We start from the raw sequence: 107,126 nt of genomic DNA on the forward strand, positions 1-107,126 counted from the left end.
ATCCTAATTAGGGAGCATAATAGGGTTAATCAGACTCTGTTCATCACACTTATTATTATTCCTGCAAAAAACGAAAGAAAAAGATACAGTACATGATTAATTATATCAGCCTTTTCATCAGCTGGGCTGCCATTCCCCCCTCTGAAATTAATATCATGTTGTAAATGGAAGGAAGGAGCTGGCCGGACACAGACAGATGAAAGATTTCACTCAAATTAATTAAGCACTAATTATGCGGTGGGAGTTGGGAGCAGTTTGCATAATGAGCTCCATCAAAAGAGATCAGTCATGGAGAGGCACTGTAGAGTTTCTATACAGCCCTCAGATGCTACACAGACCCCACTACACATCATGAAGAGGGCTGGCGGGGAAGTGGGAAAAGGGTTAAAGCACTTTGAGCCTTGAGTCGCCGGGTTGAGGAGTGTTTTGTTGGGGTTTGTCAACATGCCGTGAACCAGAAGCTTCCTCGCTCGTGGCATGTTTCGTTCCACCAACGCGGATTATTCCGGTCTCACTTGAAGATATTACACCGGTCCCGGGGCCGTGTGTGTGTGTGTGTGTGTGTGTGTTTTTCTTTTTCCACACCCTCCCCTCCGCTTAAGCATCAGATAATGAAATCTCTGCTCCAGCAAGAGGCAATAAGAACAGAATGTACCTCTAAATTCGAGCTAATCACAAACAACCTGCATCAACCCTCCGGGGAGCTTTAAAGGCTAATCATTCTTGTGCCGTTCAGTTATTGTTGATCAGGGACCAGACTGACTGCAGACAAAGGGAAAAGGGATCAAACCGGGCAGAAATTCTCAATATCCTAATCGCCTGTTTAATCACAGCCACTGTGTAGTGTATGGAGTTGAGTTACTTGAACAGATTTGTGCAGCAGCAGCAGCAGCCGCAGCAATCATGCATGGGCTAATCAGGGTGCACAGCCCGACACTGCCCTTCAAGGTCCCCGAGTGGAATTACAAAGACTATGATTAGTTAATCAAATGAAGAACCCGATGTCCTTCCTTTATTTGTGTATACACCTTATCTAAATGGAAATTGTATAGCTGAGGCACTTGCAGAAGGACACATCTACATGTGAATGATCCTCCTTGAGCCCTTGGCAGCAAATAGAGAATAAGATCTTTCACTCCCAATCATCGTGTTATGGCATTGTGGAGACTTTTACATGTCTGAATGATATTTGTTGTCGATGCTCGGGTGAATGATGCAATCACTCGTTCCGTTGTGAAGTAAATCAGGAAGCACTAGACGGCAGCTCTTCAAACACACATGGTGTGAGGCATAAATGTCAAGATTGTATTATTTTCAGAGTGGAGGAAAAAAAAAAAGGAAGGAAGGAGAATCAAACAGGCTGCTGAAAGCATCGTGTTGATAGTACGTATATAGAAATAAGATCAGAAGGCTGGGCTACATGTCTCTGAGTGGCTGTGGTCCTACCACTGTGCGTTAAGAGTGCAACCATTTTACAGGGTTCACTGTATTAATGAGTTTGTATTATGTCACCTATTGCATATTTTCAAGCATGTCTCTATTCACCCACTTTTTTTTAAACCTTGTGTAACACAATGCATCTGGCTTTTAGTGAAATTAGGGATGGCCTAGCATCCATTTATTGGCTTGCATGCAGTTAGATTTTAATGACGTTTCTTACTTGAAATGAGAATAGACATTACTACAGTGTCCATTTTGTGCTGCTTGGTAACTCAACTAGTTTATTTAAACTAAAACATAAAAATAAGCTTTCAAGAGTTAGCTTTTTCGATAATCTGACATTTAATAGACATCTAGCTTGGCCATTATTTGATTGATGTATCTTATGTTGAAATGCACATGCTAAAGGTGCAAGGAATATTTCTAAATTGACCTTTGCTCAGCCAGAGTTGAATTACCACACACGGCCTTTAGACACAGCTCTGTAGCTTTCTCCTCTCGTGTGTCTAAAACCAAACCAAACGTTTATCCTGAATACATCCAATATATTAGATTCAGGTTTGTATTTTTCAAAGGCTGTTTTCTTCTTCGCATCAAAGCGAATGTTTCTTCACCACACGTCCTTCTGTCAGACATGCTGTTGGATATTGTGACTGCTGTTTCCCTAAAGAGAAAATAATTCCCCTCCATTGCTTTGTGACAACTTCCTTTCCAGGGGGAGGCGGACTTGACCCGCTCGCTCCTCCTCGAACCACCTCTATTATTTGTCTGTGACAGCCGGCCCTTTGGAGAGCGGGCGGCCCGCTGAAAGCTGCGGGGTCGTGGGTGTCCCCGATCCATCTCTGTCGGCCCAGCGATTGATTGTGATTTAGTGCGCGGGGCAGGAGATGGTGGGGGCTTCCATTTTGATGAGCGATAGGTGGGAACCCTTTGACTCCCAGCACATGGCAAGCAGCGGCAGGGCTGTGATGAGGGGTCACAGGCAGCTGGTGGGGGGAATGGTAACCGGGTGGGATCTAGGAGTTGGATGCAGGCAATGGGGGTTGCGCGGATCACAAGATAGAAGGTGTCAGAGATTTCAGGACAAAGCCCCCCCCCCCCGCCCCACACTGACCGCCTGAGTCTATCACTTAGCCCATCCATCACCCCTCCAGCTTTGTGGATAGCGCAACGGCGGGCTAGCTAATCGTTTCATCATCAGGGAGATAATGGAGATGACAGCGCGGTAACACAGAGGAGCAGCGAGGACCCCGCAAGGAGCGTCGGGCCGTCCAGAAGGGGCTGTACGCCAGCAGGATGAAATATGTAGAGCTTTCCTCCGGACTCCTGACTCAAATATTAATGGGCCTGGCATTAAAGGTTAACCTCTCGGAGGTACAGGCCTGCGGGACGTTTGTTTGAACACCGGTTAATGGTTACACACGAGTCTACTGTGGAGCTGCCCGAATGCTTTGAAACATCAGCGTGCTTCTTCTTTTTTTTTTTCTTCTATTATCTCTGAGCAAAACCACAATGAATCTGAGGGGAGTTTCCACATGTTGTGATGAAGAGATATCTGTGGTGATTTGAAAAAAAACTTCAAATCTCAGTCCTGAGGAGCAAAGCGTCGACTTGATGACTCAGCTCGGGTGAAGCTGTCCCCCTTCGGCAGCTCGGGTCCCCCCAAACCCGAAGGGGCCGGATGTTCAAAACTGGAATACAGGACGAGAGGCGGAATTGTTCGGGTAAGAAATCTGATGCGTATTACTGCGCTTTTTAAAAACATGTAATGGGAGCTTTATCTGGTGTTTTTTTTAATAATAATTATTTATTTTAAAAAACAATAAAAAATCTCCACAGGCCGTCCCGCATGCGACCTCAGTATTGCTGGAGCAGCACGCCGGCTGGCGTTTGGTCAATCACAGGAAGTCGTGTCGGCCAGGTGAATGTGTAGCCAGTAACCTGATCTGCTGTTGACAGAACAGGGACAGGTGCTCCGGCCCAACTAATCCATACATGCATGCTAGACACAGGTCATCCATTAAGGCAGATTGATTCAAGGCTTTAAAAGGCTTCTCCTCTCAACCATACCAGGCCAGGCCTCGCCTTTGTTGTTGCCATGATAATTGCAGTAATTCAAGATGGACTGCATTGGAAAGGGAAAGGAATTTTTTCCTGTTTGCCCAGCTAATACTGGTAACATTTTGTCACACAAGGGACGGGGGCGGGAGGGGGGGAACATCTCTGGAAATGCTGCATGAACTTTAAGAAGGGGGGAAATTAGATAGCATCTGAAGTACTGGATACACAAAAGACACTTCAGATGTATTTAACTCAAGATTCTTCCAGAAAGGATTCAATATATTGGCCTCAGGGAAGGTTTTATAGCAGTGGGTATGTGGATGGACTTACTGCCACAGCAATAATTGCATGACCATCCCACATAAGAGTCCAACATATAAACCACAATTCACTTTGATTATTTCATTATTATCAAACCCACTCCAATAAGACCCCAAATGCCAGATAAAGGTTTACAGGCAGAGGCCAGACATCTGCTGCCCTCCGATTGGTTGAAAAGGCAGCAGCCGGCCTCACCTGTTATCCACAGCCCAGTGCATGGTAAACACCCTCAGCCGGAGCTGTGGGGAGAAGGAGCCCATCTGGTCGGCCCGCATTAACAACCAGCTCTTTAACAATGGCTTCCAGGAAAAGGGAGAAGGGAACAACAGGCCATATCAGCCAATAAAAACAGGCTATGCATGACATTTAGCGCCTGATGCGGGGCTTAGCGGCATACAGGTTACCTACTGTCCGCACCGAGGCCTGGCAATAAAACAAAAGGCAATCTCTCAGAGCGGGGGGGGGGGGATGCTGCGTGTAAAGGCGTCTCTTTCAGCTGTTGATCTCATAATTTGTGTGTAAAGACGCGGAGAGAGCACGAAGTTAAAGAGCATGAAGCAAATCATTTTCAGCTTGCTTTCATATAGAAATCACTCACATAAGTAAACTGGCCTTCAGTTCTACAAATACCTATTCTCAACTCTTTCTAGACCTCCCAAATAGAAAGGTGTCACGGAGGATGAAGGATGGGCACAGCTGGTTTCCCTTTGTGAAGATGTGTGGGGTTTTTTTCGGAGGGATGTAAATGAAAAGGCCACGAAGCAGATAACGCGAGGAAGCAGTGGAAAAAGGTGCAGCCGGTCCAAGCGGAGGCGGCCACTGCAGCGCCCTGATGCGGTTATTTGACTAAACAGTGCCATCTTGTGTTCGACTGTTCGAGAAACCTGGACGGGGCAAGTGATTAGAATAAAAATGCAGATTATGAATTTGTGTTAATGTAGTAACGCATTTCCTTCTTTTGCAACACTCTCCCTGTGGTGCAGGGCGTGAGGACAGAACACCTTTATAACACCTCACCCACAAAAGGGTCTCCAACCAACTCTGGCTGATTGGATGCTTAATGGGCCTCTATTTTTACAACTGCCTCCACCTAGCAAGCGAAGGCAAAGTCTCCAAATGAATTCTAGTGAAAACAAAGAAAGGATGTGAAGACGGAAAGGTCCGGGGTGGAGTTTGAACGGCGAGCGCTGTGCTCTCTACAGCTGCTGCCACTAATGAGGATAATTACCCCAGTAATAACATTAGACTATCTGAGGGAATGGAGGGGAAGGACAAGTGGTTGTGCTTGTTTGCGTGTGTGCGTGTTTGAGTGGGTGGGCATGCCAGCGTGTGTGTGTGTGCGCGTGTGTGTGTGTGTGTGTGTGTGTGTGTGTGTGTGTGTGCGCGCCCTTTCCCTCCATCTCACTTGCAGTCTCTCCCTCATTCCCTGAATCTCAATATCTCTTTGTTAGCCCACAATAATTGTGTTTGGGCCTCATATCCGCCATATCAGATTTGAGTTTGTACAAGGTAATTAGCAGGGGAAGGGAAGCCTCCACACCAGGAGGACAAATGCCCCCATGACATCATCCTGGCTCCACTCAGGAGGGGAAGGTTTTTTTTATTCTTTATTTTTAATTCTTCTCCCACCCCCCACCTCCTCCTCCTCCTCCTCTCCATCCTTCTTGTCATTCACCTGTTAAAAGAAGAGCACTGAATAGAGGCAAAAATGTATAGTGGCTGGCAGAACTTGATGACATTGAAAAGGAGGAGGGTTGGGATTAAGAAGATAAAGTGGAGAAAGGGCTGGAAAGTGATTTGAGATGGAGGGCCGTGTTTTCGCCGCAGGCCTGTAATCTCCAATCAGCTTTGACTAACAGACATCAGGGGAAAGTTCCTCGGCGCTAATGCGGCTTGCCATTCAGGAGGAGCTGCCGTATCCAGCTGGGAGTCGGGGGATGAGGGGAGGATTAACTGGCACTCAGGTGGAGAGAGATGAAGAGAATCAGATGGAGACCCTGCGGATGGTTGCGCCGTCTCTCACTCCATCAGCCGCTGTCTCTTCTCTTATTGAAAGAACATGCTGTATGGAAGAAGCCAAAGAGGCTCCATGGTTGACATGTGTGTTTGTTTGCCATTTGTATCAAGTGTGCCCGTGTTCAATGGGTTGTTATTGCTATTCCGGTTTATTGAAATTTGCAGCAATGAACAGGAATGATTGGTTTTGCCATGGTACAGTAGGAGGGTGAACAAAAGCAGGGAGATGTTCAATTGTAATTTAGAGATTACTCCTCCCTCTTACTATTGAGCCGTGAGACGGGGCGGACAAACATCGAGCCATTCAACGTGTAATATGTTTGCTGATTTGTAGGCTGCCTTTAAGGCAGCTCTTGTGGTTTAAACATGTAGAACAGATTTAAACAAATCCCAATCTCCAGAACATTTTTAGAAAGAATACGCAGAATCTTTTATAATAAAGTCAATTCATTAAGAAATGAGTTTGCATGTCCTAAAGAGATGCAAATGTAAAGTTTGATCACACACTCAGCTGGTCCCAACACTGTGAGCGGTGCTGATGCAAACATTTTTTCCCCAAGGCATTGTGGGAGGTGCAAGAGAGCCTTGTTACTGATGCTCGGGAGAGAGTAGCGCCGGTGAACGCCTCGACTTAACGATGGGATTTAATCACAGCAGATGATGTAAACATTTTTCCTGATCCTTGACACGTGCAGAGTGTCGACGCCCTTTCGCTGTGGCACTAATCCGCTCTATGTTGCGATTACATAGTGAGTTACAGTGTGATTGTCATCTCAGCGGTGGGAAATAAAAAATAAAAACACCCATCAGCGGCACTCAAGTTTGAAGGGTGTACTCACTTTAGTGGTTGAGTGTGACTTCAACAAAGTGGGGAGTGTCACAAAAGAAAACAATTGTTGTAAATCTAATCAGCAGAGACAGACTAAGGCCCTGTTTGTGTTCATGTTTATCATGTTGCGTTTTTTTAAATTGTTGCCAGGCAACCACTAAACAAGTAGCGCCTTAACAAAAACTATGAACTGTACCCTACCACATAGTTAATAGTACTGTGATAGAACAGTTAGTTCATTTCAAATGTCTCTACATTTTGTTTACCCCCTAGAAATTTCTTCATTGGCTCAAAGTCCTTTCTGACGGAAGAAAGGTCATTTTCAGCAAGTGTCACGTCTTCTTTATTCCCCCCAATTCTGCTGCCTTCCTTCATGTGCCGTTGTCTCAGTGCATGACAGGTAAACAGGCTGCAGAAATGGATCTCAAATGTATACATATTTTCTGAACTTAGGGCATGGCACATTTTTTTTCTTCAGAATTCTGTTTCAGGTGATCAGAATAATAGTAATATGATGTATTTCTTTACTTGGATGATGTGATCATTTCCCTCAATCTCATTCAATTGGAATTTATTGATTTGTTTGTTATGAAACAATAATGCAACATTTTATACATATTTTTTAAAAAAGGATTACACTTGCTCACGTGCAAAATGTATGAATGAAACCTGACCGAATGCATATACTTTTAAAAAGTAAAAGTAGCTGTAGCTATTTGCATAAAACTATACTGGTTAGCAACGTGGCACTTATCCATTGCCACCCGGTAACACAGCTCTGGTGGCCGAGCACAATTACTTCCCTGTGCAAGTCCTGACCGTTCGGACGTCAGATCACGTGAGAAGATGACGTACCGCGGCGGAGATTTTAAACTTCGCGAAGTTCACGGTAAGGAATCAAGCAGTTCCGGTATTTTCTTCAAAGTAAATGTCATTTACTTCCAAAAGTATCACAAGTGTGGCGATTTCCGTGGTTAACCCACGTGGTGTTACCTCGCGCACAACTCACGCGGGAATTCACAGCTCGAATTGACGTCACGGCTCCGCGCTGTGCTGCAAATGTACGCGTGCGGTTGCTTTATTTTAGAAGAGCGTGTACAGGAAGTTGCGCGTAATCTTGAACTTCACTCTTTTCCACGTTTAAACAGGAAGTAAAGAGCCCTCTGCGGGATTCCGGGGAAGCCTCCCCTCAATGAACTGACAGCTAAACCCTTCGGTTCTGCCCTCGCACCCCCCGCTTCCCCCGGAGCTCCTCCGTCCACGTCAGGCGACACCGTGAAGAAGAGAAGTCGCTCATTACATCGGGAAATCCAGTAAGTCGCCGCCGCTGTCCTTGCTCTCAAATGTGCTCTCATCTGACACCTTGTGTGGGCACTTTCCTGCCTCCTGCTCACTGAGACACTTAACTTTACGTTGTCAGTCATGAGCCTTCTCGGCAAAGAAAGAATGTCATTGATATTGACAGGATAAACAGGCACACTGATCACAATCAATCTGAATCTAATTGTGTATTGAGGGAAATAAAGATGTAGCTATAACGGCCTGTAGTGATGTTTCACGAGTCTGTGTTTAAATTGAATTTCCATGCAGTATTCAACACTGCCCCAAACTGTACATGGCAACAACCTCAAATAGAATAAGTCACTAAATTACAAATGTAGACTCACTTAAAAGGTGTGGCTTCCCAAAAGAAAAGCTTTCAACAATGAAGAGTTGCACTTGCTGACGTATCCCAACATTGTGCAATGTGGTGAGACCAGCTCCGGCTGACGTGGGGCGAAGTGGGTGGGTCACATGTCTGGCAGACCTTTTTAGGTGTTTTCAAAAGGGCTCAGACAAGGATGTCCTGTTCACCAAGAGCAGGTCTAGCGTGTGCACAAGTCATTCCGCTCCTCCTACAACGAGGCACCGCAGCTGATTGATTGAACTATTACACACCTGTGTGTGTGTGTGTGTGTGTGTGTGTGTGTGTGTGTGTGTGTGTGTGTGTGTGTGTGTGTGTGTGTCGCCAGGTGAGAGAATGGCCGAGAAGGTGCTGGTCACAGGTGGAGGCGGCTACGTTGGGAGTCACTGCGTGTTGGAGCTCATTGAAGCGGGTTACCAGCCGGTCGTGGTCGATAACTTCAGCAACGCTGTGAGAGGTGAGACACACAGGCTGATGAATAACTTTTTAAGTAAACTATAAGGTTCCAAGTGAGTTTGTTTACTGCAATGATAGTCATAAGGTGTGTGTGTGTGTGTGTGTGTGTGTGTGTGTGTGTGCTTCCTGTTGCGGATGGAGGAGAGGGGGATGTGCCAGAGAGCATACTGAGGATAGAGAAGCTCCTGGACACCAGCATCGAGTTTCATGAACTAGATCTTTTGGACAAAGCTGGCTTGGAAAAACTCTTCAAAAAGGTCAGAAAGTTATTACGGCTGATTTTATTAAACTTATTAAAGCTTGAAGACGTCATTCCTTTTAATTGCTCATTGAATCAACATTTTTAAAAAAGCGTCAGCTGAATGTACATCTGTTCTGCAGCATTCTTTCAGTGCGGTGATGCACTTTGCGGGGCTGAAGGCTGTTGGGGAGTCAGTGGAGCAGCCATTACGCTACTACAGAGTCAACCTCACTGCCTCCATGAACCTGCTGGAGGTCAGTCTTAAACTCTTGTCATGTGGGCCAAACTCAGCATTTTCATTCCTACTGCCCATGTGCATGCGTGTGTGCTTTATACCGCTGACCGGATGCATGTGTGTGTGTGTGTGTGTGTGTGTGTGTGTGCGTGTGCCGTGCTCGTCTGCATGCGTCCCAGGTGATGCAGGCTCACAGGGTGCACAACCTGGTCTTCAGCAGCTCAGCCACGGTGTACGGAGACCCTCAGCGCCTTCCCATCGACGAGCAGCACCCCGTGGGCGGCTGCACCAACCCCTACGGCCAGACCAAGTACTTCATCGAGGAGATGGTCAAAGACCACTGTAAAGCCGAGAAGGTACGCCTCAGGAGGCATCAACGCACTCTCATACACACACACACACACACACACACACACACACGCACACGTTGTGTCTCATTGTTGCCTCTGTGTCCGCAGGAGTGGAACGCAGTGCTTCTGCGTTATTTCAACCCGATCGGAGCTCATTCCTGTGGCCAGATAGGAGAGGACCCTCAGGGTATCCCCAACAACCTGCTGCCATATGTTGCCCAGGTACATGAACTTTCTGCCAAATGCACCTCCGGGTCCAGAGCAGAGGATGATTTCACATTCATTCATTCATTCATTCATCTCCTCCACAGGTTGCCATTGGGAGGAGAAAGTTCCTCAATGTATTTGGGAATGATTATGACACACTTGATGGGACAGGTATTAGAAAGGACCTTTAACTGCGCTGCCCAGAATTCATTCTTTTTTTTTTAGATATATTATTTTTGGAAGGAGGCTTAAGGTTTTCTTTCTCTCGGCAGGTGTGCGAGATTATATCCACGTCGTAGATCTGGCGAAGGGACACATAGCGGCGCTGAAGAAGCTCAAAGACAACTGCGGCTGCAAGGTAAATTTGGCAAAAACTGTATTTTTCAGTAATTTTCTGCTGAATTAAATTGCCATTGTGAATGCGTGACAAGAAATACTCACGGTAGTGCTGGCGCGTGTGCATTGTCGTCTGTAGGTGTACAACCTGGGAACGGGTACCGGGTACTCTGTGCTCCAGATGGTGAAAGCCATGGAAAAGGCATCCGGGAGAGAGGTGAGTCATCTCCAAAGTGAACAGCGTTCGGGGGTCAGCGGTTGCATTGTGTCTTCTGAGGGACTTTTGAGCCGTGGCCCCACAAGCACATTGTGTTATCCTGTGGGTTAAAGCTTACATCGACTGAAAGCTGAGAAAGTCAACGGCGGCTTTTTAAGGAATGTGTCCTCTCTGCAGATCGCGTACAAAATCGCCCCTCGCCGCGAAGGAGACATAGCATCGTGCTACGCTGACCCATGTCTAGCTGAGAAGGAGCTCGGCTGGAAGGCCCAATTTGACCTGGAAAGAATGTGTAAGAACAGCCTCATTGTATTTTCTATAGTATCCATTTGTGAAATATACCCCCCCCCCCCCTAATATTCTAATGTAATATTTCGTGCCCATGTAGGTGAGGACCTGTGGCGCTGGCAGTCCATGAATCCCACTGGATTTTCCAGTGGCACAGACTCCTGATGCAACGTTATTGTTGAGTCTTCCAAATCACCGGGACAAAGGCAATCATCGACATCCACATGATATAAACACCATAATTAAGCTACATGCGTAATGTTTAGTGATGTCTCTTGTACGCCTGAAATCTTGTTTACAGTTACTACAAGAAAATGATCTGTATTGAAAGTATAGATTAACAATGGACAATTTATCTACTGATCTATAAGGGAAAGAATAAATAAATTTTCTTACTGAATAAACCGAAGCCTTCTATTTCACTCCATTATGAAACCTGTCTGTGTAAAATCATGGTAATTGAGCTAATTTGACTGTTAAAAGTGCTGAGATTAAATGAATAACCCGCAACACGTCAATTACAACATTCCAGTAGAATACACACACACACACACAAGCACCCATGGGGATCTGATGTAGATACTGAAAAGTCACTACTGAGCACACAAAACAAATCTCTGTTGTATGTGCTGTGTGGTCATACCGAAAGAACAAAATATTCCCCGCCGATCTATTGCAGGAATATTGCGCAATTCTTTTATACAAATGAGGTATTTGGCGACCAATATTACATGCGCTGTTCCCGGTACACTGCTTTTAAACGGGCTGCTAGGGCTTTAAATGCCTCCTTGAACCCTCGGGCACCCAGTTAATAAACACCCACGTCAGCACAGTGCTCCAGTCGCTCTAACCGGGTTTCGGTCTTTTAGGGCTGAGCAGGAAGTGCCTGACTGTGGACCCTGGACGAGGGGGGGGGGGCAAGAAAAGAACACAGACAAAAAAAAAAAAACGCCAAAAGAGATTTTTTTTTTTAAAAATGGAAATGGTGGCAGACTTGGGGGCGAGTAGACTCTACCGGGCACCGGGTGAACCGAGTCACCAGTGAGTATCGATGGATTTTCTTTCTTTCTTTCTTTTTTTTTTTTTTTTTTTTTTTTTTGTGTCAGCGGGTTTCACGGCGCGGGGCGTCAGCGGGTCTCAACCGACGCCTCACGCCTGCGGAGGACTCCCCGGGTCCGGGGGGGCAGCGGACGAAGCCTCCTCGCTGCGCTCCGGACCTCCGGCGAGGGGAGAAAAGGGGGCGCTTCTCGCGAATGAATAGGAAGCGAGGAAAAAAAAAAAATCCGGGTGTCTTTTCTGCTTATCACGTCGCCCGTAACACGTTCATGTATCAGCTCCGCATGTTCAGTTGCTGGAGGTTTTTCGTGCGTGTGTGTGTTTTTTATTTTAATTTCCTTTTCTTGCTATTGTGCTGCTGGCCGGGGCCGGGGGTGGGCGTCGCTCCGGGACGGACTGGGCTGCTCCCGGTGCGCCGCTGCCCGCTTTTCTCTCTCTTTTCGCAGGACTGCAGCACTCTGGTGGCGTGGGTTTTTTTTTTTTCCCCACACAGGTCGGCTGACGCCGTGACATTATGGGTAAAAAAAAAAAGAAAGAAGAAGAAGCAGCAGCAGCTTGGGGAGGTTACCGGGGTTGGTTGCACCGCGGAGCCTCACGGGTGTTGCGCCGTGGGTTACCGGGCGCCGTGATGAAACGGGAATGCACGCGCGCAGACGTGATGGTGGCCAAATAGGTTACTGTGAAAAGAGGAACAACTATTCTCTATATGTGGTTGCGGCACGTGTTTACTCCCGTCAGGTGACCTTTATTTCCACCCGCAATGGGTCTGTGGCGTTTGTTACATCGGCGGGTTTCCACGCGCCGTCGCCTCCCTCCGGGGAAGGTTTAAGGGGGTTTTGCCACCCGACGCTCCAGCGACTGGAGACGGGTGTAGCTCATTAGAAGAGGCGCCTGATGGATTGCTCGTCCGGCCAATCACGGCGCAGAAGGGAGCTAAGTGGGCGGATGCCTTTGCTGGAGACCGTCCTGTGCAGAAACAAAGACGTGGGGGAGAGTTGACAATCAGTGGGGTGTTTACTGTGTGACCTGTTAATATTTGGGGGTGTTTAAGCATGAACCATTTACCAAGATAAAACGATGATACTGTCCCACGAATCATGTAACATGTGTGCATTTAGGCTCATGCATACACAGGATCACATAAAATGCAAGTCTCTCCATTTCAACGAGCGTCCACGAGGCCCCTTTGTTCCGTTATCATCTTCTTCTTCTTCTTCTTCTCCGTGGGTCGTGTGCTGCGTGCGCGCTGAGTGCTTCTCCCATTGTCTCCCCCGCAGGCAGCCTCAGAGGTGGTTCAACACTGCGGACATCACGGTGGCTCACCAGAGCAGCCTGCTGAAGCAGCTCAACCAACAGCGCCGCCAGGAGCTCTTCTGTGACTGCAGCGTGCTGGTGGAGGGCCAGCTCTTCAGGGCCCACCGCAACGTCCTGTTCGCCAGCAGCGGCTACTTCCGCATGCTTCTGTCCCAGGGGCCCGACGGGCTGTCCGACTCGGTCAACGCCACCTTCGACGTCTTCAGCCCCGAGAGTTTCACCGTCATACTGGACTTCATCTACTCGGGCCAGCTCGACCTCTCGAGCCACAATGTGATCGAGGTGATGTCTGCGGCCAGCTACTTGCAGGTGAACAATGTCATCAACTACTGCAAGAACTTCATCAAATCCTCCCTGGAAATCAGTGTGAAGGATGAAGACCGTGACCGCTGCATCAGCTTGTCAGAGACCTGCAGTTTTATCAGTGGAGTCGGAGAGGACAGCCCCGAGCAGCAGCAGCAGCAGCAGCGGCAGCAAGGCCTCAGCTCGGTGAGCCCCCCGCCGGCGCTCTGGACCAGGGACAACTCACGGGTGCAGTGCGGCTTCATAGGGAAGGACCCGGAGCAGGATTCATCGGCCCCAGCCCTGAAGACTGAGCCCAGCAGCCCCGCTGACCACCTCGGCGCGGAGGCCGAGGACTCGCAGGACCCCGAGGACCCCCCGTACGCGCTGCCCGGATCAGTGCGCCGGCGAGGTAGAGGGGGAACCAGAAGGAGGGCATCCAACGGCACGACTCGCGCCAACCCACCCGAAGACCTGGACATCGAGGAGGCCAGGAAAAAAAAGGCAGAGAGGGCGGAGGAGCTGTATGCTACTCTTCCACCTATTGTGAGTGTTATCGGGCACTTTAATAAAGGTAAGTTATGTGAGTGGAGGGAGTTATATGATGGCCTGCAGCACTTTGGGTGCCAGACTGGGTAGTCTGTGGCCTGGCCCAGACAATATGACTACATACAATATGACTTTTAATAAACTTTTTGAAGACCTTTTAACAACTAAATGTACTGAATGTACTGGCTTTTTATCATTTCAAAATATTAAACTTTTTTATGACTTTAATAACTATAATATGACTTCTTAATCACATACTATAACTTTTTTTGACAAACTAAACAATATCAGGAGATTTTCAACACGTTAGACTGACTTTGTTTACCATACCGTTCAGTTGTGTGACTTTTTACTGACACGCTGTACGAGGACCTTTTGTGGCTTTATTTCAGACAAAAACTATACATTCAATTCAAAGACATTCTTATGACTTTTTAACACTTCATACTATGAGCTTCCATCATGTGGTTTACTGTGTCTCTCACTAAATGCTACACTATGCTGTTCTGTTTATTTGTGACTCTTATGACATGACATACCATAACTTCTTCTGGCACACCCTACTTTAAAGTTTTAATAGCTTTCTGTGACATACCAAATAATGAAATAATAACTTGCTCTATCATGACATTCTAATAACTTTATACTGGCAATATTCACTGTGACACATTGTGGCATACTTTATTATATTATTTTTCACTTTGACTTCTTTCCTTTTATACTTTACTATGACTTAATTACTATTAATTAATTATTTACTTATTTAGACTTTTTTGAACCAACCATATGATTACTTTGTCATCAATTTCTAAAAAATGTGTACTATAATATAATATTGTATTTGCTCTTCTATACTAAGTATTCTATACTTTACATTATTCAGTATGCCAACTCTTTTAATATAGTAAAGTATGACTTAATAGTATACTTTAACTTTATCGTACTCTGAAGAAAAATATTCAAAATGATGTTGGGCGATCCAACCATCCAACATGTATTAACTATGCTATGTTCCTAAACTTTACACTTTTGTTATTGTTTTTGACATTTTATACAGTGACTTTTAAAAAAAATATATTTTCTATGACTTTTGTGATATGTTGTGTTACGCCGCTTTGATGTCTTTCCCTTTTTGACATTGAATACTAGGAATTTTCTTTTGGTTTGTTGTAGAATACTAATCCATTTTTTTACCATACATTTTTTAACAAGCCAGCTTTTTTTAAGATCTTATCATTCAACTTGTAAATGCATTTTAATTAGGACTTTAGTGCCATTTGCGTGGCTTTCTTATAACTTTTTAAAATTGTATTAGACATAATATACAGTGACTCAAAGAATGTTTTTGGAATACATAGTATCCTAAAGACGTGATTAAAGGAATAATACCATCTGAGTAGCGTGAGAGGTCCCCTCAACAAAATCTCGTTCTTTACACATCCGAGGAATAAGCAGAAGTACACAGTTCCTAACATTTTTTATCCCTCTTTTGCAGACTCCAACCCTATTATGCGTTTCAAATGTCCCTTTTGCACACACACCGTGAAAAGGAAAGCCGATCTGAAGCGTCACTTGCGCTGCCACACAGGAGAGAGGCCGTACCCCTGTCAGGCCTGCAATAAACGCTTCACGCGCCTGGAGCACCTCCGCAGCCATTTTGAGACGGTATGTTTATTTACAACCGCGAGGTACATGTCCTTCCTTGTTGTAACCGCTTCAGAAACATATCGATCGGGGATTCAAGTTATACTCGGCACTGTGCTGTGAGGTATATGTTTTCTTCTTTTGCCACAGATCCATCAAGCCAGGAAGCTGGTGTGCAGGAAGTGTAAATGTCAGGTTTCGGAGGAGACTGGGCACGTGGTGTGCGAGGGGACACGACGCTACCGCATGTGCACCGCATGCATCCAGGAGGTTGACTGTGACGACATCCCCATGGACGGTCTAGATAGCGCCAACGAGGAGCCGGCCCTCTTATTGGGGGTTGACGGGGAAGAGGAGGGGGACAGCGGGAGGAGCTGGATGGTAACCGATGACGACGACCTAGCGGAGGACTCGGGGGCCGACCTCATCATCCAGCAAGTGGACGACAGTGATGAGGAGCTGCAGTGAAATGGAACCAAAGTGTGTGTGTGTGTGTGTGTGTGTGTGTGTGTGCAGAGGCATGCATGGGTAATAAACTTTGTGTGTGCGCGTTTAAGCCACGCAAGAGAATTTATGCACAAAATATGTGATCCACTATTGTAAGTAAATACGCTTGATATATGTTAGCTGTCTATTATTTAAATGCAACTGGTTAATCTTTACTGGATGTTGACTTTTGTTACAAAGAGGAATTCTTTTTGCTCAGCTTCATACAGATATGCAGTATCCAAAAACGGTGTTTTCTTTGATTGTGTTACAGTTAAATTATACTCTTTCAAAGGATGGACACCTCTGGTTTGGGACGCTCTAATAAAAAGCTGCCATTTCAGTAGAAACAAACTGACTACTGTCAATTCCCCGCTTCCTTTAAGGAAGATCAAGCGTGGACTTTTCCCAATTTTACACAATTGCATTTGTTATGATTATGTTTTATTATGATATGCACTATGATATAAAACCAATAATAATGTATTTGTTTGTTTTGTCTTTTTGACACATTAAAGATATTTTATACAGTGTGTGTATGAAGTTTGTGAAAAAGTGAAGATCAAATTATTGTTTTAAAAAAATTAACTTTCAAAGATAAACCGTGAAATACATTTTTACAACCTTTTTCGCATACTGTACTATGATATTGTTATTGCCTATTTTGACATGCTGTTGCTATTTTTTAATAGTTTTTATGAATGACAACTTTTTGCTTTAACATGCCAAACTATCACATTTTTATCCCTTATTTAAACACAGTTACGAAAGAAAAAAATACGTTTAATTTGACAAGTTACATTTATTACTTCGTTCACCTGGGTCTTCTCCCCTTAAATAAACTAATACCAACAAGATTATCGTTTTTAATTCAGATTCCCGGCCCACAGATGGCGTCGCCAGGCTTCATCGTCTGCGAGCTCGAGGGAGAGTGACGTCAGACTCGAAGCGCTGGTCAATGATGGCGGCCGTGGTGAGACTTGTCAACAGAAGTGCTTTGGGTTCCGCAATGGGTCAGCGGTATGTGGCGTTCAGCTCGGCGGCGAAGGTCAACTCGGTGAGTTTACCTTTCTCGTTTATCTTCCAGCGGCTTCCTTTTGGACTGGACGCCCTTGTTTATCGGCTAAGTTAACTGTTAGCTGTTAGCCTAAGGCTAAGCTAACAGGTTACGTATTTGGTAACACAGGCGGCTGCCAGTTGACCACTTCTCACCTTTAACAGGTCAGCGGTCGCTTAACGGATGCTTCTTTACACAACTATTAAAATGCGTTTGTGTGTGTGTGTGTGTGTGTGTGTGTGTGTGTGTGTGTTCGCGTAGGCCGGCGTGAGAGCAGGTCGAGCTCTTCCGGAGAAGGTGAAAATAGTGGAGGTGGGACCCAGAGATGGTCTTCAGAATGAAAAGGTAACGTCAGCTGATGAATCCATTAACGTTGCACGTCAGATCACGTGATGACACGTCGGATATCGCCATCAAACATCTCAGTCACTGCTTTATACCGTCGGCGTAAGTTCAGCAGTGTGAAGCAGGTGCACCTGCGTCTTATTTCAAGTGTTCTCCTTGTTGTTTTCTTTCTCCATTCGCAGACTATCGTGCCGACAGAATCTAAAATTCATTTGATTAACATGCTGTCAGCGTCGGGGCTATCGGTCATTGAGGCCACCAGCTTTGTGTCACCAAAGTGGGTTCCACAGGTGAGTTTGTTCTTGAGTCATTCGTACCCTGTGCAAACTGCATGCAACGGGCCCCGTGTTTCTTCTCCAGCGCTGATTTGTTCCCTTTGTTTCTTCCCTCCAGATGGCAGACCAGGTGGAGGTGATGAAGGGGATCGTGAGGAAACCTGGGGTGTCTTACCCGGTCCTCACACCCAACCTCAAGGGTTTTCAGGCCGCTGTGAGTTTCATCGCATCCCAAAAGGACTGCGCCGGCGTGTTGTATTTCCAGCTTCTTGCACTGTAGATGATGTGTCTAAATGCCCCTTTTATTGCTCTTACTTAACGACAGGTGAAGGCAGGAGCTTCAGAGGTCGCCATATTTGGTGCTGCATCGGAGCTGTTCAGTAAGAAGAACATAAACTGCTCAGTGGAGGAGAGTTTACAGCGCTTTGACGAGGTTGTGAGAATGGCTAAAGAGGCTGGTGTGCCAGTTAGAGGGTAGGCGTCCTGTCTCCGCCTTGGACTGTCAACACGTTTCTAAATCAGTGGAGATACGGAGTTACTGCATTAAATTCTGTTTTTTGTCACCACAGTTATGTGTCGTGTGTCCTCGGATGTCCGTATGAAGGCAAGGTGGCACCCGAAAAAGTTGCACACGTGAGTTCTCACCCGCCACCATTGCATTGACTTTTGTTTACTTGACGTTTATTTAATCATCCTTTGGCAAATAGCATGAACACAATAAAAGCTCTGTTCATGCAGCCGTGTCAATCTTCGACTCTGCCTCGCAGGTAGCCAAGCGTCTGTACTCCATGGGCTGCTATGAGATCTCTCTGGGGGACACTACCGGAGTGGGGACTCCAGGAAGCATGAGTGACATGCTGGAGGCGGTGAGCAGAGAGGTGCCAGTTAACGCCTTGGCGGTGCACTGCCACGATACCTACGGCCAGGCCCTGGCTAACATCCTCGTAGCCTTACAGGTGAGGCCTGGTTCTGTAACTGCATTGTGAAGTTAGTTAGTTCCAAGTAAAAATGTTTCTGTGTTTTGCAGATGGGAATCAGTGTGATCGACTCTTCAGTAGCCGGGCTCGGAGGCTGCCCCTATGCCAGTGGGGCATCTGGAAATGTTGCTACTGAAGATGTAGTCTACATGCTGCATGGGCTTGGGATTCAAACGGTAAGAAGACACACTGGGTTCCTCTTTATCCTCTCTTATGTTTTAGTTCTTTTAAAGCATCAATCAAAGCTACTGGCCTTTCTTTTATGTTTAGTTTAACATGTGTAATATTTATTATGATGTGAGCTCACTCAGGTTTGAACCTTTTTCCCTTTCTGTCCTCACCTCAGGGAGTGGACCTCTCAAAGCTGATGGACGCTGGAGCTTTCATCTGTCGAACTCTTAACAGAAAGACCAACTCTAAAGTGGCCCAGGCTACATGCAAGCTGTAGACACGGACTCTTTTGCACAGACAGCACGCTCCAATACAACCATGTAACCTGGAGCCTTCATCCTCTGTATGTTCAGTTCAACCGTATTCTGATTTCAGTTTGATTCACTGTCTCCCACTAAGGGTGATACGACTTAGCTGGTACTGAACCCTCTTTTTATTTAATTATTTTTTTAAATAAAACATCTGATTAAATATTCAGATGATGGCATAGCTGGAAGAGTGCCTTATCTAAAGTCTGTCTAATCTCACAGATGAGATTTATTGAAACATTCACCTGTTTCTTCAATAGTGTGCTTACATTTCTTTCTGGGCAGTTAAGCCAAAGGGAGGCAGACTTTGTATTAATTTATCACCCAGTAATAATATTGTCTTAGCGACGGATTAACTAGGACTCCACTGTAAAGTGGAAAAAGTGTTGCTTTGACTTCTTCTTTATGCTGTGGTCATCGTCTCCAAATGAATTATTTATTTAGGGAACAACTATGTGGAGATGTTAATTCTGTGCATTTGGGCATTGTGCATTTATTTTAAAATGCCTCTTTTCAGTGTCAATTTTGTACATATCAAGCTAGATTGTGAATTTAAAAATAAATAATATTTGATATATCCAATATGTCCTTCAGTCAAAGTCAGAAGCATTGTGTTGAATGTACAGGGTCTGAAACTTGTTTTAGGTAATGACTGAACAGCGTTTAAAAGATAAACAATATAAAGGATACTTCACATTATGTACCCTTTTATGAATGTTTCATTAAAAATGTATTCAGAGCCATCTTTGAACATTTAAGGTGTTAAGTTAGCACTAATAATGAATAATTACTCTGAATAAACTTGTTTTTTGCCGCACCTCGTTAAAACCTGACTGACACGTCTGACAGGCAGACTGAGATTCCTGTCAGTTTTAACATTTTAAAAACCCATTGTATCAGTAAAACAGGCCTGTGTCATAGTGACTCACAGGAAGAATTAGCCGCAGCCCTCATTGTTGAAACACCAAATAAAAAACACTCAATAAATTTATTTAGTTTTGTAAGAAATAAACAAAAGCGGCAAAGAATTACATTTCCACCTGATGTGAACAGGTTCGGAGTTATGAAAATGTTTCTCTGCCCCCCCCCCCCCCCCCACCACCCCCCCACTCCGTCCTCTGCACTCCTGCTCTACCAACACACAATCCTGCAGCAGCATTCCTTTGCCTCATTTAAAATCAACATTGGTCTCGTATGAGACAAGTTTGTGTACCAGAAAGTCAAAACACAGGAAGTCTGTGTACAGCATGACTCTGCAGCATGAAGCATACGACCCCTGAGGCTGTTCGATGTAGAAATCTATCAAGGATATATGACTTTTGATTCGACAAAAGAAAATCGGGCAGACATTTTTTTTTTTTTTAAAGTGGCCAGTTTACACACCCTTCAAGTATTACTCAGACATGACTAAACGTCTTGGGAGTGTCCCCAGTGAGAATCTTTTCATACCATTCTTCCGTGATATAAAAGTCATCGTGCTGGCAGATGGTGAAGATAAAGATGGCTGCGACACCGTGGGGGACAATGGAGCAGCCTGACGCCACCGTAGACGGCGGCAGGGAGGGTGAATACCTCCGCCAGGTGTGTCCTGACCTCCGCGTCCTCCCCCGTCCGTGTCAAAAAGCCGCACAGGTATGTTCTAATGTGGGTGAAGTGGTGCACACCGACACACCGACATGCAATGTCCTCAAAGAAGAAAAGCCACACATCATTTACAAAGCATTTTGGCTCCGGCTGACTCGTAAATATTGCGACTGTTGACATGGAAACCAAAGTTCATGCTCTCAAAAAGAGCCCCAGGTGTGGACGCAGGGGCCCCACGCCTGGTGAATCCAGTGCCGATGACTCAACTTCCAGGGTTCCGACACGCCTTTCGCCTTTCGGCTCGTAGTTCTGAGTCTGAGGTCCGTGATTGGGTTTCCCGGGGCCGAGGGGCGCAGGCGAGCGCCGCAGCCTCACTTCCTGTCTCTAAGAAAGGGACAGATTAGGAGCAGAGGCCCGTATCTTCTCTTCCATTTTGAGCTCAGATATCCTGTGCGGAAATTTGACCGCGCTCTTGAAGGACGGCGGCTGGTCCTTCAGGTACCGTGTCGACATGACCATGTCGCCGTTGTCGAAGGAGTCGCCGTGGTACCTCTCCAGGCGCTCGGCCCGGGTGCGGCGGCGGCGATCCCTGGCCTTGTTCAGAATGCGAGCCAAGCGCTTGGAGACGAGATAAATGATCTCGCAGATGTTCAGGACGATGCAGAGGCCCGAAGCTCCGACCATGAAGTAGGTGAAGACCTTCTTCTCGGTGGGGTGGCCGATGTAGCAGTCCACCAGGTTGGGGCAGGGCGACACGCTGCACTTCACCAACCTGGGCAGGTAGAAACTGTCGTAGACGTGGTGGAGGATGTAGAGGAACGAGACCTCGATGCCGGTCTTCACGAAGAGGCTGATCAGATAGGTCCACCACAAGCCGCCGTGCTTCTTGCCCGTGTTCTCGTACAGCTTCTTGCCGTCCGAGTTCTTCGCCTTGTACTTGCGCTCGCGGTCGTCGCGGTACGCCACGTGCATGACCACCATGAAGGACGGGCAGGTGACGAAGATGAGCTGCAGGGCCCACAGGCGGATGTGGGAGATGGGGAAGTAGTGGTCGTAGCAGACGTTGGCGCAGCCGGGCTGCTTGGTGTTGCAGTCAAAGTCCTTCTGATCGTCGCCCCACACGCGCTCCGCCGCCACCACGTACACCATCACCCTGAACACGAACACCACGGAGAGCCACACGCGGCCGAACGCCGTGGAGTATTTGTTCACCCCGCTGAGGAGGGCTTGGAAGGTCTTCCAGTCCATGGCCTTGGCCGGCGGTCAGATGCGTCCTCTGTGGAAGGCCTCTCGTGCAGGTTGTAGTTTAACTTCAAACCTGGAAGAGGCGGATTGAAAAATGAGTTTCATTCCGTAGAGGGCGTCTAACTTCAATACAGTTTGTCTCCGTTGCTGAAACACTGAAACCCATTGGCTGAACTAAGTTCTCAGTTCTGCAGTCTGTTGTCAATACCTTAAACTGTTTCACATGGTAAAGCACAATTTGCAGAGCTCACTTAGACTTTTCAGCAAAACTCTAGCCACATTCTGCACTCTAATGCAGGAGTGCATGAAAGAGGAAGAGGAGGACAAAGAGGAAGAGAGAGAGAGTGGAAATATCTGATGAAATTCGAGGAACAATTAAAGCCAAAGACAAGAAGAAGCACATAGATGACATGTTGACTCCTTTGACAATGTCCCTTTCACTGTAGCATTGTACACTGTAGTAGGCCTTCGGTGCCTTGTAGGCTGTATAATGTACTGTAAGCAAATTGTATGGCCTTGAACATTGTGCTTTCTATTTGTTACAGTACTGACTGCTCAATGGATTTTGACTGGTTGCAGGTTCATATGAACAAAGAACAAGAATCACGGTATCAAAGGACATGTTTGTGAGATGCAGGGTACCGTCCTGTATAAATAGGGGCACAAGGAGGAAGAACAAAAGAAAATGTAAAGAGAGGGATCAATTTTAAGCTACTGTAATAGAACATGTTTTCGTTCATCAAAAGACAATGACGGATAAATATGAAATGTGTTTTGAGATTAAAAAACCTACTATATGTTTTGAACCATGTGTTTTCTATTTATTGGTGTATTGTTTACTGACTGTAAATTATTTTGATCACTTTATGATTTGAGAGCTCCTCGTCCTCCTCTTCCCCTTTCACGCACTCCTCCTCTTCCTCATTTCATTATAACCCATGCGTTACATTATGACATGTGCATTAGAGTGAAGAATGTGGTTAGAGTTTTCCTGAAAAGTCTAAGTGAGATCTGCAAATTGTGCTTTATTGATTTTGGGCACAAAATCAAACACTGTAAATAGTCCTTGAATATGAGGTTTTATGAGGCCTTTTTAAACAACACATCCAAAGTTGGAAACAATGTTAAAAAATAACACACCAATTAAACACATCTCGAACACCACTCATCTCTCGGCACACAGTTATGAGAAAGTTAAGGAAACGGCTTGAGACGTTATTAGCACAACCGTGGATCATTTCAATGTTTCAGCTTCGTAACTTGTATACAAAAATCATTTAAATGAAATCCACAGTCAGCCTGTGCCGTGTACGTGTTACACTTTGGTCATTTGAATGTGGAGTTTGTTTGTTTTTTAAACGGACTTTTACGCACAGGCTGCGTTGGGCTTTGAGCCAACATAAAGCCTTCGAGAAACCCCTCGGGATTATTTATGGTTTCATCGAAAGTAGCCAACAAATCCAAATCAAGTCATTTCCGTTTGGCCAAAACGCGAACTTTACGGAGCTCTACTACAGGCGAGTTTGTTTTTACTTACCCGAAGAAGCATTAGTCCATCGTTGCGTGAAAGACAGACGATAACACGGATTGCCGGGTGGGGGTTCGGGGGTTCGGGGGTTCGGGGAGGTGTGGGGTGGGGGGGGGGGGGGGTCCTGCCGCTTTCACGTCGTTTGATTCCGTTCGCGCACCGATTTGGACGCGGCGCAGGTAAAGTGGCGCAGTGCTGGGAAATGCGCCTGTGGGTGTGGTTAAGGGAGAGAACCCGAAGCTCCAGATGTTCCCCCCCCCCCTCTTCCGTTCTCTCTCTCTCTCTCTCTCTCTCCCACTCACACCCAACTGGTAGGTGGTAGATCAAATATCCCGAAGGGAGTTGTGTTTGTGCTGATTCTAAAATTCTGAGATGTCAAGACGCGTTTTCTGACAGGCAGAAATACCTCGTTGGATGCGTCTTATTTTCGTTGTGCCATGACATTCTTTCTCTCTCTCTGAGGAAGCAGGTCGCTTTAAAAAAAATGAAAGGGTGAAGGTGGACATGAAGCAAAGCGAGTGGGCATCAGCCACTGACTTCACAAAAAGGCAACCTGTGTTTCCTTTATTCTCTTTGAGGCCCCCACTTCACCCTCAGATCGCTCTCACGACAGGTATTGTCAGAAATATCAAAGGGCAGCGTGACATGGCTGGGCCACGGCCTGCCAGTTCTTGCAGACCGGTGCCTGCCCCCCCCCCCCCCCAGAGGAATTAAAACCTGCGTTTACATTGTACAAAAGGATAAAAGAGTGAATTACCGGTATCAAGTCAAGTCAAGTCGCGTGTTTGTGTTGCTCAGTTGACAACAGCAACGGCTCACAACATGGAGCCACTAATTCCAGGATGTAGGAAATGACCAGTTTCTGAGAACAATAATTCAATAGCTGTTAAACGTAGGTAACCTGTCAATCCAGCCGACTGTCTTATTACGCAAATGTGGATGCAAAACAGATATATAGAGATAGAGATAGAGATGTGCAGAGTTGTCTGTTGACAGGCTCAATCTCAGTCAAGTCTTGCGACCACCACTTCTGCGAAAATTATTTTTAAGAGCATCAAAACAACGTTGCACCTTTCAGGAAACCTCTGCTGCACCTTGTCCCCAGATGAAGAACTTGTCGAGGCGGTCTTGAGGAACACACCCCGCAGGACGGCACGCTGTGTCTCAACCGCAAGTCTCAACAGGACGCACGAGCACAACAGGATCAACCCACCCCCTGGCACTGCTGCCTCTGTGAGAGAAGGAGAACCAGCTCACCCGGAAGGCCCGGCGCCGAACCCCGCAACACCACCTACGAAGAGTTATGCGCGTGGCGTAGTGAGAGTGGATCGGCGGCTCATTGTAGAACCAACCTAGAACCAACCTAGTCAGACAGAAATGCGCATACTGAAGCTTGCTTATGCTCTCAGACTCCGAAGGGTTCAGATCCGAAAAGGGATGCTGGTTTGGGACTTCATCAAGTTAGAATAGGAGAATAGAATCCCTGCTGTGTACATGGGAGCGTTGCCAATTAAGTGCTCGTCTCATCTCATCTTCAACCGCTTATCCGGGGTCGGGTCGCGGGGGCAACAGCTCCAGACCCCAGACTTCCCTTTCCCTGGCCACATCTACCAGCTCTGACCAGGCCAGTGTAGAGATATAATCTCTCCACCTGGTCCTGGGTCTTCCCCGGGACCTCTTCCCTGCTGGATGTGCCTGGAACACCTCACAAAGGGAGGCGTCCAGGGGGGCATCCTTTACCAGATGCCCAAACCACCTCAACTGGCTCCTTTTAACGCAAAGGAGCAGCGGCTCTACTCCGAGCTCCTGGTGAATGGCTGAGCTCCTCACCCTGTCTCTAAGGGAGACGCCAGCCACTCTCCTGAGGAAACCCACTCGGCCGCTTGTACCCTAGTTCTTTCGGTCATGACCCATCCTTCATGACCATAGGTGAGGGTAGGAATTAAGATCGAGAGTTCTTTGCCTTTCGGCAATTAAGTTATCTCTAGTGTCGAATGACCGACTTCCTTCTTGTGGATACAGATGTCCGTCTGATGGCGTCCTTTTGCAACCCCGATAGAGAGGAAGCAAAAAGCTACATTCCAGCACCAGCTTAACCAGAAATGAGTCACCTGGTTGCCATGTTGAAGCGTTACAGACCTCTCTTGTAAATAGTTAATCAGAACAACAGTCTGCTGCAAAAGACATTAATGGTTCCACTGAAACCGGTTACTGGTGCCTGCTGAGGATCCATTTGTTGTGGAAATACACTGTTTGACTTTGTTATATATATATATCATTCTTTATTGTTCACAGCAGTGCAAAATGTGTTTATTCCCCTCCCCACGTAGGAGGTGGCAGCAAAAGTTTCAGCATCAAACATTACAAAACTCCAGCAGAGAAAACGGACGACTTCTGAGTGGAACACAAGCAGTGAGGAAATGTGTGTTTACACTCGCTTATCGTCGTCTTCTTGGTGAAAAAAAAGAAAAAAGAATGCATTCAAAGCCTTTACATGCCGACACATTCCTGCAGTGGGTGGATCCGCGCCCTGCGGCTGATTGAAGAGCTCCGGCTCCCCCCCCCCCATCTCAATGTACCAACGTACCTACGCAGCAGTTGGTGCCCTCCCCACCCCCGGGGAGGGCTTCATGGAACAAAAGTTTTAGCAGGAACAAAGGCGAACTTTGACAGGTCTGTCAAAGCACATCTCGAAGAACCAACAAACCCTTTGTCCAATTCATGCTGCTCTTTAGTAAACGTTCGACGCAGAGACATGGCGGGTAAATATTAAACGCTACTTTTATGGACCTCATGGTGGGGGCCACATTGTCAAGTCATGAGTGTTATCATCTTTAATGTGAAATATATCAACAAGCGGGCAGCCGCACTGCACCTCAACACTGTGAAATGTGATCAGGGAGGTTCCTAACGGATGTGTTTACAGCGCTGCATTGGGGCTTAAACTGCTCTCATCTGTGCGCACAGGAAAAGCAGATTTTAAAACAAGTCTGGACAACAACATACGGGACATACGAATCTTTCCATTCTTTCGATAAATAAAAGGGCAGTATTGACAAAGAGTCAGACACGAAGGAGGGAGAGAAGGGTAAAGAGGGGGGGGAGTACAGCTTAAGATCAACGTTTCAGGGTTGGGCACTGAGCAGAAGGAAAATTTTACACACACACAAAAAAAAACCACATATGTTTTGAAGAGCTAGGCCAAACCAGGGAGTGACTCATGTAGCTGGTCTCAAGGCCAAAATTTGAGTCGCACGAACTTCTCTTTACTTTTCAAAAGGACTGAAGGAAGAAAAAAAACATCGGTAAAAACTCCACAAACAAGTGAGCACATTCCAGGACAATGACACATTCTCCCGGTGTTTCAGAAGTGCTCATTTTTTGACACAGTAACACTAAGAGAAGAGTTTCTAAAACGCAGTTCAGTCTCGGAGCACTCCAACAATGTCAGCTGACAAGTCGTTTTAGTGAAAGGGCCCGTGGAGGAAGGAGAGGCCCATTTCCTTTTCCTCCGCAAAACAGTCTTTCTCCATCAACCCCTTTGGCCCGGTCATCCTCGCGGGCCTCAAGACACGGCCGCGCTGTACGAAGGGGCCGGCGTACGGGGTGGGGATTTGTTCGGAGACTTTAGGGGGTTCGAATCCATCAGGGTGGCTCTGCTGGACAGCGTGCTGGTGTTGACGTGGCGAGCGCTTGGATTGGTCCCCATGGCGCACTCGCAGCATCGCTTCCCCACCAGGTAGACGATTTCAAAGATGGAGAGGAGGATGCAGGCCAGGCTGGTGACCACCATGAAGATGGTGAAGATCCGTTTCTCGGTGGGCCGGGCGATGAAGCAGTCCACCGTGTTGGGGCAGGGCTTCTGCTCGCACTTGATGAGCGAGGGGAAGTCGTAGCCCTCGTAGATGTGGTACACGAGGTAGACGAAGGTGGCGTCCACGGCTATTTTGAAGACCAGAGTGAGGACGTAGGTCCACCACAGGCCCCCGCGCTTCTTGCCCGTGTTCTTGTAGAGGCTGCGGCAGTTCTCGCCGTACTTGAGGCGGTTTTTCCGCTCCCGGTCGTCCCTGTAGGCCACGTGCATCACCACCAGGAGAGACGGGCAGGTGACGAAGATGAGCTGCAGGGCCCACAGCCGGACGTGGGACACGGGGAAGAAGTGGTCGAAGCACACGTTGTGGCAGCCGGGCTGAGCCGTGTTGCACTGGAAGTCTTTCTGCTCGTCGCCCCACACCTTCTCGGCGGCCACCACGAACACCATGACCCTGAAGAGGAAAACGATGGAGAGCCAGACGCGGCCGAAGGCCGTGGAGTACTTGTTCACCCCGCTGAGGAGGCCCTGGAGGAATGCCCAGTTCATGGCGAGGTGCGTTCACAGTCGGTCTGCTCTTCCTGCTGATGGAAGACAGGAGGCTCTTTACAGTTGAAACGGAACAGACAACAGGCTCCTACCAGCCGGAGACAAAAAGGGACACGATGTCACGGATGTAGAAGGCGGCTGAGAGAACTTAAAGGAAACCCGAGTGCGCCAGGAACGGTCCATTAACACAGCAATGCATGGGATTAGAATCTATGAAGCCAAAAATGGTAACAAAGAGGCACAAAATGGTCACGTAACATGGCACTAACATTTTTTTTTACACCAAAGACTTGCTTGTGAATTAAGAAGCGTTTTATTGTATCGATGTGCTGAATTACAGCCAACCAATCGCTTCAGACGAGCGCGACGGGCGCTCTGGTTCGGTTTGTTCATTCTGTTCATTCTGCGCGCGTCGACAACGTCCACAAATACAACCTCAGAATCGCTTAAATCGAAACAAAGTCCGCGTAACTTTCCGTTTGGGTGCTTTAAATAGCATTGTGGATACTTACAGTGAGAACGGTGCGGATCGGATGGCGTGGAGGATTCCTCGGTGGATGCACGTCAGCGGAGAGAATCTCAGTGAGTTTCTCACTGAGTCTGGTATGAAGGGGGTGGAGTTGTTCTCCCCCGATGACTTTTCGCCACTCAACCTGCTCAGGTGTGGCATTCCAACACAACAAATACTTGTTTGCCCAATCAAAGGGGTCGAGAGGACAGTTTGAGAATTTATATATATATATATATATATATATACATACATACATATATATATATATACATACATATGATGCATGAGTTGAATTGTGCATCTCACATTTTGAACTAACTCAGATTTTACGTCTGAAAATTGATTTTATTTTTATAAATCATTTAAATACAAAAGCCTTTGACAAAGGTGACTCACAATGTTAAAAGAAATTAAGTGACACTTGAAAATAATAACGTGCTTTGAATAGGTTGCTCATCAGTATATAAAGGGTTAAACCAGCAATCAGTGAGTTAATGTAACATTTAATTTGTACAAAGTAAAAGGCATCAAACTGTAGCTTCTTTATTTAAAAAAAACAAAGTTTATTGAAATATTTACATGGCAGATGATGTGTGCTCAAAGTACAAAAGATCCCAAACACACTTGTGCTCTCAGACATACAAAAAAAAATACATTTGTTTTCTTTCACACAAGTTCTCCACAGTCAGATATGATGACTTTCTGCTTCGGCTTGCCGTCCTTATTTCCCTCAGCCTGCAAAAAAAAAAAAAGCACACAAAAAATCCCTAAACGTTTACATGCATATATTCAAATATAACCAACACTTTTATATTAAGCCGGATGGATGTTTGAGTTCCAAATTTAATGGTACAATTACAAAAGAAAAAGGTGTTTTATGTTCAATAATATCAGCTCTTATAATTACTCTTCTAAATTTATGTTTAGACATTTGGTTTGAAGGTATTTATGGATTATATTAAGTTTTTGGGTACTTGCTGCTTAGGATTCCTGTTTTTTCTATTTTCCTTTGAAGTCTTGAGTATTTTTAGAAAAACCTCACATCATTGCTAATCACCTAATTGGGTAAACCAGAAAAATCATCTACTAATCAGTTAGTAGTTAATTATGTACACGCGCATGCTTTGAATTACACGTAGCAATAGTGAGATGTAAAAAGTGATTGTTGACCATGGCCCTCTTTGCTGTGTGTGATTTTAAGCTTTGATTAACATTGAAATAACTAATTTTACAAAGAATGTGAATGTATTTTTACTAAAAGACTTTGCAGTAGCAGTGAACCCTTTTCAACCGTACCTCCATTGCACGCAGCACATCCATCCCCTCCACCAGATCGCCAAACACCACGTGTTTGCCATCCAGCCAGTCTGTTTTGTCATTGGTGATGAAGAACTGAGAGCCATTAGTGTTTGCCCCAGAGTTGGCCATAGAGAGCTGTCCTGTGAGCACAAGAGAAACACGGTTATTACATGACATAACGTGTAATGTAACGATCAGCGAGTCGGCGTAAAACAATGATGACGACCAACCCGGCCTGAAAAAAAACCCTCACCTGGCGCCGTGTGCTTCAGGACAAAGTTCTCGTCATCAAACTTCCGGCCGTAAATGGACTTGCCGCCGGTGCCGTTGTGGTTGGTGAAGTCACCTCCCTGGCACATGAACTGAGGGATTATACGGTGAAAGCAGCTTCCCTTGAAGCCAAATCCCTTCTCATGCGTGCACAGGCATCGAAAGTTCTCTATTTGGGATGCAGGAAAAGATGCTGGTGTTATCATTGCCCACAGATTATTTTGCTTCTTTAAAAGGGAATGTCATCATTATGCACTTGTAGTTTGTTGATTAATATCATTTTAATGTAAATTCCTCATGCAATCGACCCTAAACATTGTGCATGTATTCATGACAAAGTCCTACAACAACACACCTGCTGTCATGGGAACGATATCAGCTCGAAGGAGGAACCGTAGTCTCCCGGCTGGCTTATTTCCAATCTTAATGTCCATGTAGACTTGAGGATTAACTCTGCCCTTCTTAGCAGGAGGATCAGCCTGTAAAAACATATCATACTTATAGCATTGACTTTACTTAGTTAGGGATCGGTGGCACAGTTTTGAGTAAGCGATCTCACCTCCTGTGTTGCAGTGTTGGTCGTTTCTCCAGCCGCTGCCTCCCCATCAGCCTCCTCTGCGGTCTTCCCTGAGAACTTCTTCAGCCAGTCATCGTCCGACCACACTGACGGAAAAGCAGAGTTAAAATAATTATCACAGATTTAAACCAGCTAAAAAACACTTGAACAGTTTTCATTCCTCACCTGGTCGAGATGAACCTTCTTTGATTCTCATGGGCTTGGCGGTGTTGACCCGGATTGTGCGTCCAAAAAGCTCAGACTCATTCTAGCAGAGAAACAGAAAATCAACATTAGCAGAAATTTCCCAGACAGCTACGTCTAAGAAACACACAAAAAAACTTCACGGATGTGAATGTGTAGCCATGTCATCAGCTTACCATGTTATCAATAGCCGCTGCAGCATCCTACAGAGGAAAAAAGTCATAGATTGGTTATAGGAAATATTTACAATCTAAGTTCCAGTTTATTTTAATTACCAACTATGTGTACATTTCTGTTCACACCAAGTGCTTTTCGTATGAATTTTATCGCTTTACATAAAAAGCAAAAATCCATAAATCAAGCAGAGGGACAACTTTGTATTGGAAATGTCCATTCAAGCTCCGATAGAGTTGTAGCTCAGTTATGGTTACGAAATTAGACGTTCCCTATGATCTCATTGAGGTCAGTGTAAATAACAGTATTGTCTTTAATGGGTCAATATCACAATATTGCAACCTGTGTACTTCACCTACCTCTCCCAGTTCAAACTCAATGAAAGCAAATCCTCTGTGTTTTTCTGAAAACAAAACCCACAATCAGAGAGAATTTTGGGATTGAATGTTAGAAACACAGCTGATGGAAACAACTTTGTGATCTTACCGGTTTCATAGTCTATTGGTATCTGGATGTCTGTGATGTCTCCAAACGGAATAAAAGCTGCGTGTAAAACCTTCTCATCCACCTCCTCCGCCAGGCCACCTGCCAGAAACACAACCAACTGATGCTGAGCAGATGGACATCAAGTCTCTTCCTTAATAACAAGATATGTTTTGTTAGCTAACGTTAGCTCTACGTAACACGTCCACGAAACCACGAGAACAGTCGGAGGTCACAGCTAATGCGTTGCTTGTATTTATTGCTCAAGAAACCTGACGCTTTTGGGTCGAGCGTCGAGGGAACTGTGCGAAGCTGGAAATCAGCGACGCTTCCATGTTTTACCGGCTAAAACTTTCTGTCTCAGTTTTTTTCATACTAACGTCGCGTGCACTTTACCTATCCTTGTCTGGTCCTCCTGTAGTCATTTACAGTTTAACATCCGTGTTGTGTTAGCTTAGCTTACTGGAACATCTAATCTTTTAAGGATTTTTAAGAAAAGTAGCATTAACTTACCAACATACAGCACTCGTTTGTTAGCCGCCATATTGGATGTAACCTTTCAACTCTGAACCCCACAGGCTGTGATTGGTTAAGCGAGGCTTAAGCCCGCCTCCCAATCACCAGATTACCTCTACTGCCCCCTGCTGGACATCACTTTGCCTTTTATTCATCCCCATGATCACATTTCTTGAGCGGTTTTTAAATTCACTAAACTTTGTCCCACTGTCTTAGAGAGGAATGAGAGGAGGAGTTGACGTTTAGAAAAGCGTACCAAAATAGTTGTATATTACCTATGTTAGAAAACAGAGGATAACTTGATGAAGACAGAGTGACCATAAAGGTGATACCTATCAAATTTGTATTCTTACTTAGAAAATTGTATGCATCTATCATTCCAAAGGCTTAATATGAAACCATCCAAGTGCTCACAACTTGCCTTCCCATGACATTGATATTGATTTTAAATGCAAAAATGATCATTTGGAAATAGAGAAAAATGTACACATCCCTGAAATCAGGTTTTCTTTTTCCCTTATGTTGCTCGTACCTCTCTGTGCTTAACTGACAGGGAAGTGTGTGTCAGATACACACATGAAACTGAATTCAGTAGCTTATATGTCAACTTTAAAGAAACAGAATCAGTGGTCAACTTGACATATCGTCCTTTTATTGAGAATACCACACACCCATCATGACATGATAGGATAGAAGAGTCCATAATTTCAAATCCAAACATTAAACTTTCATCAAAGAAAATGAACAAGGCTCATAGTCCTTTTAGAAGAACTTTTAGAGAGTAACTCTCCTTTGCCACAAAATAAAGGACCTTCATGATTCATTTGCATCATTGCTTTGGTATGAAGTTTTACAGAACTAGAAAATTATGAACTGTGATATTTTTTATTATTTTATTACATTTTTAAAATCCTATTTTTCTTTTTTTTTCTTCATTTTTGCAAATTCTTCAGAGGAGTCAGGTGTTCTGCGGTCAGCGTAGTGTGTCTCTCTGCATCATCATTATTTTTCTGTGCCCTGAAACAACATAATGACATTTTCGTAATTAACACAAACCCCAAATTATGTATGAAAAGCTTGAGCGATTTTGTTTTATTGTACCAACGCAAAACAGCACGCAGTCTTCAGGATGTGGCAGCAGCAACAGTGGTATCTATGCTGCCCACTTTTTGAGTGGCATCTTTCTTTGCCTGGTGGGCTTGTAGCACGGCGACGGCCTCTTCCACCTTGTAGAAACACGTCATCCAACATGAATAATGACAGATTCGTGAGGATAACGGACACCACGGAGTGATATTATTATCGCAACGATAGCCCTAGCCCCGTACCTTGGAGCGCAGAGACTCATGGGACTCCAGCATGTGCAGCAGCTCCGAATTGTCAATCTCCAGCAACATGCCGGTGATCTTTCCCGCCAGGTTGGCATGCATGGATTGAATCAGCGGGAAAAGACGCTCACCTGTTTGGATAAATGGGGAGTGAATGCATCTGATACAATTTTTTAAAAGTCCTTACCTGTCATTCACTTTGTCAGGGGACACTTACCAAGCATCTGTTTCTGCTCCTGAGGGGGTGCAGCGGCCAGCATGGAGGACGTGAGAGGCTCCTGGCCTTGAACGTGCACGGCCGGCTGAGCCTAAGAAGGGCAGATGGATAAGGTGGATGACTAAGCGCTGGATATGGGAACACCTGATTGGTGGGATCGCTCTCTCGCTCATACCTGCTGTAAGGCCATAGGTTGCACCATCTGAGGGTTGGGGTTACGGACGCCGGTGGCATACTTGTAGGGCGGCATGGCACGGGGGCCGGGGACTCCCATCGGGGGCCGCGGACCCATGGCCTGGCCGGAGGCTGGTGGCAGAGAGGGGAAGGGCGCGGGATTCAGTGGTGCGACGTCGGTATAAACGTCGTTATAGAGTCATTATCGGCGAACGTACCTCGTGGGCCCTGGGCGCCGCCCCCGGGACTCATGTGTCTCATGCTGCCACGGGGCCCCGGCTGACGCAGCGAGCTGGGTATCCCTTGGTAACCCCCTGGGAGTGACAGAAGTTGAGCCGAAAACAATAAGACGCGATGCAAAACGTGCTCTTGTTAGACATTTTTAAAGAGCGACATTGCAGAGAAAATATTCATATGTTATGTAACGGGAAATGGTCTACATTTATTGCCGTGTTCTCACCTTGACCTCTGCCCCCTTGTTGCTGCCATCGTGGGTTGGGTCGCATTTGGGCCACCTGATTGGGTGCATAGTATGTAGTCCGATTCTGGGCCTGTAAAATAAAGTAAATTAAATTGGTGATTTTATAAACAAAGAATAAATAAACTAATAAACAAAAGAATAAGTAGTTCGCCTGGTCACCCCCTGGAAAACCCCTGACAAAAACCTGGAATATTTGGGAACTATTCAAGCTTCCTTGACGTTCTAAACGAAGCACTACGCCCAGTAAGTGTGTTAACGTATTCGGCATCATTCCCTTTCCTTGAAGCTTTGTTTAAAGCTCCACTCTGCTCAGCAGCTAAATCCGCTAATGTTGCCATTATACAGTCTGATGCTGCGATGGTGGTACATGACGTTGCAGAATTGGGCGATAGCTGTCCGTGGCTCGCATATTTTAACACCCACAGACTCTGACTGTTCGCACCTGAGGCACGGCGGGCATGAAGTAGCCACTGGCGGGCTGGAACTGGTTGACGATGGTGTTAGCCGGCATGGCCCTCATGCCGGCTATGCGCTGCATGTACTGGTTGGTGAGGTGGGCTTTGCGCTCCTCTTTGCGCTGAGCGAGAGCCACGTAGAGCGGCTTGGAGCCAACGATGCGTCCGTTCATCTCCGTCACCGCCTTGGTGGCCTCCTCGGGGGACGAGAAGCAGACAAAGCCGAAGCCCTTGGAGCGACCCTCCTCCAGCATCACCTAGAGATGGAGGCCGATCGTCACAATGTTGTTCGCTCATACACCGCTGTGGCTGTATTTATATTGCGTCATCACGGCTTTGGTGGCGACGCACTGCAACATCTGTCTGTCACCTTGGCGCTTGTAATTGATCCGAATGGAGAGAACTCCTTGCGCAGTTTCTCGTCATCTATGGTGTCATCCAGGTTCTTAATGTAGAGATTCACACCCTGGAACGAGACGGACAATCAAGATGCATTCAAAACAGCTTCTCTGACAGCGGGCCGGCTGAATTTTACCATAAGTTGGACTCATCGAGGGCTCGAACCTGATAACGACTGATCCTCTCTTGTTTCAGCAGCTCGAACTTCCTCTTCAGCTCCGTCTGCCGCTCCATCTTCTTCTGAGCCCGGCCCACAAACACAGTCTTGCCGTTGAGTTCGTTGCCATTCATGTCCTCCACAGCCTTTGGACGAGATCATCGTCAATTATCCCAAATCCCAACAACGAAGCATTTCCACTTGGTCATTGTACCTTGTTGGCGTCCTCGTGTTTCTCGTAACTAACGAATCCAAAGCCTCTGGATTTGCCGGAGGGGTCCCTCATCACCTTCACGCTGAGTGTTTTACCTGCAGAGGTTAAAGGTTTAGAAGAGTCAAAGCAAGACCGCAGAACTACGCGGGAGTTTGAAGTGACATCCGTTTATCGAGTCCCATTTTACCATATTTGTCAAAATGCTCCTTAAGCTGGTCATCGGTCATATCGTCTCCAAAGTTCTTAATGTAGACGTTGGTGAACTCCTTGGCTCTGGCACCAAGTTCAGCCTCCCGTTCCTTGCGTGATTTGAAACGACCCACAAACCTGAAAGAGGGGGGAGAGCGGCGAGGCACACTCTTGTAAAACATTCCTGACAGTAATGAGAAAAAAACCCAAACTAGGCTCCTTTTTTTTTAGATCTAAAAACACTCGAACCCGGGAGAGAGGACAACATTGAGCACGCAAGCACGATAAGTAAAAGAGAGCACAGGAACAACGTCCACGAAACAGATTCACAGCTACTCCCTCAAGACTCTCATCATTCGTGCTTTGAACACATCTGTGGATAATATCACCAGAGGCAGGCAGGCAGGCATGTTGGCATGCTCGACATCACAGTGACAACCGTCTCAATTGTTGGTCCAAAACTTGATGGGGAGGTGGATGGAGAGAGGGATGGAGGAACAGAACAGAGTAAAGCTGAGGGGGACCAAATGATCGTATATACCTTGCTATGACGACCTCTCCCCTTCCGCCATCCAGTATTGCATTCCTGCATTCGATCCATCACTAAAAACACACAAGCGCGGTCACACACACACACACACACACATACGCACAAACGTTGCAAGACGGGTGACCAGCGGGTGGACACATGAGGCAACAGACAATGCGTCCGGTAGGAAAGATTAGAGTGAGCAGAAGCAGTTAGTTCGTCTATCAGCTCGGAGGTCATCTTCATACTGGCGGTAGTGAGCGATGAGTTCATTAGTCAGATTATTGACACACAAACACGCCAACGGACCAAAGATACAAAAAGTCAGTTCACTCGGTGAGTGTAGAACAAACCGAGTCAGGTTTATGCACAAAAATTAACAAAGAATGAAAGAGACATAAGCTGTTACTGCACTATTACCACCATAACCTCAAGAAGTACTGCACCTTCTACAGCTGGACTTCACCGTAACTTTGGAGTACTTTCTAAATTCTTTAATATGCTACCGACGATGAACGCCCCTGGGACCCCAGATCCTGGATGAGCGGACACTCACACCTTGCGGTCATTCAGAAGCATTCCGTTCATCTTCTCAATGGCTCGATCGGCAGCGTCCTGCGTCTCAAAGTGGACAAAGGCGTAGCCCTTGGAGCCGTTTTCATCGCACACCACCTGGAGCAGAGGAAGAGGGTTCATCCATCAGGGAGACGTCAACTTCAAAGGAAATAGTTTCCCAAATAGATTTAGGAAAATGTGCTTGTTTGATTTCTTTCTGAGGGCAAGATTTGTAGATCAATATCAGTTTTAAACCTGTCCGCTGAATTGAAAGCTGCAGCCACTGAGCCACTGAACAAACATGTTGAATCTTGCTTGTTCAATCCATGTTAAAACCAAGATGGCCGTCTGTGGTATCGTAGGGGTTGCTGGCCAGTTTTATACTCCAGTTGTCATGCCAACAAGGATATACAAACCTGTAAATTAGTGAGCTCTAGACTACTTGGAGCATTTTGTTTGCCTTTTGAAAAGTCCTGGCGAGCTGTTTCCCCGCTGTCCCCTCCAAGCTAAGCTAACCCGCTGCTAGCTGCAGCCTCAACTGAAAATGTGGCATTGTTCTTTAAAGCTACATTTCTGCAAGAAAGCAAATGTGTGTTTTCCCGAAAAAGACGAAGCATTGCTGGAGAGCATCTCTATGATTTTACATTAGATGACTTTAAGAATGCATAATAATGTTATTCAAACTGGTGGTCTAACTGAAGCATATTAGCCCTTTGTGCCGGTTATACCTTGCAGGAGAGGATGTTGCCAAAGGCCGAGAAGGTGTCGTACAGGGCTTTGTTGTCAATGGACTTGTCGAGGTTCTTTATGAAAACGTTGCCCACCCCGGACTTCCTGAGGGAGGGGTCTCTTTGCGACCACATGATTCTGATTGGCTTCCCTTTCACCACGTCAAAGTTCATGGTGTCCAGGGCTCTCTCGGCTAGAAGGAGGGGGGCAGAGAGATGGAGGGAAAATGTCATGGCTGGTTGTTGTGTCTTAGTCACTTGTATATACACCAAATAACACTTCTATCAAGGGCCAGAATTAGGCCGAAATAAAGCAGAAGTCCCTCTAAACAACAAACACAGCAATGAGGCCAACAAAAATAAGCTGTGCAGTGAGGTGTATCAGTCTTAGTCTGTTTGTCCCTTTGTGCGAGCTAGAATGAAGAATTCCTGCCGGCAGCCCATTCAACAGCTCACATGAAACAAGGTGAAGAGACTGCAGCAGCTGGGACGAGTGTGGGAGACAGCTGCAGTGGGCAAGCTGGGAGCACATGTCCCCCTTTCTCTAACTCGCCACATGCTGTTGGGCCACGTCCCACCTCGGGCAAGTTGCAGGGCCCTCAGATAACAAAATGGGCGTACGATGTGGTATCGAGACGTGTTATGTTTCAATTCATCGACTCAATGTGCCTTATTTGAACCCAATTTTAAATCGCCACGGTTCGATTTACACCATTTCTCTCCTTCCGCTATGCTCTAAACTCTCACATGGGCTCTCATGACCATGTGGGTACACATGCCAAAACATCCCTTTGTTCAGTCACTCACACACACACACACACACACACACACACACACACACACACACACGCACAATCACACAGGCCCGGGCTTTCCAGCTAAAAGTGTCTGGTAAACAAAACGGAGCTGCCTTGCGTCTGCTGGCATCAGCAGTTTGGCTCGCAATTGTACAGCTCGTGTGCTCAGAGACGGTGTGTGACCGCTGTCAAACATGTGGTCTTCTGGAAGGTTCAGAGTGGGAATCGCAGTTTCAGAAGGGGACAAAGCCATCGCAAATGATACCATTCGGCGAAAAGGGGCCACGGCGCGGAATTTTTTTGCGGCCGTCGGCGGCCAGTTTCTCTCACGCTAAAGAGCTTTAAAAGCATTACAGCCAGGCAAACGTTGGGCTGCTCAGAAAGACAACCTATATTTAGAGAGGGGGTCCTGGGAGGTATGTGCTGGCGTGGATGGAGGGTGGAGTGGAGCAGTCTCTGTATCACTGATGCGGAGGAGACGCTCGACAAGAATGCTTCACCGAGGGTCTCGTGAGCGGTCACAGACACAGCCGAGGGCGTGGGGGAGGTCCACCGGGAGCGCCTGCAAGCGACCTCGCCTGCTCTTCTACTCTGCATCACATCAGACGCACGGCTGACCAGTTAAGAGTCACTGGTGGTGAGCTGTTCAGAGTGAGGGACACCTCCTCCAATGGTTCTCGCCAGCTGCGAACCTGCCGTTTACTCCAGCTTTTCGGCGACTGAACACAGACAACGCAGAATACGACAGGTGTTAAGCGTTGACACAAGAGGCAGAGAAGTCTGTGCAATGTAAACAGCGTGTTGGGGGGGGGGGGGGGATGGGCCTCCAAAGACCACCACACAACACCTGCTACCGTTGCTCAACGCTTTGATGGCATTCCTGTGGATTCACAACCGAAACACGTCTTAAGCGGTTGCGTTATTACAGGCAAACTGGCTATGGATCTGATTATTTCCCAACAAGTAGACAAGCAGGCGTTGAATCAAACAGACAGCAGCTAGAACATCTGATGTTGATGCAGAAAATACACATAAGACGTAAAAGAGGGACATGGCAGCAGAGGGCAGAGGGAATTAGTTTGATTCCGTAGCACCTTTTAAAATGAGAAAGGGGTCATTTGGGGCGTTATGAGGGAGGTCTGCAGACACCTCTCTGAGCATGTGCGCGAGGTCTTTAACTGGCAGAGACATGCAGTATTACTGGGACATGCTTATGTGGGTCATACATAACTCTTCCGACCTGTCTGGGGAACGCGCTTGTTTTACTTAGACTGTAGAAATGTCTTCTACTGCAGTTAAAGTCCAAGGACTTTTTATTCGCCCTTGCGTTCGGTTTCTCGGACGTTTTATATATATATATATATATATATATATATATATATATATATATATATATATATATATATATATATATATATATATATATATATATATATATATATATTTTTTTACAGCTGACATTGAAAGCATTCGGTGACATTGTCGACATTGGACACAATTGCACGCTTTCTTTTCGGCATCACACATCCACGCACGCCGCGAGTGCGCCAGTGCGCTCAGACTGCGCCGGGATCACCTGTCGTTTTTTTTTTATTTAAAGTTATTATTATTATTTTCTTACCGTCAGCGGGTTGAGAGAAGTTCACATACGCGTATCCGAGGGATCGCCGGGTGATCATGTCGCGGCACACCCGAATGGAGAGCACCGGTCCGGCTGGGCTGAACTTCTCGTACAGCATAGCCTCCGTGATGTCGGGGTGCAGGTCGCCAACGTAGAGGGAAGCCATCGGATAACTCCCGGTCGCTGTGTTCATATCTCGGGGTTCACAATGAGAATTGCGGTCCGGGTTTCACTCAAAAAAAATTAAAATAATAATATCAAGCCAGTGGTTGCTGTATTCCGGCGCCGAGTGAATTCTCCCAAACAATAAAAAGACAGCTGGTCGAGCTAGATGAGAGAAAAAAGTTAAACCTGAAAATCGGTGTATAAATGATTTCTTCTGAGGTATTTCTTCCGTTTCTGGTATTTTTTGTAAATTAATATTTTTCAATTTTTTTTAATAAATGTTTGTATTTCTTTAAGTAAATGTTCTGGTTTTTATAAAGATTTTGTGGATTTTATATTTTTTTATATTATTTTTATTTTAAGTTTTTGAAGAGCGGTGAGTTAGACACTCACGGTTGTTTTGTGGCCAGGGAAAGAGACTGCGTTTGGGAACTGGTGGGCACTTTATAGAGAGTGGCAGTGCGGAGGAAATAGTGACCAGGGTCACACATGGGACAGAAAAAAAGAAAAGGTACAACTGAGCATGCGTTGTAAAGGGGTCAGCTGAGGGGGGGGGGGGGGGGGGACTGCAGAGCCTACAGCGACATCTAGTTGGGAATATAAAACACGTTTATTACTGCCGTTTTAGAATATTCATGTTAAGATGCAATTATTCTACATCCTCCTGGGGATGAGAGCTTTAGTCCTACAAAATTAAATCAAATCGAAAAGCATTAATAAAGTAGCAGAAACCCTTTGCAGTGCTGCCCCGGAATGCTGCAGGAAAGAAACCATATAATGCAATGTATGTGTGAAGCAGATCACACTGAAGTATTCAAATAACTAATGTGACTAATTTCATCAAGAATAACTCTATGGATATGTACCACTGTGGTCAAAGTAGTACTGAATCTTTTACAGTAGAAGCGGAAGTACCACTGATACTTCCACTTGGTTACTGGCCTGCTATAAAACTGTTCAAAAGTATTAGCATCTAAATGTATTTAAAGAGCCAAAGTTATAGTATAAAAGAAGTTCAGGAGACATTACTAGATTATAATTAGAGGGTCATTTTGGTACCACCACTTTCAACTTGTATTACAGAGGAGCTGTTTTTAATTACTGTTTGTGTTGATGGTACAATAATAGTAATTCCTATAATGTAGCGGTTTAAAAAAAATGTCCCTCACTAAACCCTCTAATGGGGAGAGAGCTGCGAGTGTTTGTTATGGGATTTTAAAAAAAAACCTCGCTTTTTATTCAGTGAACGTGCTTCGGGGCGGAGCCTCTTCACAGGTAGGCGGGACTTCCTCACAGGTAGGCGGAAGGTAACGCCAGTGTGCCTGGAGGTGAGCGGCAGTGGAAGAAGACAGCGACGCATTAAAAAAAACCGCACACACACACAGAGTCAAACCTCTGTCAGAAATGACTTTTATTGAAATTTTACCCTAATATGATCCACTGTTGACATCACATCCACCATGGGCGGTTTTGGTAAGTTGACCTTCACGTTCATTGTAGTAGTAGAATAAACGTTGCGTGCGAAAGTATTTTTAGGCGTGGTCTGCGCAGCAGTCAACTGAGAGATGACGTGAAAAAAACGTTTGTTTGTTTTATCTCTGTTGTTTGAGTGACAGAAACCGTATTTTAGTATCTCTGTGCCTTTACGTCAATGGAAACATCTCCAAATACTTTTTGAGCCTTATTTTGGTAGTTCCCCCTGAATGAAAGTGAAACTTTCCTATGTGATTCCTTGTGGTGTGGGAGTACAACAGGTTGATATCAGAGACCAGTAATGAACAGAGAATGTATTATCGTATCTGAATGAAGGAGAGATTACATAGTTACAGTCCCATCGAGATTTCAATTCTATCAGAGTTTTATGTGATCACGTGCAGCAAACATTAGACCATCAGAACACAGCGGCCTTATTTGAATGAGATGGACCGGAGGGCGACGTGTGTCCCCTCCTGACCCATCGGGCCGGTTCATTGTGGGGGTTAAAATACCGAAACCAAAGCCTTGTCCTGGTTACGGTTGTGAGACTTCCTCACGATCCCCCTCAGACCCCGTCTCTGAATTAGTCGCTATGGCTGCAGCCTTTGGCAGCACTGCAGAGGGGTTGGAGGGGGGGGGGGGGGGGTGATTGGAAGACCTGTGGTTGTCATGGTGTACAAACCGCAGGCCTGCTTTTATTGACGCTCACAGTTGGTCAAATGATGCGATAACACGGACTGGCCTCACGGGCCCTGTAATGAATTAATTTCATATCCCGCCAGTCACAACGTTCAGAACAAGAGATTATGAAGTCAAAATAGGACCTTTCTGCCTCCTCCTGCAGGAGTATGTTGTGCCAGCCTCAAGGACAACAAAGCCCTGATGAAGATGGGGCTGGGGCTGGTGCTGGTGGGCCACATTAACTTTCTTCTCGGAGGGCTGGTGCACGGCGCCGTGCTCAGGAACATCAAGGCGCTCGACGAGGCCCGGCTCATAGTGTACGCCATCTCTAATGTCATCGCTATTGTGGCAGGCTTGGTGGTAAGTGGTCTGAAAACTCTCCGCCGCCATGAATATCTCCAAAAGCAAATTGGTATTTTTTATAGCGGCGGGTGGTTTGAAATAGGTTTTTGTGTAATAATGTGTATCATCCGTATCCGTCACAAATGACCTGTTTTTTTTCCCGTCGGACTTGTTTTCTGCCTTTAGGGAATCATCTGTGGAATAATTGCCATCGTCCTGTCCAAAAACAAGAGGAACAAGATCCTGGTAAATATTGCTCCGACTCTCCTCTATTCAGCACCCACACAGTCATTTGTAAACTCTTGTCAGAACCTGCCCTCTTGTTTTTGATTGGGTAAACCTACAAAAAAAAGATCATATCTATAGGAGCCAGAAGTCTGGAGGAAAAGTGTCTTACAAGCAGGTCCAGCCTCGTGTTTTCCCCTAACGAACTCGTACTCTCGTGGTGTCGGGTCCTCGCAGCAGTGGGTCCTGCTGGTCTTCAGCTTCCTGACGGGCCTCCTGTCGAGCGCCTGCTGCGTCGGCTTGTCGGTTTCAGCGGTGAAGGCCATCATCAACAGGGGCAGCGGCCTGATGACGGGATGCACGTTTTCCGGGGACATTCACGGCTCTTCCAGCTTCACGTACGAATGCCCCTTCGACTACACGCGGATCTTCGTAAGTGCGACGTGAATACTTTTCCGTGGGCAGTTTTTTTTTTTTTTTTTTGCGTTGACCCGCTGCCAAAAGAAGAAAAAGGTGTGAAGGTGTCGTCGTCTTTTCGTTTCTTTTAATCAACCAGGCCACCACGATCATTCTGTGGGTTCTGCTCATCTTCATGTCGGTGGTGGAGATGGTGTTCTCCTTCCGCTGCTTCGCTGCCTGCACTTCATTCCTCTACCTCTGTCCGTGCCGGAAGCAGCCGATCCGGGGCATAAGGGTGAGAATCTGCCTGAGCCCCCACCGTTTAACCCGTCATCTCACTGTGTCACATATATACAACGGCCTTTTATTTCCATAAAAACATTTTTTTGCATAAGTGTGAATAGCGCAGGGCTGTGTAATAAATTCAGTTGAAACTTTGGATTAAATCATATCTGTAGAGTGCAGGGGACGGATACTGAATTCTAAACGTATTTAGTGATCTCTGCTGATCACGCTGTTTGACTTTTCAGCCTCGTAGCCACGGAGCCAGTGAGACTCCATCGCTGCCTCGGGAGCGGGACCTGGAGAGCGACGCCGGAGCCGAGCCCGCGGAGCACATCGAGCTGCTGGAGGACACGGCAGCGCAGCACAGCTCGTGGCTCTGAAGCGGTGGCACCCAGAGAGAGAGAGAGACATGTGGCAAACCGCAGGAGTCGGGCGTTTTGAGTATTAGGCGTCGGTTACAGATAAAATGTCTGAAGAGGTTTGTGGGTCTGAAGGCCGAAATGGCATTTTATTTTGCTCTGATGAAATACTGCCGTTGGTTTGTTTTTAAAATGTGTGATTTTATGTGTGTTTGTGTGTACTATATAGTGTTTTGAAAATAAATAGAGCCCGGTCACCTGCATCTTCAATCCATCGCTTCATCAGACCCGAACATTTCATTAACTTTAGTTGAGAAACGTACAGAACAACACTACTTCACTTTTCAGGGCAATTTTTATTGGTGTAAAAAAGGGGTTGTCAACGCACACTGGGGTCAGATTTAAACGACACTTCTCAGAATACAAATATATACACAAATGAATTTGTCTCTCTCATTTTAGATTACTACACTTTGGACATTTACGTCCAAATTAGCATTGACACCAGCAATTATGGTACCGGACCCAAACAATTCTAATATTTTGTGGTTCCAAAAAGATGCAGCTGTCAATGTTTAAAGGACACGTACTAAGTTACAAACTAAAATATAAAATTGTAATTTGAAGTTTATTGTGCCTTGTTAAAAAGGTCTTCGGGTACACACAACTCCTTTTGACTTTAGCAGACTAAACCAGTGACAAAAATGTATTAGAGAAAAGGATCTATTGTATAAACATGCTTCAACTCCATTTTTAAAGACAAGACAAGTCATAAAGACGAAACCAAGTAGCCAAAATATCTATGATTTAAATAAGTTAAATCCATCAGATATATAAAAGCATACATGTACTAAGCCATTTTTACAGAGTTACGTCACAAGGGGATAAGCAAAAAGTCATAGAATAAAAAGAATAAAAAATGAGAAAGCATACAAAAAAAAAAAAACACTCCGTTGAACCTCAGTCCATAAAACAGGTACGGTTGAAAAGGTGTCCTAGAAAACGTTTGAAACCCCCATCCCATGTGGACGGGTGGGGGTTTCATTGCAAAGATATAGTTCTTCACTGACTTTAACAGCAGCAGCCTGGAGAGAAGGACTCAAAACCATCTTGCTTTAAGATGGGTCCTGATAGTTGCCATGGCATCACTGGCTGCTGAGGACCTCAGGGTGTCTTGGACTCCTCTTTTGGCCTAAAAAGGACACGATTAACGCACACAATGAGCCAACATGATGAACAACCTGGTCAATAAGTGTGTGCAGTGTTTTCTCACTTTGAGGTGTCCATTTTCTCCTCCTCTGGCACCTTCTCCTCTTCTTTTACTTCTATAAAATAAAATAAAAATTCATAGTACTAACAATAATACAGTCTCTGAAAGATAGGATGATCCGGCAAGAGATTTTAACCCATAAGATGTACTTATTAAATAACAAAATTACACAAAGGAGTGGAATGGAAGTGTAAAAAATAAATTTTAAAAAAAATGGATAAATACCTTTTGTTTCCTCCTCACCTTTCTTCTCTTTTTCTTCTCCCTCTTTCTCTCCTTCGGTTTTGGCTCGCTTGACTTTCTTGAAGCTGGCTGCGTTCCTGCGGCCTCCTTCGCCTTCATCCTCCGAGTCAGAGAACTCCTCCTCACACGCTATCCTCTTGTCGTGAGCGCGGACTGAACACAGACAGCGGGGGGAAAGGGTCGAATCGAAACATTGAACTGTACCGTTTCCAGTGCACAGATTCATTCCAATCGAACATCAGGACTTTCAGAGGATCTTACTGGAGATGCGTTTGTTGGGGTCCTCCTCCTCCTCATCGCCGCTGTCCTCCTGCACGGCGTCCTCTGGGATGGCCTGCATTTGGACCCCGGGCGCGTGAGGCAACATACGCAAGTTCTCAAACAAGCGCTGCCTAGAGGACAGAAATCAGGTTGATCTTAACCTGAGACACAAACCTCTGTCTAAGATGTAAAATGAGTCAAACAAAACACTACTTTAAAAAAAACCCATAGATGACAGTATGATTCACTTACTTGATCTTCTCCAGATAATCGTTTGTGTTCTGATTGGTCATGTTGGAGGGGCTGATGTGCAGCTTGAAGTCTGGTCCAAAGTACTCAAAGTAGTCGTTGTATGGGAGCTCTGTCGAGTCAAATTCACATTAATGAACAGTTCTAAAAAAATAAAAGATAAAAAAATGATTTTCCGCGCAGAATGGGCATTTAAAGACTGACCGTTGGGGATGGAGGTATCGAGGGCCACAGCAGTCTCGTATGTCCAGCAGCGCGCCACATTACGGATGGTGTAGCCTCCTCCACCCAGCATCAGCAGTGGCAGGTTGAAACTCTTCATATACTCCACACACTTGGCATGGCCTGAGCACAGCATGGGGGAGAAAAACTATTCAGTTTCTTACATTTTTAATATATTTGCTTCAAGTGCGATCAGGAAAGAAATGTTTTTAAAAAAAAGACCTTTGATGGTGAGGTTAAAGCAACCAAGCCGGTCTCCTGACAGAGAATCGGCTCCACACTGCAGAACCACTGCGCTGGGTTGGTACATCTCCATCACCTTGGCCATGATCTGCATAAAATAACAACATCCACTTTCACAAATGCTGCTGTCCACCGAGGGAGACCTCAACCACCGAAACACCACTGGCAACAGGCCTTTGTTTACTCACAGGTCTGAAGATGGCTTCATACGACTCATCGTCGATCCCGTCCCTCAGTGGGTAATTCACAGCGTAATATTTACCCTTACCGGCTCCGATGTCCTGCGGCAAACAAAGGAGATGTCAACTAACTGCACGAATATGACGCCGGTGCAAATGCTCTGTTGAAAAGATCCCAGGCTCACCCTCAGGTCGCCAGTGCCAGGGAAGTACTCCCCGTACTTGTGGAAGGAAACAGTCATGACCCGGTCTGTGGTGTAGAAGGCCTCCTCCACACCGTCTCCGTGATGGATGTCAATATCTATATACAGGACTCTCTGGTGGTACCTGGAGAGGTGAAAAAAAGGGTCATGAAAACAACAAAACTTCTTCCAAAGTATTTGAATGATACATATAAAATAACTTCTAAAAACAAATGTTCCCATTTAGAAGAACAATGAGGCCCTTAACTCATCACCAGTTTACTAAACAGACATTTGGATCTCCCATCCACCTGTACTAAACAAACCGACCCCTTGAGTAGGGCTGCTGCACTCACTTCAGTAACTCCAGAATAGCGAGTACGATGTCGTTGACGTAGCAAAACCCAGAGGCCTCGGACTTCTTGGCGTGATGCAGGCCTCCGGCCCAGTTGATAGCGATGTCTGTCTGCTGCTTGTTCAACTTCACCGCACCAGCTGGAGCACAAGGAAAGAATCAACACGACGTTTGCACCGAATCTTGACAGATTACAGGGGTGGCGATGGCACAATAACTGATTAACACAACAGCATTTAAAGAGGGGGGGGGGGGAAGAAAAAAACGTACCGACGGAGCCCCCTCCTGAGAGCTGGCAGAACTCAAACAAACCGTCAAACACTGGACAGTCCTCCCCCACGTTAACTACAAAGCAGAGAAATGCAAATGATTAATACGACTTATTGTTTGAACAGCGGATACTGTGTAATTCAGTAAAAAAATGCAAATACAGCTCCCAGCCCGGACTGAACTTACATCTCTGCATTTGTTTGCTGTACTCCGACATGTTGTCCGGTCTAATCGAACGGAGGAATTTGATGTAATCGTCGCTGTGATACTTTGTCATCTCTTCTCCGCTGGCTTTGTGCGGACGCTGAAAACACACAAAAAAAGTCAGTTCCTGGGACAGGAGCGAGTGGGGGCCAAAAAAAAAGGCTGCGTTCCTGTAACTTATCGTACATATATCTCCATCTTTCTGTAGAGCCCATAGTTGAGCAACAGGTTGTGAGTCATGCGGATACGGTGGGGCTTCATGGGGTGCCCCTGGCCATAGTAATAGTTTCCAACATCACCTGGGGGGGGGGAAGAGAAGAAGAAGAAAATAAAAACACCACAAAGGCGAATTAAATGTTTATTTCACATGCAGAAGTTGAACAAATGCCCACATATGAACTTCCGGCTCTGCTCAGGTTTACGCGCTGAAAGGTGTCCAAACATCAAACCACCGGTAAACACCGAAGTGCCTCCGTGAAACTACACCAAAGTGCTCGGCTACACGTACACGGTGTACGCTTTAACACAAAACGTCGGTCAACCTCGATTAAAACCTAGATACACGCCGGACTTCCCTCGCACCGGGCCGGCGGGGGAAGATGAGCCATTTTAACGGAGAGGCTCGGCGGTAACGTCAATCAACGTTACGGCGACAATGAACTACCGATATACCCCCCCCCCCATTGTTAGCTCATTAGCTAGTGACCCTACCATTCAAGCTAAAACGTATGAAAAACAACTATAGTCTACGAAAATGCAGCAGATATACATTTCGACGGGGGCGACCAGAGCCCACGCTCGCGTGGCATCGACGCCGTGCGCATATTTAGCGACGCTGGCTCCACTGAGATGAGGGGAAAGCCGCCTGCTACTCATGCTAGCTCGGCTAGCTAACGTGCCATGCTAGCGGGACGGGGAACAAACGGAAGCCTTTCGGTGCGCGCCAAGTGTGCGGATTCGCTTCGCGCGTTGCGGGTCCGCTAAGCTGGAGCAAAGGCCGGCGAGTACTCACCGTCGTAGTAGTAGCAAACTTTCTTCTTTGTTCCTTGAGAAGTAAGCGCCATTTTAGTGCCTGTTTTTTTTTTTTTTGGCTGGCTGTCTTCCCCCCCCTTCGCACACCACCAGGAGACAACAGCGACAAGAAGCGGATAGTTTGTATCACGTCCAATCAGAGGGGAGTAAAACCGACTGCTTCCGACAGGGGGCGAACGAGTCCTCCTCTTCTTCATCTTCATCCTCGTCCTCATCCTCCTCCTCTTCCTAAACCTCCTCCTCCTCCATGTCGAGGCTGGTTTCACACCGTGAAGGTCGCTTACTTTCGCTTTTCGTTAAACCGTTGAACTAACGTTAGCTGTTGGTGTTGGTGGCGAAACGCGGAACTTATTATTTAAAGAAGCAAAGCCACAACTCCGTTAGAAGTGCAGGAGAAGTCGAACGCGGTTCTTTTTTTATCCTGCAGCAAAATGCTTCCCATAGTTTTACATTATATATAATATATTAATTTATAGGTTTTCAAATTCTCGCAACTTATGTATTAATGTGTGCAGCTTTTTAACAAAGCAGCTGTAAATGTGCCAAGAAGTATAAGGTAGAATATAAAGTAAATGGAAGTACCGAGGAGCAGAATATTAAAAAAAATATACATTCCTCTACTGAGAAACTGCACCTAGTAGCACTTTATCACTAGTAGCACTTCTTGAGAGAAGTGCATGATCACAAATACATAAGTGCCCAATATTTATCGTACGGGGAAAATGTTGTCTGCCCACAAGATCAAAACTACAATTTCCAAAATTCATTAAAATTGCATTTAATACATTTACATAAGAAAGAATCCAAACATGTTTCAACAATCTTGCATTTTTGTATTATGAAAAAATTGATCAAACTGCTGAGGTCAAACGGATGCAGAAGCACTTTGAGGGTATTTACATCTTGGTTGCATGGTGCGATCTATCCTTTCTCTCTCTCGTGGCTCAGCAGTGATCCGGCCTCTACGGGAGTTTCCAGGCGTCGCAGTTCCGCAAGAGGCCACGTCAGAACACGCCTGGGTGATCCCACTTTCAATATCAATATAATGGTGCGTCCTCTTCACAAACAAAGGAAAACTAAATCCGCCATCCATCTCCAAAGGCTTTCGCCTTCAGTTTAAGTACATTTATTGTGAGTCTGATGTTCGTCTGCCGCCCAACCCGGAGCTATTCCTGGTACTGCCTCTCTGTGGCAGTGAAGAAATCTTCCAGAACGCTCCTCAGGTACTCAAAGGTGGGCCTGTCGTCTGGGTTCTCCTTCCAGCACAGGCCCATCACGCTATAAAGTCCGTCTGAACAGTTCTCCGGCTTCGGCATTCTGTAGCCCCGCTCCAGGTTCTGGATGACCTCTGGGTTGGACATACCTTAACAACAAGTGAAACAACATCTTATTTGAGCATTCTCATGAAGGGATACTGCGACGGAGGGGTACGAGTGCAGTTCTCGAGTGCTCACCAGGGTACGGTATGCGTCCATATGTCACTATTTCTGTCAGGAGGATCCCAAATGACCACACGTCCGATTTGATGGAAAAGGTGCCATAGTTGATAGCCTCTGGGGCTGTCCATTTGATGGGGAACTTTGCACCTAACACGTGAAAAGACTTAATTTCTCCCAACAAGCGTAATGCACATGTAAGACACGTCATATGAAGATGAGAATGAACACGTGATTGCAACGACGTGGCCTTACCCTCTCTTGCTGTGTATTCGTTGTCCTCGATCAGCCTCGCCAGGCCAAAGTCGGCAATCTTACAGATGAGTTCATTGGACACCAGAATATTGGCTGCTCTCAGGTCCCGATGGATGTAGTTTTTCATCTCTATAAAAGCCATGCCATCAGCCACCTGCAGGGGGAAGCACATCCTTAGACAGGCCCTCCCCCCGTGACCCCTATGGTCAGCGTGAAGGGACCTGTGGATTGTTGTTGTGTTTGCTGGTTGGCTGACCTCCCCGCACCAGGGAGTCTAACACTTCCCCAGCTCCACCCAGGTGCACAGCTGCAGGCCGGCATGAGAAGCTGTAGCTCAGCCTGCTGCATAGCGGCTGATAACTGCAGCGACTGGGTTTTTCCTACTCAATCAAACGCCGGGTGAGTCATCTCGACATCGGCTGACCTCAGAGGGAAGTTGATGCTCCGCCTGATGCAATGAGGTTTCCACTGAACTCGCAACGCATAGTTTACATGCATCTGGGTCTTTTTGTGACTGTTTTTTTATTTTTCAGGCTCAGGAATCTATGACATGGGTGCAAATGGACCCCGAGGGTCTCGCCAAAAACGTGTGACCTACGCGTATTTCTGTCTACTGTTGTCAACGCTTATTTGGCCCATCAATCATCGTGGTTGTCATGGTACATCACATGATGGTGGGAGATTTAGTCTACTCTGGCTGAAGAAACTCTCGCCGTGTACTGAAGTTTCAGTCTCTCTTCCTGTGGTTTTATTTTCCATTCTCACGCTCACAATATATGTAGGTCTAAGTCAGAGTTCCTTTCCTTGCAGGTATATCTTTTGAGAAGTAAGTGTGGTTGATGCGTTGATGTTGTTCGCGTATCTATTACGTTCAAACAGAAACCAAAGCCAGTAGCTTAGCTTAGAAAAAAGGGTCTTTTAAGAACAAGGCAATTAAAAGTGCTTCACGTAAAACCATTAAAGCATCCAGGCATAAAGAAAGTAGATTTAACAACAGTTAAGATTGATTGTGCTAAAACAAGCTAATGCTTAATTATCCCTTCAACTTGCAGATCCGTCCTTTGTGGAACTTTACATTTCACAACATTATTTTCCATGTGAATGACAGAACACAGCGGGTGTCACTCGGGCCAACGTGTGACCGAGCGTCTTACTGTATGTGGATGAAAGGTGAACGTAGAGAAATGAAGCGGAATAATCTGCATACAGTACCAGGTTTTCCGCGTGGTGACTTCTGTCTCCGATTCAGGCCGTTTTATTACATACAACAGTTTTATTTGTGCCAAAACGTTGACACCAGAGTTCACAGCGACACACACGCACCTCTGCTCACACACCTGTGGCTGTTACAGGGTCGTCGAGTGCAAGCTTTGTTTTAACAGTAGCACATTTTTCAGTCTATGAGTGTCACGCTGAGGGAACAGGAAAGGGAATCCGGTAAATGACGTACGGGGAGAAGTGCGGAAACATTCATGGTCAAAAATAAATAAATGGATGTCTTGCCTGCGCCGCCATGTCTATCAGAGTGTTCATGGGTAAAGTGCCTCCCTCTGTTGTTTTCAGGTAATCCACCAGGCTTCCTGGAAACATAACAACATGCAAGACTTCGCTGAACAATATGTTATAAATTACGCCACGACCGCTGACGGACTCTAGCAACCTACTTCTGCAAATCAGTGCACCCACGAATGCATCACAGACAAACGAAAACCCTGCTTTGTCAATAGCAAAATCTTCCTTGTCATGATTCCCCACCGACATAAATAGACAGTCGGAGCGGAAAATAGCATTTCAAATCAGGGAACACAACATTCTGAGGAAGTACACGGGACATCTGTCATGTTGATGCAAGGTTTCTGACAGTATATTTTGTGTTGAGTTAGATTAGCAGAGAACAATGCCTCTGCATGCCAGCCAAAAAAAGTCAAACCAAAGGAAGTAAGAGGAACGACTGTTGCAGGAAAGAGGACGCCTTCAGACCAGAAGCTTTTGAAGTCCGAGAGCCAGAGCATCGCTCTTTGTCGAGGTCACAAAGGGCAGCTGGGACGACACGCCTGTTATTTTCCATCTTTGTTGACTCCAACAATTTTTTTTTTTTTTTTTAAAAAAGGTCAAACTGAAAAGACAGGGCCCTTCGAGCCATCCTTTCTCTTGACAACAGAGGCGACGTTTGTGTCCCGTCCTCACGGGGACGGCGGACAAAGAGGCAGCCTCATGCAGGGCCGCTGCTGGCGCTTCACAGGCCGCTCATACGGGACCATACAAAGGCACTCCATTCAACACAGCTGGCAGGCTGTTGCTTTGCTTGTGACAGCATCTCTCCATGCATTTCTTAGTGCTCATCCCAGGGAAAAATAATTAGAAGGACCTTTGTAATTATTTGAGGGAAATACATACTGGATCACTTTCACATATATGCTGCGTTTGGGTGCATTGCAGCACTTTCACACCTGCTTTGCTTTATAATGTTTTAGCCTAACAGGGTTCGTGCGCTTTGTGAGAGTCTGTGTGGGCACGCGTGTGTGATGCAGACTGCGTGATACAGGCAGGAAAGTAGCCAAGTACCATGAAGGGTTCTGGGTGAACAATGACCCTGTGAATCACCCGCTCCTTCACACCTCCTCGACGCAGACGGGTGCCAGGGTAGACCTCCCCTCAGTGAGTAAACACCGTGTAACATGTCTAGAAGAGGAGGGGGGGCGGGCGCGCCGGAAAAGAAGTAAAAGTTCATGTTTGCTTTGAACCCATTTCAGCAAAGAGCAACGAATGCAGGAGCGCCCCGCGGGGGGGGGGGGGGGGGGCGGGGGAGAGGCCCGAGAATAGCCCATCGCAGGGCAGGCCACTCATGGCTTCGCGCCCAAATTTAGGTCTGCTCCCCACCGGCGGCAGTCGCGTTCACGTCGGATCGCGATTGATGATTGTGCGCTATCGTCCCCGTAACGCGCACCTCGTGTCATTCATTTTCCATTGTCGAACGCGGACGGCGTGCAAGGAGGCAGCCGCGGTTCTGTGAACAAAAGGCGTTCAGGTAATTCAACAGAGTCACGTCTGAAAAACACAATGACTCATGAAAAGGTTGAAACGCAGACACACACACACACACACACACACAGGGGGCCAGACCTTGTCTTTAGTTCAAGGAGGTGCTCAGTGCGATACGTGTTTGGTCCTGAGCGTCTCGCACTCGCCGCTGTCTATGAAAATGCTTTCTTTGTCTTGCTCGGGGGGGGGGGGAGCAGATTATCGAAATAAGTTTCAGGCAGGTCTAGACGTATTCCAGGTGACGGCACGGAACTGAGTTGGTGTGATAAAAAAATGAGCGTTGGTTTCACGGCGATACTCTGGGACCAAGCTCATCCGTATCCTCCGATGCTTTCGGTGACAACTTGAATTTCGTCATGATGGTTTGGTGTTAATAGCAAAATGACGCATGCTGTGACGCGCATTCAGTATTTCTACCCACCATTTTCCATGTACTCGGTGACAATAAAGATTGGCTCCTGGGTAACGACGGCGAAGAGGCGTACGAGGCGTGGATGCTGCAGGTTCTTCATCATGTTGGCCTCTGCCAGGAAGGCTTCCACCGACATTGTTCCCATTTTCAGGTTCTTAATGGCCACCCGTCTGTCATTGTTGTAGATACCTGAGAATATACATTTGGATATCAGGGGGCTATTGAAAGACATCAATAAGAAGAAGGCATGGACTATTACGTTGTGTTCAATGTAAAAGTAAACCAGAAAAGCTTTCATATCAGCTTGTAGGCTTCATACACACACACACAGTGGTTATCACACGCCAATCAAACCCACAGCAACATCTTCAGTCATCCAACAAGGCGGGCATCTCACACCGTGCGTGAGGCGTAGCGGTAGGAAAAGATTGCATTCACTACATAAAGCATTCCCTCCATGTTTAAATGTTAATTTACAAGAACAAACACCTCATAGCAAGTGACAGTCCCATTACTCAAGCATGTCCTTTATCAACCAACGTTTGGATGAGGACAGAGAAACAAATACAATGCCAGACGCCATGCAAGAGGATACTGTAAATAGAAAGTGGCTGTGAAATGAGAGCACGTTCCATGGTTGGCGGTGTTTATCTCTGGTACAGCGCTTGTTTGGCATGAGGTATTTAGCTGGCAAATCCGAATGGAAAATGAAAGGGTAAATACCCGTCCGATTGAATAATAAGAGGATTGTGGTACAGATCATTTCAACTGATATCCTTGTGATCCAAACATAGAGCCTCCTTGTTCAGAAATCATTCCTCCCATCAGCAAGGTCTTTGGAAGTTTATATTTTGAGTGATGTTGCATTACGTAAATAATACAGCTCATCATTCTCCAGTCGACCAACTCACACAGGCCCATAATTACAAAAGTGTTGTGGAAACTATTCCGCACAAACTGCAGAAAAACCCTGACTTTAAGGCTTTAGCCTCCCAGCACTCCCATTTCCTCATGTCATGTATCCACGCAAAAAAAAGATGCAAACTCCTCTGCGCAAAAAGGGAAAAAAAATATCCATCCCATCTCCACATGTCCCCCCCCGTCACTTACCCATCCAGACTTCTCCAAACTGTCCCGCTCCGAGCTTCTGCTCCAGCTTCAGGGACTCTCGGGGAATCTCCCACTCGTCCTGCCACCAGGGCTTTTGCGGGGCCCTCGACTGACACGGCTTCATCAGCTTTGTGCACAACCCGTCCGCGTCGCCTGGTTCGACAAAGAGAGAGGGGGGGGGGGTTAAACATCGCCGCAACGAAGGGCCGCGAACCCCCCCCCCATGGGTCCCGCACGCACGTGAGTGATGCTGGACGAGCTCCTTCAGCGAGTTGAAGGAGATCTTGGCTGTGATGTAGAAGCCGCCGCTGTCCATGTTGCGGATTCTGTAGTGCTTGACTCCTTCACCGGTGTTGTGGTCCAAGTCCCTGATTGAAAGGGAAAATGAACCTGGAACAAAGAGGAAGCGGGGAAAGCTTTTGTGAGGCCCGAAGGCCTTCCTCAAATATGCTGCTGAGAAACTAACGTGTGGAATGAGAGTTTAATCGCGTTGAAAGTTCACCTTCGGTCGTCTCGCTCTCTCGAACCAGGAAGGAGCCCAGCGTGTTCCCGGGAGACAAGAGGAGCCGCATGGCTTCGTTTCTAGAAATGCTCTTAAAGAACCACCTGCGGGGGCACAAACACGACGACATGCTTCACACTCTGAGCTAACCACTTCCCCTCACGGCGTGCGCGGTGCGACGCACCGAGAGAGGCCCCCGTTGCGCTTTCCGTGCGACGTACGGTTCGGTCTCCACCGTGGTCATTGCCACAAAGTTGTGCGGGACGTAGCCTCGCTGGCCCGTGATGAGGGACTCCGCCAAATACCACTCCGGATCGTCCCTGTGAAGAGAGACATTAGCGAGTGAGTTCACGCGGGAGGAATAAACACGTGCATGGTCGCTGCATGAAATGAGCCGCAAATGAAAGGAAGAGGTGCTCACTACAGGTGACGTGAATATGCACCACCTCATGAAGTGTGGACATTCATAGAAGAGTTCTCCCTTCAATCAAAACGATGATATTTTCAAAGATTTCTTCCAGGCAAAAAAAACAGACCCTGAATCCTGAGTATTTGAAAACTCTCACTCACTTTGTAGATTACGTTTCTCTACATTATGGTCTGATGTAAGTAGAACACTTGAGTTCTTTTAATACGTTTAGGATTATTTACCCCCCCCCTCCCAAAACAAAACAGATTTACTGTAAATCATCTTACTTCCCCAAGATTTTCAGGAATATTACTGAGGTTTTGATCTCAATGGTAAATACAATTCTGACTGAATGAACAAAAAAACATCAGAACTTCATGTTTGCATGTATATATGCACTCCATAGATAAACTCTTCATTTAAATGTTAACACAGTAGAGAGACAGGAAACTTGGAGCCACACAAGGGGCTATTGATGCATGCAACTCATGCAACACATGCACCACATCCCCATGCAGGAAGTTGAATGCATGACACGTGTCTTCTGCTATCAGAAATGGTTCTTTACTGAAAGGCAGGTAGAGCGCACGGCACAGAGATGGCCCCTATATTTTAGGACGTTTGTGAGATCTAACCGGCGGAAGCACTACCGTGGGTGCTTGTCCTGCAAATATCAAAACAACAAAGGTCACAAATGACGCTTCAGATGACAAGCCAGTTATTTTTATTTTTTAATTTAAAAAAACCATACGGCTGTAATGGGTAACTAAGTTGACACGGAGGTCCCTTTGCATCACATGTTGTCGTTGCCCAACACATTTACCAACCGCAACTAGCCGATGCTTTTCCAGCTGGTGGTACGAATTCTTGTCTTTTCTACCGAGCTCCAGACCCAATAAAATTCAATCAGCAGCTTACTTGTTGATGATCTTGAGCTTGTCTCCCTTCTCAAAGCCCAGGTCACCATCATGGTTGGGTTCATAACTGTATATGGCCACCACAAGGTTGTCTGCAAGAGGAACGTCTTAAGATTTTGGCAATCAAAAAATAAATGAAATATATTGATTTCACACACACACGTGACTGTTAGAATGGAATAACAGCCCAGGTTGGATGCTGTGTGATCTGATATTTTGACATTTATATTGGGACATTTCTACATATACAGGGCATGTATACTAAACATACATGTCCCGTGTGTACAAATTGTAAAGCCCAAAATTACAAATCACAAATTTGCCTCAGAGGGCCTTACAATCTGTACTTATGCAACTGAATTATTCATATATATACAGATATAGATAAAAAAATAAAGAATTGCGGCAAGAAAGAAGAGAGCACATAGCACAATAAAATACTGTGGATTTTGGACACATTATTATTGAAACAATAAGGGAAATGGTGGGAAATTCTCCAAAGATATCAAGTAAAACGTCAAATGGTGAGGGAACAAAATATAAAACGCATTTACTGGAATAACTTATTTTAATAGAAAATGTGAAATTCATGGAGGTGGGAAAATTCTAAGTGTATCAATATCCAACATGTCATAAATATTATTCCCTTATGTAGTCAATCCTACTATGATACAAACTTATTTACTTGTAATATACATTTGCTTCATAATAACTCTAGTTCACTGCCACTGCTTGGCGCATAGATATATAAGACATACTGTTACCTGGTAAAGGAGATGTAGGAGGGGAATGCTGTGATGGGTATGGAGTCAGCTGGTCTGTGTACTAGTGAAGGAACAACAAGATTATCCAACCAACGCTAAAAGATTAATGCGCTTAAAGCAAGGAACCAACACATGTCACATAGCAGTAAAATGTCACCAGTTACAGTCAGTTTTTTTCTCCCAGATAAAATGTCTCGACAGACGCAGGTGGCTTTCCCCGTTATTTTAATCTAATGGGACATCTAACTCATGAGGAGGATCCAAACCACTCTGGAAATAATCTCTCTCCCACTACATCAAACGCACAAATGTGAACTTCAAAACGTTTCCGCATTCAAACGCGCAACCATTTTTACGGGTTTAACGGTTTATAATTGCCACTACATGAAATGAAACCGTGGGAGCCCGTGTTACGGCCCACTGGCACTGCAGGCGACCTGTGTGGATTACCCAAGAGCGGGGTCATTCACATCCAACCGTGAATCTCAATCCCTCACAGTCACGACTCGGGTTCATTCATGCGCCGCAGTGTGCCATTAACTCTACATTAACACTTACCGGATTGCCTGACTGGGGAGGTATGGGACAGCTGCAGTGCTCACAGATTTCATCCAGGTTCTCCATCCACTCCCCGTCTGAGTAGTCCGAACTGCAGGTGCATCCCATCGTTTCTGCTTTTTTTTTTTTAGGATGAAATAAATGATCAGAGCTACTCATATTTGAATGGGGAAAATGGCCGTATTGTGCTGTGTGCACAGATTTTAGGTGTTGTGCTCCGCTTTTAGAATTGCAGATTTCAAACTCTGTTGGGAAAACAACAACAAAAAAACAGTATTTGACGATATTTCGGTGTATGGCCCTAACAGGCCCTAATCGGATGGGACCGAGGGGCCTCGTCCCAAAATGGAGGCGAAGCGCTGAATCAGGCCCGGAAACTCAACTCAACCACCCCAACACTTTTAAAAATCTCACATTTTGAGACCCAACGTGAAACCATTGGAACCTGCAGACACAACAGTCCACTAACATCACGCCAGCTACATCACCGTTACCACCTGACGCGGCGTTGCACAGCGAAGCGGCACGTGCTCCGACTCGGGCCCCGCAAAGTAGGCCACGCGAAATTCTAAAATCACTAATCTCGTGTAATCCCGGGTTGACGAGGCGCACTGTGTTTTACGCTGGCGCCCCTGCACGTTGGGGGGGCTTTCTTCGAGCTCACTTGGCCGCCACTCCCAGAACCGGGGGGGGGGGGGGGGGTCAGTGGGCTAATCGCAGCCGCCGCTCGTCCCCAAAGGCTCAGGGCTGTGAGAAAAATGTGGAGAGGCCCGACCCGACGGTAACAACAACCAGCCCTGCCAGTGTACTGCAACCCCCCCCCCCCCCCCAAGGAATGACATCACAGTAATCCACCAGGGTACAGAGAGGGTTTTTAAAAATGTATTATCATCAGTGCTGTAACGCAACACTCGGGGAGCCAAAGATGAAGTCAGAATTTTCCGTCGAGGGGCTTCCCTCTTGTCTTTATGATCTGCAGCTGATGGCCTTTCTAAACAAACACTGATGGCTGTTATTGTTTGCAAAGTATTATGGGTATGTCGAGGGTCGTGCGGGGGGGGGGGGGGGGGGGGCCCGTGAGACTGACCAAAGACTTCTGGCTTTGGCTGTGAGGTTTGTGAAAACGGCAGAAATGGAGAAGGCTACAAGAAGCAAAATCAATTAAAGATCCCTTGTTAAAATGGTGACGTATCACACTTGCATTTCAAGTGTGGCCATCGTCACATACATTATCTCACATAAAGTTACCACGGAATTTTAAAACAAACACATGTCTGAAGGTTATATTTTAATTTCTAACCCCCTTTTATTGGGATACGCCTTTTATTTCATGTGAGAAAACTAATGTGGTCCCTTTTTGTTCAAACAGATTATTTTTTATGTTTACATCATGTAACTCCAGTAAATTGATTATATCTGGTCCTGGGTTTGGATTCTTTTCTTTTCTTTTCTCCATACGTCAAATTCGTGTATTTCATAAAATTGAAAAGATTTTCTCAACGCACCTTCCGATTTTTTCAGCATATTTGACACATGTGATGATTAAAGGTGAATGATTTACAATCACAGTCTTTTTTATTATTTTTATTATCATTATATTCTGAAGGCATGTAACACTCATAGATCACAAGTTTGGAAACTTACCTCTTGGTGAATATAAAATGTCTCTTAGCGCGTCCAATGTCAGATTCCCCGCACCGCCATGGAGATATTCTCGATTGAACAGTTTATCCGGAGCCCGGAGGTTGTCAAGAAATCATCGTCCGACAAACCTCTGCGCTCGAGGTGCCGATGTGTGTCTGTACGCGCGCAGACACACACTCGGGAGGAGTGGAGCAGCGCGACTCACAGGGTTTCCTGTCGTTGAGAGGTGGAGGGTTGCTCTGCAGGCTTCTAGCAGGTGCTTCACCTCGCAGCTCTGTGTGCGAGCAGGAGGAACGTTGTGGGCTCCACGGTAGTAAATGGGTCAGGACAGCACCTCTCTTAGAGAGATGTTTCCAATTCAGTTGAAAAAAAGGAGCATATGGTAGAGGTTCGGTGGGGGAGGCGAGGTTATGTTTACATGTTTTACTTTTGCACGTAACATCTGTGCATCAGTGACCTTTAATGTGAGGATTTGATAAGATTTCCAACCGCTTCACGCCGATCTTATCGTAGTTTTACAACTAATTGTAACGTATGACATTTGCAGTAATGTAAATTCCAATACTGGCAATGTGGGACAGGCGTATTTTCTCCGTAGACGTTTCGGGGGCCTCAGGTTACTATGAAGGTAACCACCCTACGTTCTGTCACCAATGTGGTTTGTAGCTGTTCTTCTTGTGGCCAGCCGACCTTTTAAAAATAGACTTTGGCCGTGGTTTATTTATGTCACCAAGTCAAAAGTGGAGGGTACAAGATGAAATGAGTCCGAAATATCTCAAGCACACGGAGGAAAAGAACCAAGCAGTGAATGAACCCCACCCCCTTAAACCATCATTTTAATCACACGTTCAAAGGCGTTTTGCCCCGGACGGAGACATGAACCGGGGTCTGTCGGGATGCACGCACCCTGACACTCTGCGCTGGGGCCTTCTCTACCGTACAGGCAGCTCGGCTGTGGGCCACCGCTCTCGCTTTTTGTGGTGAACGGCTGCTGCTACAGAGCGCGCACTGGCAGGAAGTCGGTCCAAAACATCACAGGATGTGCACAGCCGTGAGCGCTGAGACGACTGCCACAATGCAGATCGTGTCTCACTTGGTGAAATCATTTTTCCGTTGAAGCGCAGAGATCTTGAGGGGGGCTCGAGGCGGTTTAGCTTTTGAGGGGAGAACTTTTGATTGATGTAGCTTTCAGAGTTTTTTTTTTTACCGAGCTAGTTTTAACAGCGCATTGTCCCCGTCTTTGTTGGAGGACAAAAGTGTAATACAAAGGAAAGATAAAAGAGCTCAACCGTCTCTGGAGATATGCTTTTTTTCTCCAGCCCCCCCCCCCCCCCCCCCCCCGTGAGGCTTTACGGGTATTCCTAGTTTCATCTGGACCACAGCTGTCGCTACCTCTCAAAGTGGTTGAAAATCAGATTCTGTGACCAAACTGAATCAAGATACTGTCAAAGCATGACGTGGGGGTGGAGGTGTGGGTGGGGGGGCAGGAGGTTTCCGACCCTCCAGTCGCCTCGCTTTGCGCTGCAGGCGCTAGCCTCTTCTGTGTGAGCGATAGCTGCTTCAGTCGTGCCGCTAATGCTTACTCATGTTCGTTTTAAAACAGCCAACAGAAGCACGGGCCTGCAGAGCTTTTCTTTTCAAAGCCTTCGCTGATCAAAGGAAGCCTCGAGGTACAATACTACGGCCCCTGTTAATTTTCCATATGATCTCAATTTCTGCCACAGAGATTTAATCTCCCTAATGAGGTCATCTGTGTCCTGGCGCGTGCCACGCACAAGAGGCATATTCGATTTCTTGTTCGACTGATCATGCGCAACAATATCTGTGGTTTTGCAAAATCCCTCTGGGGCCACATTCTTACGTTTGGATGTCGGGAATGTCTGGTGGCAGGAGAGAAGACACTGTTGTGCAAGATGGCCTTACGACAGAGGATGGATCCGATGGAGCACGTGGTGACATTTAACCCTTGATAAGACAATTGCTCAGTGACACACCCTTGGTGAAGTTCCTTTAATATTGCGTTGCATGTGCAAAAAAAAAACTTTTTTTTAAGGCATTTCTTTTCATTTGTCATAAAGATACATTCATTTAGCAGTAGCAGGATTTAATAATGGCACTTATAGTTTCTTTACATTTAACAGTTTTATATCTCTCATATTATTAATCAAAATATCTCATTCCTCCTACTTGCCGTTGCTAATAATATAAAGCTATAAAACAAACCGCTGAACTTGCTCTAAATTGCCCGAGGTGCCACTAAGTCACTGTCCAGCTACATATATTGTTTTAACCCGGGCTCTGCGGCATCTGGATACGGTAATGGAAAACTAAATGCAAGAGGCATGGCCTCCTGGGTCCTCTCACTGCGCTGCTGAGGATATAGAAATATATTTGGTTTGTGAGGAGGAGGCGTAAAAATGCTGGAGAACGACCCCCCACTTCCTTTGAGGCTACTGGCTGAACAGACGCGTCGTACTTTTTTCTACCCCACAAATAAATGTAATAGTGATCTGAAGCAGTAGTTTGCAGTGTGACTTCACAAAAGAAAAAAAAGTGGATTTTAAGAGATGGAACTATTCCCTCAGTTGCCCCCGAACCCTCAGGCCTGACTTACAGTGCACTGACTTTAAGTTTGTGATGCTATGCGACCACAAAACTCCCCCAAGACACCTTCTTTTTCTGAATTATTCTTCTGCAAAACACAGTTTTTCACTTTGGCACAATTTTTTTTTTTTGCAATACAAAGCCATTGTTGATAAGACGGACTGCCATGACTCCATATCCACCATAGCATCTCAGTCTGGCTCTATCGACTCTGATTAACGTGACCGTGCAAAGAAAAGTCAACAGCAGACCAGTGCAGCTGCAGGGTGTGCCTGTATTACACTGAGGTGAGTGAGCCCCAAACAGGCCTACTCCTGCACGTCGAGTCAGCCAGCGGCCATTTTCCTTCCCACTAATAGACGTCAGTCCCTCTTGACTCTTATCAGCGGCTCCAGAGGAGGAAATAGGCCTGAGCAAAGGTTTTTTTTTTTTTTTTTTAACACAGTGAGAATCGTCTGGAGTTGATGTTCATCTTGGTGAGGCCCAGGTGCTTGAGCGGCGTGGACAGAGCGAAGGCGGCCTTCATGGGGATGTCGCACAGCAGGTCCGACTCCTCGCCGCACTCCTCCAGCTCGTAGGAGGCATCGTCCAGCATCTCCTTGTGCCGGTCGCACACCTGCTCCACTTTGAGCCGGTGGATCTCCCCGCGCAGGCGGATCAGCTGGCGGGCCAGGCGGTTGTCCTGGACCTGCATCTCCCTCTTGTGTGAAAGGAGGGTGGAGGAGAAAGGGAGCATCAGTGAGATCCCACAGGGAGAACATGTGCAACTGACTGAAAACACACATCTTGTTGCACAAAACTGTTTGGAGGAGCCGTTAAATATAAGATCACTGACACTTGAAGAAGTGATTAAGGACATCTATTTCACAAAATAAATGCATGCATGCAAACGTGTTTTTGTTTGACAACGGTGTCAGCTCTGTGAGCATCATTCACCTGGAATACATGCTCTAGGAAAACTCACCAGCTCTTTCCTCAGAAACTCCAAAGCATCATCGATGGTATCGAAGCCGCAGATGTTGCGCACCACCAGCTCGGAGTTCTCGTCCCTCAGGACCGTCGGCGCGGACACGGCTTGCCCCCCGGAGCCCGGGCTGTCCGCCGGGTTCCCCTCCTTCCACGGTCGGTTCTCTACACGCTCCTGCCACTCCAGGTAGGACGGCCGGCGGGTCTGCAACTTCAGCTTCTCCGTGAGCGCCTTCACGCTGTCCAGGTCGCCCGCGTCGCCCTCGGACGACTCTCCGATGTCCATCGGTGCGATGAGGGAATGTCCTCAAGTGCTCCTTCGGGATCGCGTGCGATCAGAACGCAGCGAGCTCCTTTGGTGCTTTATAGGCCGATGAGAAGGAGTGACCGCCCATCCCGCAGCCAGGGGGGGGAGGGGGGGGGGGGGGGGCATTCATTGGCTTCCTTTTTTTTATTTCAGGAAGACAGATTTCCACATAACCCTTGAAAATACCAAAGTGAGGGTAAAGAGTGCTATTTCAATGTATTTCAAATGCAGTGATATTTGTTAATGTAATGTAGTGTAGTGTTATGTAAGTAGGAGTTATACTTTAAACTACTTTATTTGTGGTGGCATAAGTATAATCAGGTGACGTTGTACAAGTTACATAACAATAAAGTATACTTCATTAAATGTAAACATCTTGTATTGGGAATTTCCCATGTGATATATAAGGTTTTCTGATAATTTATTATAGTCCTGGTGGGATCTTGTCCAAATTTTGTCTTAAATTCAAGGTCTTAATAATATATATTTTTTGAGAAATATGTTCCTGGTATCATCTATTTAGTAGACAAAGGGCCTCAATGTGTATCAGGATGTTTATGATTTATGACATTATGATATATTGTCATATTAAATTGTTGACCACAGCAGGCGTTGCATTATTCTCTTGCACTATATTCCATTAATGTCTTACTGATTTGTGTGAGAAAGATTCAACTGTTGCAGTTGGTTCTTAGTTCAATGTATTGCGGTGAATGTTTCATACTGTTATGCGCTACATTCGTTCATAGACTTTGTAACATTCCACCCCTGTGTCGTAATACTGATTATACCATATTAACACTGATACTTGAGTATTTTCACAGGCTCAAAACTGTCTTCCAAACACAAAGCACCAGCTCTCTGCTTTTGAGCACCCTGCCATCTAGTGGCCATTTATTGTACAACAAGCGCACCAGTGCTGCCCCCCCCCCCCCCCCCTAACGACCATGTGCGCGAAACTTTTACCACCAATATGTGTGACACATATCGCTGCTGCTGTTTCTCAGGAAACAGGAACTTCCGTCTTTTGTCGCCTCGAGCAGCGCATCGTTCTTTCCAGAGCAGCTCGGCGCGCAGCCACCTGTGTGAGGGGAAGGTGTGGCAACGTTATAGCGCCTGGCCGTGCTCAGGAAGAAACATCGATTTATAGGCCCCTTATCGCGCGTAAACCGCTGCGTTGCAACGCCTGGTGAGGGGAGGACAGAAGGGAGCTTTTTTTTTTTTTTCTTCATCTTTATCTAGAGTCGAGGAAGTGATTTGCCCACTTGTGCACTGAAAAAAAGTCCACAGGCGGGGTCTTTTTCTTCGGGTTGCCGCTGCGTGATGGAGTTTTCGGAGCACATCAGGACCGCCAACGTGGAGGACGTGGTGCTCCGTCAGCCGCTGCACCCTCCGGCCAGAGGCACCCTGTGCGTCACCGGCCACCACCTGCTCTTCTCGGACAGGGAGGAGGGCGGCTGCCGGCAGGTGTTGCTGCTCCTCAGGAACATCGATGCCGTTGAGAAAAGGTGAGGCAGGAGGACCAAAAAAGCATTTGAAGTTGCAGCCTTTATTAAGGGTTTATAGAGCACTTTTATATTTTTTACATACCTGGTTTTACAGTCGAGCAAATGATCACACTAATCAACATTACTAATCAGGACCCAAGCTGTCAGGGAATGTCAAATTGATGTCTAATTCCATTGTTCCTCAAATCTTTCTAACCAGTGTGGAAAACCTTTTGGCCCACTCCGGGCCCTTCTCTAATCAAGGCCGCAGTCAAAGGTTGGACATCATTTGTGTTGCCATGTGTGCTGAACGAGGAAGTGTCCTAACAACATCTCATCGCGTTGCTTTCTGCTAACAGCGTCTTCGGAGCTTGCTTGAAACCGCTCGATGTGTAGCAGGGTTTCCCTTCCTTTTCGGGCTGCGCTCAAACTTTCTGCCCTGCTACAGTCGGAACAGGAGGACACAAGGGTATTGGTTCTATTTTTGTAGACGTAGGAAACACAGTTGTACATGTGTGTGTGTTTAGGATATCTGGATCTTCGGGGACCATTACTATAAAGTGTAAAGATCTGCGCGTGCTCCAGCTAGACATCCCGGGCATGGAGCAGTGTCTCAACATCGCTCACTCCATCGAGGTATGAAAAGTAACCGAGTAATCCTACGAAACCCTCCAGCATACAGGGATGAGGAAATGTGATGGGATCTCACATCCGTTCTTTGAAAACACCAGAACGCACAGGAGAGGGCAACAGCGGGAAATAGTGTGAAATGCTAACGTTCTCTTTGGAAGTCAAGTCAAAGCTGATCCCTCTTTTCCCTTTCTCCAGACCCTGTCCTGTCTGGACAGTGTGGAGAAGATGTACCCTTTCTTCTACAGACCTTCTGACATCAGCCTGCAGGACCAGTGGGGCCTCTCATCCACTGAAAAACGTTACAGTCAAATGAAGGAACTTGTAAGCAACACACGTGAGCCTCGTGAGCCTGTTCCTAACCCATAAAACAGATTGGTACCGCGGGCCACCCGTCCCCGATCGTGATCCAACAACCACGTGACAGGGAAATGCCTGGGAAACTGAATGCTTGGGTCAAAACTCAGGATATCCCTGCCCCTTATCTTTTGATTTGGCTAGGAATAATATGCCAGGCTAGCTGTGTCCACCCCCTCTGACTCCAGAATGCTAAGCTAAGACTCAGGGCTTGCTGCACTTGCGCTCTTTTGGTGAAGATGTAAAAAACCTGTCCTTCACGCAGAGGAAGGGGGACCTGCCCACTTTAGAGCTGTTTCCTGTAGGTTATAGTTTCCTTTGACTCAAAGTCGTGTGCGAGTTGCATGCCCTGTGCGTATTAAAGTTCAAATAGTTACCCTGACCTGCAGTGATGCCCCCCCCCCCCCTCTTTTTCTCTCTCTTTCCTGTTTGCAGCATGATAGGTGGAGACTGAGCACTGTGAACAGAGACTACTCCGTGTGTCCCTCCTACCCTTCGGCTGTCATCGTCCCCAAGAACACCGACGATAACATGCTGGCGAAGGCGGCCAAATTCAGACAGGGGGGGCGCTTCCCCGTCCTCTGCTACTACCACAGGAAGAACGGCATGGTGAGGCGCTCTCACGCGTCAACTGCGGCACACGCATGCAGCTAAACATTTTTGAAATCCCAACTCCTCAGGTCATCATGCGCAGCAGTCAGCCGCTGACCGGAGCCAATAGGAAGCGCTGCGGGGAGGACGAGCACCTCCTCCGGGCGGTGATCGAAGGCTCGGACAGAGGCTTCATCATCGACACGCGCTCCAGTCAGCAGGCCCTGCAGGCCCGGATAACGGGCGGAGGGTTTGAGTCCAAATCGGGTTACGGCAGCTGGAAGAGACTGCACAGGCAGATGGAGAGGTGAGTGGGAACGCTGGTTCATCGGGAGTTGAGCGCGGTTCCCCCCAGTTTTAATGGTGCTGATGTGTCCCCCCCCCCCCACATAACTGGACGCCACTGGCCCTACAGGGGCAAAGCACTGCAGGAGAGTCTCGTCAAACTGGTGGAGGCCTGCGGGGACGAGTCCCACAACATGGACCGATGGCTCAGTAAGCTGGAGAATTCAAAGTGGCTGTCTCACGTCCAAGTCGCCCTGTCCACCGCTGGCCTGCTGGCGGAGTGTGTGGAGAGGTAGGCGCTACGCTCACAGGGTGTGTTTGTGTGTGTGTGTGTGTGTGTGTGTGTTTGGTGGCATCGCAGTCGATGTGCACTTAGCTCTTGTCTCGTGGGTAAAGTTTTTATATTTGCACTCATCCTACTCCCTCAGAATACATTATGTTTGATGCATGTAACCACACGAGGATAGCGTAACAAATAAGGGGACCAACCAGCAAAAACCAATAAGTGCACTCTTCTAATACCCAAAGTGACACAACTGAGTTGTAGTGTGTCTATGGGTTTTATGCAGGGACGGTCATTCGGTACTGGTTCACGGCTCTGAGGGGACAGACTCCTGTTTGATCATCAGCACTGTGGCTCAGCTCATCATGGACCCATGTTGCCGCACGCTGGAGGGCTTCCTGGCTCTTCTGGAGAAGGAGTGGGTAGAGGTGAGTGTTTGTGTGTGTGTGTGTTCAAATAGATCAGTGTCAGTGACACAGGGTCAGCCACAATGTGTATTTTAATGTACTATCTTTCCGTTGCAGAATGCGCTACTCTTGATTTTTTTTTTTTAGGTGGTTACTTTCAGCTTATTGAATTGTGTTACTTTTAACTTTCGGGCACGTTTTTTTTCTCACATGAAGCTATGGCCACATCTCTTGCTGCAAGGATATTGCTCCACAATCTGACCTTTCCAGGAAATGTCTACACCAAAAAAAAAAAACGTCTGTTTGTGTAGCGCAGGACTCGCTTCTCGTCACCGTTGGCCCCCATTGACCTTTTGTGGCCAAATATTTCCCTTCTCCAACAATTGTGCCTCCGGTGTAGTGGAGCATTTTAGAGGATTTTTTAAGAGGATATTTCTAACGTGCCTTTTACACGATTCACATCGTACCCCCCCTCCTCCCCCCCCTTCCAGGCGGGACACCCGTTCCGGCGGCGATGTGCCCACTCGGCGTACTCCCACGCCCGCCTCCAGCAGGAGTCCCCGGCCTTCCTGCTGCTGCTGGACTGCGTGTGGCAGCTGTGGCGCCAGTTCCCTCTGGCCCTGGGCTTCTCCGAGGCGCTGCTGCTGAGGCTGGCGACCGAGGCCTACGCGTCCGACTACGGCACCTTCCTGTGCAACAGCGACCGGGAGAGGTCAGTCCTTATGTAGGCTCGGGTCGATTGGGCACCGGGGGGGTGTGTACGGCCGACTCAAAACCTCCAACTCGCTCTATTTCCCCCCCCCCACCCACCCACCTTTACCAGGTGTGCTGTGCGAGTGAAGGAGAACACCCACTGCTTGTTCCGGGCCCTGCTGAGGCCCGGGGAGAGGGACCCCTACTCCAACCCCCTGTATGAGCCCACCGGGCTAGCCATCTGGCCCTCAGTGCACCCTCAGTCCCTACAGCTGTGGAGAGGTGAGCTGTGATGTTTTCACACATGATCTCACCTTTTTTCGTCCGACTGCATGACTTTGTTATTTGAGACAAACCCCCAGTTGTATCTAATGGGATGAATTGAGTAAGTGATGATAATCTGGACAGACGTGACCTGTGTCTTTTTGGGGTTATTGTCAAGTCGGCGTCTTAACCTTTTCCCTGTCCCTAAGGTTTTTTTCTGAGGTGGACCCCGCAGGCTCGGCACCTTGAAGAGGCTCAGGAGGAGATAAGGAACATGGTCACTGAGTGGGGGAAGCTGGCGCTCAGCTGATGCCAGTTATCGGCGAAGGGGACGTTGTACAACCTGAACACGTGGATCGTGTTCAAGGGAGGGACAATAGCAATGTGAAGTGCCTTTTGACATGGAAATGTAATTTCAGAATGTTTGACAACCTGCTGTTTTTTAATGTACGTTCGTTTTTTAATTCTTTCATAAATCATTTTAAGAAGAAAAAAAAATCACAATTTCTGAGTTCATCTGGGGACTTTTAGCCCCCACACCCCATTTTAAAATATTATTAAAATAAATATAATGATCATATACCGTAGGTTATAGTTTTAGTTTACGATACAATTGTAAATAAAAATCCTTTTCTGATATTCATTCATAGAGAATATCATAAGAAGGAGGCTATATAACCTACACGCCCCCCCCCCCCCCCCCCCAGTCCTGTTAAGCTCAGCTAAACACTGTTCACAATACAAATCCCTGTGCACTGCAAGTCAGCATGTTGTGTTGTTGCACACACGGAGCTTTGCAACCCGGATGCTGTAGTCCCCTTCAGTCAGGACCCACAGGCCCCGGCGATGACACAATGTGGACATGAACCACACAGCCCAGCATGACTTTCTACCGCTGCTCATTCACCCTGTGGTTACCGCGGTGAACTGAGGCGCTCGGCAGACGGATGGCGATCTTTTATTACCGACGCTCGAATGCCTCCATCTTATCAGCCCTTATTTAATTAGTTAGTCCAGAGGAATTGTTTCGGATTTACAGCTGGGTTTGGACCAAGAATCTGGGATTTCTCATTTTGTCAGCACACAGGTGAAAGACTTTTTTCCGTGCCCTGTTCATTTGTTTGCCGGTTATGTTTTGTTTTTAAAAAATATATATTTTAACACAACTTGTAGACGAAGTTTAAGGTTGGTTCATTCTTTTTGAAGGACGCCCGGTGGACATGCACCCCGCTTTGCTGCGCTTGTTTTGCCGAGGTTGCCTCAGCAGGGCGCAAGGTCTGCCCGCTGGAAGCTTGACCTCTTGGCCAAGGCCAATGAGCAGGTGGAACAGCCAGGAGAACTATAGCCCCCCACCTGCTCAGAAAGCCCCCCGTGTCCTCATCACAGGTAATGTAATGTAATGCGTTTTTTTCAACGATCTCTTGTTAAAAGCCGAAGATGGACTTTTCCACGAAGCTACCATTGTTCTCTCCCGCTCTCACTGTGAGGCCCCTGTTTTGTACTCGGGGTCCACAAAGCAGTCACAACACGGGGTTGATTGCCTGGCTCAAGGGCCCCCAGTAAGGGATACGAGAGCGTTGCTCACTTCCAAGCAGATCATATGTTCAGAGGAAAAGCAAGTGGCGTCAATGGCACGAATGGATTACTAGATGAGTGTAGCATAGTTTTTCATTTTTTTGGAGTGGTTTTTACTGCACCAGCAGCAGGACCCCATTTTGACGCATCACAATGGGCTACGCACAGACAGCGCTGGTGATATAAAGGAGCCAATGAGTCACTGTATGGGAGAATAATAGCCATCTGTCGCTTTTTGTCCCAGGATAAAGCTTTGGAACAAACAAAAAGGTGAAGCGTAGTACACCGAAATCCGCTTGGATACCAAACTCCAGATTTTTTTTCTTCTATTTTCTCTTAAAAAAATAAAAATACTAAGCTGTGTGTTTATATGCAGGTGGTCTTGGGCAGTTAGGTGTGGGACTGGCACAGATACTGAGGTGAGATGTGTGGACATTTCCTGAAGCAACAAACCCTCAGAAAATGTTTGAAACTTGAACCATGTCACATCTCTCTCGACATTTAGGAAACAGTACGGATCAGAGAATGTAATCCTGTCAGACATTAAGAAGCCTCCACCTCATATTCTCAGCAGTGGTATGCAAATCAAAATGAAGTTGTTTTTTTTACCACAGATCTGTTGTTTTTTGCATCTCCAACTTAAATTGATCAAAATGTACAACTTATTCCCCTGCTCGTTAAATCCTACACTGACCAATATTTGTCTCTTTCCCCATCAGGTCCTTTTGTGTACGCTGATGTGTTGGACTACAAACATCTCAGAGAACTGATTGTGAATTATCGCGTCACCTGGCTGATACACTACAGTGCTCTGCTTAGTGCTGTGGGCGAAGCCAATGTGGCTTTGGCACGCAAGATCAACATCACAGGTCCGCTGAACACACTCTCCATTCACACGTATGCCGTCTTTTATCGGGGGGCTGTGAGGTCTAAACTCCTCTTTGGATGTTGTACTGCTCATCTAGGCCTCCACAATGTGCTGGACTTGGCCCTGGAGAACTGCCTGCGCATCTTCGTCCCCAGCACCATTGGAGCATTTGGGCCCTCTTCTCCACGTGACCCGGCCCCTGACCTCTGTGTCCAAAGACCTCGAACCATCTACGGCGTGTCCAAAGTGCATGGAGAACTGATGGGGGAGGCGTGTAATTCTTAAAATCCACATGTATACACATGCACGCGGTATTGTGACACATTGTTTTGTGAAACTTGGTGACATCTCAATATTCTTTCTGTTTAGTACCTCCATCATAAATATGGTCTGGACTTCCGCTGCCTGCGGTACCCAGGCGCGATATCAGTCAACACCGCCCCTGGAGGAGGAACAACAGGTGTTGCATCACTTCCATACTTGTGCAAGCACCATATATTCAGTAAAATCAGCTTGATGTCACTGACAAGGCACTCCGGAACGCTTTCTTCGCAGATTATGCCGTTCAAATCTTCCACGATGCCCTCAGTACGGGTCACCACGAGTGCTACCTGCGTCCAGACACCCGCCTTCCCATGATGCACATCTCCGACTGCCACCGTGCCACCGTAGAGTTCATGCAGGCCCCAGAGTGCCAGATGTCTCTGCGTACCTACAACATCGCCGCCATGAGCTTCACTCCAGAAGAGCTGGCGCAGGAAATCCGCAAGCATCTCCCTCACCTCAAAGTCACCTACAATCCCGACTCAGTCCGCCAGAACATCGGTATGACGGGGTGCACGTACCTACACCCACAACCCTGTGCAGGATTATCCAACCTTGCATTGTTTTCAGTCTGTTAAATACATCATACTGGTTAGCCATCTTCTTGAATATTCACTTTAAGTGTTTTTTTAATTTTGAAATGACATGATTTGTATCCCTAGCTGACTGAGGTAGGAACGTGAGGTGATGGAAGTAACGTGGTCGTGTTGCGTGTCACTTTGCAGCAGACAGCTGGCCCGTGAGGTTCGATGACACCAATGCCAGGAGAGATTGGGGCTGGACGCCAGCTTTCCAGCTTGAGGAGCTGGTCTCGGACATGCTGCGCTCCATTCGAGACAAGAGGACAAACGAGGGTCTGCCAGTCAGTTAGCAAAAACATGGTCCTGACCACCAAAGACTGACCACCTTGCCCCTGGCTTTTTCTTCCAGATGCATTTACCCGCCGATACACTTTCTTTCACTTCCTCATCATATGTTGTCAAAGTGTATTGCAACAAGCCAGTGACTGTTTGTAAAGGAAAGTAGGACCTCTCAATCAGATAATCTCAATATGCAAACATCTCATTTTTTTCAGAGAATAATATACTGTCAAACTTTCCCTTAATTGTTGTTGTTTTTATTGTAATCATGGTATAAGCATCGCTTTAAAAAAAAATAATTCTCAGACAACAAGGGACTGCAGAAATGACCAAATGTCATGTGACTCGCATCAACGGACACAACAGTCTCTCACAATGTGTAATAAAATATGTAATACAATATGGTCAAGTTGCACATTGAAATTAATACATCTGCTGAACACTTTAATTCAAGGATCATCTGGAATGGCTCAGTTAACTCTGGTAATGATACACCACATATTCTGCCTGTTTTCAAAAGGCAGTATTTTATAAAATAGTCTACCAAGTGAACATGACACATAGTGTACAACCCCACTACTCTTGCTGTGGCATCTAGCAGGTTGCCTTTTTGTGTGATTTTATTCATGAATGATCGCCTATAGCAAATAAAGCCTTGTTTACTGAAGATTGCTTTGGAAAGCAATGTATAAAAAATGCTGTGTACTTTTGAATCATACCCTGAGCAATAAAATGTTACTTACCCAAACAATCGTGATTAATTTCAGTTGTCCAACTAAACATTTGGAAAGCAATTCTACCACTCAGTGGGCCACATGGATGGTTTGGAGTGATGCTGAAGACAATAGTATTGATTAGAATGGTAATTAGGGAAAGTTCTTACAATATTTCAGGGAGAATTATTGTATTTTTTTGGTTGTTTTTTTTGTACACACATTCATGTATTGCACTACTTCTCAAATATGGATTATACCTACAAAAAACACGATGGCTAAATCAAATATGATGTTTTATTTACTATCAGTCGGGCTGATCATCCGTCTTCCCTACAGTGGACGCAGTGCTCGTTTCTCTCGCTAGAGGCGCACGCGTCATCCGGCTTCCCACTCAGAATTTCAACGGAGCAGCGCACGTCTTTCTCAACAGCACCTGTTAATATCCATTTTCTCTGATAATGGACGCGGGATTCTTCCGCGTAAGTTGTTTGAAATTGTTTGCATGTTATTGAGTGTCTTTCTGCTCTGTACCGTGGAGATATGTGCGTTTTTAGAGCATTAAAATGCTGTTTTCAGTGTGGAGGGCCGCAGAGGCGGACGGTATGGTAACGATGTGGTCGGGGCTTCGTCTATCAACTGATAACCTTACTCGACAATAGCCGTCTTTTCCTGGGCATATCCAGAATTCACATGTCTTTAAAAGATGCATGTCTGCACGTTCTATAAACTTATTTGGGAATATATGGTCCACGACTCGTAGCCCTTTAGCATACATTTGAAGTCGACATAGTTGCAGGAAATAGACAAGCCAACCCCAGCTAGCTTACGTTAGCTAACCTACTGCTAATTTGTTAGCCCTGGCTAAAGATGGCGTCTGGGTGGTGCATCGTTTTTAACTGTGGGGTAGTGACGACCACCGCTACGCTAACGTTGGCTACATTACGCTAAATGCGTATTTAATATCTATACTCATTTTACTATTTGACGTTCTGGCTTGGCCAGCGCTGCCGCCGGTTAAGGTAGCCACGAGGCTAACATTAGCCTCTTAGTTCCCCTCGCAGGATTAAGCAGGAAAACAATTAGCGTAGCTAACTTTAGCCTATTTATATCAATGTCATGTCTGGCTCACACTGATGATACGGTGCTGTCACCACGTAAGCTTACGTTAACAAATATTTTGATTATGTACGCAACATCGTGCGTTAGCAAGTGTTCGCTAACTCGGTGTTTTGGTTTCGGTGTCAATATATCCGCTTATATACTGTATATTCTCACTTTGACGTTACGCTGGTGAAAACACCATGGATTCCCCCCCCCCCCCCTACTGAACCGACTAATGTGAGACACGTGTTTCAAGCATGACTTTTCGCGTGTCTAATAGTGAACCCGAATTAATTGTCTAAGAGATGATTGTGTACTTTTGCTGTAGGGTACAAGTGCGGAGCAAGACAACCGTTTCAGCAACAAGCAGAAGAAACTGCTGAAGCAGCTGAAGTTTGCAGAATGTCTCGACAAGAAGGTATACGATCACGCACATGTGCCTTTTCGGTTCTGTGTTTTTACACTACAACAATACATTTGTTTCTCATTGTGTTAACGATTTTCCCTTTTAGGTGGACATGACCAAAGTGAACCTAGAAGTCATCAAACCATGGATTACTCAGCGAGTGACAGAGATTCTGGGGTTCGAGGATGACGTCGTCATAGAGTTTATATTTAACCAACTCGAAGAGAAGGTAATGTCTCTGTTGTGTTTGTTTTTAATTTTCAAAACTGTCATGAATTTGAGGGCATTGTGTAGTTAGTAAGAAGGGATATAAGCCAATAATTGCACATCCTAGTCAAATTTGAAATGGGTAAAGTAACAATTCGTATAAACTGATTAATAAATGACATAACTATGTTTTGCTGTTATGTGACAAAGTGCCTATACTCAGCAGTCTTCTAATGATGATGTGATTTATGATTTAAAAGGCCTGAACCAATATGGATGTTATACCTTGCATCAGAAGTATAGCACCAACACCTAATTAGCTCTCTCCTGAGCCCAAAGTCACTGAGCCCCAACTCTCCTTCATGATGCAGTGTGTGGTTTGAGGTGAGTTATATGCAGGGATCACCAATATCATGTTAGTGAAAGACACACCTGAACAATGCCATAATCATGTAGGTATAATTGCCCAGATCCCTGTTAAAAGTAATGGATATTTTCCTTTTAAATTCTTTAGAGAGCAACTGCAGGAGCTTTTTAACACCAAGCGGAAAAGTATCACCTCTGATTGAAAATGTTGGGTCTTTTGCAGCTCTTTTGGGTGTGGTCAGAATTGTGTTCTGTTGCACCCTCACCACATCTTACCTGAGGGGGCTGTTAACACACACCCCAGGTCACTGTAGAAAGTTGAGAACTTTGGAGGTGAACAAAAACAGAAAATCTGGTAAACACTTAGTTGAGAATTTCCAACATAAACAATACTTTTCTTTTTGGTGTTAAGTTACTCTTTTAAACTGAAAGGCGATTGAAATATCTGTATTGGTCATGTTGTGGAACAAAATCCTTTATGCCGCTAAGGCTGTAATGCTGAGCCCCCTTGCTGTTGTGTATTTTATTATTTAATATAAAATTGTGCATGTGTTGTCATCCTATAGGATACTTTTAAGAATTTAATTTATTTAAACATTATTTGTACCACACTAATGGGTAATTTCTAGGGGTGTGTATCTTTCCCTCAAGACGATTGAATACGCATGTCGATACATGATCTGCGAAACAATACAAAAGCTTTAGTTAACCATGTAAAAATTCACTTTGGATTAAGTTAAAGGAGCTTTATTGAACTTTTTTCCTCTGTTGAGATGCAGTGGCGTAATGCCTGCCCGTGCATGCGAGCGTGCTCCACGGGTACGGTCTGGGTGACTGCTCTGCGTTGCTTTTAGAGCGCAATTACAGTGGATAGCGCCCCCCCGTGGAAGCTTAGCCGCCCCTCTCCGGTTCCCCCTCAGGTAAACTCTGTTGGCTGTGAGCCCTCGTTGCGGTTGTTTTGCTGCGTTCAGAGGCAATCAAAAAGATCTCAATCTCGGATCTTGCGCCATTTCGATTCATACTATACTCTGCATCGTCCAACACTTGGAAATAATAATAATAATAATAATTATTGGACACCAGAACCTAAAGCAGATTGTCCAAAAGACACTGGGCGTTCTAGCCTAGCGATTCCACTTTATTGGTGCTTGCGAAAAGTCTCGCCAAAGAATGTAACGTGCTGGGAAAGGGCTCGGTCTTTCTGCCTTCGTCTCTGCTGTAACGGCACACGCGGACACCTATCTTTATCTTTTATTCACTTACACAGATAAAAAGCTTCTTGGGTGGAGCTGTTTCTGTCTATCGCGTTATGACTTATAGATTTCTTTCAAAGATTACCCTAAACATTTGAGTCGGATTCAGAGTTTTGTATCGACGTAGCTGTATTTAAGACTCTTGTATTGATTTTCTAAAGCGTGTTGGTAAATCTTACCACCCCTAGTAATTTCCATTTACTGCTTACTTTTTGAAGTAGGAAAATCGCTTAATGGGAGGGAAATAAGTAATTTAGGCACAGTATCCTTTATAAGACTATTACTAGGATTCTATTCCATCGTATTCTTCAAACGCAAGTATGGAATATATGCGTAATGACTTTGTGAATTACTTTCATTCTCCGTAAGTGCTAAAAACATGTATTTAATATCAAAATGTGTCACCAGTACTTAACAAAAATGAACTTTCAATCTTTTAATGCTTTTGTGGGGTTTGGCTGTTAAAGCTAAGATTAAAGAGTACTGTTGCATTATGATGAGAAAAATTTAATTGAGATTAAGGTATCTCACAATCAGCTGTTGAAAAAAAAAAGCGTTCTTGTGTAACTGTGTACTCATTATTGCTTGTTCGTCTCTTGCAATTTAGATAAATGATATAACATTAAGCTCAAGGTGGTTGAGTCTCAAGCAGTAGGGATGCGGAAGCAAGCCAAGGGAGCTCGGTGCCCACTGATCCCACGGGACTCACGGAAGACACCGGAACTGTACTTGCAGTGTTGGGTTTTAATGCACTCTGTATTGTGGCTCTTTGTTTAGCTCCTGAAGTGTAGACTGTGGGGAGACCGGGAAGCAAGGGGCGGGCTGGGACACAGAAATTTAAAGTAGTGGGGATAGTAATGACATATGATCATGTTTTCTTGATTTATAAATTTGGGGAATAACAATCTGAAGAGGTATTGCATGCAGTTTTAATATGACCAGATGTCTCCCCTCAGCTAGCCAGCCCACATTCTTAGTTTGATTATGTGATTTAAATCAATCACACATTTGTTTTGATTTGGTTACTGACTCAATAATTGGACCCAGGTATGTTCAGTGTACTAATCAGTGTCATAACATATTTTGAGTATGGTTAAATATATATTCAAAACAGTTTAGTGAGTACTAGAGGGTAGGCAGTCCCGTTTGTGGGATCCTAACCCCCCCACCACCGCCAATATTGTGCCTTCTATTATTTCAATGGCCGCCTGGTCTTTTCTCTGCCTCCTTCGTGTGTGTGTTACAGCACCCGGATAGCAAGATGATGCAGATCAACCTGACTGGCTTCCTGAATGGGAAGAATGCCCGGGAGTTCATGAGGGACCTATGGCCGCTGCTGCTGAGTGCCCAGGAGAACATTGCCGGCATCCCGTCTGCTTTTCTTGAACAGAAGAAGGAGGAAATCAAACAGAGACAGGTGAGCTTCTCCCGGAGGTCTATTTTGTATAATGCCTCCGTTAGTGGGCAAGGCCCAGGCAGAAAAAGACATGAGTAAATGGAAACAATGCTGTAATAATCAGGCTGGATGTCATCCATGAACCCGAGATGGTGACATAGCCCTCAGGGTCACCCCAGGGTGCCAAACACCATGTTGCTCACAGTGATGTGCTTGTACCCTTTCCGGTAGATTGAACAGGAGAAACTTGCTTCTCTGAAGAAGGTTGATGATGATAAGAAGGAAAAGGACCTCAGAGAGAGGGCTCAGTCCAAAAGCCCAAGGAGGTAAGAAAAAAGTCTTCAATACCAAGATCACTGGACGGAACTTGAATTTTGTGCTTTTTTGTCATTGGGCGTAACGGTTTGCCTCCTCTCTGTCCAGGAGGAAGACCCGATCGCCGTCCCCCCGCCGAAGGTCACCAGCGAAGCGGGAAAGGAAACGTAGCGCCTCCCGCTCCCCAAGACGCAAAGCCAGTCCAGTTGTTGGTAGTTCACCCCCTCCACCTCTGATGCAGCTGCCAACGAAACCGCTGGAGCAGCTTGTGGAGTCAGAAACATTAGATAGAGCCCTGCCAGAAGCAGTCATCCAAGAAACTCCTTCTACCGGGTTTGTAGAATGCTTCCCTTGCTCAAAATGTACAATTTTGTCTTAGATTCAAAGTCGGTAGTTATTGGTTTGTAGTTTTAGTGTAGAATCTACTGAATTGTGATTTCTTTTAGGTTATTTTTGTGTTCTTCATCTAAACTTTTTTTTTTTATATTGATGGTTTCATCAATAAAACAACCTTGAGGGTGACATTTATAATTTGAACCTCTTCCTCTGGCCCGTAGGGACACAGTTGTGGAGGTGGTGAATCCAGTCCCAGTGACTGAAGTCAAAGAAGCCTCAGCAGAAAAGAGCCTGAAGAAGGAGGAGAGGCCCAGGTCTCGGGAGAGAGAGAAGGACAGCAGGAGGGAAAGACCTCACCAACGCTCTCATTCCCGCACTCGCAGGCGACGCTCCCGTTCTCGGTAATTTATGATATGATAGTCTTCTGAAACTTCTAAAAATGTAAGATCCAGAACTTAAAATATGTATTTTAAATGAATTAAAAAATTAGCTCCCTTTTTCATGTCCCATTTTAGATCTTACTCCCCACGCAGAAGGCCGAGTCCCAGGAGGAGAATGTCTCCTCGTCGAAGGAGCCCCCCCAGACGTGGCCCCACCAACTCCAGAAACAGACACAGACGCTCCCCTGTCCGCAGGTCAGTAGCTGCAGCCGTGAAGGCTTACTTGCTCTGCAACTTCTTCCAATTTCTATTATTTGACTGGCTCAGCAGATCCGGGCCGTCCAGACGCTTAATGTTGTTCATGTGTTTTTGCGTCCTGCAGGAGGCGCTCTCGCTCCGCTTCGTCTTCCGGCAGCAGCTCCTCCAACTCTCGCTCGCCCAAAAAAGCTGTGAAAAAAATATCTACCACGCCACCCCGAAAGCCGGTGCACCACCCCGACAACCCCGTCAGCCCCGCGGGGAAGGACAGGCGGTCCCCGTCTCCACAGGCCAGGAGGGGCCGCGGCTCTACGTCTCCAGCCAGATCATCAGGTATAACCCCTACATGTTCGTCATCCATCCATCACATGGATTTCCAAGAGTATGGTTATCAAAGATGCATTTTTAACTAGTGGTGTTTTTTTTAGGTTTAAAGCGAAAACCCGGAGGAAGGGGGGATTCACCACCTGATAATGCCAAGCCTAGAGCTTCTGAAGGGTCTGAGTCCGGTAAGCGTTATATTGTGTCTTGCTTTTATTTTTGGTTTGTCTTTGAAGGTAACATTGCTAAACTGTGTGTTAGTCCACCTGTGCAGAAACCATAGTGTGAAAATCCTATTTCAACATTATGCCAAAATGAGTATTTATCTGAAGCTACCAGTTTTGTTCTGTTTCATTTTGGACAATTATTGCATCCATGCCAAAGTACCTTTTTACGGATTTGGGTTTTGATCCACCTTAAAATATAAATAGTGAAAAAGAAGTTCAGCAAAAGTATAAAGCAAATTAAAATGTGCGTTGTTCTTTAGTATTTTCAGACTTTTCCATGGCATTCTGTTTCACTTCACATGAGACTCTTGATGCTCTACATTTCAGACGAAGATAAAAATGAGAAAGGGGCAACTGCAGATTCGGTGCAGCAGCGACGTCAGTATCGCAGGCAGAATCGACAGACTTCTTCAGGTAATGGCGTTACATCGTCTCATGGACGTTTAAAGCTGGGCCCTAACCCCCGACCGTGGTGTTTATTTTTCCCCCTCACATTATGCAGTTAAGGCTCTAATGAAACAGTGTTAACTTGCTCTGTCTGTTTCAGATACGGGGTCTTCCTCCTCCGAAGACGAGGGACCCAAGAGGCCAACAGCAGGGCCAATTGCCAGAAACGGGGAACTCAGAAGGAGACGCAGCCGTACGCCGTCCCCACGGAGGCGACACAGGGATGGCTCTCCAAGGTCGGTACTTTTTGTATTCATCTGAATCATTAGATGCACTGTGTCGTCAAATGTTGACATCTGTAACCCCCCCCAGGAAAAGACGTTCCCCATCTCCTGGACGCAGACGGCGCACACCGTCTCCCCCGCGCCGCCGCAGATCTCCGTCTCCCCCTAGAAGAAGGTATAGACTTGTTCATTTGATCTCTTCGGCTATTGTTTGAATGTCAATATCTGGAAATTTAAAAGATGAAACAAGTTTTGACTATATTCTGTGTTTCCCCAGGTCTCCTTCTCCACCTCCCCGTCGTCGTTCTCCATCCCCTAGGCGGTATTCTCCCCCTATCCAGCGCCGCTACAGCCCCTCTCCCCTGCCTCCACCGAAGCGGAAGCTGTCCGGCTCCCCGATGAAACGCCCTTCTCCGGCGCCCAAGCGGCGCGTCTCCAGGTCGCCCAAGCGCCGAAGCCCTCCCGCTCCAAGGAGACGCACGCCTCCCTCCTCGTCTCCGTCCAGGAACCGGAGGAGCCCCATGTTGCCTCTCACGAGGCCGGGCAGGGACAACCGATCCCCCGTGGCCAGCCGCCTCTCCCCGTCCCCTGCGAACCGCGGTCGCGGCGCCCGGGGTTCCGCCAGTCCTCAGAGGCGCTTTGACACCGCCGGTTCGTCTCCATCTAACCAGCGAAGGCAGCAGTCCCCTTCACACGGCGGCAAGCCCATCCGCAGAGTGTCCCGCACCCCGGAGCCCCGCAACAACCAGAGGTAAGTGGGCCAGATGGTGTTCTGCTGCTTTGTGATCGTATCAGAAGGATGCTTTTTTTGTCTTTGTTTTGTACACATTCCACTGCTCCTCTTTTTAATGATTTCCCGTTGGCCTCTTTCTGCAGACCATCTCCAAGTCCCCACCCTCTGAGGAGAGCCCCCTCCAGGTCCGTTTCCCCCCAGCCAGCAGCTCTGAAACGCCCGGCCCCCGCATCCGCCTCCCCCTCGCCGTCCCGCTCAGCCAGCGGTTCTCCACCACCAGCCAAGAAAGCCAGCAGTGGTTCCGGCAGTCAATCCCCAAACAAGGTTTGATACTTCAACTTATTTTTATGTTCTGGCTTTGTTGATGGCAAAGGAAAGTTTGCAGATACATTGCGTTTGTGCAGATGCAGCAAGCCAGACTTTTGCCATTAACCTTCATGCAAAAGATTTTAAACATCGTCCCATTTGGAGCACTTTTAATGACAGTGAATACTAAGGGTCCTTGAATCTATTCGGCAATAAGAACATTAATCTTGTACATTACTACATTACTGTTGCGGCGTAATCCCTCCTTGGAATAATACATAAAACTATTCCTTTGACCTTGTTACACAGTGGCTTTGTTGATGCTGTCCCTGTCCAAAGACACCTTTTCTTTGTTTCACCGCAGAATTCCGATGTTGACGGCAGCGGAAAGAAAAAGAAGAAGAAGAAGGAAAAGAAGCACAAGAAGGAGAAGAAACACAAGAAGCACAAGAAGCATAAGAAGGAGAAAAGCGGCGCCCCCGTTGCTGCAGACAGACATGAAAACCACGGGGGGGAGGAGGACGGCGAGTCAAGAAAGGTGATGTCTAGTTTCTGCGTTTAGTAGCTACCAAGGCCCTGTTCTCAGAAGGGAACGCAAGATGTTGTTTTGTTAAATGCCATGTCCCTGCATTTTGGTTTTGTGTGTATTTCATGCTGTGTTTCATTTAGGAATCAGACAGTGAAGTAGATGACAGCTTGGATGATCTGGAGAAACACCTCAGAGAAAAGGCCCTCCGCTCCATGAGGAAGGCCCAGTTGTCTCCGTCACAGATGTCCTGAAAACAAGGGGCTTTCTCACTTTTGAATTTTCCACACTCTTGATGTTTGTCATCAACCTGGTTCAGTTTTTGAATGTACAAATTGTTAAATCTTGAGTCTTTTTTGTTTGTTTTTTCTTTTTACTGGTTTGGTACATTCTGAAGAGTGTGTTTCATTAAGAGCTCGATTTATCAGTTAGTGTATTATCTTAACTGTAAAGAAGCTTGTGTTGTCCATAATTTTAAATTGTCAAGCAGAGAAATGGTTTGAGCTTAGAGGTTTGAGTTGTGCAGGTTTCCGATATTTTCCACAGCGTACAACCGATTCCATTGAGAAATGATTGCATGTGCAGTGATTGTCTCTAATGTGCATGAACCACTGACCTTTATGCAGGGGGAAAAAAAACATACAGTAACACACTGTTACTATTTGCCTTTTGTTAGAGGAAACATTCGCACAGCTGTGTGAATTGTCAGAGGCTGTAACAGAATGTCTTATTGTAACTTACAAGAGGTGTTTAGCATTGTTTAACCTGCAGTTTTTTCCTGAATTTGTAAAAGTCTTGTTTTAAGACTGAATCAATCCAATGTGAGACAGTTTGCTTTAATTTTCCAGATTGATTTGATATGCAATTTTACGTTGATGCCCTTGCCCCAAGCTAATCTCTGTGGGACTGCTCTTTGATTTGTATTTAGTACCTGGCTCTTGTCACCTTGTCATCCTTTCAGAATTAAAACCGTTTTATAGGAAGTGTAGTTTCCTTACTTTGACTTTTCTATTTGGGCTAAGATCTGTTTGACAGAATTTAACTTATGGGTATATTATTAATAATTAATTATAATGAAACATTACCCATTCAAAACCTACTGTTATGCTTTGGAGCATATTTAAAAATGTGATTAACCTTCCTTTGTCACCTTAATGTGAGCTAATTCCCTAAATCACAACCTAAAAGGTATATATTTAAATAGAAAATTGATTTATGGCAAAACTAGACAATATGAATAATATATGAATGCAAATCAAGTGAGTTGAGCTGCATAAGCAAAAAAAAAAACCCAACCCTGCTTGCAATAAAGTTTAAGTTTAATGTCTGGTTTTCAAAACGATGAATAATGAAACTACATAAATGAGGAACCTGCTGCTTTAATTCCTGACAAAGAGCGGAATATAACCGTGCCCATCTGCTGATGCTCCTCACGTCCTCCCTCCTCCCTGCAGAAAGACTCCTCTCCTCGGACCCTCCCACATTGCTCCGTGTTTTTGTGTGTGTGTGTGTGTGTGTGTCTGCGCGTGCTTGCGGGCGCGCGCCTCGGATGACATCACTGCCTTAAATATTCCCGTTGCTTCTTCCCCGGCCGTCCTTTCATCATCTCTCCCCCCCCCCTCTGCCAGCGTGACGAGCGCTGTTTCCACGCGATGTGCGCGTAGCTCGGCTCGGTTTAAGTTTCCACGAACCGAAACACACAACGCGGCCCATTGATTCACACTTGTGGGCTTCCACGAGGCGGAGAAGAGGACCGAGCTGCTAACGTTAACCTCGGGCGTGGTAGCGGGAGAAGAAGAAGAAAGAAGGAAAAAAAAAAAACCCTTCATCTTTGTTCGCGTAAAGAAGAGGAAAAGTCCGAGCCAACATGTCGCTGTCGGTGCCGCAGAACGGAGTGAAGGCGGACAACGAGCCCGTTATCGAGCTGTTCGTCAAGGTACGACAACTTTTATTCTCCCGCTTCATCCTCACGAACGCGAGTGTGTGTTTCTGAAAGCGAGTGACCGTTTATTGCCGTTAGTTAACGGTATTCTTTCTACTGGTTTTTTTTGTTTGTTTTAGCTAGCCGCACAGCCCGGTGGAAACGCCCGCGAGAATCCTTCGAAGAATAGTTATTATTCTTTTACTTTTAATTTTAGTTTCAGATCCATTCGCCAGTTTTCCCACAGTGGCCCTTTGGAGCTTGTAGTGTCAGCCTTCCTCTCCCATCGGGGGGGGGGGGCGAGGGAGGAGGGGGGGGTGTTCAGTCACCTTGTCATCACTCAAAGCTTCTACCAAATCTATCTCTACATTTGTATTGTGTCTCTATAAAAGAGTGTTTTTGTGACGGGCCGTGTTTCTTTGCTCTTGTACGGTCCACTACTGGCTCCTCGGGGCCTGTCACAGGTTCCTTCCCATCCAGTCACGGTGATGGATCAGGGTTTCGTTGACGTAGGCATATTTTTTATGAGGATGTGATCTCCCCCAAAAAACATCAGTGTTGGTGGAGGGGTGTGTGTGTGTGTCTTTCTTCAGCCTGCTGCTTTGCAGGGCGGGAAAATGGCAGAGGGAAGAAAAAAAAGGGGGGAGCATGAGGCTTGGTACACGGGGGAGGGGGTTATGGGGGCCTGACTGGGGGGGGAAGGGGGCTGGGGTCCAGGGCACAATGATAAATACTGAAGGTGGGGAGGGCCCTTGTTAAATGCTCCGAATGAGCTGGCACTCTTGTTAGCTCAGTGCCTCCTGAAGGCTCCCGGTACTCCGGATCCAGCAGAACCTCTTTTAGCCCCACCTGAAGGGTCGCCTAGCCTAAACCACAAGGCTTTTTGTTATGAGGCTGAGCAGCAGGCCCCCCGCGCGACAAACGGAAACCAACCATTCCTCTTGACTACCCCCCCCTCCCCTCATAGCCCGCGGCAGGGGTTATGTCTCCCCGTGGGAGACAATGGTGTGTTGCCACAGCCTTCTGGGGGACCGTTGATAACAAAAACTTGCCCCAACTCCCTTGTACACACAAGTGTCAGATCCGTGAGGCCCGCCGCTGCCACGCATCAACGCGGGCCAATTACTGACGAGTGGCCACGGCGTCTGCAAACACGGCTCAGCCAGTGAAAGCAGCCGGGTGTCCCAGTTCAGAGGCTCTCGCCACATTTCCAACCTGTGGTGTTTACAGCTACGGGTTGTCACGCTGCCATGGGAACGTTTAAACGTTGCACTCCTCTTTTGATGGGCGTGGATGGGAAGTTTGCCGTTGCCGGTTTTATGTTGCGCTCTGTTGCAAATTAGTTTTTTATAATGCCCTTTTTATGAGGGAGGATCGGCCCTTGACCTCATCGCGGTGCAGCAGATTAGATATTGTTTTGCACACATGAGCAGTATCTGATGTGCTGCTGAGGGTGAATTCCCCTAGCATCCATCCACCCATGTCCGCTCCGCTTGGCACTTCCACACATCACATGGTTGAAGTGGTTGTATGAGAGAACCTGCTTCTGACGCATTAGCCGGCACATGCCATCTAAAACAGATGAAAATCCTAAAATGATGTAGAATGTTGTAGTATTGGAGGAATGTTCTCCTTAAACCGCACTGCAGCCGTCCGTCCGTGCTGATGACTGCTTACTCAACACAACATGTTGAAGGGCCTTCTGTTATGAATCATTCACGAGTATGTTTACGTTTTGATTCCAGTTTTACGAAGCTGCGCAGCGAGACATCCTTGCCGGCTGTTTGACGCTAAACAGAATATAGATGATTCAGGCATTTTGTGTGTGTGTGTGTGTGTGTGTGTGTGTGTGTGTGTGTGTGTCCAGATCACACAACCCTTTCACAAACCCTTCTGCTGCTCCCGGAATCCTACGCTCTTGCCAGCAGTGACAGGGAACCTGTTGCAGCAGTGCTTTTAAAGTCTGGACGGCACAAGAGCCCTTCTGTGTCCTTCAGGCAACGCGCCGGAGAGAGAGAGACGCTGCCCGACGCTAATACGCCGCGCTGCGTCCACAGCAGAGTATGCTTTTTTCTTTAAAATACTAAACGCCTTGCGTAGAGCCGCTTGTGTCGTATGGCGCCATCACCGGTGGCATGTGACAGTCAGACATATGAAGACCTTGTGATGAGCTGTTTTTCATTTTATTTTTATGGAATCACAATCCACGTTTTCCACACTTAACGTCTGTATTGTTGCTAATTGAGTACCGCTTCTTATGGGAATAACAATAGAGTTTTTTTTTTTTCTCTCTCTCTCTCTCTCCTTGAGCACACAGCAATGCTGCGGTCAGCATCATGAGTTAAGGGACAAAGATTAATTGCTTGTTTCTGTCGTGGCATGCTGGGAAATTAGTTTCTGGAGCACCTGACCTTCTGGTTGACTCCGGACAGAGGAAGGCCCGATCGAATGTTGTAACAACACCCGTTTGAGTGTTCAGAGCAGCCTTTTGCTTTTTCACAGCACGTGCAGAAGAACCTTTCCAGCTCTCGTTGGCAGAATCAATCTTCTTTTTTTTTCTTCTTTTTTTTTGGCTAAAAATGTGCTGATACATCCTCAGTAGGCTAATGAGGCATTTCTCCCATGAGCTCAAGGACGGCAAGTGAGCCCCCCCCCATTGTTCGGTCATGGGTTGGTGTCTGGCTCGAGTTACCGACCAGATCAGGAGGCGGACAAAAGCGAGCCCTGACGGACTTCGCAGCTCTGTCCGAAGTGTGTGTGTGTGTGTGTGTGTGACTCCCCTTCTCAGAGGAGTAGACTCTGCCCTGCTTGCCATGCATGTAACTCAATAACTCTCAACATGAATCCAACTCGTGTTCTCCTTGGCAAAGGGTGGTCTGCGGATGGGCATCTACCCCGAGTTATCGCCAACCCAGTGCTGTTTCCCCAAATGTCAATCCAGGCAGAGACATATAAACGTACGCTCATGCAAACACAAAGGCGCCCGCTTTTGATGTAAAAACATCGTCCCACACGGGGGGGGGGGGGGGGACCGACGACTCGACTGCAGGTTGGAGTGTCTAAAGACAAACCGTCTGCGGATCTTTTTGTGTATGCTGCTGTGCAAAAGTGGGCTGCTATTTGGAGCCGACCTCCGTTGTGTAGCACCGGGTTTTTGTTTCGACACTTGTAACCTCAAACAGAAAGGTCCTCCTCTCACTGTTTGTTTGTTTGTTCTCTGTCGCTCTGGTTCTGAAATGCTCGTCACAGAACACCCGTCCTCTGCGTCTAGAAAAGCCAAACTTAGCCCGAGGATAAAGGTCAGTGTTTATAACATCTTGGCCGTGTAGCGTGCCTTTTTTCCACAGACACATCCGGCGGTTTTTAGACGGCGCTGCCGGGCCTGATGGGTAATCTCAAGGTTTCCACTGAATGACGTCGGCCTGAGTCAGAGCCACACCATCGTATTCTTCTTCCCTTATTGGCCCCATTTTTAGAATTTTCTTTTTTTTTTAAAGAAATGTTCTTTAAAGGCTGCTTATGCTTAGATGATATAATATTGTATAATTGGGTTCTTTTTTTATAAGCAGATAGTATATTCTGTGACCTACTGAAGGTTTTCTGGACCTCTGGGTTGTGAGTTAATGACATTCTCTAAATTTACACGCTGCAGCCAAAGAAAGGGATGGCAAGGATGGAAGTTAACGTTATCATTTTATTTGAACTGATATTAACAATATAGTTCTTCACCAATTCCTCTGCTATATGGCTGTATACTCAACAATATTCAGGCGGATCCTCTTCCGCTCCTCGTTGTAACTTCCTGAAACACTTATTTATTCTTCAAATGTATAAAGGGGGAAAAATGTGAAAGGTCTCCAGTGTTTTGATTAGACGGCCTGTAGTTCACGTTGATGACCTGGGTTTGAGCATCCGCTCCGCCGCCTTGACCTCTGAACCTTTTTGGAGTTTGGCCTAATTAGGTCTTCAGATCTTGGGCAAAGAAACGGCCCGCCCTGGGTTCAGCTGCTCTGTGAATTCCGCCCTAACGGACTGTGTACTTGTCCAGCAAACAGGCAGAGGCGTTGCCATGACGTTGCCATAGCTGCCCACCCTCAAACGGACATTCCTGCTGCGTGTCAGAGCAGCAGCAGGAGGAGGAGGAGGAGGAAAGCTGCAACACTTGTTATATCGTCAAGTCCTTTTTCGGTCAAAGGCTTGTGGCTTAACTCACCGAGCAGCCCACCCAATTTAGAACATGAAGTGTGCTGAGGAGGGGAACGCAGGGCGGCCGTGTTGCTAAAATTAGGCTGTGAGCAGAGACTGGGAGGAGGTCCGTGCCTGGCCTGAGAAGGATCCAGTGTTCCCGAATGGCGAACAACTGCAACGTGGTCTGGAAGAGGGGAAACCTCTGTCTCGCATGAACATCGGAGGAACTTATGACGAGATATCTTGGCTAGAAATACGAAGCCGAGTTCAATAGCTCTAGCATTTTTTTTCTTCGTATATGCCAGCTTGTAAAGTTTTATAGGCCTTAACTTGTGTAGATGATCCCTTTTTGTACCTGTAAACGTACAAATACCATCTTGTGTGTACATGGCTATATAATGTTTAAAGCCAAATGGTCACAGCCTCTACCCACCCCTCGAGGTGAGAGACTTTGGTCATTACATCAGGGTCTTCACAGGGGAAATAATAAAGAGGTAGTGAAAACGCTGTGTGGGTGTTTTCTTTGCAAGGGAAAAGTGTTCTTAGACACAAGTGGCCCCGCTGAGGGCCGAGATCTCATTGTTCTGTTACGAGATCATTCAGTGCTGGACACATCCGACTAGACCATGACTCACACACTTGTTGACTCACCTTTTATAAGCTTTACAGTATCACTAGTCCGCTGTTTCTTCTGTACAAATCTATGAGAAAGATTGTGTAAATGTCTGCAACATGTGAGTCATTTCTGCTTGCATTTGGAAGGAAATTGTTCATTTTAAGGAGGAGTAAGGGGAACATTTTCAACTGACGCGCTTTGTCTGCTCAAAATTGTTTATTTTTATTGGGGTGTTTTTTTTTCCTCTGGCGGTGACGTACCTGGAACAACAAAAAGAGCTTTGTGTTGTTGCTGAAGGTTGAATGTCACACTGTATTAGTGGCCCCCCTGGAAAACACCAGTATGAAACACCTTTTGAATTGTTGTTGTTGTCCGGTGCCATTATTGCCGACCACCACCTGGCTCGAGCCTGTAACCAGTCAGAAGTCCGACGGACATCGTTGCGTAAACTAAACAAAGCACCCTTTTCGGGCGGGAGTATCTGGACATTTCTGAAATTGTTTCCCCCCCCTCCCTGACTTCACTGAGGGGCCCAGGCTAAGGGGAGAAGAAGAAAACACAAGCAGGGAGCCAAAGAAGCACACAGCCACGAGCTTGCTGTCTATTTCTCTTCCTCCCACTTAAAGCATTTATTACCCTCCCCCCCCCCCCCTCCCTGCTCCTCTTCTGCGATGCCCAGTTTCCTTCCTATTGTCTCGCTCGCTCTGCTGCAGAACCCGGGGAGCGAGAGAAAGGAAGGATTGAAATGTCGCCCTCAGCTGCTGTGGCCTTTCTTCTCAGCCACTCGAGACTGAGAGCTTCAGATTTGAAAGCAGCTCATCAGGGTTTTTGATTTTCAAATGACGTTGCGTCATGCGGTTTGATTGAGCTTACCTGTGAGTCTATCGCCATGGGAACAGTCGCTGCGACCCCCCCCCCCCCTCACACACACACACAGACCAACACATCCTGGCTGTATTTCAGAATAGTCATGTACGGTGAAAAGGACGAGCGGGGGGGATTTTAATTTTCCAAACAAAGGCAGTGATCTAATCCCAAGCTTTTCACATATTGAATTGAGAAGGGGCTGGGGAGTAGGGAGAGGACAATGGGAGACAGAAGGCTGATCAAACGGAGCCATCCCACTGGGCGTCACAGCAGCAGCAGTCAGCCTGTCCGCCTCAGCGTGAGCTGCTGGACAGACGCTGCACAACAAAGTCCACTATTGACCGCGGTGCAGACACCTGCATCTCTGATACCAAACAAATCCATTCGGATCAGAAAATGGTGCAGCTCAAACTGATTTGAATCTTTCTTTATTGTTTCAATCCAGCTCTCTTTGCAGGTGGGAGAACACAGTTGTTCTATGTACCTCCTTTGCATTGCACGCGTTGTCACACTTTGCATGACACCTCGCCCGGAGGGAACAGGGAGCGACTGGCGGAAGAAAAAAAACCCCCCAACCTATTCAGCCGTTTGGTGGAAGCTCTGCTGCAGTCATACGCCGAGTTAATTTCAGACCTGAATAACCTGCAGGCTTGTCCTTATGAATGGATGAGTACGGCGCATTCTTTATTTTCCTGGACAATGGGTACCTTGACAGGCTTGGTGTCCACAGAGCCACCTTCCTCACTGTATCACAAAGAGATACTCTCACATCAATATTCAAGGGGGGGGGGGTTGAAGATAGCTTCTTTCTTTTTTTTGATAATTAAAAAAGCCACAAATGACTTATTTCAGTCTTGCAGTGATTTCTCATTTTGTTTCTTTTTTTAGTTGCCATTATGTGGTTTAACTAAAAATGAAATGTGTCTTCTTGAAGCGGGCAGCTTAGCAGATTTCATTAAGATAATGTGCAAAGCTTAGTTAAATAAATGAAATGCTTATTCCTCCTTTTGATGTAGAACCCAAACCCTGTTTATCCCCCCGCCACGGTCTGCTGGAGCGCGGCTGGGACGTGATCAAAGTGAGGGATTTAAAGAGAGAGAGAGAGACTGGAGTGCGCGATACAGAGATGGAGGGTTGCCGGGACGACTGGAGATATCGCTGATGGTTCTCGGCAGCCTCCCACAGCCTCCCACTTCACTCCTGCGAGTGCCATAGCAGAGACTCTCAGCTACTGTTATTGTTTCTCACCAGAAACACCATTTCCCATGTTTGAAACCTCTCCCCGGCCTGTTTTTCATCCTGGTGCCAACCAATTTCTTCTTCTTCTTTTTTTTCGGAGGGCGCACGCCTCCTCCATTGATGCCATTCCGGCCTCCTTGTGTTTGTGCAGTCTGGCGAAAGAGGAAACGAGAGGCGGTCGCAGTCTTAATCACTCCAGCGGTGTCCTCTTCCTCTTGGGAAGTAGTTTGTTACATTAATGGGGGGGTGCTCAAGTCTTTAGATCAGAAGGGGGTGGCCCAATGGGGGTTACTCTCTCCATTCTTACCCTTCTACTTAAAGTCTCTTTCGAGGGCGGCCTGTAATTTTGTATGAAGGAGTCATTGTGTGAAACGGGCCCTGTGGGGGAGCCTGTAAAGGTTGTGCAACAGAGCTGCGATTTCTACAAAGACTGGTCCCAGTGATAAGAAACCTGTTGGAGATGATTTTTTAAAGATCTACTTATCTATGCTATTATGTTTTTATGCCTGCTGTAATTGAATCCCTTGAAGATAAAAAAAAAAAAAAAATTGTACCTGTGTTTTTTTTATTGCTGATCGTTAACCCATTCTAACTTCCTTTCTGTGTGTGTGTTTGTTGAAGGCGGGGAGCGATGGAGAGAGCATCGGGAACTGCCCCTTCTCCCAGAGACTTTTTATGATCCTTTGGCTTAAAGGAGTCGTTTTCAACGTCACCACCGTGGACCTCAAGAGGTGAGTCCTCCTCCCTTCCTTATCTTCCTCTTTAGCTATTCCTCTTTTTTTCAATAGCATCCCACATCTTCTTTTTTTTTTTTTTTTTTTTTTTATCTGGGTGTTTCCTCAAAGGCTTTGGCGGCCCCACCTTTGACACGCTCGCTTCATCCCCCCTCCTCCTTGATTATTTGGCTTTCCCATGACCCTTTCTCAAGCTGGGGGGGAATCTGAGGAAAATAAACACTGTCTCAGAAGAGGCTATTTAAGGTTATTTCTCTGCTTGCTTCCTGTCTAGATTTGAGTAGGCAACATGTTATTTTTTTATCACAAAACTCCGACCCTCTGTAATTCTGCCTGTTGGGAATACCAGCGGCTCTTTTCCAAGCCTGCTGCGTTACTGTCTGTATGGCTCTTCTAAATGCCACTTTAGAAGCTTTTTTTCATATGGTCTTCCTTCACAAGAAAGAGATTCAAGTTTTCCGCTTGCTGGCGAAGCCCAACAGCGATCCACTTGAGAACTACCGGGCTTCTTTTGTACGGCTAAAAGAAGGAAAGCGGAGTCCCATTTAACTAGGCATTTGGTCTCTGAACTGACCTGCACGTTCAAGATGAGTGCATAGGTTTGGGTTTGTTTGTATATATTTTCCATAACAGATGGCGAGTTACTCAAAACAGGGCCTGCTGATATCCTGTAAAGAGCAATATGGGAAGTCCTCCTACTGAGAAAGAGGCTCATCAAACAAACCTTTTGTTCAGCCGGCGTGACTCCTTTTTTATATTTTTATTCTCTCCAGAGGAACAAGCGCCCCAGGTCCCCATCGTGTGTGTGTGTGTGTGTGTGTGTGTGTCTTCGAGGCGTCTGTGTAAAAGAAGGCGTGTGCCCACTGTGTTTATAGCTCTTTTATTGTTTTGTTTAAGTGGGACATGAATGTCACGCGCCGCTGCCATAAGGCGAAATATGTTACCATCCCTCAGCTGAGGTCTTCTGAAGGCTGCCGTGACGATATACTCGGTCCGACGGTAAAAGCCGTGGAATCTTGAGGCCGATTGTTGCCCAATGAGTGACATCAACGGGCGAGGTCGCCACTTCCCCGTCCGCATGCCAAAGAGTCAAAGTCATTTCCCCTCTGTGCTGCCTTCTGATGGCCTCCCCCCCCAAAAGCTCTGCCACCGCTGGGAACGTCGTATCCAAAAACCTGCCCCATCTGAGAGGTCTCTATGGTTACATGGTTGTTTTTGTACGGTCAGAGAGGACACCTGCTGCCCGCTGGCTAACAGGCGGCGCGCCGTGCGATATCTTAGGAGCTGCAGCTCTGTGGGTTTCCATGGTTGTGTTCACGCTGATCATTCAACACATGCAAATTTTAGTTCTATGTTTGTATCATCGGCCTGCCAGAGACATCTGGCACAAAATGTGCTGGTTTCAAGGCCACAGAGAGAAAGGGGCTCGCTCCCCGACGAGCACACACCCATAACCGCTTATGAATCTGCTCTTATTTACACTGAATACAGTTTTGTGTTTAAATTTACAAATGGGAATGACCAATTGTTTTATTATTGGATCGTTATCCATTATAATCTTGTTTTCCAACGGCGTGCTTAAGTTGCTCCACTTCTTTTCCAGGAAGCCGGCCGACCTCCAGAACCTGGCCCCCGGCACGCACCCCCCCTTCATCACCTTCAACGGCGAGGTCAAAACCGACGTCAACAAGATCGAGGAGTTCCTCGAGGATGTCCTCTGCCCACCCAAGTGAGCCCTCTCTCATCGCCTCGGCAACGCTTTCATACACTGCTGTCACGTGCACACTGTTGGTGTGTAGTGAGCGGTGGAGTCCTTGTATGGATCGAAGGGAGTCAAATCGTTAACTTAAAGCAAAAGGGTGCAATGTTGCGCAATTTCTTTTCACTACCGAATCCCATCTAAAATGTTGACTCTCCACTTTCTGTAAGCATCTGGGACCTGTGTTGGGAGCTTTATTGATATACATTTGGCGGTAAATATTTACAGCAGCCAAACCGTGTTTATTATTTACTCTAAATTACATTTGTCCTTCCTGTTAACAGCTCAGATCTAGAAATAAGACATATCTGCGTTGTAAACAATAGTGCAAACAATACTTATTCATTCGGCTTTATTTGGATTGTTGTCCATTTGTGTCCTTTTTTTGAAAATCTTTTAATGAGTTTCATCTACACAGTCCAAAAATGAACTATTCTTTAACCACCACACATGCATATATGTGTGAGTGTATTCACGCTTGTGTGTTTGTGTGCAGGTACATCAAGCTTGGTGTGAGACACCCCGAGTCGAACACAGCTGGTATGGACATCTTCGCCAAGTTCTCGGCGTTCATTAAGAACTCAAAACCAGATGGGAATGAGGGTGAGTTACCTATGTGTGCATGTGACAGACACAGATCCAGGAGCCTTGCAGTCCTGTTAGGAGAGCTCTCTGGTTGCTAGGCGACATCCATAGCCCCGCCTTGATTGGTGGTTCACAGACACACGCTCATGAACACAGAGCCTTTGTTCCTCTTTTCCTCACCTGGTGGAACTCTCTGGAAATAACCGCAGAGCAGCTCTCCTGACTCCTCCTGTGCTCACAATCTCTCGTGTTTTCCATTCCTGGATCAGTTTGAGTCCCTGCGGAACGGATAAGACTATTTGGAAAAATATCAGGGCTTTTTTCTCGTAGATTGCGTGGCATCCGGGGTGCACCGCTAAAAAGATGTCAACGGCTTTCACAAAATACCAAGATTCTGTATCATGGCTTTAGACCCTGGGAAAATATTGAACCACGGTGAGCTGGCTGTGAAAACCAAGGCTGTGTCAACATTCAGTTTGAGGCTGAATCTCATGATTCCACGATAAGAGGCCTCCAAAGCAATGGATCAGGTCTGCTGTAGCACAACCTGGGTCGAACATGTCATATTTTCAAGTGTAACACCTGTGCAATGAAATGTGTGTCGGGTAATACGCTTTGTTTCGGAAGCACATTCTTGTATCACCCTGTAGCTGGTGTGTACAGTACAGCCCATGAGGATTTATAATGTACACAGTGTGTGGATGCGCATGGGGGCTTGTCCCTCTTGATCAAATGCTGCCCCCGTGTGGTTGGACAGCGTATGATGCAGCAGGAAGGCCGCTGCTGAAAGGTTACTTGCTCGTACCGACTATGAAACGTGAAGCATTCGTCACAACGTCTCGCGTGCGTCCTCTGCAGCTCTGGAGCGCGGCCTCCTGAAGACGCTGCAGAAGCTGGACGAGTATCTCCGCTCGCCGCTGCCCGACGAGATCGACCACAACAGCATCGAGGACGTCAAGTTCTCCGACCGCAGGTTCTTGGACGGTGATGAAATGACCCTGGCCGACTGCAACCTGCTGCCAAAGCTGCACATCGTCAAGGTAAGCGAGGGACCGAGTCATTATGTCGCTTTTTGTTTGAATTATCGTTGACCACGAGGAGAAACGCCTGCAGGGGGTCCAAAAGGCAACATTTCAGCCAGAAGCATTATTTTATATTGTTGCAGAAAATATTTTCTCAAATAGTAAATAAAGCATTTGCTTTTATATAAATAAATCTTATCACAATTTCCCCCGTTTCCATCAAATATCTTGTTTTTAATAACAGTCGATGGGATTTGGTTCACTATTCGGGCGATGAATAAAAATGGCAAATCTCTATATTTTAGGAGCTGGAACTAGTGAATCTTTGGGCATTCACTTTTTCATAATTGTCAAGTTACTCAAAATAGATTTTTGTGGTGAATTTTCTGCAGCATTGTGGGAAATTTACATAAGTTCCTCAAACTATTAAAGATGTTTTTCTTGGGGGGGGGTTACAGTGCTTCACAACGATGGACTTCCCTCCTCATGACCTCCGATCCTTTTTCCTCTGCAGGTGGTGGCCAAGAAGTACAGAGGCTTCGACATCCCCAAAGAGATGAGCGCCATCTGGAAGTACCTGAACATCGCCTACACGCGCGAGGAGTTCACCAACACCTGCCCCAGTGACAAGGAGATCGAGATCGCGTACGGAGACGTGGCCAAGAGGCTGGTCAAATAAGTTCCTCCCCCCTTACACACCCCCCCCCCCCCCACCACCCTCTCTCCAAACTTCCCTGTCCACAGCACCGGGACTGATGTGCTCTTTCACGAGTAATAAAAGAAGAAAACTCTGGACTTGGTTTCCTTCTCTCATCATCTAGAGTAGACCCCCAAATGCATGAAGCCGACTTTTTCTTTTTTTTAAATATATATATACACAAAGGGCTCCATTTTTAGTTGATTCAACAAAATGAGCCACCGGTGTTCCACCTTTTTCTATTCATCATTTAACTGCTTTTACTTTTTTTGTGTTTTTCCGATGGATGTTGTGAGGCGAAGAAGAAGAAGAAGAAGCAGCAGACCTGTTGTTCCAAAGTTAGCCGTCAAACACACTCCCTGATAAGTGACCTTCACGTTGACCTTTCTCTTTCCCTGTTCTCCGTCTAATAGTGACCAGTTGTTTTCTAGCGTTGCTTTAAAGGCAAAACCGAGCTTTGGGCGCATCAAGAGGCGTCGTAAACAGTGTTCGAGCTTCCGTGTATTTAGTTTTAAGCCGAAGCGAATCCGAATGTGTAAAAACGATTGTAGCCGCAGGTAAAGCCACCTCCCGGACTTCCTCGCTGTCTGAATTCAGCAGAAGTCTCGTAGCTCGGTGGACTCGATCGGGACGAATCTGAGATCTCTGACCGTGTAGCTCGTAGATTCGGTCGGTTGTGTAGCTGTCGCCACACCAGAGCTCAGGCCGGCTCATTCGTTCTCTCCTTAGAGCAAGAAGGAAAGTCTTTTTGGTGGAGCTGACTGTAGCGGGAGTTTACACGTGGCAGCCTGACCACCCCCCCCCCCCCCCCCCCCCAAAAAAAGAGGCTGTACGCCGGTCACACTGTGGATAAGATGACTCCTGCTATGTAAACAAAGTAAAAAGAAACCACACACCCACTGTTTCCCCTCCATAGCGTACGGAGTGAAGGACACGGCGTGCACTCGGGCCCCAGGGAAGGGGACGCGACACGAGACGTATTTATGAGCGACTGGAGGGGGGGACGGGGGGGGGGGGACGGGGGGGAGGGGGCGTCTTTCCTCTTCAGCCTGGAGAAGACGTGTGTTATGAAACAGGAGCTCCAGAAGTGCTTTAGTGCTGACTAGGCAAAAACTGTTTTCTCCCATTTCGCCATATTGTTTTTGTTATATAACCAATTTGATAAAATTGAATTAAAGAAGGAATTGTAAATATTTTTTTTTTGATTGCTCAGAATTAGTTGTGTAAATTGTAAACATGTCATGTGACTTTTGAGCAATATGGGCTCATTTTTTGCCTGCTTTGATTTTAAGTAAATAAACCTTACTCCTATTTGCCTTACTCGTCTTCTCTCTGCAGATGTTTCGCAATTTGTCAGATAATTTCATTATGATTGTGATATTGAACGAAGGAAATATTCACGTTATGTCATTGCTTTCTTTTTTTTTTTTTTAAACAATATTGACTGAATTTAAATAAACATATTGGCATTCTGACTTTTGTGTTTTCCTGCGTCTTGGTGTTCTTTTATCCTAGATTTAGATTTATATTACCATGTTTTTATAGCTCACAAGCAGCCTTTAATCGTCTTTAACGTCTTTACATCTTAGCTTAATTCTTTCGAGTTTGGCAACTTCCTCATTTCAGAAACTTTAACCGCATCGTGTAGCCGTGTACCAACTCTGAATTTGTATAATTTTAATTCATTAATTCTTCCGTCTGTGTCAGTCATACAGGAGAAATCCATATCATCAACATATAAATCATACATAAACACAAATGTTTTTCTTAAATTGTCCTTTAAACGGATCATTTGAAAATGAATGTAGAGGTATGCATCATCGTGTCTATGTCATATCTCTCTTTGTCCCTCAATATACAGACCGGTTTGGGAACCCCTGATCCAGAGCACGAGTGTGTTTCCAGCTTCCCTCCCTCCGAGGAATGTCCCATGTGGGTGTCCACCCGCTGCGGGCTCCACCCCCCCCCCAGCGAAGACGCCCTCTGCCTGTCAGCGCCGCCGTGTTTTTCAGCCAATTCTTTACCGTTCCGACGCACAAACAAGTCTGTTCTGCAAGGGCGATTGCAGCCAAGTTTTGCGTTCTGAGTTTTAAGAGCGGGGGGGAAAAAAACAAAGAAAGGAATGCAGGAGTAAGAGTTTTTGGATGATCTCCAGATCATTAAAGTGTCCCGTTTCAACCCCAGACAGTTGCTACTCCCTCACTGGAGAACACGCAGACAAAGTCTCCACTTGAAATTCACAAGAAAGAAAATCCACCCATAAGCAAACAGACGTGTGTGTGTGTGTGTGAGAGAGAGAGAGAGGGGTAGACACAACAAAGGCTGGCTATCATTCAGACCACACACTCATTACAAGCAGGTTGAGTGTATTAGTGTAATGGGGTTATGAAGGTGAGGCCAGGAGGGGAATGCTGTTGACTGTGTGTGTGTGTGTGTGTGTGTGTGTGTGTTTACAGAATGCAGGGCTATATTACACACCATGCCAACAAGTCAGCTAAACTCACACGCATGTCACAGTTGCTTCATTTGGGCTTTTTTTAGGGTGAGAAGCTCCCTTACCATAGACATACATTCTTTCTAACATATGCTCAGTGGAGGTTTTTTTTTTTTTGCTGCCTGGCATCGACTCTCTCTCAGTGCAGTGCCAGTTCAGTTTGCCGGTTTTACACAACACCCATTTATACAGCTGGCTAAATATTTACTCTGGTAAAGTAGCTCGCTCACGGGTACACAGTGATTTCCCAAGAGGGTTTTGAAACGTACAATGTGTGAAAACCCTTCTTTGCATATGGACTCGGTGCACCTGACATTTGATGTGGCTACATTGTGTGGGGTTTAAGTTCACGCTGTTGATTGATGGCACACAGGAGTACAGGTAGAAATATCCACGGCCGCAAGAATATTGGGATTCTCTCTGTTTGAAAATAACAATTTATGATGCCAACCATCTGTGTCAAGTTGTCAGAGTTTTCTTCTGGATGCACTTTTAGCCCAACTTGAAAAACGGGACTGAAATGAATCTACATGGAGATTTTCGGGCACTGGATTCCACTCAAATTCCTCAAACTGAATAACTGAGTCCAAGGCAGTAGATCCGTTTCCACTTCCTTCCTTTTTATTTTCAGGTTAGCAGCATTTAAATAGCAATTTTCAATCAGGCAATTAGGTCCAAAAACCTACAAACAGAAACATAGAACATACAAAAGTCCCCAGCAATATACAGCACACGGCACTAACATGTGAACATGCTTTAATTAATCAACTTGAGCTTGAATAAACTCCTATAGAAAAGTACACTTGAAATGTAGTTAAAAAAAAGTCCAACAGCTTAAATGTACCAAACAAAGTGCAAATCCGTAAAACATCCTCCCACAATGGTCAGGACAAACAAAATAGGTTTGAATTCTCACATAATCAAATCATCAAAGTTTACTGTGGGCAGCAGGTAAGGCCGGACATGATCAGGTTAATATATGAGTCTCAAATGCCCTGAGGCTGGTTGGTTTTTTCATTGGAGAGGGTACAGGAAAGAGTGCTTTTAAGTAAGTGTGCACATAGATAAAAGATAAGCGTGCACATAGACAAATAAATGTTTCAATTACAAGTTTTGTGAAGCATTTTTATGCTCTTGACCCCTCAGACTATATCCTGTGACATCTTGTGGGGTCCCCGAAATCGCAGATTAGGAACCAAATGCTTACAAGGTGACACTGTTGGTGCGTTGCCTATCATTGTAGTAATTATGTGGCCACGAAAGCATTTGTTTCCTAATGTTTTGCAATTAAGTCAGTTAATAAATATGTCAATCTTGAAACAATGGCTAGCCGTTGGCTAGCCGGGTGGGGGGGCAGGCGTTTGCTTAATAACTAACCTTGAAGCCCATTAAAGAAGTTTGTAGCTGTCATAATGTTATAACATTGCACTTGTGAAAAACTGTTAAAACTAATAGTGGCTGAATTCCACTGTGGTGCCTTCAACGGTTATTGCTATAGAAGGCCTGCATGCACCCTAAGCTCACTGAACCATGGAACCAGCCCATAATTAAGTTTATGGAACCATTAGTTCCGCATCGCACTGTTTGCAGGTGAGAAAGGGCGTTGTAAGAGATCAGAACGACAAGTGACACGACACCACTGTAATTGCATCCGTGGCTTCCCGCCACATTAGCTCGTTAATATTCCAAAATAGCTGGCGTGCGCGAGCGAGCTCATTGGCTCACTTGGGCACGTTGGCCGATGAGCCAATCAGCGACAGGCAAAGCGGCGCGTGTCGCCCTTTGGTCTTCCGGTGACCCCTCGAGCCTGAATACTGCGCTCAGCCCCCCCCCCCCTTATCCCCCCCCCCCCACCGACTCCCGAGCCTTTCTTCACATAACGTGTTGCCATCCGGAAGGTATGTCTTTTTTTTTTTGTTTCTTTACCAAGCGGCTTCAAGTCGCGGGACAAGTTGTCACGTGGAGTCCTTTTTTGGCAGCATCGTGTGGGGTTTTGTTCCGGTACGCACGCATTTACGCGTGCGTGGGCCTAAATACTCTTGATAGCTCACGAAAACACATCAATATGCTAAGAGTGATGCACAGTGGCACACTGGAAGAAAAACACGAAACTCGAGTATTCTAACAAGTTTGGTATGTTTTTAAAGCGGGTTCAAGTGCAATGAAGCTCAATAGTTTCGCATTTTTGTATCCAGTGTCATGACTGGCGTGTCATTAGAGGTGCATTTCAAAAGGTTCAGTTATCCTACGTTTTACCAAACTATATTTTCTCAATTTAACGTAAATGCAATGCAGGTGACAACAATTATGTTTGCGCCATAAAAAATAAAAAAGGGGAAATCAGCAAAATCTTCACAAATTCCTAAAAGTACTCATAATGTGGGGAATGACCTCTGAAGGTCATACGGGTAGTATTGTTTAATGCTGGATCGGGCAACTTGATTTACAACAGCGTGTCGAACTGTACTCTAAAGTACCTAAACATCAGTGCTTAAATAAACTTGTGTTTCTTTGTGCAGCACATTTCATATTCCTCCCTCTTGTGTCATGGTATAGACTCGCATCGACGTCTCACAACCTCGCCAACGGAAACCAAAACCACACCATGTGCAGGTCCAGGCGCCGTCCCAGGTAGGTCGGAACATGTGCGGCCTTCGGTTGAACCGACCCTTAAATCTGAAGGTGACCACGGCTTCAGAGGCGGTAACATCCTGAGCTGAAGGGAGACGGGCTGTTCCTCCTCATCAGGCACACTGTCGCTCCCTGGCGGTGCCATCCAAGAGGAGTTCATAGTGCTGCTCATTGTGGCATCAGCCACCCCAATAGCTCCCACCAGACCACCGGATAACAGCCCGGCTTATCTGCCCCCCCCCCCCCCCCCCGCTCCAGGGCCGACCGGTCCGGGTGGGTTTAGGGTATTCGTATTGTTTATTTTAGCCCTCATTAAAATGCGGTGGGGTGGCTTTTTTATTTTTTTTATCTCCGGGGCTTGGCGGCTATTGTGGTGAGGAGATAGAGGGACTGTGGTGGTACCCCCCCCCCCTCTCCAAGCCCCTCTGGGCGGCCCACAAAAAGCTGTCTTCACCGAGTGTGAATGCGTCCTGCAGTCACACTCTGTGGCAGAGCCGCGGTTAACTGCGCCTGGTAAAGAGGCACAATGGAGGGTTGAAGGATACAAACGTGAAGGCGGAGAAGTGCGTTCACCACATGCGCCACTAGAGGGTGCTCAACCACCTCGAGTTGAATGACGGGGGGAGCATCTCAACCTCGGCTGTGACTAGCCTGGTGGGGGGGGGGGGCTTTACATGCTCAGCACTTTTTCACCAGAAGCCCGAGGTGGGTGTGTGAGTGTGATAAGCCGAGATGTGGGTCTTAAAGTAAGTTTTTGGAGACAAAAAGGGTGCCCAAGAGTCCCTGTCAGCTGTGTACTTGAAAGACACCCTGTGACATCAGGTATTTCATGCCTCCAGGGGCCTTTTGTGGAGCTTGTTTAGTCCCTTTATAAGACTACAATGGTGGCCTGTTTTTATTTAGTCTGCGATGGGAAAAACTATTAGACATTAAAGACTTTGCTCTGTCAGCGGGCCACACCTCTACCTTAGCTGCACACAGAGGAAGACTGACCTCTATGTTGGTGTGTCAGAGCCTGGGGCGAATATCTGTCTGGTATGTGGAGAATTACTGCTGCATCTGTGTAACACTAACTGCCTAAATGAGTGTATTTTCATGACTAAACCATACTCTGGTTGTTGTTCCTTGTTTCTTTTTTTTTTTTTTCTTTTTTTTTTTTTTAAAGGAATCAGGAAATGTCTGTTGGGTGTGTTGATAATCCCAGGTGTGTGTTTGTGTGCACAAGACACGGTCTGCCTGAATGTCTTTGTGCTAAAGTGAACTAGCAGGTTCCCTTTCAGAGCTGTACGGCACATCAACGGGGGAAAGAGAAGAAGTTCTTTGAAGTCTTGGTTCTGCCATTCGTCTCGGGCTCGCTGGCTTTCTTTTCATGCCGGCGGAGGCCAGACTCGTTAAAGAGAAACGCCCTGGCTGGCTCCTCCCTGGGATGCCCCCTCTCTCTGGTCGGTTTTAATTCGGGCAGTTGTAGGAAGCTTTCGAAGTGCACCAGCTGGGACGCTAGACAAAAAAAAATTAAAAAGTGCAAAGAGAAGCCTCTGGCAAAAAAGGCAACTGACTCCCGCGCTGCAGGTGCCAACCCTGCGTCCTTTGACCTCAACCAAAGTGTCTGGTTTTAACTCGCCAGCAGCCAGAGAGGATGCCGAGGCGTTTCTCCTTAACCCTGGTGGAGGAAAGGAGACGTATCGATTGCCCCGTGGTAGCCTGCGCGCGTGGTCTGCGTTGGCTAAGCCCGGGCCTAATGGCCTTTTTAGACCTCCATTAGGTCGTTGCAGACAGCGTGGTTTAAGTGAGAAACAAAAGGCCCGGTCAGAATGCTTTAAGCGTTAATAAGAGGGTCGGTGTTACCTCTGCAGCCCGTTGGATGCATCAGGAACGCACACGTTCGGGATCACAAGGCTTTTCCACGTTTCCAGGTGAACCCTGAGCCGGATTAAGCTTTTGGTCTTTTGGGGAATTTGTGTTTCTCTCTGTCTCCCCCCCCCCACCAACCCCCCGATGCAGAGTCCCTGGACCCCGTGTGCAGTAAATGTCCCATCTCGCCCTGACAGACACGGGAGGAAGGGCCAGTTGTGAACGTTACACGGTTCATTTAAGGAGGAGAACCGGGGCGTTAGAAGTGAGCCGTTCAGTGTTGAATTGTAACAAACCACAGGCCTAAGTCGGTATGAAAGGCAGACACTGTTGGGTTTTTTTTTGGGAGGGGGGGTGTTGTTGTTGTTGAGCTGTTTTCTGTTTTGCTCCTAAAGCAATCTTTTTTTTTGTAAAAAGTTGTTTATTAGGAGCAGGGCCCTTCTCTTCTAACAGAGATCGGCGCTGTGGCCTTCGCTCTGTAATCACCGGGTAGGTCCGACTCGGCTCGGCTACGCACAGACGCACACGCCCACATATGCTCAAATACATGCACACATACACTCGCTACTCCATACATGCTTTCACACATGTGCCCAGATTACATTAGTTTGATTCAGTTTCCCCCGGCGTGTGTGTGCGCGCGTGTGTGTGTGGCTCCTCCACATCCTGGATGTCTTGCGGTGTGTTTTCCCCCTGGTCTGCAATCCCTCAAAGTCCGCAGCCTTTAATGCATCGCTTACCCTGTTTTTTCCACCGAGACGACTGTCGCTTTGCCGGGAAAAGCGCAGGGCGCCTCGCGTGCGTTTGTGTGTCTGCGTGCGTGCACTCGGTGTGCCGTTCCTGGAAGCGTCCCTGTGTTCTCTCCGCACCGGCGCTACGCGGCGGCCCCGCGCAGGGGCGGCCCTCCCCGCCGCCCGACATACCCCAGAATCTTGCTTTGGTTGGAAGTGGGTCTGTTTTTATTTCCAGCCATCATAAAGAAGACAAACTCCTCCACTGTCGCCCCATCCTATTTTAACAAGCTGTGTTTGGCCCCCGGACTCGCCATAACAGGGCCGCTCCGCGTTGCCGCTGGCTACAGTAGAAAATCAACACCTCCTCTCCCCCGGACGGATACTTTTCAGCGTGTCTCAGCCCCCCCCCCCCCCCCCCCCCCGAAACATCGGGCCGCTTTCAATCTCTGTTGCATGCCTTGTAGGCGGGATCTAATTTGATATTCTGCACTCAACGTCGTCAACAGTTTGGGTCTACGTGTTCCGTTTAAGTGCGTTGTTTGGAAGCCATTTCACCGGGTTGGACCGTCGGTGCCACCTTCTTACCGGCCGGCTGCTCTCAGGTCTGCCAACCGAGCAGGAAACAATCGAGGGCCAAAACAATGAGCTGGCTGCGGATCAGCAGGTCCTCCTCTCGGGCCTCTCGCAGCAGACGCTACGTCTTATTTCCTCCTCGATTACTCACGCCTGCCTCGTGAGCGGCACCCTCGCACTCCTCTCCGTCCGTGCCCAAGAGACATCGCAAGGAAAGGGGCTTTTTTAGCAGGAGACTGGTTTTGATTTGGATGCCGAGACGCCTTTTGTGATCATTTCGCAAGACTTGCGAGGTGTGTTGGATGCTTGCGAGACGAAAGCAGAAAGAGTTATGACGCGTCCGTGACTCCTCACACGTTCAGGCATTGGAGGTTAGATTTCTGAATATTACGCGTTGGAGATCGCCGCGGTGGTTTATGTTGATTTTCACAGATGGGCTTCCAGGCTCTGCCCATAAACAGCCTTTAAACGGGGGGGGGGGGGGAGCGGTGCTGGCACTGAAGTCCAAACTGTATTTACCACCCAAGCGTGAAGATCGACTGCTGTAAGCTCGGCCCCCTTTCGGCCGGGCCTCGCTAGCTCCCACCACTGCTTGTTATCCCCCTCCCCCTCCCTCCCCCCGCCTCCCACCTCCTTCCCCGCCAGGCCGGAGGTAGGAAATCAAACCAATTACGCTTGTATTTAAAGAAAATTGGAGCAGAGCTGGAAAAGTGGGGGCATTTCCAAAAACCACAAAAAGAAAAACTGCAGGGTGACCGTGGCGCAGAGGGAAATGGCACTTCTCTGAAAACACACCGGGGGAAAAGGACCGCTTGATTTAGCGGGCAAGCAGCGGACATCTGAACGCGGCCGTACTCATTACCAACTAAACGTCTCCCCCCCGAAAAAACTCATCAATATCCCTCTCGGCGTCATGAATAATCTGTTTCTGCGCCCGTCGGCGTGAGTGAGATTGATGGGTTTTGCTTCTCCGGCGGACCCGGTGGTTTTGATGGATGGTTTTTAACAACCCGCCGTGTTTATGTTGAGCTGCGGCGTGGCCAGCCTACCCAGCGGGTAGCACCAACACCTGCAGGCTTTAAGCTGGGGGACGAGGAGGAGGAGGAGGGTCGTCAAGTTTGGGTTTTTTTTTTTGCACCGCGTTGCTTCTGATCCTTTGGTGTGTCACAGTCTGGGGGCCGTCTTTACAGTCAAAGGAGCTTGGCTGGGATCAGCCGTTGCAGTTGCCACCCCCTTGATCTGATGTGTTCTCTCTGTTTTACCTCTGATCCTCCTCCTTGCTGTCATCTGTCATCAGGAAAACCCCCTCATTACGCGGCCCTGGATGTAAATGTTTCATTTTCCATCCACCCCACAAGCCCTCTTTGTTCCACGGGCCATTTGGCTGTTATATTTCAGCACTTAAAAGCAATTATTCCTAAATATCGACGCTCTCCCAACAGACGTCTCCAAACACTCCAAAGATGATTTTCTGTCCTTCATCTTCCTCTGTGCCTTATGGCTAAAAAAAGAAAAAAGAAGACCGAATTGAGGTGTCTGGTGTCTGCAGATCAACACACATAAGATGATTCACTGCATGGATGTGTACACACACACACACACACACACACACACACCTGATGATATGCCTTTGTCCGTGCAGGTGCATGTGCAGAAGAATACAATACAAAAACACACACACACACACACACAAACTGTTTACTTCACACGCACACACCGTAAAGAGTGTAAGAGGATCTGCCATTAAAGATGAAAACAAACCAGTGAGTGGGAGGTTCCCCCCGAGGAAATCCACAGTCGCTATAGTGGAACCGTGGAACCATGGGAACTGCTTAACAGAGGCCTCCGGGGCCGCAGACACGGGGGTGTGTAATACCGACCCACACACACACACACACACACACACACACACACACACGGTGCGGGCCGGAGACAGACACACTAAAGCAATGGCTTTTAGTCTCCTTACCTGTCCAGCACCAACAATAGCACTTTAATAGGTGTCACCAGGAGCTTGATTTATTCACACTCTTGTGTCTCGATTGTCTCCACGGCGATGATTACACTCAAAAGTGGCAACATGGCAACGACACACTTGGTCCAGTCGGCCGCACGACAAAGTCCGTGCCGCTATTGACGGTGGGAGAGCGTCCACGTTCCCACGTGATCATGAAGTGATCATGAAGTGATCTTGAGACTTGAGCAATCATTCGTCCTTTTGCTCACCGCGAACGTACGTGGAGGAAGAAAGAGAGCGAGCGTGTGTGTGTGTGTGTGTGTGTGTGTGTGTGTGTGTGTGTGAACCGTCTGTTCCGCGTGTTCCCCGGCTTGAGAAGGGAAGTGAACAGAGACCTGGTCCACCGGGATCTCCGCTTCCCCTTCTTGCCCCCTTTGACTCCAACCTGATGGGGGAGATTCTGGCCGAGGGCTTGTGCGTGTGTGTGTGTGTGTGTGTGTGTTTATGTGTGTTAATTTCCTGTTTTATAGAGGAAGGAGTGTTCGCATGTCCAGATCGTTATTCTGATTTTCTCTGTGAGAAAAAGAGAGGAAAAAAAACAAAAAAATTGTTGGTGTGTGTGTTAAATTCTCATGAATCTGTATGGGAAACAACTGGCATTGTTTCTGGAAATCTGCCCTAGTGTCTAAGTTTTTTTTGGTTTGCTGTTAAAGTGGAAATGCAATGACTCAATCCGACTTCAAAAAGCAGCGTGTCATTTCGTTATTTCAGCCAAAGAAGATTCCTGAAACACTGGCAGCTATTCTCCTCAAACATCAAAAAATGTTCTTTCTTTCCCCAACTAACTAATTACATTAAGGCCCGGTTGGTCAGACAAAGCAAGCTGTGGTCGTATGCAACAACAAGCCGCCAGGCCATCGGGATGAAAGTTTGCTACCGTGGTCTCGGCCAGAATACCCGAGGTCCGCCTCGCTGCCTGGGTTCTGCCTACCAATGTCTAAGGCCTTCTTCTGGTTTTCTCTGCATGTCTCCGTTTCCTATGAGGAAATGTGTGGGGAAGGATGACGCCCCAAAGCTGAACTTCTCCACGCCGTTCGGGCACCTCTCTGTGTGAGTGTTGCCTTGACAACAGGGGGGACCCGTCATGATGCTGCCTGATGAAGTTCATTGGAAATAAGTGTAAACATCTACGTAAAAATAAAATAAATATGCATATACTTTATGTTCAGTCATTCATGTACTTTCAGAAAACTTAGACACAATATTTTGAAAATGAATGATTCGTGAAATAAAAATAATCTTGCATCCTAATATAATGCGTGGCCTCTTGCACGCGGGCATCCACGTGCATGAGGGCGCGGCACGCCACTGTGGGAACTCTGCAGAAACCGGCGTGGATGAGAAAACCACCTTCACTGGGATCCCTCCTAAACTGGGAGAGCCCTTCTTCCTCGTTTCCTTCCCTCCGTCTCTCCCTCCACACGCCGCTCCCTATCGCCGAGGCAGCACTACGCTCGTCAGTGTGAGAGCGCTTGCGCTTCCCCCCCCCCCCCCCCCAATCCCACCCCCCCCCCCCCCCCCCCCCCCCCCGCCTTTCTCCTCCCGTCCCACTACGTTTCTCGGTCAATCTGTGGGAACCCTGATTTTGGACGGCAGCCTCTGTTCCCACCACCAGTTCGGTTAGAAAATAGACTTCTGGTCGTGTACCAGGCACCCAGAACAAGCCGGTTCCAGCCCGCTCCTTCTCACGGGTTCGGGGGGGGGGAGGAGAGGTCAGCGGCTGCAGAGGAGGCCCTAATGGGTTTCGTATGCAGGTACCGCAGAAGCAA

The 107,126-nt window shown here is 46.6% G+C and overlaps 15 protein-coding genes across 28 annotated transcripts; 8 read left to right on the plus strand and 7 right to left on the minus strand.

The window, feature by feature from the left end:
• The first annotated feature begins 7,796 nt into the window (after nt 1-7,796).
• On the plus strand, nt 7,797-11,085 carry gale (UDP-galactose-4-epimerase). 3 transcript variants are annotated; one of them, XM_037487362.2, is made up of 11 exons: nt 7,797-7,980; nt 8,680-8,808; nt 8,952-9,064; nt 9,189-9,302; nt 9,463-9,639; nt 9,742-9,855; nt 9,945-10,011; nt 10,113-10,198; nt 10,316-10,393; nt 10,571-10,685; nt 10,782-11,085. In XM_037487362.2, the coding sequence occupies exons 2-11, from the start codon at nt 8,688-8,690 to the stop codon at nt 10,844-10,846; spliced, it is 1,050 nt and encodes a 349-aa protein (XP_037343259.1). In that variant the 5' UTR covers nt 7,797-7,980; nt 8,680-8,687; the 3' UTR covers nt 10,847-11,085. The 3 variants fall into 3 exon arrangements, with proteins under 3 accessions (XP_037343259.1, XP_062413415.1, XP_037343258.1); XM_062557431.1 differs by having other exon boundaries at nt 8,680-8,807; nt 8,942-9,064; XM_037487361.2 differs by having other exon boundaries at nt 7,798-7,980; nt 8,949-9,064.
• Nucleotides 11,086-11,532: 447 nt separating this feature from the next.
• On the plus strand, nt 11,533-16,544 carry zbtb8a (zinc finger and BTB domain containing 8A). 3 transcript variants are annotated; one of them, XM_037487328.2, is made up of 4 exons: nt 11,533-11,722; nt 13,015-13,907; nt 15,378-15,547; nt 15,677-16,544. In XM_037487328.2, the coding sequence occupies exons 1-4, from the start codon at nt 11,658-11,660 to the stop codon at nt 15,992-15,994; spliced, it is 1,446 nt and encodes a 481-aa protein (XP_037343225.2). In that variant the 5' UTR covers nt 11,533-11,657; the 3' UTR covers nt 15,995-16,544. The 3 variants fall into 3 exon arrangements, with proteins under 3 accessions (XP_037343225.2, XP_037343226.2, XP_037343223.2); XM_037487329.2 differs by lacking the exon at nt 11,533-11,722 and adding an exon at nt 11,770-12,255; XM_037487326.2 differs by lacking the exon at nt 11,533-11,722 and having other exon boundaries at nt 11,770-13,907.
• A 372-nt stretch (nt 16,545-16,916) lies between these two features.
• hmgcl (3-hydroxy-3-methylglutaryl-CoA lyase) lies at nt 16,917-19,962 on the plus strand. Its single transcript, XM_037487199.2, has 9 exons — nt 16,917-17,069; nt 17,331-17,414; nt 17,597-17,704; nt 17,808-17,903; nt 18,015-18,163; nt 18,259-18,322; nt 18,457-18,645; nt 18,717-18,842; nt 19,013-19,962. The coding sequence occupies exons 1-9, from the start codon at nt 16,971-16,973 to the stop codon at nt 19,112-19,114; spliced, it is 1,017 nt and encodes a 338-aa protein (XP_037343096.2). The 5' UTR covers nt 16,917-16,970; the 3' UTR covers nt 19,115-19,962.
• A 293-nt stretch (nt 19,963-20,255) lies between these two features.
• Nucleotides 20,256-23,618, minus strand: gjb3 (gap junction protein beta 3). Its single transcript, XM_037487200.2, has 2 exons — nt 23,512-23,618; nt 20,256-22,047 (listed from the first exon to the last, which is right to left on the minus strand). Exon 2 carries the CDS (start codon nt 21,975-21,977, stop codon nt 21,114-21,116), a length of 864 nt encoding a protein of 287 aa, XP_037343097.1. The 5' UTR covers nt 21,978-22,047; nt 23,512-23,618; the 3' UTR covers nt 20,256-21,113.
• Nucleotides 23,619-25,790: 2,172 nt separating this feature from the next.
• Nucleotides 25,791-28,484, minus strand: LOC119227163 (gap junction beta-4 protein-like). 3 transcript variants are annotated; one of them, XM_037485666.2, is made up of 2 exons: nt 28,375-28,484; nt 25,791-27,897 (listed from the first exon to the last, which is right to left on the minus strand). In XM_037485666.2, exon 2 carries the CDS (start codon nt 27,860-27,862, stop codon nt 27,068-27,070), a length of 795 nt encoding a protein of 264 aa, XP_037341563.2. In that variant the 5' UTR covers nt 27,863-27,897; nt 28,375-28,484; the 3' UTR covers nt 25,791-27,067. The 3 variants fall into 3 exon arrangements, with proteins under 3 accessions (XP_037341563.2, XP_037341564.2, XP_037341566.2); XM_037485667.2 differs by having other exon boundaries at nt 25,791-27,950; nt 28,375-28,473; XM_037485669.2 differs by having other exon boundaries at nt 25,791-27,894; nt 28,375-28,422.
• Nucleotides 28,485-28,735: 251 nt separating this feature from the next.
• Nucleotides 28,736-31,965, minus strand: ppie (peptidylprolyl isomerase E (cyclophilin E)). 2 transcript variants are annotated; one of them, XM_037487180.2, is made up of 10 exons: nt 31,756-31,862; nt 31,363-31,461; nt 31,236-31,279; nt 30,879-30,905; nt 30,685-30,766; nt 30,502-30,605; nt 30,298-30,421; nt 29,926-30,111; nt 29,670-29,812; nt 28,736-29,108 (listed from the first exon to the last, which is right to left on the minus strand). In XM_037487180.2, the coding sequence occupies exons 4-10, from the start codon at nt 30,879-30,881 to the stop codon at nt 29,040-29,042; spliced, it is 711 nt and encodes a 236-aa protein (XP_037343077.1). In that variant the 5' UTR covers nt 30,882-30,905; nt 31,236-31,279; nt 31,363-31,461; nt 31,756-31,862; the 3' UTR covers nt 28,736-29,039. The 2 variants fall into 2 exon arrangements, with proteins under 2 accessions (XP_037343077.1, XP_037343076.1); XM_037487179.2 differs by lacking the exon at nt 31,756-31,862 and adding an exon at nt 31,873-31,965 and having other exon boundaries at nt 28,738-29,108.
• A 540-nt stretch (nt 31,966-32,505) lies between these two features.
• pabpc4 (poly(A) binding protein, cytoplasmic 4 (inducible form)) lies at nt 32,506-40,315 on the minus strand. Its single transcript, XM_037487178.2, has 15 exons — nt 39,720-40,315; nt 37,302-37,495; nt 36,575-36,690; nt 35,488-35,627; nt 35,301-35,395; nt 35,095-35,232; nt 34,901-34,996; nt 34,518-34,787; nt 34,055-34,145; nt 33,813-33,908; nt 33,596-33,726; nt 33,421-33,511; nt 33,204-33,334; nt 32,977-33,101; nt 32,506-32,892 (listed from the first exon to the last, which is right to left on the minus strand). Exons 1-14 carry the CDS (start codon nt 39,910-39,912, stop codon nt 33,000-33,002), a joined length of 1,884 nt encoding a protein of 627 aa, XP_037343075.2. The 5' UTR covers nt 39,913-40,315; the 3' UTR covers nt 32,506-32,892; nt 32,977-32,999.
• Nucleotides 40,316-41,195: 880 nt separating this feature from the next.
• Nucleotides 41,196-43,921, plus strand: tmem54a (transmembrane protein 54a). Its single transcript, XM_037487086.2, has 6 exons — nt 41,196-41,357; nt 42,205-42,401; nt 42,570-42,629; nt 42,846-43,040; nt 43,165-43,302; nt 43,538-43,921. Exons 1-6 carry the CDS (start codon nt 41,345-41,347, stop codon nt 43,670-43,672), a joined length of 738 nt encoding a protein of 245 aa, XP_037342983.2. The 5' UTR covers nt 41,196-41,344; the 3' UTR covers nt 43,673-43,921.
• Nucleotides 43,922-43,987: 66 nt separating this feature from the next.
• Nucleotides 43,988-48,492, minus strand: LOC119227895 (probable histone deacetylase 1-B). Of its 2 annotated transcripts, none has more exons than XM_037487085.2 (14): nt 48,342-48,492; nt 47,516-47,628; nt 47,312-47,429; nt 47,126-47,200; nt 46,857-46,995; nt 46,504-46,645; nt 46,328-46,420; nt 46,119-46,227; nt 45,879-46,019; nt 45,678-45,786; nt 45,426-45,556; nt 45,165-45,317; nt 44,925-44,976; nt 43,988-44,843 (listed from the first exon to the last, which is right to left on the minus strand). In XM_037487085.2, exons 1-14 carry the CDS (start codon nt 48,391-48,393, stop codon nt 44,816-44,818), a joined length of 1,455 nt encoding a protein of 484 aa, XP_037342982.1. In that variant the 5' UTR covers nt 48,394-48,492; the 3' UTR covers nt 43,988-44,815. The 2 variants fall into 2 exon arrangements, with proteins under 2 accessions (XP_037342982.1, XP_037342981.1); XM_037487084.2 differs by having other exon boundaries at nt 45,147-45,317; nt 48,342-48,489.
• A 673-nt stretch (nt 48,493-49,165) lies between these two features.
• lck (LCK proto-oncogene, Src family tyrosine kinase) lies at nt 49,166-59,702 on the minus strand. Of its 3 annotated transcripts, none has more exons than XM_062557428.1 (13): nt 59,411-59,702; nt 57,767-57,879; nt 57,209-57,269; nt 56,446-56,536; nt 55,340-55,438; nt 55,119-55,222; nt 54,857-55,006; nt 54,617-54,769; nt 53,516-53,695; nt 51,556-51,632; nt 50,053-50,206; nt 49,816-49,947; nt 49,166-49,724 (listed from the first exon to the last, which is right to left on the minus strand). In XM_062557428.1, the coding sequence occupies exons 2-13, from the start codon at nt 57,872-57,874 to the stop codon at nt 49,528-49,530; spliced, it is 1,506 nt and encodes a 501-aa protein (XP_062413412.1). In that variant the 5' UTR covers nt 57,875-57,879; nt 59,411-59,702; the 3' UTR covers nt 49,166-49,527. The 3 variants fall into 3 exon arrangements, with proteins under 3 accessions (XP_062413412.1, XP_037343239.2, XP_062413413.1); XM_037487342.2 differs by having other exon boundaries at nt 57,767-57,882; XM_062557429.1 differs by lacking the exon at nt 59,411-59,702 and adding an exon at nt 58,181-58,325.
• A 1,704-nt stretch (nt 59,703-61,406) lies between these two features.
• Nucleotides 61,407-63,332, minus strand: fam167b (family with sequence similarity 167 member B). Its single transcript, XM_037487406.2, has 2 exons — nt 62,979-63,332; nt 61,407-62,714 (listed from the first exon to the last, which is right to left on the minus strand). Exons 1-2 carry the CDS (start codon nt 63,264-63,266, stop codon nt 62,451-62,453), a joined length of 552 nt encoding a protein of 183 aa, XP_037343303.2. The 5' UTR covers nt 63,267-63,332; the 3' UTR covers nt 61,407-62,450.
• A 1,006-nt stretch (nt 63,333-64,338) lies between these two features.
• zgc:154055 (uncharacterized protein LOC556036 homolog) lies at nt 64,339-68,968 on the plus strand. 2 transcript variants are annotated; one of them, XM_037487593.2, is made up of 11 exons: nt 64,339-64,795; nt 64,995-65,051; nt 65,302-65,410; nt 65,603-65,728; nt 66,197-66,370; nt 66,442-66,659; nt 66,768-66,929; nt 67,207-67,348; nt 67,819-68,039; nt 68,151-68,302; nt 68,494-68,968. In XM_037487593.2, exons 1-11 carry the CDS (start codon nt 64,611-64,613, stop codon nt 68,592-68,594), a joined length of 1,647 nt encoding a protein of 548 aa, XP_037343490.2. In that variant the 5' UTR covers nt 64,339-64,610; the 3' UTR covers nt 68,595-68,968. The 2 variants fall into 2 exon arrangements, with proteins under 2 accessions (XP_037343490.2, XP_037343492.2); XM_037487595.2 differs by lacking the exon at nt 64,995-65,051.
• Nucleotides 68,969-69,010: 42 nt separating this feature from the next.
• Nucleotides 69,011-72,652, plus strand: tdh2 (L-threonine dehydrogenase 2). The gene is made up of 8 exons (XM_062557300.1): nt 69,011-69,670; nt 70,236-70,278; nt 70,365-70,435; nt 70,579-70,728; nt 70,825-70,997; nt 71,097-71,187; nt 71,283-71,552; nt 71,777-72,652. Exons 1-8 carry the CDS (start codon nt 69,505-69,507, stop codon nt 71,920-71,922), a joined length of 1,110 nt encoding a protein of 369 aa, XP_062413284.1. The 5' UTR covers nt 69,011-69,504; the 3' UTR covers nt 71,923-72,652.
• A 317-nt stretch (nt 72,653-72,969) lies between these two features.
• srrm1 (serine/arginine repetitive matrix 1) lies at nt 72,970-82,412 on the plus strand. Of its 3 annotated transcripts, none has more exons than XM_037485785.2 (17): nt 72,970-73,106; nt 74,057-74,146; nt 74,241-74,363; nt 77,207-77,377; nt 77,588-77,682; nt 77,780-78,004; nt 78,229-78,408; nt 78,523-78,642; nt 78,770-78,978; nt 79,074-79,154; nt 79,521-79,607; nt 79,741-79,876; nt 79,953-80,039; nt 80,142-80,615; nt 80,741-80,921; nt 81,268-81,441; nt 81,573-82,412. In XM_037485785.2, the coding sequence occupies exons 1-17, from the start codon at nt 73,086-73,088 to the stop codon at nt 81,681-81,683; spliced, it is 2,565 nt and encodes an 854-aa protein (XP_037341682.2). In that variant the 5' UTR covers nt 72,970-73,085; the 3' UTR covers nt 81,684-82,412. The 3 variants fall into 3 exon arrangements, with proteins under 3 accessions (XP_037341682.2, XP_037341683.2, XP_037341684.2); XM_037485786.2 differs by having other exon boundaries at nt 81,580-82,412; XM_037485787.2 differs by lacking the exons at nt 72,970-73,106; nt 74,057-74,146; nt 74,241-74,363 and adding an exon at nt 74,370-74,725.
• Nucleotides 82,413-82,942: 530 nt separating this feature from the next.
• On the plus strand, nt 82,943-95,860 carry clic4 (chloride intracellular channel 4). The gene is made up of 6 exons (XM_037485788.2): nt 82,943-83,365; nt 90,882-90,991; nt 92,598-92,723; nt 93,250-93,356; nt 94,197-94,378; nt 94,875-95,860. The coding sequence occupies exons 1-6, from the start codon at nt 83,297-83,299 to the stop codon at nt 95,037-95,039; spliced, it is 759 nt and encodes a 252-aa protein (XP_037341685.1). The 5' UTR covers nt 82,943-83,296; the 3' UTR covers nt 95,040-95,860.
• The last annotated feature ends 11,266 nt before the right edge of the window (nt 95,861-107,126 follow it).

This window comes from Pungitius pungitius, chromosome 14 (genome assembly GCF_949316345.1).
Source record: "Pungitius pungitius chromosome 14, fPunPun2.1, whole genome shotgun sequence".
NCBI lineage: Eukaryota > Metazoa > Chordata > Actinopteri > Perciformes > Gasterosteidae > Pungitius > Pungitius pungitius.

Coding starts and splice junctions, on each gene's coding strand:
- gale (XM_062557431.1), top strand. CDS start 8,688: ATGGCCGAGAAGGTGCTGGTCACAGGTGGAGGCGGCTACGTTGGGAGT. Junction 9,065..9,188: donor TGGAAAAACTCTTCAAAAAG/GTCAGAAAGTTA, acceptor TCTGTTCTGCAG/CATTCTTTCAGTGCGGTGAT. Junction 10,012..10,112: donor TGACACACTTGATGGGACAG/GTATTAGAAAGG, acceptor TTCTCTCGGCAG/GTGTGCGAGATTATATCCAC.
- zbtb8a (XM_037487326.2), top strand. CDS start 12,815: ATGATACTGTCCCACGAATCATGTAACATGTGTGCATTTAGGCTCATG. Junction 13,908..15,377: donor TATCGGGCACTTTAATAAAG/GTAAGTTATGTG, acceptor CCTCTTTTGCAG/ACTCCAACCCTATTATGCGT. Junction 15,548..15,676: donor TCCGCAGCCATTTTGAGACG/GTATGTTTATTT, acceptor CTTTTGCCACAG/ATCCATCAAGCCAGGAAGCT.
- hmgcl (XM_037487199.2), top strand. CDS start 16,971: ATGATGGCGGCCGTGGTGAGACTTGTCAACAGAAGTGCTTTGGGTTCC. Junction 18,646..18,716: donor ACATCCTCGTAGCCTTACAG/GTGAGGCCTGGT, acceptor TGTGTTTTGCAG/ATGGGAATCAGTGTGATCGA. Junction 18,843..19,012: donor ATGGGCTTGGGATTCAAACG/GTAAGAAGACAC, acceptor TCCTCACCTCAG/GGAGTGGACCTCTCAAAGCT.
- gjb3 (XM_037487200.2), bottom strand. CDS start 21,977: ATGGACTGGAAGACCTTCCAAGCCCTCCTCAGCGGGGTGAACAAATAC.
- LOC119227163 (XM_037485666.2), bottom strand. CDS start 27,862: ATGAACTGGGCATTCCTCCAGGGCCTCCTCAGCGGGGTGAACAAGTAC.
- ppie (XM_037487179.2), bottom strand. CDS start 31,903: ATGGCGGCTAACAAACGAGTGCTGTATGTTG. Junction 31,280..31,362: donor ACCAATAGACTATGAAACCG/GTAAGATCACAA, acceptor TTTTGTTTTCAG/AAAAACACAGAGGATTTGCT. Junction 30,422..30,501: donor CCAACACTGCAACACAGGAG/GTGAGATCGCTT, acceptor ATGTTTTTACAG/GCTGATCCTCCTGCTAAGAA.
- pabpc4 (XM_037487178.2), bottom strand. CDS start 39,912: ATGAACACAGCGACCGGGAGTTATCCGATGGCTTCCCTCTACGTTGGC. Junction 35,233..35,300: donor AACACGAGGACGCCAACAAG/GTACAATGACCA, acceptor TCTCGTCCAAAG/GCTGTGGAGGACATGAATGG. Junction 33,909..34,054: donor ACAAGGGGGCAGAGGTCAAG/GTGAGAACACGG, acceptor TGTCACTCCCAG/GGGGTTACCAAGGGATACCC.
- tmem54a (XM_037487086.2), top strand. Junction 42,402..42,569: donor CTATTGTGGCAGGCTTGGTG/GTAAGTGGTCTG, acceptor TTCTGCCTTTAG/GGAATCATCTGTGGAATAAT. Junction 43,041..43,164: donor TCGACTACACGCGGATCTTC/GTAAGTGCGACG, acceptor TTAATCAACCAG/GCCACCACGATCATTCTGTG.
- LOC119227895 (XM_037487084.2), bottom strand. CDS start 48,393: ATGGCGCTTACTTCTCAAGGAACAAAGAAGAAAGTTTGCTACTACTAC. Junction 46,646..46,856: donor GCTATTCTGGAGTTACTGAA/GTGAGTGCAGCA, acceptor TCACCTCTCCAG/GTACCACCAGAGAGTCCTGT. Junction 44,844..44,924: donor GAGAAAATGGACACCTCAAA/GTGAGAAAACAC, acceptor TGTCCTTTTTAG/GCCAAAAGAGGAGTCCAAGA.
- lck (XM_062557428.1), bottom strand. CDS start 57,874: ATGGGATGCACCTGCAGTTCGGACTACTCAGACGGGGAGTGGATGGAG. Junction 57,270..57,766: donor CTCCCCAGTCAGGCAATCCG/GTAAGTGTTAAT, acceptor TTCCTTCACTAG/TACACAGACCAGCTGACTCC. Junction 55,007..55,118: donor AGAGAGCGAGACGACCGAAG/GTGAACTTTCAA, acceptor TCTTTGTTCCAG/GTTCATTTTCCCTTTCAATC.
- fam167b (XM_037487406.2), bottom strand. CDS start 63,266: ATGGACATCGGAGAGTCGTCCGAGGGCGACGCGGGCGACCTGGACAGC. Junction 62,715..62,978: donor AGTTTCTGAGGAAAGAGCTG/GTGAGTTTTCCT, acceptor CTTTCACACAAG/AGGGAGATGCAGGTCCAGGA.
- zgc:154055 (XM_037487593.2), top strand. CDS start 64,611: ATGGAGTTTTCGGAGCACATCAGGACCGCCAACGTGGAGGACGTGGTG. Junction 65,052..65,301: donor AATCAAGGCCGCAGTCAAAG/GTTGGACATCAT, acceptor GTGTGTGTTTAG/GATATCTGGATCTTCGGGGA. Junction 66,660..66,767: donor CTGCACAGGCAGATGGAGAG/GTGAGTGGGAAC, acceptor CTGGCCCTACAG/GGGCAAAGCACTGCAGGAGA.
- tdh2 (XM_062557300.1), top strand. CDS start 69,505: ATGCACCCCGCTTTGCTGCGCTTGTTTTGCCGAGGTTGCCTCAGCAGG. Junction 70,998..71,096: donor ATGGAGAACTGATGGGGGAG/GCGTGTAATTCT, acceptor CTTTCTGTTTAG/TACCTCCATCATAAATATGG. Junction 71,553..71,776: donor CTCAGTCCGCCAGAACATCG/GTATGACGGGGT, acceptor GTCACTTTGCAG/CAGACAGCTGGCCCGTGAGG.
- srrm1 (XM_037485785.2), top strand. CDS start 73,086: ATGGACGCGGGATTCTTCCGC. Junction 74,364..77,206: donor TTAACCAACTCGAAGAGAAG/GTAATGTCTCTG, acceptor TGTGTGTTACAG/CACCCGGATAGCAAGATGAT. Junction 80,040..80,141: donor CCGTCTCCCCCTAGAAGAAG/GTATAGACTTGT, acceptor GTGTTTCCCCAG/GTCTCCTTCTCCACCTCCCC.
- clic4 (XM_037485788.2), top strand. CDS start 83,297: ATGTCGCTGTCGGTGCCGCAGAACGGAGTGAAGGCGGACAACGAGCCC. Junction 83,366..90,881: donor TTATCGAGCTGTTCGTCAAG/GTACGACAACTT, acceptor TGTTTGTTGAAG/GCGGGGAGCGATGGAGAGAG. Junction 92,724..93,249: donor GATGTCCTCTGCCCACCCAA/GTGAGCCCTCTC, acceptor GTTTGTGTGCAG/GTACATCAAGCTTGGTGTGA.